The sequence below is a fragment of the Aythya marila genome, assembly GCF_965140915.1.
Source record: "Aythya marila genome assembly, chromosome: 2".
In the NCBI taxonomy this organism is placed as follows: Eukaryota; Metazoa; Chordata; class Aves; order Anseriformes; family Anatidae; genus Aythya; species Aythya marila.
Window position 1 is genome coordinate 108445191 of NC_139043.1, and position 126245 is coordinate 108571435.

Below are 126245 nucleotides of genomic sequence, written 5' to 3' on the forward strand. Positions count from 1 at the left end.
CTCCTGCCTCAACCCTCCTTCTGTGTTATCCAAAGCCTGTGCCAAACACCTTCAAAAAGACAGCAGGTTCATTGTCTGCCCCGGCCGAGCAGCACAACCCTGGCACATGGAGCTTGGCCGTGTGCCATCCTGGTGACCTGTAGGTAGAAGCATGGAATCGTAGAATATACCAAGTTGGAAGGACCCACAAGGACAGTGAGTCCAGCTCCTGGCTCCACACAGCACCACCCAAAAAATCAGACCATGTGTCTGAGAGTGTTATCCAAATACTTACGTCTGACAGGCTCAGTGCCATGACCACTGCCCTGGGAGCCTGTCCCAGTGCCCGACCACCTCTGGGTGCAGGCCCTTTCCCTAACCCCCAGCCTGACCCTCCCCTGTCCCAGCTCCACGCCGTTCCCTCGGGTCCTGTCGCTGTCCCCAGCAGCACACCTTTTGCGAAAACCTTGATTTTATTTATATCACACGGCAGGGCTTACGGGGCTGGGATGCCCGCAGATTTCCCCGCAGTCCCTTAACCAAACCACCCCCAGATGCACTGAGGGGGCCACCCCTCAACATGGCGGCGGGGCTCGCACCTGGCCCCGACCCCACCGGCCCTGAGAGCCCTCGCCCTCGCCCCGTGCCCGGGATCTCCGCTGTCTCCCGGGGCTTTTGGGGCTTTTGGCCTCAGCGGGGGTGTGTTCGCGGCTCTCCCCGCCCCGCACACCGCTGCAGCCCCGGCCCGCCGCAGCTATAGGGCCGCCTTCGGGGCGGCGAGGGCAGAGCCGGGCTCACGATGGCCGCGGCGCGGCGGCGGCTCCTCTGGGCGCTCCTCCCGCCCCTCTTCGCCCTCTGCCCGGCGCAGACGGAGCCCCCCGGCTCCCTGGGGCTCAGCCTCCACCCGCCTTATTTCAACCTGGCCGAGACGGCCGGCATCTGGGCCACGGCCACCTGCGGGGAGAAGGAGGAGGAAGAAGAAGAGGAGGAGGAGAAGAAGGCGGGTGGTGGTGGTGGTGGCGGTGGTGGCGGTGCTGGCGGGCGGCCGGAGCTGTACTGCAAGCTGGTGGGGGGCCCCGCCGCCGCCCCGCTGGGCCGTGCCATCCAGGTAGCGTGTGGGGACCGAGAGGGGCGACGGTGGGGACAGGAGAGGGGTAATGGGACCGAGAGGGGCGATGGTGGGGGACCGGGGGGGGCGGTGGCGCCGCCGACCCTGCCCGCAGCCCCGGCGGCTCGCGGGAGGGGGACAGGGGCTGTGAGGATGGGGACGGTGGCTGGCGTCTCCAGTCATGCCGCGAGGAAAAGCAAAAATCCTCGCGAAAGGCTGATGGAAGTGTGTTTTGAGCTTTTTTTCTGTGCACACCACGAGCTCCGTGGTGTGCTGGGGCTGGTGGTCAGAGTCGGCTCCGACAGAGCACGGAGGGGCAGGGGGGCTTTCCTACAGCCTCCGACCTCCCCGAGCTCTGCTGTTTGTGCTCTGCTTGGTGGGAGGGGGAGACAGGCGGGATGAAACCGCACTTTGAGAGGGATTTTGAAAGATTTAAGGTCCGCTTCGTGACTCCAGGCGATACAGAAAGAATCCGCATCTAACTCGGTGTCCTGGGAGAAGGGTTAGCGTTTCCAAGACTTCAGAGGCATTTGTGTGTTTTAACAGTGAAATAACCCTCGAGATCTGGTCTCAGAAGAGCTTCCAGCTTTTCCTTCTTGTTTGGTAGCAGGGACAGGTGCTCAAGAGAGGGGAGAGTGCTTGGAAGGCTCGGCACTGGCACACAGCAAGGTGCTCAGTGCCCAAATCCTCTGTAATTCTTCCCCTGCCTCACACGATATCTCCATTTACCTTGCATCTGTGTAGTGCCCTCCGTCACAGCAAGCTGAGTGTGCTTTGGAGATGCTTACAGGTGGAGTAAGGCAGATTTCCTGTTAGTAAAACAGGGCTGCAGGTGTTAAATGCTTCAGCTAAGGTTACAAAGCGACGTTGCTGTGAGCAGGGAAACTGCTTGCTCCTCTGCTTCTACCATGTCTCTGAAGTTTAGGCATCTGTCCCTACACATTGAGCACTTCTGTGTTTGAAATTCACCTGCTGGTATGGCTGTTTTAGGTACTAGCAAGCCTAATAACCTCTGCTGCTTTCTCAGCAGCACACGCTATAGCCCACTGCTGCAGTAAGATCTCATACGAACATGCTTTAGAATAACAGAAAGCACAGCATAACAAAAATCAGCAATAAATATGAGGTTAACAGGTCAAACAAGTGGAACAAGGCATGCAGTGTGATGCGTTGCCATTGATTATTTTTCTAATTGTTCCCTTTATACTAACATCTAGTTGGAAATGAGAGTTTTTGTATGTGGGAAGAGGCTGGCAAGGGGAGAGTTCCTCTTGTTAAATATTTGCCTTACAGGTCCCGGGTTAGAAGCAGTTATGGTTCATTCCTGATTCATGTTCCTAGGACTGCTGACAGCTCAGCTCTGGCACAAGGGAGCCTGGTGCGCCTCCTGAAGCGGTTGTGTAAATGTGGATGCAGCAGTATCTCCCTCCAGTTTTAACAAAGCCCCATTGAAATACATAACATGAATACTTCTGTAGTTTACCAGTAGTTGTTGTGGCTTGAGAAGGCTTGGAAAATTCTTTCTGAAGGCCAGGGAAATCCAGCCATGGAAAATGTGATAGCAGCACAATGTGCATATTATCAAGCCACTCCACCTCTCAAGTTCAAAGACACTGTAAATAAGAGAATCTTTTTTTTTTTTTTTTTTTTTTTTTTTTCTTCTTTGGTGAAAAACTGGCCAGACATGCATTAAATTCTTGCAGAAGCTGAGCTTATCTTGAAGGATTTAGATCAACGTAATCATTCATGTGTTGTTTCTTAGAAGTTTGATAGGGGGTCAGATGGCTTTTACGCAAGGTGGCAGTGATGGATCTAATAGCCACTGTCAGGCCAGTTCCAAGTTAAAGCTGCACTATGTGCTTGAGTCACTCACTTTTGGAGAGTATCCACAGCTGGATGGTGGCTGTTGTGCTGCCAGGAGGGAAACCAGAAGGTGCAGAGGGTGCTTGCCCTTTTTGTGAAGGGAGCACGTGGCTCTGTTGCGGTGCTGTCACAAGCACTTAAAATACGGCAAGGAGAAGAAGAGCAGCCCCAGCTTCACTTCTGCTTTTTCATCAACCTCTTTTGTTCAGCTTGTTGTTTGATATGTCCACCAGTGAAGCCTGTTGTCCCCAGAAAATCCAGGGGGAGCATTCATTAAAGCCCTTCCAGGAGCTGACAGGTAGGGTGGGCAGTCCCTGCAGGTACAGCTCAGCCTCCAGGTGCAGCCTGAGGCTTGTGACGTACCTTGGACGTACACTGTGGAAGAGCAGCTTGTTTCCCTTGTTTAGCACATTGGCGAGCGGGGCCATGGCTTAATAAGAGCAGTGTTGAGTGAACAGATGCACTGCCGTGCAAAATATGTTGGCAACCCTGACAGATAAATGACATGCCTGGTTTTGCCTGCAGATCTGTCCACAGTGGTGTGCGGGTGTGAATTAAAGTTTAACTGCATACCTGCCTTGCCTTGCCAGTGGGTGCAGATCTTCTAGCTATTAACGTGTGAACAAGTCCCTCATCGTTCTAGCTTTCTGTAATTTACAGGTGAGGAGGCATTTTCATTGATGTCATCGATCCCCACTGCTTTATGCAGTCTCAGTTTTTTTTCCCCTGCTCAGGAGAACCGAGGGAAAGGAGGGTAGCAAGGTCACCAGCGGATGCACACCTGCCTGGGTGATGAACTGCAGCCAAAATCAAAGGATGGCAGGATGCCTGGTCTGCAGGAATTGCAGCGTGTCCCGTGGCAGACAGGCTGGGGGTGGCGTGCCTGCAGGTACTGCCAGTGGGAAGCAGGGAAGGCCGCTCAATCCAATAACTTATTTTCTTTCCTTTTTTTTGTTTTTTTTTTTCTGCCTTTTTGGCAGGTTTGCTGGAATGTACTTTAAATAACTGAAACTCCAGTTGCAATGAAATTCTTTGAATTATGGGTCCGAAAAGAAAAAGGAGGTGTCTTGAGTTCAGATCAGGTGCTCTGGAATACTGAAATAACATAGGTGTATGGAAATGTAACACTTGTGTTCAATATGCCTCATTGTTTTCTGTTCATTCTGCCTTTCTGTGACGCTGTTGCCAGATTGGAGCTGAAATTGCTGTGGCAGCAACTGTTTCCTATATATTTCCAGCCAGATCGTTGTGAATGTGAATTGAGATCTAAAGACCGTGTTTCATGGATGCTGCAAAACTATTTAGGTATTACAACACCACAAGCTTCCCTGTGTTGGAACTCCACTTCAAGCATGCATCTGTCAGGAAATATTATATAAAGATGCTCTGATGTGGTGGCAGCTGTAACTGCACGGATTAATTGCTCAGTGTATTGATTCTGCAGATTGTGACCCAGTGTGCTGGGTCCTCATTGCAGCAACTGGCAACGTTGCCAGTAGCTAGCACAGCCTGAGGTGGTGTCAGCTGTGTCAGAACCCAAGTATCCTGGCCTATTGTAGCTGTTTGTACAAAAATCAGCCAAGTCACCTTCTCCGACAGAGCTGGAGGAGAGCCGTGTTATAGCTTGATCCCCTGACGTAGTTAACCAACCTGTGTAGGTATGGATTTACTAAGTCTGTAAATAACTTGTTGAATTCTCACTTGTTGAATTCTTAACCCTCAGCCAGGTTGACAACTGCAGTGCTAATTCAGAACAACTAACGGTGGTCACGTCTTCTGGCAACAACAGCATCTTCTGGGCTTGCCAGAAGAGCAGGATGAGGACAGAACCACTGCTACGTGCAGATACTGAAATAGTTACAACTTACTCAGAAATATTCAGTGAACATCCATGTTTTCAATTTGAAAGACACAAGAGGATGCGATTGTATCACATGAGAATGATGTAGTTTGCAAACCATTAGTAACTATGGAAGAGGTTAAACAGATTCTGCTAGAGAGAAACATCTTAGATTCACCAAGTGTGGATCTACAAGAGTGTATCCAGCAAGAATGAGAGAGCCCTAATGTCATTCCTGTATTAAAAGGGGACAAGTGTGACTGCTGAAGTTAGTTTGCACTGGTTAGTGTGACAGCAGTGGCAAACAAATTTATACCTATACAGGATTGTTAATACTTCAGAGATAGGAATATACTTGATGCCAAGAGACATGGGTTGTGGAAACAACAAAAGATGACTTTTTTTTCTTCTTTGATTTTTCTTTTTTTCTCTTTAGTTTATAAAAGAAATGGTTTAAATATGACATATCACCTTACTTAAAACACAGATCCAATACAGGGTCAGCACCTTGCAGGCTGAATGGATTAAGCACCTTAATGAAGAACCTATTAAGAGGGTAGTTCCATGTAATGAAAATGTCATTTTTCTATTGGGGTTCTACAAAGATCTGTACCTGGCATGGTTTATCACATCAATCACTTACACCCAGTGACTGGAATAAGATGTGAATGGGACAGTAAAAAGATTGCTTAATAACTAATTTCAATACTTCAACGCTAATCTTAGTAGACAGTTAAAATGCATTTTCTTGAAGATAAAAATACCGCTGTGGGGCAAGCCAAGATGCCAAATAAAAAGACAATTTGGTTTCATGAAGCTTATTCATTGTTATTATTTGCAACAGTACAAAGATCTTTAGAAACTGTCAAAGAGAGATTTTCAGAGCATTTCCAGAATGTGGCTTTAATTGTGGACTGAAAATTGGGTAGTGACTTCTGCAAATGAAGATTTAATGGGATTCTTTCGTTGTCCTTAAAGGGAATACTCTGTGTAACCCATTGCATTTTCCATGGGTATGTATTTTTCAGAAGTTTCTTTTTCAGAATGTACTTCAATAGCATGGAAAAAGAAACAAATCCTTGTTATAAAATTATAACACCAATCTTACACATCCAAAAGTAGTTGAGTGTTTTTTATGGTTTTGTTACTGCCGGTCTCCTGTGTGCATGTGCTGATGTTTCACAGTCTTTTAAGAGAATAGAGGGTAATTTTTGTATTGGTCTTAATCCAGCTATAAGAATCTTTGTTGCATCAATTTCCCATGGACGTGCCTGCAGAAGTCATAAGGGTAATTGCAGCAAGGTATCAGTAAACGTATTGAGAAGGAAAACTACAATAAATCTTGTCTTAAAGAGATTTCTGAATTTTGTAACATAGAATTGTGTGTGTTTCAGGGTATAAGTGTGTATATTAATTACAAGGGGAATCATTATACAGAAAAAAAATGCACTATAGAGAAGTAAAATTTAACTCCATTTTTAGTCAAAGCTCTGATCTGAATCTCATTGTGCATCTGCAGTGCGTAAGATTTCAACTGATGCCATCTTCTAAATTAACTGTGTTTCAGGGACAATTTTGTGATTATTGCAATGCTGCTGATCCCAGAAAAGCTCACCCCATAACTAATGCGATTGATGGAACGGAGCGTTGGTGGCAAAGTCCTCCTCTGTCTATGGGTTTAAAATACAACGAAGTCAATGTCACTTTAGATCTGGGACAGGTGAGTGCGTGAGCTGTTTTGATCATTTTGATTTGGTTTGATCATTTCTTGCCTCTGTATAAAAGCTTTGCAATTGGGAGGGATGTTTGAACTAATTATTTTAACTTTCAACCCCATACTTTTTTTTGTCTGTTTTATATTACATTTTTTTTTTTCCTTGTTAACTGATTTAACGTTATTATAGTGATTATCTTCCTTGGAAATTGTAATGATGTGTGTTTTTGCCACAGGTATCATCCTGATTCAGTGACTGTGCTTTCTTTCACAAGCATTGTAACTTGTTAACCAGAGGTTATAGAGGGAATTGCCCAGTTGAAACCAGGGCTGTGCCTTACATTTCATATTCTCCTTTTCCATGGGTCTGTACAGAGAGATTTCACAATCACTTTCCCTGTACACATCTTGAGAATAATGTTTGAAGTCTGCTTTTGCCTCGAGGATCCTTCTGGTTCCTCTGTCATCCAGCAAGATCTTCAAGGTAGACAGGATAATATTGATAACATGACCTAAAAAAGAAGGGTCAGCAAAAACAGTGTAATAGGAATTAGTGAGATGACAGTAACATGATCACCCATATTTCTTCTGCAGGTGATAGGCAAATAGATAACAGTAAAGCCTCTGCATCTGTAACTGTAGCTTTTAAGTCACAGGGCTGGATTCTCAGCTGCCCTAATTGGGCACTGATCCAGCAAAATTAGTTATGCTCTGCAATTTTACACCAGCTGAAAATGTATGCCTATAAATACATGTGTATTGCAGCCTCCAATAATATATATATATATATATAAATGTTTTTTTTGGACAGTGGTAACTGTTTACTGACACTAGTGATACATAGGCCAAGATTATTTTTTTAAATTGGCTTTCAATTTAGTTAATAGCAAGAGGATAATAAAGGAAAAAAAACAATAACAAAGGAAAAAAGTATCTTTGAGACTTAGCTGCTGTTTTGTTGGGGATTCAGGTGCAAATAATTCTGCCTCTTCCACTACATAGGGTTTTAATGCTCCTATGCCTCACATGGCTGGAATGCATCTCATTTTGAGGATATTTTCATTCTGTATTGTTTTTTAATCTAGTGTTCCAGCAGTGCAGAAATACTAGATAACTCTAGATGGAAATGGAGAATTTCAGTAGTTAAACTGAACTGTTGTGATAATTGAATCTACGTTTTATTGTTTAAATGAATGCCATGCGTGTTTGCTTTTTTTCCACTGTACCATGAAAAAAGGAGTTATGTCTAAGCCGTTTAATTTTTAGGCCATAGTATTCACACTAGCCTAGCACACAATGGTGTGATCTCTCTCTGGTAAAAACGCACTCTTTCTGATAAAATGCACTGTGGAGGGGCATTGCATCCCCTGAGACTTCTTGCTCCCATAAATTGAGTCGCTTAGCCATTCACTTCCAGTGAATTGTAGAGAAGTGTGGCTTTTAGGCTGGGCATGCAGAGCAGGGGGACACTGAATGCAGAGCATGGTGCTGCTATGAATAGGCATGGACAGACAATCACCTTCCAGTAAAGCAGATCTTTCATTTTGAGCTGCTTGCTTCCTTGATGGTCTCAGTAAGACAGAATTAGGTTGCAGACTAAAGTCTGTAATTTGCCTTGCAGTATAATCCAGTGTATTTGTGACCAACACCGGAATATCATCATCAAAACCTTGTGTAACACCCGTGAAGCTGCTCCATCCATCACTAGTGTTACCACCGTGTGTTTGTTAGCTTCTTTGGAGGAGCTACTGACAGGCACTTAATCTGTTATGGGTTGAGTAAACTTCTGAGAAATCTCCTTCCTTCAGAGGAAGGATGTGGATTGAGTGCCCTCTTCTCATGGGACTCCTTGGAGACCAGCTATGTGCTGGTTATTAGTTATTAAAAGATTTCTCAGCAGGAGGCTGTGTCTTTCTCTTTACTCTGGTACCACTTGGAAAGGTTACTCTGAACTCCCTTACTGTGAAATGAAGGAAATCCAAGACACAGGTCAAAATGACTTCAGGACTTGTGATCAAGAAGGGATCATTTTATTTGGTGGATGAATGAGGGTGGATGGTTTGTTAGGTTTTCTCTGTGTGTGGTGCTTTTTTTTTTTTTCATTTGTTTGTGTTTGTGAAGGGAAAAGCAAACAGACATAATCTTGTATCTGTGTTCAGTCAGTTAAACCTTGGTTTCAGGATGTGTTTGAACCTGAGATTCACTTTTGACATTTTGCCTGGTATTCTCCCATCCCAAATTCATTCTGTAATGCACAATACTAATCATAAAATAAAAGTAAATACTGTGACAGAGTAAGTCTATTGAAGTGAACAAGTAAACACTGAGACCTCAACTCACCTTACCTTATTTCAGGGACCTAAAAATTAAGAGCTTACTCAGTTAGTCATGCAGACTTTCTCAGTAGTCAAGAAAGACAGACAAACACTTTCAGAGTGCAGTTGGCTGTTAAATGAACTGAAATAAGGCTTTTTTTCCATAAAGAAAAATGAATGTGCTTAAAATCAGGTTTGTGCCTAAATACCCTGCGGAACAACATGCAATAATACTGGGAAGATATCAGAAATGTAGTTTTCCTCACTGCTTGTTTGTCATATTCTTTATTTTAACATAAGACACCTTCTTCAAACAAAATATGGAAATACTTTCACATTTTGATGTATATGCAAAATAGGACAGAGTAAGGTACGTATGTGTGCAGAAAAGCAATGATTGAGTTGTAAATTGGTCATCAAATAATCACAATTAGAGGAAGCAGAATGCCAGAAGGCTTTTATTTGCTGTGTTCCTGCCATTATATCTTTAAGACTCAGAGTGTAAGTCCCAGTGGAGCCTTTTGTCAGTATTCTGAAGACAATATTTAATTGAGTAGTTGCACCATGATGAAAGTTTGAGAGCTCATTAAACTGGCGTTAGAACACCCACCCGCTGCTGATCCTGTTTCACAAGAACTGGGGATGATTTTGACAGTCAAAATTTCTTCAGGATCTTAAATCTTTATGTTAAAAAAATGTTCACTCTGTTGTACTTTGTAATATGAGAAAAAGCAAAAACTTTAAAGCAAAAGCTCTGCTTTATGTCCCTTTCTGCCTTATAACTCTACTACAGTTATAATTCTAATCAATCACAGCCCTTCTGAATAATAATTATAATGTTGATCCCTGGGGCATTCTCTCCATTCTGTTAACATACCTACTTATGCTGTGGCTATTCCTGACTTGTTTCAAATATTTGGATCAAATGGAGACCTTTAATTGGCCCAGATTTTCCCAACATAGTTTTCAATATATTTTAATCTTTTGAATGCAGACTGTTTGACTGAACCTCGTTGCTGATCCCCTGACTCTTTGGATTGCCTGTCTTTAGCAGGTGTGCCCTCATCTTTGGCTTCCTTAATGCTCAGCAAATATTGCACCAATACTCCCCCAGCTATTTTTCTGAACTCTGTGTTTAGATGTAGAAGATGAAGGTTCAGGATAGCATGATGAAAAATAAATTACTTTCTGTAGGGAGAGAGGGAAACTGAAACATAATTTTAAGATTAGTAGTATGGCCTGTGGAAGACTTGATGCTTTTATATCATCTGCCAATTAAAGTATGTAAACATGTACAGGAACATGCTCCATTTATTCCTCATTCCCACTACAAGTATATTCTTAGCCCAGTTGCCAGATTTAATCAGGGAAACACCCTAAATAAACCATTTCTTGCTCATATGTTGTGCTTTAAGAAGTAGTCAATGTGTTGTGTTTTCTTACAGATTTAATTAAGACATTTTGAATGGCCGGATTTTTTGTTTTTATGCTTGTATTATTGTGTGTATTTGGTATTGAGAGATTTTATTCCTAGAGCCTACAGAAAGATATTTGAAGGCCTGCTCTCCTTAGATTTCCTGACACCATCTTCCTCTGGTTCTTCTTCAGCATCCTCTTAGGAAGATCTTTGCTCCCACTCATTGATCTCACTCCCTCAGTGTCTGAAGTCTCCTTTTCCCACCTTCCTCTGTATGTCCATTCCTACACGTTACCTTCATCTGTGATGTGTTGCCCTAACTACCTCACTTTTCATCTCAACATAGTAAAATAGCCTTCACGATAGCCTTCAGCCCTCCACACTTCCCCATGTTTTCTTCTAGTGCTGACAGTCCTACTGTGTTCTTTGTACTTTGCACTGCAGCCTTCATAAGGGGATGTTTATCTCCTGGACAACTGAGGTCTGGACCATACAAATCCTCTCCCGTATGAATAACTTCAGTGTTCTTTGAAGAAATAGGCCCAATGTAAGAAATAATTATGAGCATTGAGTTGGTCTTTGTCCAATTCCCAATGGAAAAGTGGCTGCATGAGAAATTTCAGGATTGTAGCTGACAATCACTGATGTATGCCTGCAGTCTTGGCAGAAAGACCAAGAACCTGGACAATAGACCACCCTTTCATTTCCGAAAGTGTTCTTTCCAGAATACTGCCTGTGAAACGTGGAGAGCTTTTCCCTTCTGGTCCTGCACATTGACTGCCATAGAGAAAGGGCTTAACATCTCACCTGTGTCAGCCAGGCATGTTCACAGACACATGGATAACCAAATACAAGCGTAGCTTCTCGGTGTCAGTGGCTGGTTAAACAAAGAAGTCGTATGAGCTTCTCCAGTCGCTTGTATATGTAACGTTAGCACTGCTGCATTTACGTGTTCGGGATTAAATGGTACAGATCTAATGCCTCTCACACACTGTGCACACGGGCTTTTCTCTGCACCTTTACCATAGCTACTTTTCCAGGTGGTAACCACCAAAAAGTCTGGTTCAGTTCTCTCTAGTTAACTTTTTTTGTATTACAGTTTTGTCTGCAAAAATCTATGGCTGGGGGTTGATAAATCGTGATGGAAGTGACTAGTAGGTCTCTGGGTCTCTAAGGATGCCTCAAGCCCTACTGAGAGGTTACTGAAGAAAGGAGGTGCTGACCCCTTTGCAACAAGAATAAATAAAAGCCTTTTGTTTTAACCATAATCATGGGATTTTTACTTCATTTAATTATATTTTTATTGCTTGGTCTGCAATTATTTCTTTTTTGTGTGTGGATAAATTCTATTAGATATTTGCAACAAAAAACAAAAGAATGGTTATTTTTACTGCTTTGTTGCATTTTTAACACTCCTTGAGACGTATTCCCTTCCACTTTCTGAATGCAATCGTACAAACCCGAGCAGCATTTAAAACTATGAGATGGAAGGAGAATGCACATCAATTGAAGGCTTTCGTGTGCATCAGTAGTTTGAAGTTGACGTACATTTTTTTTTTTCTTTTGTGGTTTCCATGGAAGTATGCCAAGTGTGGTGCTGTGAGGCAGTGCCTTAATTAGTGGCAGGCCTGGTAGAAGAGTGCTTTCCTGATTTAATGCACATGTTTGACTCCTTCAGCTTCACACACATTGAGTAGTCACGGGCTTAAATCAGTTCCACAGCTGCGCAGCAGATCTGGCATACAGGTGTTCGAAGGGCACCGCGTGCTGATTCAGCTGTGCTACACAGAATACTATTGCGTGTCTTCATTTTGGGCACAGTTTTCTTTAAATGTGTTTGAAAGGTTGTAGTCCAGGGTGACACGGATGGGTAAGTGAGCATGTTTCAGGTTTCAGTTCTTCAGCAGTGAGGAAGCACAGTGGGAATGGAATTCACCGCTTCTATTTTGCTCACGCTTACGAGAAGGCATCACCTGCTACGAGACAAGACGAGACGAAACTCCCTGTGTCAGCAGTCTGAGGAGCATCTCAGGAAAAGAATAGAACTGCATGACAGGCTGAGGCAGGTGCTGTCAGCTTTTTTGGAGAGTAGGTAGAAGGTCATTGTCGTCGTGGTTCAACAGCATGACTGCAAGCAATGGTGTCCTGGAGGAGTGGTCTGCATTTTATGTGTGCTTCTTTTGTGTCCCCCTGAGCTTTCTAAGACATTTGTCTTGATGAAATCTGGCTTGATGAGCATGTGGACTGTTGTCAGCCCTTGTTAATATGCTTGTAAGAATGGAATTCTTAAAGACTTTAAAGCATAGGGGTGAGAATATTAATGGATAGGCAGTTGCCTGCATGGTGCAGACCTGGTTTTAAGAGATCCTAACACTAAAAAGCAAGAATGTAAAACAATTTCTTTTAGGAATTACACAACTGTTACCTTTCCCTGGGAGGATACCAGACTTTGCACTGAATGGCCATGCTGGATGACATGTAGGGTCTGTATGGCCAATATCCCTGCACTGAAACTTGCCAGTCAAGTAGCAGAAGTTGCATAGGTGGAGTATCAAAAACTCAATAAGAGCAAAGCTTGCAACAGTGCCCGAAGTATTCAGCTGTTTCTGACCACTGGTTTGGAGATTTTCAATCAGTAATTCAAGGACATTGTGCCAGTGGTGCAGTCATTGTGAATAGTTCTGGGGAAAAGAGCTGTTCTGCCAACAGAATGACTGCCACTCACTTTCCTTCATACTGTTACCTACTAAGTAATTTCCTGAATGTAGGTACTGTCTGGCTAATTAACTGCCTAATTTAGTATCACAGGAAGTGAAGTTGGTGGTTGGCAGGGTAAATCCCACCACTATCATGATGTTTTTTTTTCCCTTGGTTATCCTTCCTGCTGACCGAGGTCAGTAACGTTCATCAAATCAACAGTTTCTAAAACAGGTTTCAAGGTGCAACACCTGCTGCAGTGATGCCTTAGTGTGTGTAGACCAGGCAGTTGCCCTGGATGTAGTTGCACATACTGTATGAACTGAATGCACAACGAAAAAGCTTCAGTTTCTTTTGCTGGGATGTGAGGTAGCATCATGAGAGCGTGCTCCATGAAGTCCCTGAATTCTCATGTTCCTCTGTGAGAAGGTTTTTCTTTCTTTTTTGAATGCTTTTGATATTCAGAAGCTGATGTCTGGAATGGCTGTGTGAAGATCTAGTCTGAAAGGAGCCCTAACCAAGTAAGACTCTGGCAAGCAGAAGTTACTGAATTTATGCTGTTGAGTGAGAAATTCCAGTGCAGCTGCACTCAAGTACTGTCTGTCCCTCAGTGTCTGATCTCTTTTATCGACAACTCATATCCACATCATGGTTGTTTAAATTTTAGATGGCCCTTAGGGTTCAATCTGTATTCGGCCATTTGTGTGGGTTAATTTCACAGATGTGCAGATTTTTATGACTGTGGACTATCTCAAGAGGCTTGTAGTAAAATTTCTGTTCTTGTCAAATTTGTATTTACTGTAGTGTTGAGGAGCTTTCTATCTCTGTGATACCCATTGAGCACCTAAAGGAGCCAGGTGGGACTCTTGGCCTTGGCAGCCTTGGAACTGATGAAGCATTTTGAGCAGTTTCAGACAATGAATGATCTACCAGCATAAGAAGCTCTCCTGTGGTACCTCATACATAAAGCTCTGGGGAGAGTTGCTTTGTTACTTGGGAAGTGGCAAAGTTATTGAGAAAGTTTCTTGTAGTGAGGGAACAGGTGCCTCTGGTTACAATCAAATGCAGCCAAAGGAGCCCCAAGGTAAATATGTGCATTTTCACTAATATCCATGATTTTCTTTCACTACATGCACGGTTACATGACTAGAATGCCTCAAGCATTCTGGAGAATGTACCAGGATGCTGCAAATGTATCTTAGCTCAGTAGAGTTGAGATGCTAACTCCTCAGGGTTAAGTAATAGACCATGAACACACCCAAGCAATCAGTTGGATGTGAAACAGCTGCTCTGCAAGGTACCAGATGGCTTACAGCAGAGTTCTGCTGCAGCTTTTTTAATGTATTGGAGCACATTGTCAGGTGAAGTACGTTGTTAACAGCTGCTTGGAGGCTACCCGCTGAGAAGCTGGACTGTTAATAGAATGGAAGTAAAACTGCAGATCACCTTCTCACTGTACACAAAAGAAAAGGGGTTTTACTGGCATTAATTTTAGTATTGCATGACTTTGATGGAGTTCAAAAAGCTGCTGATAATATTTCTACGTGTTCTGTTACCAGCTTTTCCATGTCGCCTATATCCTTATCAAGTTTGCAAATTCTCCTCGTCCAGATCTCTGGATCTTAGAAAGATCAGTGGACTTTGGAAAAACTTACACTCCCTGGCAATATTTTGCTCGTAAGTATCTTTAATCTTTCACCCAGTAGCAAGAAAATCAGGCCATTGGTATTGCTGAAGATTTCAGCTGTAGTGTAGTGAAGACAGTGACTGTCAAATACGTTTCTCTTATCATAGTTGTCCACGATGAATTAGTGAAAAAAGTGAAACTGAAAGTGAGTATGATATTTGGAAATTTTAACTCAGCACATCAATGTTTTTCAGTCTGTTGGGATTTTTTGTTTTGCTTTTTTTGTCTTGATTTTTAGTATATCAGAACTACAGCGTCCTTTATCCTATTGGACTCTAGAGTTCCTTGCAAACGTCAAAGTCAAATACAAGCACAAAATCTTGGAGTAGATAAATTATTATTATTTTTTTTGTGTTGACATTAGAAAGATTGTGTAGTGTCTTATCAGGAACCACTGAATTGCTTGGGACACAAAACAATTTGGTTTTAGAAATTTCCATTTTTATGCACTAAGGGAAGCAATCGCTGCTTTTTATTTTTCAGGTAAGGGGGAGAATTTACCTAAAGCACAGGGGATATTTCTTTGTTAATTCAAATTAGGATATACGGTAGTATATATTTTCATATATAAAACTGATTTAATTCTGACTTGACTAGACTCCAAAGCGGATTGTTTGGAACGCTTTGGGAAGGAAGCTAATGTTCCTGTGAGGAGGGACAACGATGTCATTTGCACTACAGAGTATTCTCGCATTGTGCCTCTTGAAAATGGGGAGGTAAGTGCTTTTCGAAAAATGAAGTGTAATCTTGGAAGTGAACAGTTTTGGAAGTTTACCATTTCAATAAAAACGTAGAACAGAAAGTATTTTTTCAGTTATGATTGCTTGAAATGACAATAAATCCACAATCAAGCATTTAAGTAGCTGGTGAGATATTTGGAGAGTGGGCTGACATCTCCCAATTGTCACCAGGGGATAGGGGCTGCTCAAAGCAACCTGCATAGATTCTTTATTATGGTTTAGGTACCTCACTTTATGCATATGCATTTGAAGATATTTACTGCATTTTCTGAATAGTTTCAATGTACATAAAAGAACTTAACTACACAAGAATTCCTCATGGGAGAAAAGGCCATAGAAACAGATACTTACCATTCAAGAATAAGTTTCTATTTAAGAAAAAATATACAAAATACTACATGCTTGTAATGAAGTACACGTGCTTGCAAAAGCATTACTCTGATTTTGATCCTTGCTGTTGCAGAAATGTGGCTTGTGTTACTTGACTTGATGTTAAACTCCTGGCTGTGCTGTTCACTCTTGCTGACGTTCTTGTTTTATGTCTGATGCAGTTAGAATCTACATCTAAACTCCTGCAGAGTTTTATGCGTATGGATCTGGGGCTGTAGTTTAGAATTAAAGTAGAATTTGCCTATTAACACATCTTTAAAATTTTCCAGATAAAATATTTTTAAGAATAATTTCTGTAGAAGACTATTGCTGCTACCATGCCCTATTACATGCTGCATGACTTCTCCTAAAATAATTGTACTGCAATTAGAACTGCCACCAGTCTACTCTTACATGTTTCAGATTATAGGAGCTATTTGAAAATAGAAATCTGTTATCTGGCTGGTTATAAATAAATGGAAGTCTCTTACTCGGTTGCACACCAGATTGTTAATTTAATAGAGATTCATGATTGCTAATTTTCTTTAAGAAATTAAAATTGTACTGGAGCTCATGTTTTGGAAGTTAGATAAACCTGCTTTCACGTGAAAGGATTTTCTAAAGCAACACTGTGTACTTTCTTCAAGAAGACCATTAATATGCTCCCAGGCATTGGACCTGGTAACAATAATATTTTCCAGGAATGTTTGTGCCTTAACCCAAAAATAAATGTGCTTTGGGAAAGAGCCAAAACCTGGTGTTATTACTCTGACAAAACTCCCCTTGACACTATCAACTGTTCATGTAACTATTTGTAACTATACCTATTGTTTTTTGTTTGTTTTTTCCCCCCGACTAAAATGTGTTCTTTTTGTGTGTTGTACACACTGTTTTCAAAAGAGATAGGGGCACTCTTTTATTTATTTATTTATTTATTTATTTATTTATTTATTTATTACTTACTTAGGTGTAATATGTGTAATAAGAATTCAGGAGGGTCCAAGTCATGTTTTTTCCTGACGTTCTGGTTTCAGTATGAAATGTGTAGTTGCTATTGCAAATATGCTCAGAAACAATAGTATTTTTTTTTTATTCTGTTACTACTCAAACGTTTGACTCTGTGCCCACTACTGATACTTGCAGTTGATATGGTGTAACAAAAATATACTTCCTATTTTTTTTAGATTGTAGTATCTTTGGTAAATGGCCGCCCAGGAGCAAAAAACTTCACTTATTCCCCTAGTCTTCGGGAATTCACAAAAGCAACAAACATCCGCCTTCATTTTCTCAGAACTAATACACTTCTTGGACACTTGATATCAAAAGCTCAACGAGACCCTACTGTAACCCGTAGAGTAAGTACTGTTTTCACAGAGGTGTATTCAACAGCTGTATCCAGCATCTTAGAGACCAAAAATGATCTGAATCATTTAGGTTTGCAACAATCAATATTTACAAGGACCCACCTGTAAATCCCTGTATTTTCTCCAGGTCTGCTTGACATGAGAAGGTAACTGGGATAGCAGGTAGTTATGGAGGGGAAGTAATGATTTTGTAACAGGCTATCTTCTTTTGCTGACTTTGAATAGTAAAGGAAGCTGAGTGCATCACGAGAGCTATAAGGAGTCAATGTGAAAATCTAAGCTGTCTCACCAGCCTTATTTTACACTGCTTTCCCTTATTTATTCAAAGAGAGATTTCAGAAAATATTACTTGAGTTTCTGAAGGAGCAGGAATCAGAGGGCCTACTCAAAATTTACTAGCTGTAGACGTATTGTTTGAGATACATAGGTGTTTTTAGTGGACTTTGGGCTATCCTGGGGCTTGATAGCCAAAGTTCCACTCTCATTTAGTGGGGAAATATAAGGAAATCCAGATCCCTCAAGGGACCAGTGCATCAAGAGAGATTGCAAGCGTCATATTGTATTGTTATTTTAAACCTTTTTATTTCAAATGAAGAGTCAGTAACAATTGGAGGAAACCCTGGGGTGAGGCACTGCACAAGTGTGTGTGGGTTTCTGTATTGAAAATCATAAACCAGTTCCAGTTACTTGATAGCACTCCCATTAAGCACCTCTATTGTCTTAAGTAAATTTTACGATGTTGCTCACAGGCACATGTAAAAGAAGTATTTACTTTCCTTGGCAAGCAGCGTAGCTTTAATGTAAGAAACTTCTGATGTTATGGCCGTGGGATGTAGGACAGATGAATAAAACAACAAGTGTTTTATTGAATTGTTAAAAGAGATCACACATTTTCGTTGTAGAGGTCTGCAAAGTCTAGGAAAGAGTTAATATACATAAGGAAAGTCTGTGTGTTAAACTTATTAGAGAAGCAGATGAAAACCAGACGAGTTCTGTTCTCCTGTCCAAGTGACTGCCTGACTTCTGTTAATGGCTGGAGTTCATGACACATTGAATTATATAGGGAATGTTTTATGTCTAAACTGTGGCAATTTGGCCTATTAATTGTTTTGGCCTATTATTAATTTTACTTTTTACTAGCCAATAACAGGACTATTCCTGTTAGTAGTACAGCATAGTTCTGCAAAGCTGCACGTAACTATCGACAGTCTTACTATATTAAAAAAAAAAAAAACAACAGTCAGCTATGATGGCAGGAGTCAAAAGTGTCACTTCTAGCTGTGCTGAAAATACTGAAAGCACAGGTTTTATTTACAGCATGAAAATGGTAGGGCACAGTTAAAAAATTAGTGAGTATATGTGAGTAGAGATTGTTCAGAAAGTGAAAAATAATACAGATCTTATTTCCTAGTCTATATATCCCACCTACTGCTCTTCTCCTGCTTAGAGCAAAGTAGCTTTGCAGAAGCCAGAGAGAGAGGTTTTCAAAAGCTCTCTGCCCTGGAAAAGCATCTCATCTGTGGCAGCCAACTTCACCTACATAAAAGAAGAGGGTGTTTATACCACTTAGAGAAGCTATATTGTGAATGAGTAAGCACAGGAGACAAAACTGCAAAACGTTCTGACCCTTTTTCTCTTTGTCCTCCAGTGGCATTTTCTCTGGCCCTTTAACTGTCTTTGGGGGTGCATAGAGATCCAGAATTACAACCAGCTTTCTGTTCTGCCTGGTGCACTAAAGAGGCAAGGAAGCAACTTCTGAGCTACAGAAATGTATGCAGAAGTTACTATTGATGTGTATATGCTGCTGAGATTTACAATGAGTTGAACTGATGAAATTTTTATCTACTGTTGCCTTGGATGCCTGCAAGGCGTCAGAGTGAGATACAAAGTGGTTCGGCTTCATGTCACAGGTTCAAATCCAGCTTGAGTCACAGGGATTTTATCTGAGCCACCGATCTCTGTTGGTTTCTAGTGTTTAGTGACCATGTGTGACTGAATGGGGAAGCTGCTGCTCCTACCAGTGTGTCCTACTTGTTGACCAGACCACGGTCTCCCAAACTAATGCTGTACCTGTACATCTCCATAGTCAAGCTGGCTTTGAACAAGTTTTAGGCTTGGGCACTGGTGGCTTTGTAGAAGCTGGGGAATGGAGAGCTACAGCAGTATGCATTTGGTTTGAGCCACGCAAGCCCAAAATTGTGTTCTGTTGCTACCAGGCAGCCCATGAGTATTGGCTTGATTTGCTGGGACTCATACTGAGACATAATGTCAGTACAGGTTTGACTATTGGTTGCCTGACTGTGGCCTTTTGTAAAGTCATGCCTTTAAAATTATCATTAACAGGATTTAACCACATAGAAATTACTGATGTTGATATGTCTGCCATAATACAAGTAAGAAAAGACATATATATTTCTTGTGATTCTTTCGTAGTATTACTACAGTATAAAGGACATCAGTGTTGGTGGTCGATGTGTTTGCCATGGCCATGCTGAAGTATGTAATGCAAAAAGTGCTGAAAACCAATACCAGTAAGTAAATTGAGCATCACATTAATTTAATATCAGGAAAAAAAAAATCCACCAACATTTTCAAATGAACTTTTTTATTATCGAATGTAGCCTTGGAAGAAATTTTTATTATACTTAAAAAATGAGTCTGCTAATGATTGACATGAAAACATGTCAAGAGCTATTGTATGTGAAATACAAGAATAAAAAGGTCTGTTTAGATTTTAACTGAAATTAAGAGCTTGGAAAATTTAATAGCTCATTAGAAACCCTTAATTCTTTTTGGAAAACATGGTTTGATATCATCTCGCAACAACAGGAATTAAAAAGCCAACTCAGTAACAAAGTTAGTGAACTTTCTGGAGGTAAAGAGCATTTTAACTGAACTCAGACAGGATCCAATACTTCTGATCACTACTAGAAAAAAATAAAAACAGAAATTGAATGAGCTATATCCTGTTGTCAGTGGGATGATACTTCATTTTAGCTGAATTGACTATTAAGATACAAGAGAAAAACATGACTTTTGGTATCATATTCTTAGTATATTAATGAAGAAGACAGCCATAAAGTTAGTAGAACTCAGACTGCATTTTTTACTTGAATATTTTGTAGGAGCAGAACTTGGGACTGCTGACTATTTGTCTAGGTCCTTTGGACACTTGGCTCTAACTAATATGTGTTTAGAAAAATAGTTGCATTCATTTTGCAGTAGATCTAAGATATTTTACAATTGTCTTTACATTCTATAATTGTTTGACTGTGTTCTTATTATTGATATTTACAGGAGCTATTAGCAAACATCAATGTCATTTCAGTAACTTTGCAGCAGGATTATATTAATTTTAATGAATGAATATGTTATCTTACCCTTCGTTTACAAATGTTACTTTTTACGAGTGAGCTTGAATTAAAAAGGGATAGTAAGAGGTCACACACTTACCTGAAATCTATAGGAAAGTTCCATTTCCCTGTGAAATTTATGATATCCATGTTGATTTCACAAGGAATTAGATCAAGCTCTATGGCTCATCTGTTCTACGAAAATGACTGTGAGCATTCAGGCCATTCAAAACACATTTTAAGACCCAGGTTTAAAACAGCTCTTGCTCTTAACCTGGTTTTTAATGAAGAGTTAGTGGGCAAATGGGTGCCTCCATTTCAGATGTCTATGCTAGAGAAAACTAAGTGCAGAAGGGGTGAAATCTACCAGAATAGAATGGTTGTACTTGAAAATTAGATTGCCCCTTGGTTATTAGGCTACACAGATAACAGAGGAATGCTGGAAAAAGCCTCTCCCATCTCAAGGTCTGCTTGTTACTCCTGGGACTCAGTTACTAGGCGTGATAGTAAGACCTAGCCCATAACGAGAGCCTGCCCTTATGGAGGCTATTCAAATCAAAATAAATATGAACTATGCTTTCTTGATGATTAACGTGAATTGTTTTAAATGTAACAAGATGAAGTTATGATTATGGTTTAATAAAGACAGTAATAAAATTATTGTAAGCAAAGCATAAATTAAAAATGATGAAGACATGCATAGAAAGTTGATAAATATTTTGATTTACTGTAGGTCAACAAGCTTGAGCCTTGGAATGAAGCTAAAATAGGGTACATTGTAAGCTGCTATATATCAGTTTGATTTAATATTCTAGCATAAAGTTTCATAATCCAGTCTAATGAATTCAGTTGTAAATGTTTTCTATAACTAATTTGTGTTAATAAGCTCATAATCATGATTAAAGTAACCAATCTTGAATAATTTTAGGGAAGTTCTAAAATGTTCTAGTATCACTGTTTGATCTCTCTACACATGAACTTACGTCCTGTCTTTTTCACATTATGTGTCAGTTTTGGGATGCAATAAAATTAAGAAAAAAAAAAGTTTAAATCCAGATTCAGTGGACTAAGAATCTTTTATTTCTGTAGGTTTCAGTGTGAATGTCAGCATAACACTTGTGGGGAAACCTGTGACCACTGCTGTCCTGGATATAATCAAAAACAGTGGCAACCTGCAACAGCTGGGAACACAAATATATGTGAACGTGAGTAGTTAAAAACACGTGAGTTTAAATGGGACTTTGACAAGTGGGTGAAAATTAGCCATAGTGCAGTGTTCATGGACCGTAACTGACAGATTAGGCTTTGACACCTCTTGTTTTTACTGAGAAGATTCTTTCCATACGGTAACACAGACTAAATGATGCAGTGAATGTTATTTATGTTTTTCTCTCATCTCATTAGACAATGACAATAGTCACAGATGTCAGAATATTGCCTGAGAAAAGTGGAAACCTTCCTGTAGCATGGTGGGTGAACATCTCTCCCCAGGCTTAGCTGCCTGCTGACAAATTGTGGGTGCTCCCTAGCAGAGCAGAGATTACAGGCATCTTGAAATGTGCTTCCTCATTACCTATTTGTATTCAGAGTGTAGAGACTGCATATATTAAACTTTCAAACAAGTCACTCTAAGTGGAATCAAGGGAGAACTCTTGCTCCGACTTCTGGATTTTACGTCCTGTTGGCAGAAGGGGAGGGACTGTGTATTTAGCTATGTGGCTTTTTTGTTTGTTACCGGAGGGAATGAGGAGTACTTAGTGCAGTACTGCAAGATACAGTCAGCTCCCCTTATGAAACAGCAAAGTATTTAGTAATAATTTGCAACTGGGAGTTGTGAGAAGTAACAACTCAGTCTTTGCTATCTTTTATTGGGAAGAGGAGCTGAGTTATTCATTGTTCATGTCATTGTAGTTACTGCATCCTTGGTATTTTAAAGGAACCCAGTTCAAAAGTCTGTGTTATAAAGCAGATTTTTAGAAGCAAATCTGTTTTTTGGGGAATTAAGCATGCTCCAGTGTTTCAGGAACCAGGGTGAAAAGTCATCTCTCCAGACATTCTTGAATTTACAGTCTAATAACTGTGAATCGTGTTTGGTCTGAAAAAGCCTTTCAGCAGTGTAGTCCTGCCTTAGCCTTGTCACATGTTACTCATTAATCAATGCAGCTCTTCTGCCCTTCCTGTCTTGGGCCCATAAGCAGGGTCCTCTGAGCTTCATGTCATCTGAATGCTGCTGTGGGAAGTTGTTCAAGGCTGCTACTGCTGACAGGTGTCTGAGCTGCACTCCATTTTCATGCTGGAATTCACCTCTTGCTGACCTGGCGTAAATGGATGCAAACATTTTCCTGGTGGGGAGTTTGCTCCACACGTGTGCTTTAGACCCACAGACTGAATAGTCAAGCTGAAGAAGCCCCTTGAGCTTTCTTCTACCTTCCCTGTATTTCATTCTCTTAAAGAAAAGGTAATGCTGTAAGATCGACCACATGGACCCCCTTTTTCCTAAGGGGTACATGAAGTCCCACGTGGGTGTTTGCATCCTTCTGTCAGAAAACAGCGGCTGTGTTAGCCATCTCCATGCACAGCCTTTTCTGAGCAAACGTGTTGGCAGCCTCTAGATTCCCTTGAGTCTGGCCTAATTTAACTTACCTGCCTTTCCTGAGAGTAGTGTAGCCAGTGGGTACAAACGGTTAACAAGGGAACCTTACCTGAAAGCCAAATAGATGCACCTTTATAATTAGTTTGAGGAATAAATAGACTGCTTGTTTAATCAAAACTGCAGCGCTAAGACAGAGTGTTTGGGGGGGAAAAAAAAAAAGACGATTAAAACATTTGATCAGAGATAGGCATGTTGGGACTCAATTTTTGGACAATATTTGAAACCTCATTTGAATTCCCCTCTTTGAAAGAAAAATACTTTCTGCCAGGAAGAGAGAGACAAAGAGCATAAATAACGTCGTGTTCTTGAAAGAATGAATTTATAAAAGATCATCGACAAGATTTGGAGCCAAGACAACTTAGCTTCTAACTACCTCTGAAAAAAATACCCTTTTCAGTTTGGATTGCTTCTAGCTGTTTAAGGTGATTTGTTGAAAGTGTTGGCCAGGTGCAGGCCTCTTCTCCTGGAAGCCGGTAGTGGAGGAATTAAAGCAGCCTCATTAAGCTTTCCAGCAGCCTGAGGTCCCTTTGGGGAAACTGATTGAAAGAGGTCGGTGGGAGCTGATAGAAATAGGGCCAATCTTTTGCTCTGAGTTTCCTAGAGTAGTGGGGGTCAGCAAATGGCTCAAAGTTGTAAGAAAATACTTTGTGAGGTAGAAGGGCTTTCTGTTCACCTGTAAGAGAAAATGCTGTTACTGTGACCAGGCAAAATAATTTCCCATCACTGTTACTAGGCATACTTGTGAGCTGTTTGCAGTTCACAGAAGTTTTGGCCCTAGAGCCAAGGAGCATTTGGTAGATGACCTTGGAAGGACATGCTTCCTTCCAAAGAAGGAAAGTAGGGTCGGGGCTCTTACTTTTATTTTGACATGCTTTCAGGAATCCATTGTCTTCCAGAGTATCTTATCCCCTGGTCTAGATGAAGGAAGGATTTCCCAAGTGTGAAGTCATAGCTTTATAAAGTTGTAACTTTAGGAATTTTGTAGGAGGGTTTCTCTGGAGTCCTGGAACGCTTATAATTAAAACTCACCTAGCACCATATGTTTACAGAAGCCTTTTGTGCTTTCAGCTTTTTTTTTTTTTTCTTTCATAAAGTTTCCTATGCACAAATATGTATATCTTATCTATAACTGTTTATTTGAAACAAAGTTTTAGTGCACACAGCTTCAGCCCGGATATATTTTTGGATGTGGAAAAATAGAAAAAGCATTGGAACATATTTTTCATTATTTTTATAAAACTGCTGAAACCATTCTTCTGGAGCTTCCTGGTTCTGCTTTTATGTATAAATATATGGTTTTGAAATGGTACAGCTGTTGGCTCTTCTGACAAACCTAGCAGTCCATGTTTTCCTCATGTCTAGATGATCTTCCCAGGTCTCTGGTGTGAAAATCTAGTTGCTGATAAGTAAATACGTGCACTTGAGAACACTCCAAATACATGAGTGTATGGATAAATAAATACTCCAGGTTTCTTTCTCACCACTGCTACATTTCTAAATTCCAGCATCACAATGAAAGCTGACTTGGAATATTAACTTTTTCAGCCTGCAATTGCTATGGGCATGCCACTGACTGCTACTACGATGCTGATGTTGATCGGCGTCGAGAAAGCTTAAACATTCACGGGCATTACGAAGGTGGAGGAGTCTGCATTAACTGCCAGGTAAAAAGGTTTTGGTCTGTTTAAGTAATTGTCATTTGAAGAAGTGTGTCCACACTGATAGTTTGGAGGCTGACCAGTCTAGATAGCTCCATTCCTCTGGTATTGTTACTTGTACTCAAAGCAGGGAAAAAGATTTCTGAAAGTAATTTGCATCATACAAAGTAAAAGATGTCTGAAAGTAATTTGCATCATACAACATTGCTTGTTAATAAACAAATGATGCATTAATTATATTTATATAATATAATTATATTATATTTGCGTGATTCAAATAAAGCCACACAATACAACAATTAAATGAACTCTAAAAATCCCCTTTCCTGTTATGAACTCTGATGTTTCTCTGCTTAATAAAGGGAAGTAAAATTTCCTAAATAAAATACCAACTCAGTCCAGCTGGTTCTTTACTGAAGCAAAACACAGAGAGCTCTGCCTCACCAGAAGGACTAAAGGAGGGCATAGGCCATACCAAGAAGGAAATTTTTGGTATTGAAAACATACGGAATTGTAGAAGGGACCTCTGGAAGTCATCTAGACCAGTGCTCCACTCAGACCAGGAGTAGATGCAAAGTTATATCAGTTTGCACAAAGAAACACCCAACTGAGTTCTGAGGATTTCTAAGGGTGGAGGTTATGCAGTTTCTGAGTAATTTATTACAGCACTTAATTACTTCCATGGTAAAGAGATTTTTGCTACTGTTCAGTGGGAATTTCCCCAGTTGCATCTTGTGACAGTTGGCTTTTGTCCTGCTGTGTATGTCAGAGAAGGCTTGGCTCTGCCTTCTCTGTTACCCACTCCTGGGTAGTAGAAAACTGCTACTAGGTACCCACCTTCCTTAAACATCTCTTCTCCATCTCTTCTCCAACCAAAGCCATTTCCTGAGTTTCTCCTTACATGTCGTGTGCTTCAGCCTCTTAACAACCCTAGAGACTCAGTTGGTTTGAATCAACAAATGTAAATTTGGAGTCAGAGACTTTACACCGTATGTCACTAATGAGTAATATGTTATTGTAAAGAGAAGGAATGTCTCTCATCGTAAGGAACGTTTATACTAGTATGACTAATTACTTTCAGGAGAGATCATACAAGACTCTAAACACCTTGATCTAATCTTGGAGATATCTCTGCTTTGAGTGAGATTGGACCACTTGACCTCCTGAGGTGTCTTCCAATCTAAATTAGTCATTGTTTCAATAATCTCAGGGTTAAATACAGTTAAATACTGATTTTAAAGATTGTCTTCCTTTTGTTGTCAGGTCTGTCTGATAACAAACAGCTGACCAGAATGTAATTTGGAGGGAAAATTATCATAAAACCTATACTCCTATGACACCTGCATATAATGATTTGTCTATTACCATGCTGTGCATTTAAAATACAGCTGTATTTAAGCAACAAAAAAGGGGATGTCCAGTAAAATGTTTAGGGTGTTTTCCATCTTATTGCCACAGTATAAGATATTGTCCAAGAAGCAGTCAGAAGAGAGAATTATTTTTACTAGCATGAGTGAAATAAATGCTCTTTGTCTTCCAATTGATATTTCTTTGCAGAAATTGTTCATGCAGTCTGGTCATATTTATCATCTTGGTCCTTTCTGTCAGTTCTTTGTTCATGAAAGAGCATTTTTCTTAAATTGCTTCCAGGATATAAAAGACCCAAATTAATTTAAATCTGTAAGTCTATGGGTCTGTGGTTGTATGATTGATATTAGTTGTTTGTAACCTAATTTTGTGGGAGTTGTGCTAGATTAAATGAGTTTACCATAAATCTAATTATAGCATATTTTTTTATCAGCAAAGTACATGGATTTTAATTTACTTTTTCTGCTTACGTCAGGGAAAAAAAAAGCAAAAGAAACGGATGGTTGAATGAATATTGAATGTGTCAGACAGTAATAGTATTGAATATTGTACTTTTCACAGTCTCTTTTATTTTAACTATTTCACAGCTTCAGGAGAGACAATAAACATAGAATCAGAGCATAATTTAGGTTGGAAAGGAGCTCTGGAAATCGCATAGTCCAACCCCGTGCTCAAAGCAGGTCTGATTAGATCAGGCTGCTCAGGGACTTGTCCAGTCAAGCCTTGAGTGTTGCCAAGCTCACTGATGGCAACCTGCTTCAGTGTTTGACAACCCTCATAATAATGTTTTCCCTGTAATATCTAATTGGAATTTTCCATGCTCTGATCTGGGTCTGTTGCTTCTTGTCCTATTCCTGTACACCTCTGAGAAACCTCTCATTGCTCTTCACCTCCCTTGCTAATTTTAACTCCGTGTGACCTTCGGCTTGTTTAACTCCATTATTATGGGCAGTGTCTTTGTGTTTCTCCCAGGTAGATTGTCCCTACCTCCAGCTTCTCTGTACTTCCTTTCTTAGTTTGAGATCAATCAGGATCTCAATGTTTATTCATGCTGGCCTTCTGCCTTCCTTGCTCGACTTTCTGCATATTGGAAAAGACAATTCTTGGGCTAAGGAGACTGTCCTTGAAAGTCAGCTAGCTCTTCTGGACTCCTTTCCCCTTCAGTGCAGTTTCACATAGGATCTTGCCAAGCAGATACCTGTACAAGCCCAAATCTGCTTTTCTGAAACCCAAGATTGTAATTCTGCTATTTGTCTTGCTTACTTGTTTAAGGGCCTTAAAATTCAGTCTCATGGTCGCTGCAGCCAAGGCTGCCCTCAGCCTCACATCTTCTATCGGTTCTTCCTTGTTTGTCAGTGTCACTTTGAACAGAGTATCTCTAAGTGGTTCAAGAGCCCTGGCATCCCAAAAATTGCCTTTGATATGTTCAAATTAACTCCTGGGTTGCCTGCACCCAGCTGCATTGCCCTTTCAGCCGATACTGGGATGGTTAAAGTCATCCATGAGTACCAAAAGCCTGTGATTGCAGGGCTTTCTGTAGCTGCTTAAAGAAGGCTTCATTTGCCTTTTCGTTCAGGCTCTCTGTAACAGACACCTACTGCAATATCAGGCAGGGAGGTTAGACCCGATGATGTCTTGAGGTCCCTTCCAACCCCTACAATTCCGTGATTCTGTGATCAACTGGGCTGGTACATCCTCTGATCCTTACCCACAAGCTCTGCACAGGTTCATCACCTGCCCCAGCACCAGGGAGAGAGCCAGACCCTCTTGTGTAACCCCAGACCCAGACAGCAGCATCCTGCGACTCTGGGAGGAGTCCTACAGTCTTGAGCAGAGATGTTGGGCCGCTCTGTGGTCTAGGTGCTGCAACAAATACTGTATCTCCACCTGCTGTGTGATGTGAGCATCACCTCCCCTACTCCAGCATTAGCCTTTCTCGGCAGTAGTTCAGATCTGAAGATGTTAGAGGAAGCTCCTGGCAGAGCTGGAAGCAGAACCCAGAGCTATTGCCCAAACGGAGAGCACCAACCACAAACAGCAACGTCCTGGGTGCCCTGCTAATGAACTGCCCTGCCAGCTGCCCCGTGAAGTCCTGTTTGCAGCCCTGTGTTGCAGCACTCCCTAAGAAGGAAGTGAACAGCAAGCGGGAGCTGGGAGCAGGTGCTTGCTGCTTTTGTTGTTCCAGGGCAGGGTTTATCCTTATTTCTTGTCCCCTGCTCATGAGACAAATTGGCCCACGAGAATGCCCTGTGACAGCTCTTTGCTCAACTTCTGAATGCCATCACTGCTGCGTGCTCCTGGCACCCTCACCACAAGAGAGAGCTTTAGAGCAAGAGTTGAAATACGCTCAGGACTTTGTTCACAGGAGATATATTTATTTTTTCTGTGCTTAAATTACTTACGGTGTTTCTTTCTGTGTGTCTAAAAAAAGTTTGCAGAGATGTTTGTTTTCCTAATGGTAGATCTGTTTTGTTTATTTTACTTTTGTTTCCTGTAGGCTGATCAGGTTTGGATGTATTTTGACATTGCTGATTTTGGATAAAGGATATTCAAGAAGTAATATACAGGATGAGGAAAAATAAACAATGCAGTTGTCTGAATGATGTAGGCACTGTGATAAGAAAGCCCTATAAAAATCAATGGATATCTGATAATAGTGTAAAAGGGATTTTTTTTTTCTTAGAATGAAATTAATTTTTTGTTAAATATGTCATTTTCATAATGTTTTAAAGTTAAAATTCGGTTACTTTATGTGAGAATACCATGATTCAGGAAGCTGTATGTTGTTAAAGTACACCAAATGACAAATGTTGTCTTTGTTGCAGTAATATTCTTTTTTTATTTTTCTGTGCTGGTCCTTTCTTAGTTGTGTATAGTGACAGCGTTAAGGATGCTATTGTTTCTTAATTCTCCTTCCCGGTTCCCCTTTGTATCTCATATTCTCCTTTTGCTTTATTTTGCACAGCATAATACAGCTGGTATTAACTGTGAGAAGTGTGCAAGAGGTTATTACCGTCCATATGGTGTTCCAGCAAGTGCTCCTGATGGCTGTATACGTAAGTCCTTCTCTATTTGGCATCTTCTCATAGTGAAGAATAAAACGTCCAAAAGATGTCGGAAAACAACTGCAAACCACTTCCTGTGTTGGTTTTGACTCTTTTAATGATAATCTTCTCAACGTATGTGTCATATGAACCTAAAGCTTCAGACTAGCAGTAGGACAATGGGAGGAAGTAAGCCATAAAAGGCTGATGAGGAGGTAGGACCCTACACACCCCACAGTGAGCTGGCATGACCTCTGAGAAGCTGCTCTCATCTCATATCCTCATGACCCTGCTTCTCTTGGTTCTCTTACATACATATAAGGTATCTTTTGTCTTTTGGTCACTTGAAAATATTACCATATAGCTCCAAAGGTGATAATGATGGCTACTCCTAATCTATCTACTGCTCAACCTAGCATCTATAATAATAATGCAATAGGATGATTAGAAATAGAGCTTTTAAAAAAGATGAACTGAGTATAGGTAAGAACTAAGGATTAAATTACAAACAGGCTGACAGAACTTTGTGACAAGTAGGAGGAAGCTATGGTTTGTTGTGTTTGGATATTGAAATAAATGGGAGGTCAGCAGAGCTGTGGGAATGCTGCTATAATGTCATATGTAGTGTGTAAGGGAAGGTGTACAAGAGCATGGTGCTCTGCCTAGACTAGAGACTTCTCTCTGCCTAGAGAGAAGGAGCAGAAGCCACAGAAAGGATAGATGCTGCAGTGCTGTGGAGCAATAACACGCAGCATTCTGAATTCTGAAGCAAACAAACAGACAAACAGTCTAAGAAAATGGTGTAAATCTTACTTCTAAGGGATACCATAAAGATTAATTCTGTGATCTAGAGTACTCAGAAAATATGAAACAGAATGTGAATGTTAATTCTTTAAATAATGACACATTCACAACTGCAAATGACATTACAATGCCATTGTGCACTGCTATAGAAGGCAAATGAAACCTTTCCCAAAAGTGCTTATTTTCTCAAACTTGCTTAGCCTGCAGCTGTAACTCAGAGCATGCAGAGGGCTGTGAAGAAGGCTCTGGCCGCTGTTTCTGTAAGCAGAATTTCCAAGGAGAAAACTGTGAACGCTGTGCTGATGGTTTCTATAGTTTTCCATTTTGTATCCGTAAGTATGCAAATAAAAATGTCTGTTCTCCAGAATTTTAAACGTGCTTTAAAGAGTTAGATGTTTTAATTACAGTGGGTTTGGTTGAACTGTTTGATTTGAACATCTGGTGTTTCAGATTCTCAAGCATACACATTCGAATAAATCAGTTGTCATAACACAGAAGGTAGTCTGGTCTACTTTGCAAAACAGTGGTTACTTGAAAATCAGATAGATTGTGTTTCATTCTCAGAATTCTGAATTCATTTAAGACATTCAGAGAGTCTAGAGTCTATAACTCACTTGGACTAAAAAGTAGAACATGACTAGTGAGAGATGGGGGAGAGAGTGGTTGTGTGTTTTCCTTGAGGCCTCCAAGGATTTGGAACTTTTATGCCTAATAAACCATGTTTGTGGGATTTCAGAAGATTCTAAAATAATTAAAAATAATTCTAAAATGGTGCCAGTGTAATGTTGGAAAGACCCTCCTGGCAGAGTATAAAACTGTCAGCCATGAAGGAAGGGTTACAGTTTCTTTCATTTTTTTTAAAGAAGTGATTGAGGGAAAGGAGTTAGCAAATCCAAAGAAAATAAAATGAGAAAAATGATGTGATAGAATTGCTGAGTGCTTCCATTTACTAAAAATGGCAATAGAATGAAATCTAATGCTCCTGATTAATTTAAGATAAATTAATCATGCTCTTTGTATTGACAGGACAGACCTTCATTATCTGTCAAGAATTTTAGTGAAATAAATGTGTCTGTTTCAAATACACCTTATCATTTCTTTTGTTTTAAAGGTATTCCTGTATATCCTTTCACTTCTCCAAATCCAAGCGATGCTATAGCTGGTGACATAATAGGCAAGTTCTTTTTTTTTTTTTTTTTTTTTTTTTCCTACCACTTTTTTTCCGCTGTGTCACAACTTTTCACTATTTTAGTGGTGCGTGTTCTTTCATGGAGATTTATGTAGTAGTTTTGACAGTGTTGATATTTATCTTTCAGAGAGCCTTTGTTCTCACCAGAAGTTCATCTTATAGTCTTGTTCATATTAAACAGTTTAGTGGGATACTTCCAGAAAGAGTTATGGATCAAAATAAGTTTGAGCCTCTGGCAAACATCTGCAGAAGAAGCTGACCATCCTGTTTGATGCCTGTGAATAGATCCATCAAGGCTTTCTGACACGTACAACTTGTCAGCTGCTTTGCAGTGTAAATCTCTTTCTTAAGGCTAATTGCCCTCTGTTTATGGACTCGCCTCTTGCACCTGGCGAATTGTACGTTGTGAAGAACTTGGATTTCTAAGAGGGCTACATATTTCTTATTTATCCCACTGCAAAGCTGTCTGAAATGCATAAAGTGATTCCCTTGGTGGGCTTTTGTATTTTAGTGTATATCGTTATACTGCAGAACCGAGACATCTCACAGCCAGCGCTAAATCAAATGCATACTAGTAACGTACTTCAGGATTAAAAACTTTAAAAAATCTAGCAACCTTTGTCATATCCTAAAAACAATGTGTTTCCCCATTATTTTCTATTAGTTTAATAGAACTGGAGTTTACACTGGCAAATGAAAGTCTTTTCTTCTGCGAATGTAGCAGGCCCTTGGATATAAGTAGACGGTGTACATCCATTTATGTATCTACAAGTTCTAATTGTTTGCTTGAAAGGGTATGCAGTTGCTGTTACAGCCTACAAAACTTTAGTCTCCCGTAGCCAACTATCATCTTGTTCATATGGCATCAAAAATAATTGCCCTGGTAGGCCTCTGGGTGTGCTCTGTTGCATGTTTTCTTCTCTTGTAGTGTTTTAAAAAGAAGAAGAAAAAAAATGCATTGATAAAACAAGTAAATATAATCAGGAGTAAACAGAGCTTAAGCCATTTACATTTTCAACAAGTAGCACCTCAGTCTGAAGGCTTAGGAAAGGCAGGTATCTCTAAATGGAAGCTTCTGTGTCTAGAAGTTGTATGTTACTTCTGGCAAACTAAACAATTTATTATTTTTAAGCGAGATTTGCACGTAAAGGTCATATGAATAATTTTGGTGATTCAAGAGTAATAATTACTAAGTACTGATCTGTTTTTCCATGCAAAAATACAAGGAGTTGCATGGTTTTGTGCACTAACTTCTGTTCCTTTCTTTCTTTTATTTCCTGTAATAACTAGAAGGTGGCTGCAAACCAGGGTATTTTGGCCCCCAGTGTCTGCGTAAGTTCCATAATTTCTTTTACTCTTGGAGACTGAGCCCTGGTGTAAATGCCAACATTTAGCTTCCAAGTGAAATGCCAACTCTAAGATTGTAATGCTGCAAATGTTTTCTTTACAAATGTGCTCTTCAGCACGCCAGTTCCACGGCACAGGAGTTCTTGGTAGTGACTGTAATGGAAATACAGGACAGTGCAGATGTCGAACTGGATTTCAGGGTTTTTCCTGTGATACCTGTGCAATGGCTTTTTTTCATGACTGCCAGAGTAAGCCAAAACATTCCCTTTCAGCAAGCATATCCAAAAATCCAAGCTTTATTCAGAGTTATGAAATTCTTTTGCCATGGAGATGTGTTTATAAGGGAGTCTCCCAAAACTCACAGAAGTCAAAAAAGAAAAACTGGATGAGGAGTGATTCCTATCTAAAAATGCCTCTATTACATTGATTGCTGTCTATTTTGTGATGCAGCTGTTGGATTGTAGTTTGAGAGTGAATTTAATAATATTATTCCTGATGAAATTTAGAATACCAATGGAAGCATTTCTGTTGCTTATCCTTTTTGGGGGGAAATTTATGTTTAACTTTAGTTTGCAACCTCACTTTCATGTATCAAGCTGCCCTTTCTAATCAATACCAGAAAACTGACTGTTTTTAAAGCATTTCAATTAATCAGCTCTATACTGCTGATTTTATTAACTGCTTCCTCCAGAGACTATAAATCCAAACCATAAATAGTTTAATTTTAGTCTTAAAAAAGACTGGAGCTACTTTCAGTAGTCAGCATACCATATTGATGCATCTGTCCTGAGTGGGGACAGGCTAAGTGTGCTTCAACCCTGACATTGAATGCAATAGTTACTTTAAGCCAGATTCTTTCTCTCTAACAGATTTTCCTTTATATCTCCCTCAATACTGAATTCTTACTGATGCTGGCGATCAATAAAAGCTGTTACGAAACTAAATGAATGTGAGGAGAAGAGTTTGGTCCTCTTGATCATTGGGGAGTGGCTTTTATTTATTTATTTGTGTAATAATAAAAGAGCACTTCTGCAGAGACTGCCTCTGAAAATTCTTTGCTTGGTTGCAGTGTGTGAGTGTAACTCAGCGGGTACCCGTCCTGAAGTCTGTGATTTTCGTGGAAGGTGTCTTTGTCGCTCAGGGGTACGTGGACTTCAGTGTGACAGCTGTCAGCCTGGCCACCACTCTTTCCCTGTCTGTGAAGGTAAGGTTGCAGATTACATGTATGTCATCAGACAGACCCCTGAGTAGGCAAGCTTTAATGCTTCTAAGGTACTGCTTTTGCAGGGGTTGAAGCCATGTTCACTGCACTAGGTGAGAAAGAGACTCTTCTGTTCCTTACAATGAAATCCTCATGTATTTTCATTCTCCAAACACTAATTCCGTGCATGTTTCTACAGTAGGAAATAATTACATAGTCTGTTTTCCCATGGGCTTTTTTTTCTTGGGTCTGACTGTTTGATTTAGCTTCAGTTAGCACAGCTGTCTTACTAATAACCAAAGGATTTGAAAACTGTTTTATCATGGAGGTCTACAGCAGCAGAGGATGCTTGACTGCTGGCAAGGAACTGGCATAGTAAAAAAAACAGTAGAGAGGTGAAGAACTAATATACTTCTGCAGAGGATCTTTGTGTAGTACCTTGCACTCTGTGTGTTCTGTAAATCTGAAAGTGATTTTGCCCTTCACAGTGATTTTTCACACTTTGCCCTTCATAGTGACTTCTTACTAATTTTAACATCATATGGCAGGCCTTGCTCATGTAATCATGAAACATGATTGATCTACATGGGGTTTCACCAGTGTGTATGACACCAAGGACTAGCCTGCTTTTTATGTGAAACGAAGAGTGATCAGTACTGAAGAAGTATAACCTGGAAATGCATAATCCTTTTTTGTGTGTATGGAGAAGCCATCAAGTCCTATCTGGCCCCTAGGTTTTGTCTGCCTTTGCAGTGAATGAGAGAGGGGTCCTTAGTCCTTGATAATCCTTGAAAATCCCTGTGCCCCCAGTAGCAGAGGGGTTGGGACTAGGTGGTCTTTAAGGTCCTTTCCAACTGAAACCATTCTACGATTAGTGAATTGTACATTCAAAAAGAATATAGGCTATTGCTGAATTTTGAAATATACTTTCCTATAGAGGGTAACAGGATTTATTTAGAACATTATGACTAACTTTCTTCTTTCTCGTTATTTTTAGTTGCTGACTATAGCAGTCTTCTTCCTTTTGGGCTTTATATACTTGTTTATGTCCGATGAATAGCCAGCAGAATTCTTTATGCTGTACAAAGATGTATTATGTTGTGTTACTAAACACAATGGTTGGAATAAAGAAATACCATGTGACTGTGTTTTTATGGTCTGGAGTAGATTAACTTTTTAAAATTAAAAACATAAAATCAGGATTCTGCCTTGGTACACTCTGTTCAGTGGTTTTAAAATACTTTTTTTTTCTTTTTCTTAGAACTGAATTAGATAGCAATCTTAGAGCAAATCAAACCCATATTGAATATGTTTAAACTTTTAACACCAAAAGCTGAAAAGAGACATACAAGATTAAGAGAGCATGCAAGAACAAATTGTAAAACACAGACAAAATAGTTGAAAACACAGCCAGTGGGATTACTCAAAACTGCTGCAGTTCACAGCTTGTTCTATCAAAATAAGCTGCCATTGGTTAAATTTAAACCAATGCAGCATACTGCAGACTGTGGTGGAAGATGAACAGTGCTACTCCTGTTTGGAGCTGTCATCTTCAGAAGGGAGGTAGCTCTGTAAGGTTTTGGCTACTGCAGCTAAAACTGTCCTTTATGGTCTTACCTTGTTGTACCATATAGAAGCTTTCTTCAACAGGAGCAGGATCCAAACAAAGCCTTTAAACTAAAATGATTAAAATGAGGAGGGACTGTGATTTAATATTTAGTTGGGAGGGGACTGTAGCGTTGGTGATGTCTTTGGAAGCTTTAGCATTTGTATCGTTCTTACACAACTTGCTAGCAAGTCCTGTGTCTTTCCATGAAGCTTTGACGTAAACACAGCAAAGCCAGACATCCTTGGCTGCAGCATGAAGAGGAACCAAAATGGGGAACCAGGAAAATGAACATGCAACAGAAAGACAGCATTTGAACAGTGTTTGTTTTATATTTGTCAGTCAGCTATTTGTCAGTCAAATAATGTAAGAGATTAACTGCAAACCTTAGCCTTAACTGCAAAACCCATGGCAGCTGGGATTCCTGGACAGGCTCCTGTTCATGCACCTATAAAATGTGGGCCTGTGTAACTTCCAGCATCGTTTCAACAAAACAGCACATCATATCTGTGATAGAGTTGTTAGCCTAAGCCAGTGATAAATCCAGGAGAAGCACCATGCAGCTAGCTGTTACAGTCTGACAGCGTGCCTCACGTATCATGTGCAGATTCTTGCAGTGCACTGCTTGCCAGCTTGTAGAATTACAACAGGTCAGCAGTTTTTACCTTGTGCATCCTTTATTTGTCCATCATGAAGTTGTGCATCATTAACTGCTTTTCTAGTACATTTGTCAGCCGTTAGACCTAGCCTCGCTTTGTGGATGCTTTTTGTCAGAGGTTATTTTGTAAAGATGATGAGTACTTCTCTCATGGGACTTTTCCTTCCCTTTTAAGATAGACTTTTCTTCCTTGTATGTGTATTTTGCAAGGAATCAAATTAAATGTCTAAGCTGTACATCATGGCATTGCAGTAAGAACCTGATTATCAGTGGTTGAGGAGGCAATTACATTATAAGCATCTATTTCAGGATATTTATATTTGGCGGTGATATTATAGTTTGTCTGGATTCCTCCTGATTGTTTAACATTTAAAGGTGTCTTTGGGGCAAATTCTCTTTTAAATAACTACTTGTTTAGACATGTGTCTGTCAGAATACTTAGTGATTATTACTGTTTTTTTATCCCCCATACAGAATGCAATTGTGATTCAGTTGGCTCAGTGGACAGTATGTGTGGTCCCAGAGGACAGTGTCTGTGCCACAGGAACTTTGCTGGATTTAAATGCAACCAGTGTGCTCCAGGTTATTACAGCTATCCCAGCTGCTTGCGTGAGTACCAGCCTTTCCTCCTTTTACTGGGGCTTGCCATCTTACTGCTATAGTACAGAAGAAAATATATTCTCCCATATATATTGCCATCAAAAACTATGTAAGCATGATAGTTTTGTTCCTTCCAAAGCTGGCAACAGTGACACTGAAGATCAAGCCAGTGTCCAGGCTTCTTGGCAGGCACACACTCTGGTAGCCCCACCTGGCACATCATCTCTGTTCCTGTTATCTGTGCAAGTTGGATTAATGTAAGCATGATAAACAATGTTGAGACGAAACAGATCATCTCAAACTCATAGGTTCCAAGCAGGTGTGTGGACCCTGTGATTTGTTTCAAAGAAAAATGAAGGGCAGTCTAGACAGTGTTCAAAACCTCTGCAATACCGGAGTTTTGAAAGTTATTATTTCGTATGTTAAAGGTGAACTCTACTAATATTGTCAATGTGTTTTTGTTTTGTTTGTTTGTTTTTTGGTTATACAGTTTGTCAGTGCTCTCCTCTTGGTTCCCAGCACAATACATGTGAGCCAACAGCAGGGCAGTGTGAGTGTCAACCAGGTGTTACGGGGAGACAGTGTGACAGATGCCTTTCTGCAGCCTACAGTTTCCCCTACTGTGAAGGTAACATTTGTGATAGAAAATCCTGCATTCAGTTCGTATCACCCCCATTTTTATTGTAAGGTTCATCAGGACATTTTGCTATGTGTAGTTTCATAGAAACACGCTGAAGTGTGGGAAGGGAGGGACACACCAGGATTAGATATTCGAGGATTTCATTCCTCTTTCTGTATATTCTCTGAAGTAAATTGTAAGATTAAAACCTTTTTTCAACAATGCCACAGAAGCTTTAAGAAAACATCTCTCAGTCGTAGGTTAGTGCTACATTTTTCCAAGTGACTACTTTGTATACCAAAATAATTAGTCCAAACTAGGCTAAATACATATTTGAACAATCACTATTAAAGGCTTCTTCTGGTCTTAAAGATTGAAGTAATTAAGTCACTTCAAGGTGACTATTAAGACACTCTTTGAAAGTTGCAGAGCTTACACTGTAGTTTTTGGCATTACTGTATTTCATAGCTCTGTTTTCAAAAGATCTTTTAATGTGTTTATTTTTTAATTCCTAAAGGAATCAACAGTGAATGTGACCCTTCAGGTAGTGTTGGTTCTCATTCTGTAAGTATTCTGTCTTTGCAGCTAGCAATATTCATAATTCATGTATGGTCTGAGCCTTTGCTGAACGCATTCACTCCATCGCTTAAGTGCCTGAAGCCTGATCATAATCTGTGAAAGAATTGCACAAGCTTATTTGCAGAGTAAGAGAGGAAATGACCTTTGTGTTTTATTCTTTGATCAAAACAAATACAATTACCTGTTTAGGGTGGTGTTTGTTTTTTTTTGTTTGTTTGTCTTTGAATCTTTTTATATGTGCAATATGCATACTGTTTGTGTGTGCTTGGTATGCTAGAATGCTGATGCATGCATGCAGGTGTGCATCTATAGCTATGCATGCTTTGAAGACCTTCTGGTTCTGGGTTGGACCATTTCAGTACCAAATTATTTCCGAAAAAAAATATATTTTAGTATTTAGTATTTTAACATCAGTAATATGCTAGTATTTATTATATGAAAGTATATACTAGCATTTTAGTATTGATATGAGTAATATACTAGTATTAGTAGTTAGTATTTTTATTATTAATAATATGCTATGAAAAATCACAGATCAGAAACTGTTAAGTTACACTCCATATAAATGGGTTGCAAAGAGGACCCAGAAAATAAATCTGGCAAGTAGAAGAGGTAGGCTCAGGCATACATCTGTATTTGTCTTACAGCTTTTTTTAAAGTTGGCCACATGTAAACCAGTTACTCCCTGGAAACAATGTTGATGTGCCTGAGCAAATAACCCTGCTGAGAGACATCCATTCTCTTTTATGGAAAAGGATAGAAAAAGAATTAAGAAGAAAAGCAGAATTTACTATTATTTGCCTCTGCTTGTCCCTAAGAATAATGTGTAGGGGATTGAAAAGTCTCTGTTGCCTCAGAGAAATATGCTTTAGCTTTGTATAATTATTTTTTCAATAGTTAATAAATGGAGAAGTGTAAGAAAATATGAAGAAGAGACATAACAGATAAATTCTACCAAAAATTACCTAAATCAATTTTACAAAAAAAAAAAAAATTGACATCATATCTACTTCACAGTGCTGTATGGTACTATATGGGTGATTCAGAACATAAATTATCTAAGATTAAAAGTACAGAAAAGTTGTTGGTAAAAATAAAAAATAGAAAAAAAAAGTGTGTCATTGCCATAATTAAAAACAAAACAAAAAAAAAACACTAATATTAACATTTTGAATCTGAATTAGGTCACTTTACCACTGTTGTTTCTACTTTGCCCTCCTAAGAAAAACAGAATGATAAAAGTAGGAGAAAATATAAAAATTAATGACTACTTTTAGGAAAAATTGTATTTTAAACTTTACACAAAACTGTTAATGCTTTGGAGCAGTTATAATAAGGCTATGAAAGAATTGGAAAGTATGTTACGATATTTAGGATAAATTGGATATGGAAAAATGGAACAATCCTGTGCTGATAGTGTGAGACAGAAAAACCCAAGAAATCTGAATCAGCTGTGGATTCCATGTTTTTGTGAAAGTCAGTAAGCTGCCTGAGTTGTTTATAACATTAAATCTTTCATAATACTAAAGAGCTGTGTGTTTTTTTATGAAACAGATGAATCAACTTCTTTCTGTCATTAGGGCTATTGTCAATGTCTTCAGCACGTTGAAGGTCCTACATGTAGTAAATGCAAACCATTGTACTGGAACCTGGCCAAAGAAAACCCTGAAGGATGTACAGGTACAGCTTTAAGACACATTTCTTTGGGTTATGAAATACGCTAAATTATTTTGAATATTGTCTTTGTTAGCTGTGGTGCTCAGTGATTTTAACAACTCATTAAGAACATGTTTTCACGTTACTTAATTTGAAAACCAAATTACCTATAATAGCAAAAGTTATTTTTAGAAATTAGACCACAATTTCATGAGTGTTTGTTAGTTCTGTACTCTGACAGAAAGCAATTCTGTCAGAACACCCAGAAAAGACTGGTTTTGCTAGATGTAAATTAGAATACTTCAAAACACGTCAGTAAATTGCACATACACAAGTCATTCATTCTTCTTTGCTTTATCTTCTCGCCTTGCACCAGTATCTATTTGTTGTTCTGAACCTTCCAGAGTAGAATCCACTTTGTTGCACTGACTCCAAATTGAGGACTCAAGATTTATTTATTTATTTATTTATTTATTAATGCAAAGCATATTGGAAAGAGGAAATGCAGATTATCTTTTTTTTTTTTTTTTTTTCAATCCGTGCAGCGTGCCATTGTGATGTGAGTGGAACACTAAGTGGAGTTGGAGAATGTCGACAGGTGAAGTGGAATTATAAGGAAAACATTAATTCAATTTATTTTTGTAAATATATGTTATTGTAACATAGTAAGATGGAAATCTTGGAACTCATTACTGCTTTTTTACACATGAAATTTTTACACATGAAATGACAGGTGACATCCTAGGGATGTATAAAAGTTATGAAAAGTTTTCATCACCTTAAAAGTAGGGATTTCTTGTCTGTCCATTAAAGGTGATAAATAACTAAGTTATGTCCAGATAAAATGTTTTTGTTCAAATTAGAATGATTTTCCTCTTCACAACTGGAGGGAATTCAAAGTATTGAAAGAATGAAGTTCTGAAGAAGATGCTGATGAAATTTTTGATGAAATTATTTTCTTCACAGGAAAATGGACATTGTTACTGCAAATCCAATGTTTGTGGAGATTCCTGTGACACTTGTGAAGCTGGTTATTATGCTCTTGAAAACAATAATTATTTTGGCTGCCAAGGTAAAGAACATTTCTAGCAGCAAATTTTCACATAACACAGAAGTATTTAGAATTCCACAGGTCATATTTTTAAAACGTGGATGTGTTTGTTGAATCGTTTATGCACAGTGTTTTGCACTATTACTTGTAACATGTACGAGTCTCAGTTTGAGCTGGATGTGTTCTGTATTTGAAATCTCCTTCTTTGCCTTCCAAAAGGAGAAAGAATAGGGCAGACGTTACCACAGTAGCTCCCAGAAATGTTGTGGCTCATTCACTTGATAAAATTTGTTCCTTTATGAGTTCATCGGATTTTGCCTCACCATACTCAGCACCTTGTTTACCACCACCTGTCTGAGGTTTCTCCATCAAAGCCTGTTGTGAGATAGCAAGAGGAGCTGCTGAAGCTTGCCCAGCACAGAGCCAGTGCAAGCCTGGGCAATCCTGAGCTCTGTGCCTAGCCTTCATTCCTGCATTGTGCACCTCACTAATCCCTGTCAAAATCGAATACCTCACACTCTGAGAGGGTTTCAGTGGAGTCAGAAATTAAAATGCAATGAAAAGTTTAATGCAGTACGTAACACCGAGATGCAATTCGTCCAGCAAAATATGTATGTATCATAGCTAAAGAGATTTCCAAATAACTGAAAGTCATTCCTTGTTTCACACCTTCCACCAGGATACGGGGCCAGGGAGGTTTGATTTTTCCTGCAAACAAAGATTGGTAGCTCTTTGTTCTGTTTAGTGGGTTTCTAAGGTCCACTGGAATAAGAACTTAAAAGATTACAACAGCTTGTAACTTGATTTATTTTTAGTTTCAGTTCTGTTTGTGTATTGCTATAAACTGTGACTCAGGATGCTTTGAAGTACAGTCAGATGTAGCTGTGATATGGTGGAAGTGGTCATCACTCTGCCATGTGTTTTGAGGAGCACAGGACTACTTCAATGGTTCCCTTTCTTCCTTGCCCTCCCTGTAGATTTGGGTTTGCTAAAATTATTGAAAGCACTTTCACTGCCTTTAGTGGGATTTACACCTGTACAAGGATGATGCAAGAGATTTACTTTTTTACTGATGTATTTGTGTCAATCCTTTTGTGTGTGCAAAGTTTAAAAACAATGTCTAGTTTATCAAACAAACTTTTTGTGCCTAATTTTCAAACCAAAGATCTAATGAAACAGATCTGGCTTCACGAAGGTGCAAATTACTTTAATTCTCTTTGATTTCAGTGAGATTACTTGATGTGCTATAAGTATGTTTAGGAACAATCAACCTGTCAAGTCAGTTCTGAAATTTTTAACCTAGGCATACTTGTTCCTTAGTGTGATACATTATGCCTCGTTATTAGAGGTGTCCCTTACTTTATGTCACAAATCCTGTCTCACATAGGAAGTCACTCAATATGGTTGTCCGATATCAGTTAAAAATATGTGTATGCTCTTATGTAAACACATATGGTTTTCTTATGTTGTGGTACCAGAATGGCTGTTCTGCAAAACTGTGGTCCAGCATTTAGTAAATGTGGCTTTTTACTTGTGATTTAAAAATAAAAAATAATAATTCAAAAGGCTTTTGTCATGTTACAAGCAGGAGAAAAAAAAAAAAAAAAGAAAACAACAAACATGAAAAGCCAGAAGTAATTGCAGCTTATCCATGGGTGTTAATGTGTTTCAAAGAGTCTGAAGGGAGTCTAAAGGGCTCCGGAAGGAGGAAATGAGTTGATAATAGTGTTTAATTAGAGGAAGCGAGGTGTGTTTTCTGATAACCTTTATCACTTTTTCTGATGGGATATTTGGCTTCTGTTCTTTGCCTGGCAGGCTGTCAGTGTGATGTCGGAGGATCCATCAGTTCTGCGTGTGCTGAGCCCTCGGGTGCCTGCCAGTGCAGAGAGCACGTTGTGGGGATGACCTGTCAGGAGTGAGTCAGACTGTCACAAAGAGCTTGTGCTCTAAAGTAGATCATTTGAAACTGCCCATCTTGCTAGCTTTTCACAAGAAGTTCTTTATTTGTTGATAAATAAGCTGGTAAATTGTGGTATTAGTTATATTCACTTCACCTGACAGTTTTTTTCTTTACTTTAATGGGATTTTTTTGCAATCACATTGTGTATATATCCATGTACCTGTATATATCAAGAGTTACATAAGGTAAGGTACAGCTGTAAAAGTTCTGGAAAGAGAATTCTCATTCCACCCATCTTATTTGCTGCCTGGAATTTATTAGCTACTATCAGTAGCTAATTTCTCAGTGATCAGTAGATCGCTTCCCTTCCGTTGCTTTATTCCTTTAGATGTAGACTATACAATGAATGGTAATTCTTTCAGGTTACAATGGTGAGTGGGCGGAGGATTCTTGCCAAAAAGTGTTGGATGCTGGGGTTATACTCAGATGATGAACTACCTGGAAATATCATAAATTCGTCAGGCATTTTTGGCTTACATAGTTGTGAAACGAAAAACCATATCAGAATCAATTTGCTTTAGCTGTTGAGTGACATGATTTAGGCACATTGCCTGAAATGTCTTTGCTCACAAATAAATATCAAAGGTTTAATCAATGGTTATATTTGTATTTTAAACTGTCAAGGATATCCAAACTGACAATCAGAGCGAAAAATGTAAATTTGGAGGAAAATAATAGTCCTTTGAATGCTTGTTCTTTTTTTTTTTTTTTTTTTTTTGTCTCCTTGAAAGGCCTGAACAAAACTATTTTTTCCCTGATCTGCACCACATGAAGTTTGAGATTGAAGATGGCACTACCATCCAGGGAAGGGGAGTTCGGTTTGGCTATGATCCTCAGGAATTTCCTAACTTCAGTTGGAGAGGATATGCCCGGATGTCTTCTATACAAGTAAGCTGGTATTTTGCTCAAGGCTTTGGGGTGAAAACATAGATGTATGATATGTATGCCCCCGTTGTACTGTTATGTGTGTACAAGGTCATGGAGGAACGAGAAAGGACAGGATCTCACTAATCTGAACACTTTGGCACTGTATCACTGTTTGGATTAGTGACTATTGGCATTATTTAAAGTTAGTCATTGCTAATACAAATATGTGTTCTTTTTTTGTTTGTTTGTTTGTTTGTTTTTGTTTTGTTTTGTTTTTTAGGAATACATTTTGCTGTAGGTTTAAAGTTAAGATCTGGTAGCTTTAAAGTCTCTATGACTAAATCCAGAAATTGTTGTTATGACAAGGACAGGAGAAGATTAATGTTTGGCTAAATCACTTGATTATAGAGTTCCATAGCAGTCTGTGTTAAGATTTTCAGGTTTCATCATAGTGCCGGGGTGAAGCCTTCACACTTGCAACTTGTATTGGGCAAGGAGGAGAAAGTCTCCAATGTATTAGGAATGATACCTTTACATTACAGCAAACAAGAAAATGTGTGATTCAGTAAAACAAGATGCGAGCAAGAGTGTTTCAGCAACATTTATTTTAGTCTCATGATTGTTTACACATAAAGCAAAAACCAACAGAGGGAATAAATACATTGCAGGAATTGTATAGCATAATTTAATTGTATAAGAAAGGACCTGTTTGACTTTGGACTGAACTGCTGAGCAAGCGACTCAAAATTTGAAAAGAGTAGATTTGAGCAATAAATGGGATTTGCTCATTCTTCTTAAAAGTGGTACTCTACTCTGATGCTGATTAGATTTTTTAGTCCACAGATATAGTTGTGTCCATCCTCTGTAACCTCTCCAAGGACCAATGGGTCAAATACAGACAGACATAAGCACATAACTGTTTTGCAAGTATAGTGATTTTCTTTCTGTTCTTCGCTTTTCACTCTTTCCTCTTTGTTGTTGTGGTTTTTTGTTTGTGGTTTGTTTGTTTGTTTTTGTTTCTTTAATCTCAAAGACAATTTTTTTTCTTTTAATTTTTTTGGCTTTTCAGAATTACTCCACATTCACAAATGAAGGCAACTCTTTGGAAATTGTGCTTTTGTAAATTTCTGCTTTCTAACTCAGATGCTTTTTTGCATTTAATATCCACTAGGCATTTTGTAAAGAGGTAGTGAAAAGGTTTAGTTTCTAATCCTGCTGAAAGCGTGCCTTACTTTGCTCATCTGTATAAAGCTTTTCATTCATGTAAGTAATTGCCAGATCCAGGCCCTCCACAGTTAGATCCTTGCATAGATAGTCTTCATTCTTCATACTCACATTCTTCATTTCAAGAAACTTTCAGAATTTTCACATAGCATTTTTGTGTCTTGCAGGGCCCTGAAATACTCCTGACATTTCTTTCGTGGAAGACAAATTAGCATTACAATATCTACCACACAAAAAGCTAATGTAAAAACTTTTTGTGAAAATATTTCAACACAATTAAAAAAACAAACGAACAACAAACACAGGTGAAATAAATAACCCATGAGTAGTGCCCTATGCTGCTGTGCTTCACCCATGCTGCTAACATGGGGGTCTCTGATAGACTGAGAAGCTAACAGTTTGCCTGAGATTTTAAAGCACTGGCAAGAGCTGCCTAGGTTGGTGATAGAGCTCAAAGAATAAATTCTCCTCGCTTCCTGCTTTTTGCTTGAAATTGAGGACTGACATCTCTTCCTCCCTCATTACTCATTAATGTCTTCTTTCTTTCTCTTCACCTGTGTCTTCTAGACTTCCCATAAAAACTTAGAAACCATTTTGTGATACTTTCTGAGGCATGTTGCTTTATTTCTTTCACCTTTTCTTCTTTGTTCCTATCTATTTTTCAGGTATTCCCTCAATGCCTGTCTTTTCTTTTCAGCAGTCATCCTTCTCCATTTAAAACAACAGTTGCAAAACCTTCCCCCATGTGTCTGTGTTTTGTGTTCTGGTCCACTGCCCTTCTGCAGTCACCAAGATTTTAGCCAATTAATCTCTGCAGATCTCTCCTCCATATCATCTGTTATATATCTGTCTTTGCTTTCTGCATTGCATTTCTATTTAGAAAGAGAAGGTCTATGATGATGACAGAATTGAATAATATGCTAACCAGCATGTGTGAGCTGGCACTCTGGCATTTATTTTAACTTTTAGCAATAAGAGATTATATGGCTTTGTGCCCCATTCTGACAGGTTTGCAATTTAGAAAACTTGTGTGCTTTTGGGGATGCAGAATGGACCATAGTGGTAGGGAGGTTACTGTACCAGAAGCATCTTGGGATGGGACAGTGAGTGGGTTATGATGGGTGATCTGGTGGGATTTGGTTTGTAGTGGGAGCTTTATGATTTAGGATGGAAGGGAGGAAGCCAAACCCTTGAGACTGCACAAAGCCTATTTTTTTCCTAATCCACCAACCTTTGAACAAGTCTCTGCTGACACTTCTGCTCTGCAACTAAATGGGGGCTGTGTGAATTCATTCTCCTGTGGGCTTACTGCCAGTCAGGGTCAATGGGAACTGTGTGGTTCCAGAGATGTCAGTTCAGCCCCAGGGCAAAAGAAGCATGGTATCACATCTCTAAGGCAGTGAGGGATCTGGTGGAGGAGCAGAAGTTGCAGTGCCAGTCTGAGATGTCTGCGTGCTGTGGAGCATTGTGTTATCTCAGACTAAGACCAGTGATTCCGGCCCTTGATACCTTATCTTTCCCTGCACGTGCAGGGAGAATACCAGTAAAATACTGTCCATGTTTCAAGGTGCAATATCAACATGCATATTAGTTAAGATTCCATGTGTTTCAGGGTAAGTTATTATTCAACAAGTGTTTTATTTTACAGGAGATTTTGTTCCATGTTCTCTTGTAAGCTGCTGGAGCCTTTCTTTTCTGTTATGGAGTATGTCTTTTGCCAAATGGTTTTTCTTTCTCTGGGTGCTAGTAACAAATAATATACTTTCCTTTCCTCCTTTTTCCCTTTCTTTTTATTTTTCCCAGCCAGAGGTGGTTGTACCTGTCACTGTGGCTTCCCCTAAGCTCTTCCACCTAGTCCTCCGCTATGTCACCCTGGGTTCAAAAAGCTCTAAAGGGAAGATCTCAATTGCTGAGGGAAAACATTTTGGCACTAACTATACTTGTAAGTGAATTAATTTTCTCACTAGGCTTACCTGTCTTCATCTGTCATACACAGCATTGCCATTCCAGTGTACACTTGTCTGCATGTGCATTTTTCTTGTAGGCATTTAGTCTGGTGCTTGCATGGCTTCTAACTGTTCCTCTATTCAGCACTTTATGGCTGTTTTTGTTTATTAACTTCAATTTTTCAGAACGAAGTGAGGATAACTTTGAATGTGGAAAAATCAAACCACTACTTATTTCGCATTATCCTGAGATACATTAACCCTGGAGGGGAATCGTTACCTGGCCGCATATCTGCTTCTCAATCTCGGCCTGGAACAGGTAGGTACAACCCAACGGCACAACAGATCAGATGAATGTTAGATTACAGAAGCCTTTTCAAGAAGCAACTAATTCGGATTCGTAATGTCGCTTAAAATGCATTGCTTTTAACAATGTCAATGCTCTTGTGCTTTTCCTAATATATTTTCCTGTAAATGATGTGGCTATGTTTGCATGAAACTTCTGCTAACAGTAGTAATCAACATTTGTTTTTTAAACGTTTGCCAAATTCAGGGCTTTCAGTTCTGTACTCGAAAGATTTGAACTGTGTGTTTTACGAAGCTTTCAAAGAAGGAATAACAGCATTTATCGTGGTTTAGTTGCCTTTAATATTTCAGTTTAAAGGTGACTTCTGCCTTCTTTCCATGAATAATGTTTATTTAATGATGAACCCAATCCACCAAATTAGCTCTGATGACAGACCTCAACAACATATCATGACTTGGTGCCTGGTAAAAGATAAGTACTCCATATCCTTGGTATGCCTCTACCATTCAAGGATATGCTCAGCATTATCTCTTACGATGCCTAATAGTATCATACTGCTGGGAGTCGATGGCATTTAGTCATAGATACTTCAGTAATTCGGAGAAGACAGAACTGAAGACACAACAGGTACCTCTCAGCAGAGGGGCAGCAGTTTATAGTCAGGACTGGCTTACGTTGCTGGGGAGACAGGGAACCAGCTTGGAGAACAAGCTTTTGTCTTTGTCTAGGGGCTCTAAAGAGGAAACCTTTGCTTTTCATAACATTTTAGATGCTACAGAGAACTTCTGGTATTTGAAATATACAGCTGAAGGTTGCATGAGAACAGGCTTTGTGTCAACTGAAGATGTCTTGAGTCAGTGGAGAGAAATACTGAATGGAAAATAATGGAAGAGGGAAGGGAAGTGAACATTCAGAATAATACAAAACTGGCCATTACAAAGGAAAAAGTCTGCTCTTCTGAACCAATTTGCTCAAGACTAATAAAAAACAAGATGACAATAATTACACAGCTCTGTAGCTTACTTACAGTACATATTGTCAGAGGAGCATTGATCAGCTCCTATTACACCAAGTTTAGTGGATTAAATCTAAAGTCCAGAGTACCAACCAAGTAGAGACATTTTACTCAGTCCCTTATTTTTTACCTTTTTTTTTTTTTTAACCTTTTTTTCTGGCAGGGGCTGCTCAGAGCAAAGAATTTGTCTTCCCACCCAGCAAGGAGCCAGCTTTTGTCACAATCCCAGGAAAAAGCTCCACAGAATCTTTCTCATTGGTTCCAGGAATGTGGATTGTCAGTGTAATGGCAGAGGAAGTCCTCTTGGTAAGAAAACAATTGAAGAAAACAAGTGCTTGAAGGCTGTCATGATAATACTGCTCTGGAGTTGTTTGTCAGGAACAACCCTGGAAGCAATTGAAATTGCACAGTAGTAGTGAAAATAGTAGAGTGGCAGAATGTCATTATGAAAATATACAGTTCAGCCTCTAATTTCACTTTTTTTCCCTTCTCTGACTTGCATCTGCTGTAATTTTTCATGTGCTTACAGACTTTCAGTCTGTCCAGAATCTGTACCTTCAAATGTTGAAGTAATATTAATATACAGCACAATTGGTTGAGCATAAAAGCTCATAGAAATTAGTAATTCTTGCATATCACATAACATAAGTAAAGCTTTTTATCCTCCCATCTTTACTCTCCTTCCACTTACTGAAAAATTTTCTGTGACAACTGTTGTGACTTGCTATAAAAAGACAAAGTCTTTGAGGTGAGCATTTATAGAAAACCTTAAAGATGCATGAGCACAAAGATGCTATACTGAAATTCTTATGTATATGATATACGTTTAACAAGTAGCCGCTATCTTTAGTCATCAACCCTGGGGCTCTGTTAAATTTATGGAACGCCATGTAGAATGTTACTAAAGAGCTTGCAGCGTATTTCTTGCTGGAAGTGACAGTACTATTGTGCCTTTTTCTTTAACACCTTTGGAAAGGAATTTGTTAATGATCTTAGCCTAGTATGTATTCATAAAAGAGTTTTTATAAAAAAACTCCACTCTTTTAAGTTGAAAAGGCAGAGCAAAAATATACCAGCTTCTTGAAGCACAGCTTAATAGATTATGAGGAATATTTTTATGAAGTCACCTGGGATACATGAATCTCCCTTGCAGAGTCAAACACAGTTGAGCTGTATGCAGGTGAATAGCATACATGGGTGAAAACTGTGCAGAGCCATCTGTGTATTACCAAGCAGCACCTGTGCAACTCAAGCTTATACAAACTGATTCTTTTTTTCCACTCTACTGACTGGACCATTTGGCTTATAAAGCAAGAACAACTTTGGGTTAGAAGATCTGTGTTACTTAGCTTTAAAGCTTAAGTAGGAGGGGCCTGTGCTTTTAGATTCAGAGGCTCTGGACTTGACAAGTCCTGCAAGGCATAGATGTAGTGGGGAACCTCCTTTATGACCACCATCTTGTACAATACATGATGGGATAGTGGATGCAGAGTTTCCCTGCTTACAGGGCAGCTGCCTTCAAACTGTCTCTGTGAAGATATAAGCATTTACCATGACACATAGGGATGTCGCTGGCCCATACAGCAACAAAAAATCTATATGTGTATTGCAGATATCCTTCATAAAAATTATTTGTGTGATTGGTTTTGTGCATTGCTACATTGTGAACGTCTGGAGAGGTTCCTTTTGTAATTTTCTGCATGGTCTTGCATTTGTTACATTTGTTCCTAGGATTATATGGTGCTGTTACCTAGTGATTATTATGAAGCATCCATCCTGCAGATACAAGTTACGGAGCCTTGCACCTATCCTGGACGTGTTTCAACAGAGAAGTCAGTATATATGCCACAGAATAAACCATTGCCTTGGATTATGTTGTTATGATACTGCTGCAATTGAAAGCAATAATAATTCTGTGTTGTGTTTTTGTTTTGTGTAAGCTGCTTGCTCTATCAGCATTTGCCACTGGGCAGATTTTCCTGTGTCCTGGGTTCAGAGGTAGCATATTACAGACGTGGGGGAGAATACAGAAGAATACCTGTTCGGCAGCCAACTCCTGATCAACCAGTGATGTCCCATATCAGTGGAAGAGAGGTGAGATTCCTGCATGCTAATCACAGTTGCATCTGCACTATTCACTACAAAACTACTGGACTGAAAAAACTGTGGCAGATTCATGGCTCAGGATTTGCAGATCTGTAACTCATCCCTAAAACAGGCTCTGTACTAAGTTCTATATTTTATACAGATCCGTGTAAACAAATCAGTATTGGCAGATGTATAGCTATGACTAGAGAGGATGTTTTGCTCTGAGAAAAGTATTTAATAAAATAAAAATCCCTGTGTTTTAGGCATACTGTCTAGTTCAGCATATTGCTTAATTGTAGTAACAATGGCAAAATGGTTTGTCAGCAGTAATGGAGTATGTATGTAACTCCAAATTCATCTTTTGTTGTTGTTGTTGTTGCTTAAAGAGCTATAATTATGTAAAATATTTGCTTTAGTAAAGAACAAGCAGATGCAAATATGATACTGATGTGGGTCCAGTGAAAAAGAAACATGTTTCACAAAACCAAAAAGTATACTAGAAGCGTATTTTTTTTTTTTTTAAAAAAAGCTATTTTATCAAGTCCATGATAATTAAATGTAAAGTGATTGTGTCCTCTGTTACTGTGTTCTGACAGTTGCTTTACAAATACCAACTGTGCCAATGATACTTAAATGTCATAGGCCCTGGTGCTTCATCACTGATGTGTGTGCAAAACTTAACTGTTATGACTTACTGCAGTGAAGTCAGGATGGCTGTTGACAGAATTATTTGCTTGTTGAAAAGTTCACAGCCTAAGGACATCTTGAGAAAAAAAATCTTATGTTTGAAAATAATTATATAGCCCCTTGTAACAAAAACCTGTGTAACCACAGCACTTTTCATGCAACTACTTCAAAGTATTTTCTGTAAAATATTACTTTAACCAACTTGCACAGGTAAACTAAAAGAAAAACCTGATGATTCAGAAAGTGGCAATGGTTATTTCCTGGAGATAATGCTCTCAGTCTTTGTAGGGAATCAGTGTAAAGCGCTGCGGTACGAGGAGTTCTGTTCATGGAAATGTTTATTCAGTGGAGAATTAAGAGTCAATTTTGATTTGTTTTTTAAAGATAGCTTATAGATGAGGGTGACAGTTTTTTAGGAACATCAGATTTTCCTCACTGATAGTTTATATTGCCAAGAATAGAAATAATAAGCCTCATTTCCTAGCCTTATCTTGCAGATCTGCTGTTATCTTCCTAGAGCTGTTATAGTGGCAGCTGTTTCCTGAATCTGGTTGACTCTTACTAGTGGACAGAGTGATTATTTATAAGCACTGCTTCCATCCTGCTGGACTGCCTTTTGCTGAGACAGCTCAGGGTTGGCCCTAGGCTGATTAAGACGGGTTAGCTTGCAGGGCAGGCAAAGGGAGCTTCCTGCAAGAAGAAGAAGAGAGTGAAAAATCTAATTTTTTTTTTTTTTTTTAATGATGCTTGACCTAGGTCAATTTACAGATGACCATAAATGTTCCTCAAATTGGTCGCTATGTTCTTGTTTTTGAATATGCCAATGAAGATGACCAGTTATACACTGCTGGGGTAAAAATAAATAGCCCGGGACCTGTCACAGAAGGCCAAGTGAGAATATACAGTTGCAAATACAGGTAAGAATTTCCAAAGTGCTTAAATAACCATTTAGAATATAATTATACTTTTTATATATTGGAATCCATTTTACTGCTGTTATGTTGTTCAAATTTTAGGGTGATTTAAGAGCAAATACATAATTCTTTGGGTATTGTACAGATTTTTAAGTCTGTGCAGTCAGCACATTAAATATTGCTACTGCTTTAGTGAACTTTTTCTGTACAAAGGGGTTTTTATATGCACTTGTAAATCCTTATAAACTATTAATTATAGAGTCCAGTAGCAGAGCATCCAGCAGCTCTGTTGGCTGCAGATGTTTGCACTGTTTACGCTTGTTTAGTAAAAAGCATGTCTGAGAGTTTTGACTATAAAAAGAAAAAAAAGTAGCAGCCAGTTTTACAAGAGTGTTTCCACCCCTCTAACAAGATTTGCTGAAGCAAAGGTATGCGTTTGTCTGAAATCTTGAGCAGGCCTCAAGCCCTATGTTTCTTTATCCTTGTTGACTACTGAGGTTACTGCAGATGTTCCAGAGATTTTGTCTGTCATAAGTGGGATTGTCTTTAACGCTTGAGCAATTCAGAGTAGGACTCAAATTAGGATGGTGATCCCGCAGATGTTTGTGCCCCTAGGAGTGTCAGAGGGCTACTGACATGCATAATTTTTTTCCTGTGAGCCAAAGGTTTGACAGATTGTAGACTTAGGGATATTCAGGATTTTCATCAGCATGTTTGTGATGCAGAACAGATCTATGTGACTTTGCCAGGTCACTGCTCTTATTTTAGCCTGATAAACACTTTGAACCCCAAGCTCTCTCTCTTTTTTTTTATTTTTTTTAATTAAACACATTTTATGAACTAATTTTGAACTTGTTTGTATGCATATGTTAAAAGCTTGCTTGTGAAAAGACTCAGTAAATCCCTTCTGCTGCCATTCTGCATTGAAACTAATGGTGCCACTGCAATAAGCTGCTGTGTCATCTATCCTGAGCAGGAAGATACGTGTCTGTTAAAAAAGAAAACAATCAAAACTGCATAATGAAGTTTGTCGTAGAATCATGAATAAAGTATGCCAGGTCTACTTACAGCTCTATCAGACTGATTATTCCCAATAAAACATTGGAAGAGAATGGATCCCGGATTCACAGACATTCTCAGTTGCCCAGTTTCTAGTGAAAATCAAATGAGAGACCTCTATTCTTCTTAAGTGTCCTTAGCCCTGAGATGTCCTTATTTCTGAGCTGTGCAACAGCAGTGAAACTTTCACAATCTATGATTCCTACAGGAGAAACAGAAGAGCAGTTTTATGGTAGTTAATGGATTTAGTAAGATTAAGCAGCTGATCTAAGGTAATTGATTGGAGGCACAGACCTACATCTCAGTGTACTGCTAGCAGTAGCTCAACTGGAGAACTAAACAAAGGTCAGGAGGTTTGAACTCTGTGTAGGCAACCTACAAAGGGCAAGCCACATTTTGTATGTTGTGCTTCCTTTGTCTCTGCGGTGAGGATACTGCATTCACCAGTGGCCAAACATAGTTGTTACTTACGATCCAGCAGAATGACTGGGTACCTGTGGTGAGGCTAACTAGGCCTCCACTGAGCTACACAGTAGCACAAACAACATGGCAATGCCAGGAGGCTAATTTTTAATCCTGCTTTCTGTCTCAGTTTCCTTTGTCGCAGTGTTGTTGTGGATGACAGAAATCGTATTGCAGCCTACGATCTTCTAGCAGATACAAAGATACATCTTAAGGCATCATCAATTAATTTTCTTCTGGTAAGCTTCCATTTTCTTTCCCTTTTGTAATATTTGTTCCCCAAGTAGGTAAAGAGATGTACTTTTCTCCGTATATTCACAAGCTCTGTGGTGATATGTGAAAGGATGTATATTAGATTCTTCAAGATGTTGGTTTGTATATAGTCAGAAAATATTGAGTCAAACAAGAAAAGCAAATCCCTGTTTATCTTTTTTATCTCTGATCTTGGCAAGGGTGTTTCCAATTCTGTTATGCTTTATTTCAGTTGCCCTCTGTTTTCTGCATGTAAACTTTAATTGAAAAATACGCTGGTAGCTTTTTTCTTCATTACTGTATTTTTCCCTTTCTTTTCTTTTAATCTTCAAAACACAGGCATTTTCGATGTCTCTTGCAAAAAATTCAGGTAATAAGTGCACTCATTTTAGAAAAGATAGAACTTTTAAATGCTTTGAATAAAAAACCTTCACTGCCATCTTTTGGCCCACACCAGTAATACATTTTTCTAGATGCTGACTTCTTTTTCTAAGTTGTTTCAGTGTTTACCATTTTAGAAACATGAGGCCAGTTACACAGTTGGTTTAAATCTAAAATTAAAACCAAAGTATAAACACAGAGTTGTTCCATGGCACTGTTAGGATTGACAGCTGATGCATACTTTCTTCATTTCCTGAGGCAGCATTCAGTGTGAACAAATACTGTTTAAATTGTTTGGTAGCTCCTGGTAGCAATTCCTGTGCTTAACAAGATCCATACCCAAAGGATATTGCTATTATTAGGCTGTATCTCCGCATATGGAAGTTTCATGATAATATTTTGTCTTCCAAATTACAGTTTCCTTTTTCTAAATGACTTGCTTCAAGATTGAGATACAAAAAAATATTTCCCTGCATTAAACGTAAACGCTGCACTTACCAAAAGATGAGAATGAGGAAAAGAAGAATTTCTGTTGAATGGACATTATTTATGCAGTCAGTGTCCAGCTTTGGAGTTAAAGATGCCCTGTTGCATAGAACAGAGAGGCAAAGGGGAACTACCCTCGGTGCTGGAGATCAGAAATCTGGTCTAAATAGTAAAGGGGGAATGGGATTGTTGAGGTCAGCTTTCAAGAGGGGCTCTAACGACTTTATCTCAGACAGATGCAAATGAGCTGTCTGAATCCAAATGATGTTCCACAGTAACTTTTTAGCTGCTCTGAAAGTACAGTTCAGATCTTCAGAGTCTACCCTTGTTCTGCTGCAATAGGCTGGAGATCTACGGGTCATTACAGGCAGAATAATCACAATACTTGCTGCCCAGGAAAAGGGATTTTTGGCACTCTGCCTTCTAGCTTATAAAGGGTTTATATTCCGTGCTCACTTATGCTAAAACACAAGTTGAGCTCCTTTACGACTGCTTCTAAAGCAAATCACTTTGCACATTAATGCATTCTCCCTTTTTTTTTAATTGCTATTTATACTAATATGTAGTGCTAGTTATCTTTATCAAGTGCTTTTTTGTTTCCTTTTGAAGTAGTTCATGCACACATTTTGTAACCTGCACTTACATATTTCGGAAGTGCAAGTAATATCTTTTTATTGGCACTAACTATTGTATCTACCTACAAGCCATGCCTTATGTCAAAAAAAAAAAAGACCAACATTTTTTAAACTGAATTCTGAATCCAGTGGAAGAAATCTCATAGTCACCAAAGCTCATTTCTAAGGACTTTGTGTGAGCAAATATTACTGCCTGCATTTCAGAAGGACTAGGAATTCCCCCAGGGTCTGGAAGTCTTAATAACACTGATGAGGGCTTTTCCTTCTGACCCTTGTTCTGTATAATCTTGTTCACCCTTGGCTAGCTTCCGACCCTGCAAGCTGGTCTTCTGTAATTCCCATTACCATACATATACTTGCATTTTAATTTATTTAACTTCCCAATAGCTAACATTCCCTGGGAAGGACAGAAAAATACTTTTAAATACTGAGGCATTCAGGTGCAGGTAGGTAAGGGATCCAAAACTGCTCACAAAATCCATGACAGTAGATGGGTTGGGACTTAGATTTCCCTATGCTAACATTAGTCTACATTGTTCTCCTTTCAGGCTTGGCCCTATTATTTATTTACAGTATTAATTGCTAATTGTACCTTGTGCTTATTTTTCAGCACAAGGTTTGTATTATATCAGCTGAAGAATTTTCTCCAGAATATGTGAATCCTAAAGTACATTGCATAGCTGCTTACAGGAGTACCCATGATGGAAGGTAACTTGCTTGTTGTTATCCTTTATATTTTATATTATACTAAGAATTAGAAGCTGAAGTGTTAGTGTTAATCTAGACAGACTTTGTGTGGGATGTTGGTAATACTAACCTTTCCCATCTGAACTACCGAGTGCTAATGCATTAGAATACACAAGTATCTCACGTGGTTTCCAGCATAATAGGTGTCCAAGCTGGAAAAATATTGCTGTTTCTGTGGCAAGCCATGAATTAACATGCCTGAAATACTCACTGTTCTGCTTGGACTTTCATTCTGCATGTTACTGCTTCACCTGTTTCAGAATGACTTTAATTTCTCATTGGTAAGGGATATGAATTTCCTTTCAGGTATCCCAAATTCACAGCTCCACCAGCAAAATGGGGCAACCCCAAACTACACAACGTGTAAACCCCTTCTTCACAAACAAGCCACTCCCTTCTCCCCCTCATTGTGGGTCCTGTATGATAGGTGATGCTAAGCGTGCCCTCAGCATTCATTGCTCACAGCAGATCCTTCCCCTCCTCCTTTATACTTGAGTAGTACCAGTCGTTGGAGTACTCATGTGCAGTTGGGTCAACACAGGTCAATGTCCTCTTGTTACTGAGAACATTTGAACCTGAATGTTCACTTCCTAATTAGTCAGTTCCAGGTTCTGCAGAGCACTTGCTCCATCCTGTTGGCATTCTTCTTTCCACATGTTTCGTTCTTTGCACCAGAGAGGAAATGTCATTGCAGTTCCTGAATTAGGAAGCCCCACATTTCGATTCCTGTTGCACCTCCCTGGATGTCCTTGTGATTCTAGTCCTAAGTTGTTTTGTTTTGTTTTGTTTTTTAACCCCCAACTGATCTGACAATGAAGGGAGCCTCGAAGTAATAGTAAATTACATTTGTAACACTTCAGAGGCAGAATTGGTGACTAGGTCTAATGGTTTTCCAGATGGTGATTTCTAATGGTAGTTTCAGTGGTTGAACTGAAATAGGAAACAGAAAAATCTGGATATTAAATTGGATAAAAGCATGTGACTGCACTTGGCTTGCAAGTGGGCATAGCATTGAATTGCAACTTTAATTCTCCTGCTGTTCAGAATCTTACAACTGAGAGCAGCTTTCTAACACTGAAGATACTTGTCCTCTCATGAAAGGCATTTGACATTCTTGGGTATTTGTACTCTGAGTAAAATGGGGAAAGGAGGCTGGGTGAAAAGCATGGTATAAAGTCAAGCTAATGTAGATATACGTACCTTTTATTTTATTTGGTTTTATTTATTTATTTATTAAATCTCTTGCTGTACTTGCATAGTTTACTGTGTATTTACGGTCTGTTATTAAGACCGTTATCTGGCAGCATTTTTGCTTTCCTGAAAGTATTTAGTGTTCACCAAGTTGAAAGATTCAGGGTCTTGGCTCAGTTTAATAGTATTATAAGTGGATGCTGCACGTGGTTTCCCACACAAGCCTGGCAAATACATCTCAGTCCTGGCCCTGAAACGTATTTGCCATTCCAGTTCTGGGGCTGTCTTAAGCAGAGATTAATCATTGTCTGCTGAGTACTTACACGAAGTGAATAAATACTAGCGTGAAACCCCCAAATAACATTTTTTCCTGCAGTCTTGGAAACTACTTCTCTCAATCAAGTTCTTCAGACATAAATATACCAAGGAAGAAATAGTTAAAAACAACAGTGGATGAAAGGGGATGTTTTCAGGGAGCACTGTTATTTATTTTGGCTTCAATTCTACAAATATTTGAGTGTATACTTAACTTTTAAGTACTTAAGTAGTCCCACTGGCTTCAATGGGAAAACTCGCATGTTTAAGGGATACACCTACATAAATATTTGTAGAAGTGAAATTTCAACTGGTGAATGTAACTAACTGGATTCACTAACAATTGCATTTTTAACACCTTTGGTTTCCTTAGCAAACTCTTTTTGTTGAAACTGTTCAGGTTATGGAAATTTTGAGTCAATAAAAGCAGTCATGTACATTTTCCCCTCTGTGCGTTAGATCTATACCTCTTGTTTTCCATTTATTGATCATAAAATTCCAAAGAGTAACAGTGGTTACTACTGTGTTATTAATTGTATTACATTCTAATGTATTAACTTCTGGGAGTTGACTTTTTTTTTTTTTTCTTTCATGATGCTTAAGGAATGCTCCTGACCACAAGAGTAATTAATATAATTCTTGTTTTTAGCATAACATGCATTCCATCAGTGTATGATACTCCACCAGCGGCTTTGGTTTTGGATGCATTCAGGGATGGGAAAATTTCTGAAGTACAGAGAAATATACTCCATGGTCCGCTGAATGCCCCTTTACCTTCTGACTCAGTTAACAGAGTCATCCTGTCATCATCGCAGGTAGTTCACATTTTGAAAATACTGTTTCCTAAGTCACAAATTATGTTCTTGGTAAAGGTGAATAGATCAAGCATTCTAAGAAAATCACAACTAAATTATATGATCAAAATATTGCAGATTGAATAAGCCACAAATATAATATACAGAAAGAGAAACAAAAATGCCAGCTTCTTTCTAAAGCTGTAGTAGTCTCACAGACTGCAGAAGTGCATTACATATGCTTGGCATGCGAACAGATAGGAGCATGCAGATGCAATGCCATATCCTTGAAAGTATTGTTAACTTCCTGAGAAATGCTAAGCCCCCTCTCTTCTGTTGCAACTAAGCAATACAGAGCACAGTTGATGAAATGATGAATATTTCACAAAACATATATACCATTAGAGCTGTTCTTCTTTCTGCAGAACCAGATTACCATGAGTGGCAGAGTGCCTCACTTGGGCAGATACGTATTTGTGCTACATTTTTATCAGCCAGCACATCCAACGTTCCCTGTGCAGGTGCATGTGAATGCAGGACGTGTGTGGTCAGGTAGGCTTTCAAATTTGATCTAACTTCATTCTCCTCTCGGCTTTTTGGCACATAGGTCATTATTTGGCATTATGCTTTTTCTTATAGGTTCCATCAATGCTTCATTCTGCCCTCATACTTCTGGATGTCGGGATCAGGTGATTGCAGAAAACCAAATTGAGCTTGACATTTCTGAACCTGAAGTTTCTGTTACAGTCATTATACCTGACAGAAGAATGCTGGTTTTGGTAAGTTTATTGCATAAACATACTTGGAAGTATTCTTCTCAGTTTCACCAGCCATTTAGAGACAATTTTAAATTATCAATTTTCAAATTTTCAATATTTTAGGATCTTGCACGCTAGTTTTGTTTTTACTTTAAATTTTAAGATATCATACAGTATTTTTATTGTATGCTGCTTGTATTCTAAGCTCAGGGAGATAGATAATGAAGTATATTTTCCTACCCTTTTGCTTAAAGTGTTAGCATTTTGGGGAAAATCCAGAATTCATAATGAAGTAATGTTTAAATATATAAATGCCTTAGCTTGTTTCTTTTGTTTTTCTCTGAAATGTACAATCTAGCTTTTTTGTTGTTTTAAGGAAAATGTCTTAGTTGTTCCAGCAGACAACTACAGTTACAAAATTCTTGACAAAAAGACTGTGGACAAGTCATTTGATTTTATCAACCAATGTGGAGGAAACAGTTTTTATATTGAGTAAGCATCACTCTCTGAAAAACTGAGCAAGCTAGGATTTAATATTATTTTCACTCCATATTAAAGAAATGTATAAAATCCCCATCGCTCTGCTACATTCAAATGCTTTTCATGGCTTATGCTGGCCTTTTAATTTTCCATGAGTCATTTTTGCATGACTTTCTATTGTAGATGAAATGTAAGGGTATAGCTTTATTGCTCACAGTACAAAAGAGGAAAATCTGTGTCATCTCTCTGTCTTTGGTATTTCCATCTTTGGTATTTCATATTTTGCTTGGCATGTCTGAACTGATAAGACTAATGTGAGCACTTCTTTGAAAAAAAATCTTACCTACACGAGCCACTTACTACTAATGCAATTACTTTGTGCGTATCCTTGCATGTGTACTGACACCTTCCATATTTCAAAGAATTGTTTGAAAGACAGGACCCCAATTTACTGAATCACTGCAAAGCATTCTCCCAGCAGTTTTCAAGTGGCATTACTAACGTGATTTATATTTCAATGTAAATAGCCCAGAAAGATCATCAGCCTTCTGTAAGGATTCTGCAAGGTCACTAGTGGCTTTCTACAACAACGGAGCAGTGCCATGTAATTGCCATAGGGAAGGTGCCACGAGCCCCACTTGCAGCCCCCTGGGAGGGCAGTGTATGTGCAGACCTAATGTCATCGGTCGTCAGTGCAGCAGATGCCAAACTGGCTACTATGGATTTCCATTCTGCAAGCGTAAGTACATGCTCTGATGTATTCAGTGCCTGACCTGACCTTAGTTATTTTATTCTCAGATTATACTGCACAGGCAGTGGCCTCGCTTTTCTTTGTAGGGCTTGACCCCGTAACAGGCTGGTTGAGCCATCTTAGGTTTAGCATAGTGTGGTGGTTTTAGTCAGGTGGGCAGCTGAGATTCAACCGCTCTCTCAGTCCCCCTTCTCAAAAGGAAAGGGGGAGAAAATATGATGAAGAGGGCTCAGGGGTTGAGATAAGGATAGGGACATCTCTCGACGATTATTGACACAGGCAAAACAGACTCAGTGTAGGGAGATTAGAGAAATTTATTGCCCATTACTAACAATCTAGAGCAGTGAGAAATAAAGAAACTAAAAACACCTTTCTGCCAGCCACCCTCTTCCACCTCCTTCCCCCAAGCGGTGCAGGGGAATGGGGCTGCAGTCACTCCCTGATGCTTTGTCTCTGACACTCCTTCATGGTCACTCCCTGCCCCTGCTCCTTGTGGGGTCTCTCCCACGGGATGCTCCCACAGGATGCCATCCTTCCCAAACTGAGCCTGTGGGGGCGGCCCACAGGCAGCAGCTCTTCAAGAACTGCTCACATGTGGACCTATACCACAGGGTCCATTCATCCCCAAGGAGCAAACTGCTCCAGCACGGGTCCCCCATGGGCAGCAGCTCCCCCCAGACCCCCTGCTCCTGCGGGGGCTCCTCTCCAGGGGCTGCAGCTCCGGCCCGGGGCCTGCTCCTGTGGGGGCTCTCCATGGGCCGCAGCCTCCTCCAGGCCACATCCACCTGCTCCACCGGGGGCTCCTCCACAGGCTGCAGCGTGGAGATCTGCTCCATGTGGGACCCATGGGCTGCAGGGGGACAGCCTGCTCCACCAGGGGCCTCTCCCTGCACAGGCCGCAGGGGAACTGCTGCTGCCTGCCTGGAGCACCTCCTGCCCTCCTGCTGTACTGACCTGGGGAGCTATAGGGCACAGCAGTTTTTTTCCCTTTCTTAAATATGTTCCCATAGAGGCGCAAACGAGATTGCTTATTGTCTGGGCTCTGGCCAGCGGTGGTTCTCTTTAGAGCCAGCTGAAACTGGCCCTTATCTAATGTGGCAGCTTATGGATTCTCACAGAAGCCACCCCTGAAGTCCCCACCGCTACCAAAGCTTTGCCACCTAACCCCACTACAGTCTAACATTTAGCATAGCATAGTGTTCAGTGTAATGATGTAATACCCTATGTTTATTAATGTTTCTTTGTAAAAATGGTGCCCTTGAAACCAAAGCTATTCATTGTTTAATACTTGGCAGGTTTGGGAAGTGTTAATAATTGCTGTGGTGAATTTAAGCAACCATTCTGTGGAAAATAGTCAGGCTCTCAAGATACTCTTTGAAACTACAGTTACATAATTGGTTTCCGTGACCTTGATTGGTCTTAATCTCAAATCATTTTGATAGTTGGAGTTAAACAAGCCACCTGGGTTTAAAACTAATGAAAGAGGGAAAATAATACATGTTGTGTCTGTTTGTTTTATATACAAATCTTAATAAAAGTTGGTCATTGTAGGCTGGGACGTGGTTAATTTGTGGAACTTTTTTTTGACCTAGCGTGCAACTGTGGGCAGCGACTTTGTGATGACATAACTGGTAAATGCATTTGCCCTCCTCGAACTGTGAAACCAAAATGCGAAGTGTGTGAGAAACATTACTTCAGCTATCACCCTCTTGCTGGCTGTGAGAGCTGCAACTGTTCAGAAAGAGGCATTATTAATGTGGCAAGCCCAGACTGTGAAAAAAACAACGGGCAATGCAAGTAAGTTTGGACTACATGCATTAATAATGTTGCATGAGTGGTTTGCTTCATAGTTGTTTTTGTTTGTTTGTTTGTTTGTTTGTTTGTTTTTCAGGTATTTGGAGGATTTGGGGAACTTTTACGATAATGAGCAAAGATTTAAGCAGTGCTTGGTGGTAGCTAGAACTCAGTTGTTACAGGAATACATGCAATGTTTAGTGACAATTTGGTTTGTGCAGTAACGAATGGTGGGCTTTGGGATACCCAAGCATGCATTGTTTGCCAGTGACATGCTATGTCACTTGCAGTAAGTCACCAAATCTCTGTTCGTCTCATATAGCTTATCCAGTGCCCAGATATTAGTGACCTTGGACCAGAACTTCTGGCTTCTGGCACGTGCATCATTTGTAATTGTGTATGTTATCTCCCAAATTGTTAAAACCTTGCAGTTGACCTTCCACAATCTAATGTGTGGGTTTAAGTCCAGTAACGTTTTGAAGTACTGTAAAGCTTGAATATTTGCAATGAGTTTTGAGAAACTGATGATAGGTGCTGTGTGTATGGAAACTACTGTTCAATTGGAGTGACAGACAGGGCCCTGTTCAATGCCCTCTATACGACATATGATTGTTCTTCTGTATCTCAGCAAGCTGAGCTGAAAATTGATTCTTTTATGTATTCTATTTGTATTGTCTAAAATATGGAAAGCATACAGCTGTAACTGTTGGGAATTTTATTAAATTCAGATGCTGTCAATATTAGTGTAGTTGAACATTCCTATTATTTCCTTGGAGAGGTGAGTCCTTAAATAGCAAGTACAAATATGCAGGAGCCAATATGTTGCCTAAGGCCAAGGTTAATTCATTTTGACTGGACTGGCTATGTTTTTGTAGTGTCTAAACAAAGAGAAATATGGTCTTTGCTGCTCTGCCATTAGTCCTGTAGATATGACAGAATACTCATTTTCAGAGAATACTCTATTTCCTGAATTTAAAATAATTTCTAAAGTCTGTCCACTTTGTATGAACTGAATAATTATTTTATACCAATGACAAAACAGGAAACTTCTTTCATAGATAGAAGTCAGGATTCAGGGTTAAGGTGTACCATATTCTGCACGTCCTGGTGCACTCTACATCTAATTGGTCTCTACTTTCGTTTTCCCCATAGCTTGCTCTTACAGGAGGCAACCAAAGCTGCACAAAATATAAATAAAATAAATAATTCAGTGAAATAAAATCTATTAATTTAGATATGCTAAGCCCTATCTTTATGCTTATGGAAAATTGAGGGCAACATTTGCAAAAATAGTAAGATTTCCTGTTTCAGTGAAAAGCTGTATTGCCTGATTATAATGGTGATATTTTTTCACATACAGCCCAATTGGTAAGATAAATGAAATGTCAATTTATAAGTACAATAGTTCTGAAGCAAAACTTGACTTTTAGCCAGTATTTTTGGACTGATTCTACAGTATATAGCCAACCAGTAGATTCTGATTAATACTTCTCCTTGTTTGGATTACATGAAGTTCAAAGTTCCCATTTAGTTGCAGTTATCTCTGTGTATGGGTAATGCATTCAGAGAGACTCTGAGAAACCTCGCCCATTGTTTAATGAGCTGAGTAATTGTTTTCATATTTTACATGAAGGGCACCTTGTCTGCACACTTTAACTGTTTATATCCATTAAGTTTGTAGCATTAGTACACATAAACTTGATGCTGAGAGCAAAAGAAGATTCCGCTACATCTCTGAGCATTTTTACAGTTTAGTTGTAAATTACATAATTTAAAAATGTGGTGGTGGTGGTGGCTGGCATTCTTTATCAGTGGGTCCTTACTCTCTTGAGACTTTTGGACTAGTAAAGATAGATTGTGACAATAGGCTAGTATAGACAGGAGCAAGAAAGATTGTCAGACCTATGATTTCATGAAGAAGTTTGTTCCGAAGGCAGGAGGAAGGAGCTGCTGCAATGGAAGGATGTTTTCTGCTTTCTGTCTCAAGCTTTGTTCGTAGCTTGATAGTGGTTTTTGCATCATCTATATTTCTCCTAAATAAATCCAAAGGTTTCAGCCCTCACTGTCTCTTCTGAACAGTTGTAAACTAACACAAGACTTGTAGCAGGTTGAAGTCCCTGTAATTATTCATATTCCTGGGTTTCCCCACCTTTTTGTTAGCAGGTGAGTGCCTTGAGAAATGCCCAGTCACATCCTCCAGCTGTAAATCCTCTTCCAGTTGTGCTTACCCGTATTAAACATCCATGTTTCACTCTTTGGTGTATAGTGACAGTAGTTCTGTGCTGCAAGGACTGATTAGCTGCAAAAATCTAATTATACTGTGAGCATTTGTCTTACGAAATTAAATCCCTTCCTAATAATTTCTATGAGCACTATGAAACATTGCAGTATTTCTCACCATTCAAACCTGAGATCAGTACCAACCTGCTGCTGTTTCTTCTCGGAAGTCATAAAGCTGTTTCACAGCCATGCAGTTTATTCAGAAAGCTACCAGCCCTTTGTTTCAATCTTCCCTTCCTCCTTCCCTCTTTCTATTCCTGCCTAACTCATTGGTTTTCTCTTATGTGTGTGTTTGTTGATAAAGATGCAAACCAGGAATAAAAGGACGGCGGTGTGATCAGTGTGCTCCAGGTACTTACGGTTTCCCAAACTGCGTGCCATGTAATTGTAACAGAGATGGAACAGAACCAGATATTTGTGATCCCCATACAGGAATTTGCCTCTGCAAGGTCAGATAAATCAAATTATTTCTGCATTCATAAGCATTGTTTGCACATCAGTGATCATTTCATATTTAATGGCATGGTTAAAGTGATTTTATCATTTAGAATTAAATGTAGCTGTAGAAAAGCACCGCACCTTGCAATATGTGTACAGATTATCATAATAGCAGATACTTTTTTTTCTTTTAATGAGTTCAGTATCTGTTTTACAGGTAGTCTTAGTCTTTGCAGTATCTGACAGTGCTACAATGTAGGTGTCCATTGATTCCCTGAAGCGGTTTGTACCCTGCACAGATCTGCTTTATGCATCTGCATCTCAGTTTTTGGATGTTAACCAGGTTCCAGGCTTTTTTTAGCTATATTATGTCGGTTGACATTTCACCACATCATTATATCCAGGAAATCTTCTTTTGTTCTGATCTGCATAATTAAATGTGATAAATGTGAACTTTCACAAGTGACCTTTTATATTGTAGGTTTTGAAAAGCCAGCAGGAGGGCTTTGGCAGGGAAGTTACCAGCTGTCTCTGACTAATATGTATTACTCAGTGGTTCACTTAATAAACTGGAAAGACAGCTCATAACTAAGATAGTCTCAAAGAAGTCAATTTTATTTGCATTTAGAATATGGTGTGCACAGACAGTCACACGTTTTCATTCATGTTTCCAGATGTTTAAATATTTATTTATATGCAGAAGGCTTTGGGGGCCTCACAAAACCAAAAGGAAAACTCTGAGAATTCTTTCAACTGTGTTTTGACAGGAGAATGTAGAAGGTGCAGATTGCAGTGTTTGCCGACCAGGATCATTTTATCTGGACCCTTCTAATCCCAAGGGATGCACCACTTGCTTTTGTTTTGGGGCAACCAGCAACTGTTGCAGCACAAATCGTCGTAGAACCAAGGTGTTTTCATTAGTTTTCTTCTTTGAAAGAAGAAAAACCTACCTTTACTCCATTATGGAAATGCTATTTTTCTTCCAGAATTCTACATGCTATTTTATTAGTTGTGAAGGATGGGAAATAATTCGCAAGTAATGGTGCAGTTTTGGTGCAGCATCATTAGGACTTAGGTGTAGTTTGAATGTGCCCATCAGCAGAAATGGCCCTTTTCACCTGTTTGCTTACAGATTGCTAGCTGGACTGAAATTAAGCTAGCTATCTAGTGCTTTATCTTCAGACACTGGTTCATAATTAAAGTCAATGGTCTCATTCATCATGCTTTGATAAACCCACATGTCATTTCACATCTACATCACAGGTATGTCTTGAAACCTAAGAAGTGTGTGGCGGGTTCCACAGAGAAGTAAAAATTGTCCTTCTTCTGTCCCTGTAAAACAAACAAACAAAACCATACTATCAAGGGTGAGAAAAGGTAGAAGTCAAGATAGACTTTAAAATGTTAGCAACATGAATGAATGGTAGAAATGAGGTAAGATGATTGAAGATGTAAATAAGTAAATGAATAAATAAAAGTAATAACTGTCTGAAACAATGCAAGAGAAAGAGAAGGAAGAAGTAGCACCCTAGAATGATGGATGTTGACCTTAGTTTAAGTTTAGGATTAGACATAGACTAGATGTAATCCAGATCATGGCACTGTATTTTTTACAAGCAAAGATGAAAATCTGGCCTCAGTGAAGTCAGTAGCCAACTTCCATTGGTTTTAGGAAGATTTCATTTAGAGTTTACTTGTCTTTAGGAAAGAGTGTTCTTGAAAACATATTTGTCTTTTTGTGCTGTGGTTCTGAGAGCTGTTCAGGTACGTATGCATTATGCTTTCTTTTCCCCAGCATATTGACAAATAATAGGATGTATGGTCTTTAACAAAACAAGAGCCAAGAACATAAAATGTGCATTATTAAAGAGCCAGAATATCAGGCTACATTGCCTGCCTCCCCCAAAATATCCTGCAATGTCCCTTTCCTCCCATGTAACCTATCACTAACAGGTATCAGGTCTTTCAGGTTAGTGTCTTTGGTTTGATTTTTAGAATGGACGTAAAAAATGAAGCTCCGAATTGTGTCCTTGGGTTTATGTACATAATTCCCAGTCACCTCCAGAAGCAGCATGTCTTCATGCGACTAAAGACAGAGTTTAGTTCATAGCTGACAAGCCAAATGCTGGCATCCCGGGTAGCTTTTGCACATCTGTTTTTCTTAAGCTCTGTTTTGAGATCCTTCCAACATCCATTGACAAAGATTTTGGGCTGCCTTTAAAGGAGTTGAATCCATGTTTAGGGAATTACAGTCTAAACAATTTCCCCCATTACTTAGTGTTGGTGAAGTTTAATAAAGGATGAAACAAACTTTAATTTCCTTTATTTCTTTAGTTTGTGGACATGAGGAACTGGCGCTTGGAGGCAATGGATGGAAATATTGATATTCCAGTCACTTTCAATCCAGTCAGTAATAGTGTAGTGGCTGATGTTCAAGAATTGCCTACTTCAGTGCATAGTTTGTACTGGAAAGCACCACCATCTTACCTGGGAGAGAAGGTAAATGACACCTAACTCGACTGTTTCAATAAAATGAATTTGTTTTTGTCAGCATTGTTGATAAAGAGTCTCCTAGTCTTTGTTAGATACTTTTCCCTCTCCCCTGACTAGAGTCTTCTCTCTCTTTCCTGACATGCCAGGAGTCACAACATTTGACTTCTGAGTAGAAGGTTAAAACTATAACCAGGAAAACAGAATTAATACTTCTTTTTTTTTGTGGGTGCCAGGGAGATCTTCATGTGAGGAGCATGGTCAGGAGCTATAGTTCAGAGATCTATCTTTCAGTTGAATGACCCATTTAGTTAGGTTGTTTTTTTTTTTTTTTGCTTATGTTATAGAGTCTCCTGCTGCAATGCCAAAAAATAATTTTCCAGAGTTACTTTATGATAAGTCATACTTTATCTACTGTAATGTCAAACCAGAAGAACTTCTTATTGTTCCCATAACAAAATGTAAAGCAGTCAATAGCCTTCTAAAACACAACTGTTAAGAACAGCGCTGATTTTTATATTGCATGTCACACTGTCAAACCAGACATGTCAAGATTTGCTTTTATTTAAAATGACAACACTGTAAATTAAATAGTTTGTTTGATCCTACTTTTACCATGCCCTGTGTGCAAGTGTGTATTTTAGTAGATGCTAGCTATACTCCAGTAGGAAAACTAACTAAAGAAATGCTATCTCGATGCTAGTTTTACAAGCTCATAAATACACCAGTCATTCATTTTATTGTTCAATATGATGAGCGTAAATGCTATTTTCCATTATCTTCAGCATTTTAACTAGTTCAATTGCAACATAATACTTAGCATAATATATTTTATTTCCTCTCTCTGTTTACAAAGTTAAAAGGGAATCAAATATAAAATGTGTAGCAGTGCAGAAACTAACAGTGAATGACAAATTCAGTTTACATAACCCCCATTTTCTTTTCCTGTGTATTTTAACATTCTGTTTAGTAGAACACTTTTAATGTTAGAAAAAAAAATGCTGTACATATAGAATACAGAGGGCAGTTGATAATACCAATGTTTTTGCATTTCCCAAAACAAAGAAAAAAGCACGACCATAACAGCTCATCATATGGCACAGTCCTAAAATGTGTGTTAAACAGGAAATGAGCTCTAACTTGAATTTTTCTTATATTTTTTTAAAAATATACAGGATCATTTTGATTGTGTTGGCAAAATATAACCGATGTTCCAAATTATGATTTTGAAAATGCTGTTGGCAAAAGTGAGTAGCTCTAATTACAGCCCTGTGATCCAAGGAACAAATTTCTCTTCACAGAGATCTCTGTGTTTTGTTTGTAATACATTAGAATACATAGAAACAAACAGAGCAAATGGTGATGTTTACCTGCAGAACACTGGAACCTGACAAAGCAGTTCTTTCCGTGCCAAAACAAGCACAAGCTATAAGGGCAAACAGCAAAGGGTGCAAAACAAAGTAATGTGTCTGTGGCAAAACACTTGGTTCTAGCTTAGCTGTTTGCTGTGTGCTCTTTCAACTGAAGTTTTGGCCCTTTTTTTTTTTTTTCCTTTTTTTTTTTTTTTTTAAGCTAACTTCTCACCTCTGTAGACCCTCAGGTCAGTCAGATTTCCCTTACAGCTAGTGATGTAGCATTTATTAGACAAAATCATGATTTAGTGAAGTATTTTCAGTTCTGGTAAGTGCTTCTTCTGACGATCATTCCAATTCAAAGTGCCTGGAAGATTTTATCCTTAATTTTCTTTATGGAGAGTACACTTCCAAAGGGAAGACGGTAAATTGCCTATATACACTTCAGGCATAAAATTTTCTCTAATTTATATAGTGGACCTGACTACGATATTTTCTCCCATAATCCAAGAGAGAAAGGGAAATCTGAAGTGTTAAAGATTGCTCCATGAGAAGTTGGTAAAGGAAATAGGACTTTCTTGAATTCAATCTTCTCTGTCCCCAAAGACTGCAGAGGGTCCTGCATGGGCACTGAGAGAACAAGCCACAAGAGGCACTTAGTAGCTTCTTCAAGGTTTGTGTCTCACCTAGCACTTGCTGACAGACTCTTCTTGGAACAAGAACTGTTTAGGCTGTTCCTGGAGCATGATTTTCACAGAATCACAGAATCACAGAATTTTCTAGGTTGGAAGAGACCTCAAGATCATCGAGTCCAACCTCTGACCTAACGCTAACAGTCCCCACTAAACCATTTCCCTAAGCTCTACATCTAAACGTCTTTTGAAGACTTCCAGGGATGGTGACTCCACCACTTCCCTGGGCAGCCTGTTCCAGTGCCTCACAACCCTTTCAGCGAAGAAGTTTTTTGTCTATACATATTTTGAACTGAATCACTCATACACAACCCAGGGAAGCTATTTGACAAATGATTCAAACTTGCTTGCCTCAGTCTTAGTTTTATGCAGCAGTGTGTTTATTTTGCTGCGGCTAAGGCCTTCTGTGTTCACCTGTAGTTCAGCCAAAAGACGGTGGGTCTCAGCTCAACCTGCAACAATGGTCTGTTATCACCTTTCTGCAATAGAGCTGATACCAGTAAAACTCTAGTCCTCCAGAAAGTGAAACAAAGATTTCCTGATTAGATTCTTTTTTGCAGTAAGCTGAGAAAATTCTGGGCAGTGAGAGCCCCTTTCAAACATGCTTAGTCTTACTTTATTTTTATTCATGTCTGTTCATGGGGTATACACTACCAATATCATTCTCAGTCTGATGTCTGCTCTTGATGAGCCAAAGCTGTTCTGTAGGGCCTGGGGAAGAACAGCATTCATGTGAATGTGTGATTTCTCCACAACACAGATGGTGTCATTTAAAGTATGGAAAAAAAAGTAGTGCCGGTAACCACCCAGAGAACAGTAGTAAGTACTACTCAAAAAGTAATTGTAGAATCATTAAGGTTGGAAAAGGCTTCCAAGATCATCTGATCCAACCATCCCCCTACCACCAGTGTCACCCACTAACCCATGTCCCCAAGCACCACATCCAACCTTTCCTTGAACACCCCCAGGGACGGTGACTCCACCACCTCCCTGGGCAACCCGTCCCAATGCCTGACTAGTCATGTATATGACTGATGTTGGATACACAAAGTAAATAGATTAAAAAGGAACTTCTTCCAAGCAACACATATTTGGTCTAAAACCTAAAGAATTAATGTATTAAGGTGGAGTAAACTTGAATACAAATTTATATTAATATCAAGCAACAGTGCAGTAGAGTATCACTGATCTGATTGCGTGCGTTTTATTACAGCTTTCTTCATATGGTGGCTTCCTAAGTTACCAAGTGAAATCTTTTGGCTTACCTAGTGAAGGCATGGTTCTACTGGATAAGAAACCTGATATACTACTAACAGTAAGTTTTGAAATACTGTATTTTCTTTCAGGCAATACCATGATTTTTTTGTTTCCTGACAACTGTGGCAAATTTTGCTCCTAAAGTGTGCTTAACTTTTATAGCAACTTGCTACATTTCTACAAAAGTGATTTTACTGCATTTTGCTCAAAGCTATCAACACACCTCACTCTGATGCCAAAGTAACATATTATTAAGCATAACTGACTTCAGAGCAAATGAAAAGATAAAACAGAATTTTCCCTGTAAAATGCACCTGTGGAAAAATATTAATTAATGTCTTGAACACTTGGCAACAAGTATGGCCTCGGCTATGCAAAATATGTCCTTGATTCCATATTTAATTTATCTCATTTTCTTTGAGAATTTTCTTCGGCATAAATTTAAAGATAATCATAAGGCTTGAATAGACTGAGGTAAAAATGCATTTTATGTATGGTGAAACTTAGAAACTTCTACCGATTGTTTACATTCCCAAGAGGGTGGTTTTGTTTCTTGAGCACATCAAAAATATTAATTCAGTGTTCTAGGATTCTGGGAAAGATGCCTCATGAGATACTTCACTGGTATCCAAAGTCATTTGTGCACTAGGATGTAAGGTCAAAGAGTGTTCCTCAGCCCAGAATTGTTTTTATTCCCCTCCTTGTGTCAGTCAAAAATTTCCAAGGTAAGTAAGCTCTTAAAGATGATATCAAGAGGCATCTCCTTTTCTAAAAAGAAGGTGAGGACAGCAAAGGAGACTCTTTGAAAATATAAAAAATGTTTTTACTCAGAAGCAATAACTAATTCTTGTGAAAACTGGCAAGCATTAATTCTCTTTGTGTTTTATTTGCAAGCAAGGTTGTTAAAAGGCAAAGGCAGGGAAAACCCTGCTGACAGTAAAACACAGTGCTTACAAAATGACATACAGGTACTTTTACTTGGGTTTAATTCCCCAAATAACAGGATTAACGTGCTTCTTCAAATGAACTGCATGCGAACACTACCATAAAATGTGATGAAATGGTTTAATACTATGTATTCATTCTTACATAGGGCCAGCAAATGAAAGTTGTTTATGTGGATCCTAACAACCCACTGCCTGACTGTCAATATTATGGCCGTGTGCAGTTAGTTGAGGTAAGAAATGAAAATGGAATGGCCTTCACTTTTTTTCCCTGTGGTACATTTAAAAAAAAAAAAAAGATGCTCAGACAGTACATGAATAAATACCAGATACTGGATAATGTTAATGAACGTAAATTTCAGTACTATAGACCATAAATATAGACCACATTTTCTTCTCTCTTTACTGTCACACTGAACCTAGGTTCTGGTTCATGCCACCTAATTTTAGCACCTCTAATTTAGGCATCTTGTCCAACCTAGTCCTTAGCATTCTCTCCAGAGACAGTGGAGTAATACTGAATCAGTCACCAAAGGAATATGACTCATCACAGCCCCAAATGTGTACTTAATAGGGATGGAATGAATTGTTATCTGTTTTCTTCCTCTGACTCTCAAAGGAGTCCAGGTGCCTCGTTTAGAACGGGTTTCCAACATTTAGGGGAGTTAAATTAGCATGGATTATTCCTGCCTTAAATGTGTGCTCAGAAAGTCAAACTAAGTTATTTCTGCCTCATCTATAGGCCAAAAAAAAAAAATATATATATATATATATATATATATATATATATATATATATATATAAAAATTAATGGTTCTTCCAGCTAAATTAGATTTTCAGTTACACTATGTGTATTAGTAGCTTGTAAGCATGTGAAGGCAGATTTCAAGACTGGATTTCTAGTATTTTAGTTACTCTTAAAAATAAAAGCAATTTTAGTTGGTAATCCCTCAAAGAAATTTGGATGACTGAAGAAGAACCTAAATGCTTCTTCACTTTTTGATACCTCAAAGCCATACATACCTTGCAAAGTACAGAATACAACCCTTTTTTTGCTCGTTGTTCCTTTTCCTGCCTTTGTTTACATTAATTACATTTATTTTGCTGACATCTGTTTCCCCCCCACATCACTTGGGACTATAGAGGTCCTAAAGTGTTTTTTTCCCCCCTCTTTCTCTGGCATCCTGTGTGCTCTGCACATTCTCTTTTTAAGAAACTGCAGAGCTGTGCTCATTTTGTATCCTTAATGTGCAGGGAAACTTCAGACACGCCAGCAGCAATAACCAGGTATCCAGGGAAGAACTGATGATAATCCTGTCTAGACTAGATGGTTTACACATCAGAGGCCTCTACTTCACGGAGACTCAACGATTAACCCTTGGTGAGGTTGGGCTGGAAGTAACCACCAGCACAGGAAGTGGCAGCATTGCATACAGTGTAGAGACATGCTCCTGCCCTCCAGAGTATTCCGGTGACTCATGTCAGGTAGGAAATGTTTGCCTCTGTACTTCACCATTACCTTCTGTCTTGCCTACAGCTATACATACTGGTATAGTTAGAGGAACAGGCTAGTTATTAAGGTACTTACACGGTTCTTTTAAGTGTGTGCACTTTTGATGGCTCAAACACTTTCACTGTCTAAAAGGCACAGTAAGGTTATTCAGCTCTTGATTGCCTTTGTGGAACTATAAATGTCATTTTGCATGTTTAAGGCACTATAATGAGGTCCAGGGGAAGTAACCCAAACCAAGGTAGTACTGAATACTTTCCTATTCTGATAGACTTGACTAACACTTTTCCTATTTTTATAGGAAAATGTTTCAAAGCTGAAATTAATATATTTTTCAAAGTATTTGGAGATATTTTTATGAAAGATAATGTAAACATTGCAAAATAATACCATTACTATGGTGAAATCCTAGCCTTAGTTGTGTATCCCATCCCTGATGCTGTTCCTCTAGCTCTAATTCTTTTGGCTGATGCTTTGCTTAGCTTAGAGCTCAACTGTTCCAATGGTAAGTACCCAAAACAGCACAATAAAGTAATGGAGAGGTAAGCAGTGTACAAAGTGCACAAAATATGAAGAATTACTCTCTCAGAAAATGGTTGAAGGATAAAGCAGCAATTGCTGTGCAAGCCTTGCAAGCATTTTTGAAAAGAGAATGAAAGAATAATACCTAGACCACAGTAGCTGCAGAGATAGTGAGCGAAACGTTCACAGTTGGCTTATGTCTCCCATGTGCATCCACTGCTCAGGGTGGTCAGTTGTCATGTGTCAAAAGTCATTTTGGAAATATTTCTAGAAACTTACTTTTCACACATAAGGTGTTCTTTGCCATGTTCAAACTGATGAGAACTGACTGAAGGTCATACTGCCATCCCATTGCTTTCAACATATTGCCTTTATTAAACTAAGGTGGGTTATTTTTTACATAAACTGATGAAAATACATAGCCAAAGGAAGTGATCAAGACAGTAACCTGGGTAGCATGGTTATGCAGTATGTTTATGCAGTATTACTCAGGCAGTGATTTACTGTGCTAATCATCTAGCTCTGTCTGACTGCATTAGGTGGGGAGAAGGTGATGCCTGCCACACCCTAAGTTAGGTATATATTGAGCTACAGGAACTGCGGAGTTACTTGTTAACTCCAGGAACTGTAATGTGTGCTGTACAACTTGACTCACGTATAAAGTTTAAAGGTGGGGCCCATCTCAGCACATAGCCTCATTAATCTGAGTCAGAAGCTGGAGAGTAAGGGAGAGTATAAGGGAACGTGTAAATAGTGAAAGAATAGTGTATGTTAACAGTTGAGCTGAAGTAAAATGATGGCCCAAACGCAGGGGCCAAAGAATGTAGGATGGCTAGTTGTCACTTTAGTAGCTATGGGGTGTAGTTTAGCACAGGGTATGCAGCAGAGGCTATTGTTTCCGCATCTTCAGGAGAGAAGTCAACAGCAACAAGTTCAAAGGGATTTTTACCTAAGACAGGTAATTTATTCATTTTCCCTTCCGTGCTTGCTTCCTTCCTTCTCTTTCTTTAAATGAACCATTTTTATAGTAATTTATACATCACTTAATATAAAGGCAATAGCACAAGTCTTTTATCTCAGAGTCTTTTGCTAACAAAAGTATGTGCAAGAAGATTCTTTTAAATTGTTGTTTACTTGCAAACGATCAGCTGAACTCCTAAGCACTTGAAAGTTTCTAGAGCTTTATCTTTATATGGAATAAATTTCTCAGTATCAAGAATGCTTCTTTGAAAACAACGTGCCCACACATTCCAAATGTGTTGTTTTCAAGTTTAAAAAGAACACAAGTTTAAAAAAAAAAAAAAAAAAAAAAAAAGCATAGATTTTTTTTCAAATACATTTTGATATCTGTCTGAAATGAGTGATTCATTTTGCTTTCATAAAAAGAGGCTTTTGGTAAATACAATTTATATGCATATTAGAACCTGTATTTTACTTAGTCATGCTGTTTATGTATTTCAGGCCCTGGTTTCTTTAGAAGCAGGGTATACCGACTCCCTGTTGTTCAAGGAACATACTCTCCCTTTTAAAAATATATCTGAAAAATTTCAAGTGAGGATGCCTATTCTAAATAAAGTCCGTGCTCACATTAAAGTCAATATAAAAAGATCTGTTGATGTTATTAGTATTCTGCCCACGTTTCTTTTTCTATTTATCCCATATGTGAAGAAAGCAAAGATGCTGCTAGCAACTGTTGTTTAAACAGCAATAACTCAAAATTCCTTTTGGGATCTGCTTTGGAGGAGGCGTTTGGTGTTTTTTTTTTTTTTTTTCTTTTTTTTTTTCCCCCCTTCCTCTGGTAGTTATGTCGTTGATAAATTTACCGATTATTTCTGTCCCTGCATGAATACTTATGCTTCAACCACCTGCCATAAGATTTGAGGCACTGTCCTGGAAACCCTTTATGCTTCAGATTAATCCCATTGGTCTTGGTGGTGCAATTGCTATGAGAAAAGGTTTACAGTCTTCAAGTTCAACTCTCACTTGTTTACAGAATGTCATTCAGGCCAGCCTCTAAGTGTGAGTTACAGGCAAGGCATAGGTACAGTGCAGAACTGCGTTGCCTGAGGCAAGTATTTAGGAGGTGTTTGCTTCATGGGGAGCCCAGCCACTTTCAGGCAGGTTGTCTCACTTTCAAACAACCTCTCATCTTCCTTGCACCATGCCAGCTCAGTAACTAGTGAAAAAGAGCTTAGGAAATAGAGGGATTTTTTGGTGGATGTCCTAAGAGGGTCTTTAGCAGAGAGTGTGAGCATGAATGTTTGAATTGGTCTTTACATGGAAAGGCTCCATGCCCAGGAGAAATTCCTTGTACTTGCCCTACCCTTGTACTTTCTGTCCCCATGCCAAGCAAAAATCTGGCTTTAACATATTAGTTAATACCTAGGTGGTTCAGGCTAACTGAATGTCTCTTGCTTCATTCATAATGTTCCATCCTCTGGTTCAACCCCCTGTTTAAACCCAACTTTGATCTGACACGCTGTGTTTCTGCTTGTGTGCTTTCAATAGCTGAACATTCTTTTCGTGCTTCCTGGGGTTTTGGGACAAGCCTGTACTTAAAAATTAGACCACTGTATGTTTTGTAAGATCATCTCGCTCTCTGTCTAAGCATGGCTTCTTATAGCTCCAGGTGGACTTATTTTGGAAGTCATGATGAATTCATGTAAAAGATATCTCACTAGAAGTATTTCCAAGCAATACACGGTGGTTAAATTAACATCAAGATTTCATATAACCACTAGCTAATATGTGAGATTTCCATATGTTCTTTGAGAATGCTGTGGTGTGGAACAAATCTCTTTGTGTGGTTTAAAAGTCATTTTCTACATCTTTGTACATAGCCACAGGAAAAGTGTTCTGCTCAGAGGTTAAAGTAAAAATGATGAAATCCCCATACCACAAAATGTAGAGCACAAGGATAGATGCTTAGGCTCAAGCTTCTTCACCTCCATTCTTCACTGACATTTTCTGAGTTAAAATACTTACTACTTAAACAATAATATGGGTGTAGAAGAGCTTGTCAGGAAATGTACATCTCTACTACTCCTTGGAAATGGCAAACAATTTCAAAATACCCAACTTATAACCTGTAAAATTTACCTTCCACCAACGCTCACTTTTTTTTTTTTTTTTTTTTCCTCTCTGTTTACTGTCTAGGAATGTGGCCTTGGATTTTATCGTGAGAATAAAGGAGTATTTACTGGACGCTGTGTCCCCTGCAACTGCAATGGAAATTCAAATAGGTGCCAGGATGGTACTGGAAAATGTTTTGTAAGTAAATATTAACATTCAGGAAATGTATTTGAAAAAAATGAGGGATTAAAAAAAAAACAAAACCACATACCTTATTGCAGTATGGACTGTACAGCATTGCTAAATTCCTAGCAACTAAAATATTCCTTCCATGCTTCATTCTCTGTATCTTATGCTGTTAAGGAGCATGAATTGTATAAACTTTCATGTTTTGTATGGTTAACATAACTGTGGGTGGTTAGAACAATTTGTGCCCTTGTTTTTGTTTCCTTCTTTCCCTTTTAATTTTTGTTAACTCACAGTACAAAAAGTCACCAAAGTTGCACATATGTAAGTGTTTGCAGTTACTTATAATAAACGTGGGCGCTTATCGTCGCATATGCAGTCTTTAGTTTTGCACATATATGCTAGGGTTTGCCAGTGCTGACGAACGGTGCATTCATGCATAGCTTAGTCTTTGCAGAACTTCTTGTTTAATTAGCATCAGTAAATGTCCGCTAATCTAAATTTACAGCTAGGTGGATTAAAAAATAGCAGAGTAAATAAAATGAGATAAAGAGGATAAAAGGTAGATTAATTTGAAAATGTCAGCTGTTACAGCTGTTACAGGAGATACAGTGGGGCAGAGTCTGCTCCCTGACATACCATACTAAACCTAAAGCAGCCTCATGGGAGCTGCTTAGCCCTAGTAGCAAGGGAGTGTGACATTTGGCCGACTGTGCTTCTCTAGCTTATGTCCATGACACTTCTTTAAACAGTTTGCTCGGAAGAAATTCCCACTTCAATTTTTTTCACTAATTTTTCACTTGCTGTGTAAACAAGAACCCTGCCAAAATCTTTTCATGAGTTGTTTTCTCTTCTATTTCTTCCTTGTTCGTTCTGAATCCATTCTGCCTGCGGTGCATTCCTGGGCCTTACGTAATTCCCCTCGACTTTGTCTCAACCAACCCTAGCGCTGCGATGCAAGCAATAAAGTAATTCAGCACATTCTCAGGAATGACTTACAGTCTGCTGCTTTGCTGAGGCAGGGCAGGCCATGACAGGAAAGTGCTGAAAGAGAGCTACAAAGATGAAGACGTTTTACTTCAGATGAAAATTATAAAGCTAGAAAAGTGCAAATTTCACATTTGCCTCATGAAATAGATGGTTTAGGTTTCTCTTTATCCCCTCCTCACAGCTGCGTTAACTCTCAGATAGATAGAGCTAAATCAACTCGTGGCCCTGGGACAAAATTTAAGGCAAGCAAAGTCATTCAGGATAATGCAGTGAAAAATGAAAGCCTGGAGGGCCTGTATTTCCATAATGAGCCTCCATCTAATAAAGAGCAAATTTCTCTCTCTATAGGAGCCATCAAGCAAAGGCCTGTAGTAGTGCAGAGAAGGCAGCAAGGCTTTCCAGCACAGAGCCATCAAATTTCTGTCAGGTTTCGTATCCAAAGTGTAAAGCCTGGCCTTTTGATTCCTGCTCCTCACCTGGAGCAGTACCTTCTTCTCATATCAGCTTCTCCCCAGTGATGGCCTCCATGAAAGGCTTTGTGAGGCTAAGCCCCGGCAGACTTAGTGTGAGGGAGTTGCTGCTCTGGCTTCATTCCGCAGTGCTGTGGGAGTACTGGGTTATGTTCTCTGTTCTTTTTATGATATGTATCTGGAGGAACACCATGGCACATTCAGTGTGGCTTACCTGTGAAATACCTTAAACTTTTTTCAGTTATATGTGGAATTTCTTCAATGGCTGTAGGCATTTTTAAATGGATGGTGTCTTCATAGAATCACAGAATGGTTTAGATTGGAAGGAACCTTAATGATCATCTAATTCCAACCCCCTGCCATGGGCAGGGACACCTCCCACCAGACCAGGTTGCCCAAAGCCCCATCCAGCCTGGCCTTGAGCACCTCCTAGGGCATCCACCACTTCTCTGGGCAATCAGTTCCAGTGCCTCACCACCCTCTGAGTAAATAATTTAATCCCAATGTCTAATCTAAATCTACGCTTTTTTAGTTCAAAGCCATCCCCCCTTGTCCTGTCACTACGTTCCCTGACAAAAAGTCCCTCCCCAGCTTTCCTGTAGGCCCCCTTTAGGTACTGGAAGGCTGCTATAAGGTCTCCCCAGAGCCTTCTCATCTCCAGGCTGAACAACCCCAAGTCCCTCTGCCTGTTTCGTTAGGATAGGGGATGCAGCCCCTTGTATTTCTTTTGCTTTCCTTAGTTACCTGGCTCATATGTGAACTGTAGCTTTTCCTGTTCTTTCACAATTGAGCCACATAATTAATTCTTGAACCAAAACCAAAACAAATTACGAGTTACTATGTGAAGAGGCTGGTGGAAGGGCAGTTGATGTGGTTGAGAGAATCTGGATGTAAAGAAATGTGGAGGAAGATGTAGTACAAGAGGAGATGGGAAAGGCAGAACTGTTGCTCATTGTAGGAAAAATGCCCTCGTGCTGCAAATCACAGGAGTGGGGCCTTCAGCCAGAGCTTTAAGTCAGAGTTCCTGCAATGGCATTGCAGTCTGCTCAGTGACAGCTTCCAGCCAATTTTACACTTTTTTTTTCAGACTTTTACTTCATTAGTAACCCTCAGCTCTGTGGGACGCTGAGTTAGTCTGCTGCACATTGTTTTCTTCAGCTGTAGATTTAGGGAACATGAATACCTCGTGGATGTTATCTACACTGTATTTTCATGGCTGCTCAAAATGTATTTCAACAGCTTCTATTTTAAATTAGCACTTCCCTAGGTAAAGCAAAAGCAACTTGCTTCTCCTCTCCCCATAATGTATAAATGTGTGTGACAGTCAGGCAACACAGGAATAAGAATGTTGGGAATCATATTTTAGGAACAGTTTTGTCATAGAAAAGTAGCTCAGTTTTATTAGCTTCAATTCTTCTGTGCTTTTCATTATTTATTGAGTTATTCCAGGAAAATACAAAATACTTGTACGTTAGGAAATGTGCATGAAATTCATTTCCAATCTGAATTTACAAAGATAATTAGTTTTGATAGTGATTTTGTGGGATTTTAAAGAATGCATTTGGGTTCAATTCATTGCCTGCTTTTAAATGAGATCTGACTTCTAATTAGTGTTAATATGAAAAATTTAAAGTCACATTTAAACAGTGACGTTTTTCTTGGACGCCACTGAAATATCATTACAGTGTATCAAGGCAATTTTCATTAACAAACCATGCATGTGATTGAATGTCTTTTAAAATGTGTTTAGTACTGCTTATTTATCTGTTGCTTTTCCACAGTGGTGAGCAAAATGTACTTCCTACAATTAGAGAAAAATTATAATCAATCTATCGTGATAGAGAAAGCAAAAGCAGTTTGGTTTGTAAAGAAAAAAAAACAAACCAATGAAAACACACAAAAATTAATTATGTGGAAGGGAAAGAACGTATCCTCTGTGTAAATTTCCTATAATTATTATTAAATAATAATAAAGCCTTGTTGAGTGGGAAAGCACTGTTAACTCTCTTATTTGTTTCCTTTTTTAGAACTGCCAGTACAATACTGCTGGGGAAAAATGTGAACGCTGTAAAGATGGTTATTTTGGAGATGCCACTCAGGGTTCCTGTCGGATATGTCCTTGCCCTTATACAAACAGGTAACGTAAAATGTCATGAGAAGCCAAATGGAGGGGAAGGGAGAGAAAACAAACCAAAACATTGCCTTTTTTAATAAACTGAATATTCCAATTCTGACTCAGTTGCTGAAACACAAAGGTGTGCTGCTGATCACCTGGGGAATCCCCAGGCACTTGTAATGTGACTATTTACCAAACCTCCAGTAACATCTTCATAGTGAATACTATAGAACGAAAGTCTTTTCCCTTACTGAGCATATCCAAAAGCATTCTTTTATTTTTAGTGAAATGCGAAATGTAAGTTATCTTTAATCTCACATTTAATACCATATAGCTAGGAGGTAAGTGACAATGATGAAAGAAGCCTTTTCTATGAATTCAGAAAATTTAGTAAGATTAAAAAAAAAATAAAAAAATTAAAGCTCATAGGCACTTGTCTAAAGTTCTGAAAGACTAAAGTGGCTGTTCAGGTGGAAGCTCTGAAGTGCAAACATACTAAGCTAGAAAAAATAAATCTCCTTGGATCCAATAGAATCATAGAACAGCTTGGGTTGGAAGGGACCTTAAAGATCACCTTGTTCCAACTCCCTGCCATGGGCAGGGACACCTCCCACCAGACCAGGTTGCCAAGGGACACATCCAACCTGGCCTTGAACACCTCCAGGGACGGGGCATCCACTGCTTCTCTGGGCAACCTGTTCCAGAGCCTCAGCACCCTCAGAGTGAAGACTTTCTTCCTAAAGCCAAATCTAAATCTACCCTTTTTTAGTTTAAAACCATTCCACTTTGTCCTGTCATCATCTGCCCAAGCAAAAGTCATTCCATCTTTTTTATAAGCCCTCAATAAGGTTGCCAGACTCTTAAAATTGGGCAGCAAATTGTGTTTAAAATACATAATATGTTGAGCCACGTTGTTTGTCATCACTAGTAGGTTCTGTAATGTGAAATGTGTTAAACAAAAGCAAGCATTTTTAAAAAATCATAAGCAATAAATTGCTATAAGCACCACATAGAATTTGCCAGGTGCATTAGCAAATGCCAGGTAGCCTTAAGTGAGAGATTTACACCAGCAGACAATAGACAGGTTTTTCATTTATCAGAGAACTCTTCAATACATCTGTTTTTGACAGCATTGACTTCTTCTGCAGGTGCTTGCCTGAGGCTGACTGAACATATTTTTACTCATTTTGTGCTTTAAGAGTGTTGATATATCTAAAGAGACCATGATAACTGCAGTAGTTTCATAGGTGCATATTAGGGTGGTAAATACTATTCATTATGTAGGAAGTGCACCCCACCTGGCACCATTGGAATTAGCAATTTCAACCTAGTCAAAATGTATGTAATCTTAGTGCAGACATCTGTATTTTATGTGCAGGTTTGCTTTATCCAACTCTTCATAAGTTAAAAAAAACAATGGAAATAGCTAACATGGCCTATCTGCTCTTCACCTGCCTTCTCCTTACCAAACACTGGCCAAGTAATGGATTTCCTCCCCAGAGAAATTTGAATCTACTCAAGTTTTCTAGAAATATCAGACGAAATATGTTCTGTTAATCAGATATACTCTAGTGCTTCCCAAATTGGTGCACAACTCTATTCTGCTTAGGTTAAAAAAAAAAAGAAAAATTATATTAGCTACATAAAAATAATTTCTACTGTTTCAATAGATTTAAAAATATATATATATACAAAAATTCTATCCGAACAGGAAGAAGCTTTGTTTAGCACAGGCTATTGGTTTTTGCCTGGTAAGATAAAATAGCTGCATGGTGTTGTTTTATTTTACAACATCACTGTTAAGGTTTTCCGTAGGCATTCCTTTGGGTAGTGAACTATAATAGTCTAGGGAGTAACTCTATAGTTTAAGGGTAGAATTTATAGGAAAAATTATGAAATAATTTAAAGAATTAATCACATCACTTGTTTATTGGCAATTAAATTAGCTGAGAATTTAATTGGTGGTATAAATCTTTTAAGTCAGAAAGTCATTTAAGTGAGTTTAGCTTCTGGAGTGTAAAATGCATTTGATTATGTATTCACAAAAACATTTTGGTTTCTTCTCAAAGATTTGCAACTGGCTGCGTGGCAAATGGTGAGGAAATTCAGTGTCTCTGCAAAGAAGGCTATACTGGAGTTCACTGTGAACGGTAAGTGACTTGATACTGAAGACCAAGGTCTTTGAGAGGCACCACATAAGGAGGTATGTCTGCACTATGTGGTATGTCAGTGTATGGATATTAGTAATATGCAAATGCTTAAGGAGGATCTATTTCTATGAACAGCTGCTGTAGTGTGGTGCTACAGTATAATGCGAGGTGTAAACCCAACACTCCCTGAAAAAATGTAAACCATTCTCCACAGCCTATTCAGTGAATACACAGTTTTTACCAAAAGGAGAAGTGACAGCCTCTTTGCAGAAGTGCCCTGTGCGTTGTCTTATATTTAACTTTCTGATAATAACAGCTTCCACTTACTTTGTCCGTGTCCCTGTTCCATTTTACCATTTCTTCCAGTGTACTCGATGGTGCTTTGGTGCTCTTAGTTAGTTTCTCGTAGCAACCATGTGACATTTAACACCATACCCTTCATCCCAAATCGTTCTGATGTGCTCCACAGGTGGAGTTTACAAACACAATACTGAAGCCATCTCTTGCTGGAACAACACTACAACAGTTTGGCAAAATAAAAGAGGTACAGCAAAGTAATTTCAGGCAGGAAGAGGAAACAATTTCATTGAGGTTCAAATCCAGGAGGAATTTAAAGCATAATGGAGAGCAGCTGGCTGTCTGATTTGGAAACTTGAGGCAAATGAGTTATGATGTCTCTCCTGAAGACTGTACCTCCAGTAGTAGCACATTGTCTTGTACTTCACAACTGTTACCTTTGACATCTAAGCTGTAGGTTAAAGATAGATTTTCTCTTTCAGATCTAGCCATACCTCAGTTCCTCTTTATGGTCTCTAGATTACACATTATTACCCTGATACATCTTACAGCAGGATGACTTTTATGATTGTTAGTCAGCCAATCCAGATAATGTATTTTACCTGTAAAATAGTCAGGGAGAACTCGTACCGAACTGTTTTGCTGACAGATGGAAAGAGGAAATATCACCCAGAGAAGGGTGGTAACGTTCAGTGCCACTGCTGTTTGAAAACTCAGTGTGTGCTTGCAGTATGATCCTAGTTAATATGTGAGTTCTGGTGGGATCACAGACCAAAATTATGTGGTTGTCTTGATTAAGTCTTGTAAAATTCTCTGTTTATACGTGTATTTGTGTGCATTGTATTTTTACACATTAACTGAATTACTCTTATATGAGCATTGTGGGAGTTCTTCTATTTTTAGAAAAATTTCTGCAGTACTGGGAAAGATATTTTTAACATAGTGCAGAGGATACTGTAAACCAAAAATACACCCATTTTGTCTAAGTCAAAACATGAAATCAAAAGTTCCTGACAGTTTCTTCAGGAGTAGAACTGAGTGGGGTTTTTTTTGTTTGTTTGTTTCTTTTTCTGTCAAGTGAAAGTATATTTGACAAAAATGGGTTCAAATATTTAATGAAAACAATATTTGTGTCTTTTTATCTAGTTGTGCTCCAGGATATTTTGGAAATCCACAAAAGTACGGAGGCTACTGTCAGAAATGTAGTTGTAATAATAATGGACAGCTGGCTAGCTGTGACCGCCTGACTGGAGGTATGTAAGAGCCTGTGGACGTGGAGTGTTGTTTTCTCTCTGGGAAGTAGAGAGGGAAGGCACTTACATAAGTTGAACCAAAGGAGAGATCTAGAGCAAAAGAAGGGCTGTCCTGAGCCATCGAGTTGACCCTTTTAAGCCATTTTTTCATATATTTCCCTTCATAAGTAATATTTATTGTATTTTGCTTTTCAATTTCACCGGTATGTATTTAGATGCATTACGATGCTTCTCCTGACATGTTAAGTCGTATCTTGCAACTCCGTGTTACAGACTTATGAAACGGATCTTACAGAGCACTCTCAATGTGTCTTTTTTAAATGTATCTGGGACAGATTAGCGACATATTCAGAGTCTGCATCAGGCACTGCCATCTTAGGTATCGCAGCTAACTATGTTTGCAGTGGTACTGACTCAGAAGGCTGTTCTATAAGTCCTGCTATACACCTATATGCAATTAGAGACATCCTTGATTTCCCCAGTATCAATCACACATGTACTCCACCATTACTAAGCTCTTACAGTAATGTTATGCCATAGCTGTGCATTCACTTTATCAATTACCATTCTGAAGTAAAGGGTCTGGTCCTACATTGCTTAGACTGGCTTTACCTTGATTCACCTGAGTCTCTTGAGATGAAATATTCATTTCTGTTCAGAAACATGTAGGCCACAGTGCTTGAAAAGGACCTGGATTCTTCTATGTTTTCATTCCCCAGTAAAATTATACTTTTCTTTCCCTGTAGCCATCCTTTCCTTCTGACATGTTAGTGAAGTGTCAAACTAGTAACTCCTAATATTTCCATGCTATTAATTTCTCTGCACTGCTGTTCTTACTGCATTCAAATGACTGCGAGGATCACCTTCTCTTTCTTTGGTCGCAGAAACTAGAAAAACAGCAAGTAATGTGAACTGCTGTTGGCACCTGGTGCATTTTTTCAATAAGCAATTCTCATTTTGTATTTCATCATTGAAGTAATACATCTTTATTATTTTTATACTTAAAGTGGAACAGATCCAAGCAGTGTTTGATGTTTTATCTCTCTTTTCTTTTTGAAGCAAGAGGACAAACTAATCCGTAGGGCAAAATTCAACAAGCCAGTTTGTTTTCAGTTTGTCTTCAGCTAGATATTCTGATCAGCCCGCTCTTTGTCCACATTAGCAATAAAACCCTCTGTGATCATCAGCACAGCATGTTCTAGCAGGTTTCTGTGTGCATGATGTTCGGCATTTGGCCAGATTTTCTCATTTCATCATTTCTTGGCTGATGTTGTTTGTGCACAAGCTGTAATAATAGTTTTATTTAATTGGTACTTCGTGGCAACAGCTGAAATGTGTCTGGTGTTAGCTTGAATTATACAACAGCAGAACCACACATGTATTTGCATTCAGAATAATTTCCTTCGTTCTCTTACAAATATATTCTTTGTGACTTGTCTTCTTTTTGGCATCAGTGCTCATTACCAATCTTGTTTAACTTTCTGATGACTTAATGTGTAAGTGCCAAAGGAAATGGCACAGCTGGGCATTTTGTTCCAGGCTGTTTCATGCTGCTGTTAAATTTCAGGTCCAATTTTATCACTGCAGCCTCTCATAGATGAAAGCTGTTGTTTACTCTGGGCAGCAGCAGCCTATGCTGAGTGCGTCCTTTTAATTCAGTGTAGATGATGTCCACAACCCTTCTCATTTTCAACAGGAGCTGGCAGCACTGGGAGTTTTGCAGTAGCCAATAGGACCAGATCTGTAAAAGGGATATGGACACCAAGACAGGGAGATTCCTGTCCTATATAAAGGCGTTTTTAGGAGTCAGTTCCAGTCCTGCCTCCTAGAAATTAGGATCCTGGGTTGAAATCCTACACACACCTGGAAAGTGCCAAGCTTCTTGTAATGGGGTTTGTAAAACAAACAAACAAACAAATTAAACAGTGCACTGCACTGGCAGTTGCTTGTGCTAGCTTGTTGGAAAGTCTGAGGGCAATGTTTGTTGTACACTACCTGTAACTATGGCCCAGGCACCATGCCTTAGGTGATGCACAGTGCCTCCTTCCATGCATACAACCTGGTTTTCACTCAAGCCTGATTAATCCCTTAATCAAACAAGCTGGAACAGGTGTAAAGGAAGGTCATGAATGTCTCCCAGTACCTAGTGGGTAAGACATCCTTGTGTGAGTTGGAATCTGTGGTTTCAACGTGGATGCTAAAGTAGATAGCTGTTTTAAACCTATGTCCTGGGTTAAATGGTTTAACTAGAAGGCAACATAGGCTTGGCTCCAGTCACAGTGTTGTTATTCTAGGCAAATTCTAGGAATACACTCATCACCCTTTGACGTATGAGGCCTCCTGCTGCTACACAAGTGGCATGTATTTGGGGTTACAGTTAATTTCTTTTGATGGATGAAAAAAGTGTTCATCTCGTCAAGGTGTAGGTGAGAGCTGAATTTTTTAGCATACTCAAGCCTCCTGGATGTTCTAGCACATTCACAGCGGACATGGATTTATGGAAGGACAGTACAGTGTTTTAATGGCTGCCAGCCAAGATCAGTGAAGGTAAAAAGGCAGCAGTAGCATTTCCATAAGAAATCCTTGGTTACTGATGATTGCCTTCTGATTTCAGAATGTTTTAACAATGAACCAAAAGATGTGGATCCCAATGAAGATTGTGACTGTAAGTAACTGTGATGTTTTTACCCTGTTGGGCAGCTGAACTCCACCACAGTCACTCTCTCGCTCTCCCTCCCCAAAGGAAAGGGGGATGAAATATGATGGAAAGGTCTCAAGGGTTGAGATAAGAACAGGGAGATCACTCACCAATTAGTGTCATGGGGAAAACAGACTCAGCACAGGGAGATTAATTTAATTAATTGCTTACGACTAGCAGACTAGAACAGTGAGAAACTAAAAGCAAACTAAAAACACCTTCCCCCTCATCCCCATCCATCCTCTTTTACCACCTCCCTGCAAGAGGTGCAGGGGAAGAGGAAAAGGGGTCTTCAGTCAGTCCCTAAAGCTTCATCTCCACCGCTCCAGTCACTCTGCCCCTGCTCCAGTGTGGGGGTCCCTCCCATGGGATGCCGTCCTTCCTGAACTGCTCCTGCGTGGGCTCCTCTCCACGGGCTGCAGCTCTGGCCCAGGGCCTGCTCCTGCGGGGGCTCTCCATGGGCCGCAGCCTCCTCCAGGCCACATCCACCTGCTCCACCGGGGGCTCCTCCACCCATGGGGGGGCTGCAGCATGGAGATCTGCTCCATGTGGGACCCGTGGGCTGCAGGGGGACAGCCTGCTCCACCAGGGGCCTCTACACAGGCCGCAGGGGAACTGCTGCTGCCTGCCTGGAGCACCTCCTGCCCTCCTGCTGTACTGACCTGGGGGTCTGCAGGGCTGCTTCTCACTCCTCTCTCCCAGCTGCTGTTGCACAGCAGTTTTTTCCCTTTCTTAAATCCCAGAGGCCCACCCAGCATCTCTCACTGGCTCGGTTCTGGCCAGCAGCAGGTCCCTTTTGGAGCTGTCTGGAGCTGGCGCTGATCTGACATGGGGCAGCTGCTGGGCTCTGCTCACAGAGGCCACCCCTGCAGCCCTACTCTGCTACCAAGGCCTTGCCTCATAAACTGAATACAGTAACAAAACAGAACTAAACTTAGATTGCTGCCTGCAGCCTTTGGCTATATACAGGTAGCTCATTTAAGAGTGACAGTTTAAAAAGGATTAGTGGTGTCCTGTAATGAATCTCTTAAAAGCAAAGAATCAACCAAATACTTGGCAAAAACAATAAGAAGTCATCTAGCCAGATGCAGATGGCACATTCTACTCCTTACTGGGTTTGGTCACTTTTCTTAATACTGTGGGTTTTGTTATTGTCTTTGTTCTTTATGGAATTACCAGGTGACAAGGATCAAAGAGTTTTCATTGCATCTCATTTATTAACGTACTCAGTGAAATGTTCTCTTCACTAATATCAATAATACGTATTGTTTCCCTTTGCTCATTGTCCCTTTAGCTTGTGATAGCTGTGTAATTACATTGCTGAAGGATTTGAGCACAATAGGTGATGAACTTCAGCTGATTAAGTCTCAGCTGCAGAATGTCCGTGCGGATACCAACACACTGGAGCAAATGAGACGTTTGGAAATACGCATCAAAGACTTAAAGGTACCGTAAAGTAAACAGAAAAGTTGATCTGAGATTAAGCAGATAACAGCTGAACCTAGGAATTTATGCAATCTTTTTATGAGCTTGCAAGGAAACATGCATGAACTTTTAATTTCAAATACTGAAGCCTGACAGCACTGAAATACTGAATCCACAGCACCTTTTGGAAGAAAGTTATTGGTTTCATGTAGTTCTCTGAAAGAGAATCAATGTCTCTGTTGTTTCTGTTCTTTTCTTTTTTTTTTCTTTTTTCCCGAGGCTTGCTCACCATGAACAGCTCATCTTTGAGGTTAAAAATTTCAAATTAACAATGCTAAAATTATTCTAAAGGAATTTTATTCAGTTGGAATAGCAGTTGCTGTGCTCACAGAAACAAAAGCCCAGCTTTTGGGCAGCAATTGGGCAGCTTTCATATCAGTAAGGCTGCCTTTATTTACCTTCTCAAAGATCTGGCACATTGAATCTTTGCTCATTATCTTCTGTGTCTGGGTGATTTATTGGATATATTTTTTTTGTTTGCTTTTTTCAGGTCTTATTGAACAATTACCGTTCTGTTGTTCGTAATCAGGGTTCAAAGGCAGATGAATTGGAGAAAGAATTCAGTAAACTAAATCATGACATCAGTGCTCTCCAGGAAAAGGTGACCTACCAAATTAATTTAAAAGTGCACATCTCTTGACTAAATACTATTTGTTTGCTGTATCTAGGTATTTTTAATCTGATTACTTTTTTCTTTTGCTAGGCTGAAGTGAACTATAAAGCAGCTGAGATGCTGTTTAATAATTTTGGCCAAACTCATCAGAAAGGGAAGGATTTGGTTTCAAGAATACAAATAGTTGTCAATAATATACAAGGTAAAACTAGTTTCTAGCTCCATAATATGTTTTGTTTTATGAATCTATTCAGTTTATTTGCAATATTCTTAATTAAGCATGAGAGATTTTTTTTTTAGAAAGCAGCTTCATAAAATCAGAAGTTAAGACATAGCTGTAGAATTAATTCTTCCTATCAGGAATCTAGTACATAATACTAACTTAGGAGTGTACCTTGTCTTTAGAGTGAATAGGTACAGAAAAGCTTTACCAGAGGGAAATTTAGACCACTTGATTAAGTATTCTGACTTCAGCCTGACTTCAAACTCAGTTGCTGTCATAGGGACTTTTAAATTAGAAGCTTAAAATAATTGTTGTAAGTTTGGTCATTTGGGACAAATTTCTTTCCTAATGTCATCTTGCTAACTTTGGGCATGTGACATGGGATATCTTTTAGCTTAATACAATCAGTGCTAAATGGATCTACTTCATTAAAGAATTCAGGAATAGGCATGCTTTTTCAGAAAAGAGACTAGACCTGTCATTTGAATCTTTTGCATACATTTAAGTGCATCCTCTGCTTGAATTTGACAATTCCTTTTTTTTTTTTTTTTTTTTTTTTCAGTGCTTTTGGAACAAATAGCTGGTACAAATGCAGAGGGCAACAATTTGCCCTTGGGTGATGCTGCCAAAGAACTGGCTGAAGCTCAACAAATGATGACAGAGATGCGAAACCGCAACTTTAGCCAACTGCAAGCAGATGCAGTGAAGGAGAGAAAGGAAGCTCAGCTGTGTAAGAGCTTGTTCTCTCAGCTCTTTACTTTCTAGAAAGATTTATCTTAAATCTGTAGCATTATTGATTGTTTGGGATGAAGGGTAGGATTTTGCAGTGTATCACTGGGATTTGTAGGAGCTGTTAGTCAAAATCCAAGTGGTAGTTCCGGAGGGGATTTAAAGGCATTTTTGCTTTGTTACAAAGAAATTCAGTTGCGCTGAGTCAAAGCTTTATTTAATAGCCAGGTGAATCTCAGTAAAATAAAGATGTAGCCAATCATGCATACTTAGCACTTCTATTTATTCTAATACATAGGCTACAATATATACGTCTGTTTTAGAGAAATTACATTCATAATTTAATAACAGATTTTAAGAATCTGTTGGAGTAGCACATGGCTCAGACCATACGAGAATAGTGCTAGTTTTCTGTTTTCTGTTCTCTTATGTACTAGTTGCACTCCATTTTATGTTTTCTTTGTGTTTGGCTGACACACCATAAACGTTATATTAATGACCACAAGGATAGCAAGGTCACAAGTTCATCTCCTTAACAAGGAATATAATTGAGAAGTGCGAAAGACCATATGAGTGATGCTAATTTCCCCTAACCTTGGACTTTGATACCGTCCTTTCAGTAACTCTTCAGTATCCTATCATGTAGGCAGTGAAATGGACATTCATAAAAGTGTGATACAGTGCACCTTTTTTATGTTACTACCTCCTGTGAGATGAAATGTGCCTGTAGCTCTCTGCTGATTACAGAGGAAGATTTGATGACTAGCTCAGATGTAGATGTCTGCATTGTAGATGAAATTGGTGATGAAATCATGTTAGCTTCATATTGAAAAATAAAACAATTCAGAATTTGCAGAAGACCATCTTCACCCTTATTTAATTTAGAAATAGTCAAGTACATCTTTATCTGTGCTCTGTGTCTGCAGCAGTAAATCTGTGAGCAGATTTGATCCAGTGAGATGCTAAATAGCATCTTTGCTATAGTAACAATGGATCCAGTGCTGCAAAGGATGCTCAGTAATTCATACAACCACAACTTTCTAATCCTGAATGTCAGGACCTTTTGAAAGAGGTTTGTTCCAGTTGCTGCCTTCTTTGAACAAAACTTTTCTTTCCGGTCCCGATAATGCAGTACTGGAGCGTGTCAAGAATGAACTACAAAAGTACCACCAAGAAAATCATGGGCTTGTTAAAATTGTGAGGGATTCATTGAATGAATTTGAATCCAAACTCACTGACCTTCGTGAAGCTCTGAATGAGGCAACAGCACAAACCAAACAAGCTGAAAACTTGAACAGTGAAAATGGAGTTCTACTGGAAGATATTAAGGTAATGTTGGGGTTTGGGAGAAGAAAGTTAAATCTTAGGAGAGAAGTGCTTTTGCTTGCTTCTTTTGACCTTGCAAAGCCAAATAGCACTCATAACTTAGTCTTTCTTAGACTTTCTCCAAGTTTTCTTTAGTTTTCTTTCCATCTTTTGATGTATGTATGTGGGGCCATGTATAAATGTAGTCTACTTCCACTTGCGACCTTTTTATGTGACAAGAACAGAGTGAAAAGGACATATCTCTGCTGAGAAGGCAGGAAGAATCTCCACCTGGCTGTTTTCCTTAGCTACCACTAGTCTTTTTGTTACCTATTCTAGATCAAATTCATGATTCTGATACTTCCAACAGTAACTCTCTTAAAGTAATGCACTCTAACAACCATGAAAGATCTGAGAAATAACGTGTGCAATACTGTTAAATTGTTTGGGATTATGTCTGCAGAACTGCTTTTGAGGTCTAATGAAAAGGCTGACAAGAAACAGCTGTTGTCCCTGAACTCTGCTTTATTTTTCAAGCCCCCTTTCTAGTGAGATCTACAGAGGAAGGGATATTGTAAAGGTTTTATTTCTGCCTTTGTGAGAACAGAAAAGATCAGAGGAGTCATCTGGGAGCAGTTTTTAAAGTTTCCAAGTTTGTGAGAAGAAACCCTTAGATGGTCTGCCCTGACAGGTCATCTAATGGACCCCTACTACTTTCATTTTGTCTGAGCACTAAGAACTGAACTACTGTAGCCTCCTACTCAGCTGTCTTGAGCTATGCTATACTACTGCAAACTGCTGTTTTCTCAATGTTCTAATCAGTCAGATAGCATCTAGATCCTAAACACTACAGGCACCTAATTAACACAGCAATGGTACCTTTGGTAATTCCTCCTGCGCTTTAGATTAGGTAAATATGATTTTTCCTGCTTCTTATTTTTAACCCAATCACACGTTACTCATCTTTTATTTTTCCTCAGAAACGGATCGAGGAGGCAAATGAACAACAGAACAGTGTCTTGGATATTTTGAGCTCTGCCCGATCTTCCTTGACTCAAGCTAACAGTATGCTGGGATTATTGCAGAAAAGCAAAGAGGTATAGTTAACCTGTTTAGGTTAAGATTAAAAACAAATACTTTGCTGTCACTGTAGTGGTAGCATAGCTCAGTGGCTAGGATGTGAGGCTTAGCTGAGCTTCATGAAAAAGGAAGGATCTCAGCCCATTTTGGGTCCAAGAGGAGCTTGCCTGGACAAGTTTCTGGAAGAGCACCTTGTTTTGAGGGTTGTTACATATCTGAAGAACTCTCAGCTGCAGGTATCTGAAGCTTGGGACAGTATCTGTGAGAAATACTGTAAGCGACTGTGCTGCTCTTGTACTTCTTTCTGGGCAATTGCCTTTCACCACTGTCAGAAAGAATAGTTGGCTAGAGACACCTTTGTTTGGACTTAGTATGGCAGTTTTTGTGTTTCTGTATCCATTATGTAAAAACAGAGTCTAATGGCTAACAATTGTTTCCAACAAACTCCGAAGTTGGAAAGGATTATTTTTCCCCTTGGTTTCCTCAGGTGTGAGGTATATGTAACACTGACGATGACAAGGACAAAATCAAACGTATGAATACAGATAAAATTTTTCTTTATGAACCCATAGGAATATGAAACCCTGGCTGCTCAGCTTGATGGAGCAAGGAAGGATATGAATGGAAAGCTGACAAATAGCTCCTTATCAGCAAGCAAAGAACCTTTGGTGGTGAGAGCTGAGGAACATGCCAAATCTTTGCAAGACTTGGCAAAACAACTGGAAGAGTACGTTATTGTTTCTGTAAATGAGCACTTACTGTACATAATGTCCACGGGTGCAAAGATCTGTCTGTTCTCTTGCTTCTATGACCATTTGCAAAGTTAGAAAAAAAAAACACTTTGCCTTTTTCTGCTTTTTCATGATGTAAAGATGTTGTCTTTTTTTTTTCTTCCCCCAAACCAGGCCTTCCTATATATTATATATATATATATATATATATATATATATATATATATATATATATATATTTTTTTTTTTCTTCCAGCACTGGGATCACCCAGAATATAGCTCTATATTACTATACTAACATTTTGTTAACTTTTTATTCTCAAGAGAGAAAGTCCTCATGTAGAGAGCAGGTAGATGTTTAGAATATATTTTTGTAGTGTTGTTTCCAGTATTCATACTCAGTAATACCTTTTGATGTCAAAGCTAAATTCCAAAATATTTAATGCAGCTGGGAACTTCTTGGTAAAAAACATTTTAATTAATTTTCTATTTATTTTCGGTATGTCTTTTTCAGTTAAGAAGACAGTGTTGTCACAAATAGAAGGCAGCTAATATTGGGCAGTTGCATAGCTCACGGGGAATGGGTATAAGAGATTTTTTTCTATTTCTGATTCCAGAGCTACTGCAGCTCCCAGTTCTTGGATAAAAGCAGAAGTGGTCTTGTATTTGCTCCATCATGTGTGCCGTCTACCACTTCTGCAGAACACCGGAGCAGGCAGAGGTTATCTGGAAGCTGCAGTTCTCTGAATTCCTCTGAACTGAACTATATTTGGGGGGCTGTGGTGGAGGTGAATTATTGGCCTTGTGCCTTGAGGAATTCTTGCTATATGAATCAGTTAACGACTGCTTGGAGCTCCACAGCTGTATTTTTCCTGTTACCTGAACTCATCCCTACTTCTGGAGAATATTTCATATTGATCATCCTCTATTTTGAAATCAAAGTAAAAAAATAAAATAAAAATCTATGTAGGCATTAATTAGAAAATACCAGGTTCAGGTCTATTCAGAATACTTCTCGTAGTCCACAGTCTTTGCAGAATGACTGTCACCCTGTTTCCTACACCCTGCAGAATGACTGTCACCTTGTTTCCTACAGAATAAAGAACAATGCCAGGAAGGATGAGTTGGTAGGCTGTGCTGTGGAAGCTTCTACTGCCTATGACAATATTATTAATGCCATCAAAGCAGCAGAAGAAGCAGCCAATAAAGCTGGGACTGCAGCTGACTCAGCTTTATCAGTAAGTACCCATAAGCAGCCAAATAATGGTACAGCTGGGTATATACATTTTTACTATCAGAGAGGCACCAAAATCAAAGAGCTCTGTGTCTTGGCATGCGGTATTTGTCTGTGGCCCTTGTATGAGGAGGCTGCTATTCTGCTTGTTCACGTGTTAGTCTTACTGCAGCACTGAACAGGCTGATTGCTGCCTTTCTGGTGAGGCTGTCCATCTGAATGCTTCTTGTTCATTTCAGATAAATAAAGAGATATGCATGAGGCAAACCCAGTAATCACTGAGGGTGATTTCAGCCATTCTCTTTTACTTTCCACTAGTAATGCCCATGAGCTGTTCAGCAGAGTAGCATCTAGCAGCTATGTGCTTGGAATTTCTGCCTAATTTCTCAAAAAGTATCAAAAGTTTGCTAAAGGCCAAAACTGCATCACACTTAAATCTTAATAATTGTTGTTTGAGTGTTGCTTTTTGCATGAAATCTTGCCCTAGCTGATTTTTAAACTGGGTTGGGCTATCCCTTTTACTCTTTAAATGTTACTATTAAAACAATCTTAAAGCAATCTTACGATACTGTGCTTCTATTACCAGACTGTGAAGAGAGAAGACCTGTCAGGAAAAGCTGCAAAGTTAAAAGCTGAGAGCAGTACACTGTTGAATCAAGCACGGGAGACCGAAGGGAAATTAAAAGGTACAGAGAAAGAAAGTGATTGTAGAAGCTTTCATTGAACCACAAATCTTTGCAGTTCAGCAAAGCTCTTTACACACATTTAATAGGGAGTGATTAGTTCCATTACCATGAGACATCTTGTGATGGTTATTTTCATAGGAAAAAGGTGAGAGAGTGCATTTCTTGCCTCTGCTGTTTAATACACCTTTGCAGCACACGTGTCCAACAAATCTTTATCCTTGCACTTGTTTTACAGTGCATTCAAACCTCATTGGTAGCGTGAGCTGTGTAACAGTGCAGAGCAGTGCTGCCACACCACCCATCCAACAGATCGGTGGTATTTCTGGATAAAATTCATGGAGGATATTCACTGTTTTGCAGCTATTGGCCCAACCCTTGAAGACATGACACAAAGACTTGGTGTTGCTGATGGAAAGAAGAATACTCTACAAATTGATCTCATTGCACTTCAGAATGACCTCAATGGGATAAACAGAGGTCAGTTACTTGCTTATCATTTCTGTTTTGCTTCTTTCACCTGTTACCATAAGAATCTGCGCATGTATTTGTGTGTGTTTCAGATGACATCGGCGACATCATCACTAGTGCAAAGGACATGGTAAAAAATGCCAAGGATGTCACAACTAATGTTCTGAGTGAACTGCTCCCAATTAAAACAGATGTGGAAAAAATCAAGGCTACTTATGGAAGCACACAGAGTGCTGGTTTCAATAAAGCACTGACAGAGGCAAACAATTCAGGTAACTGTTCTGTATAAACTGTTGGCTTCCATTGCCTCATACAGTGGACTAATGAAAACAGTTCTGTCATCACCCTAATGCTTTTTCAATAATGGTGTAGTCATATCTCATATTTCTGCCGGTTTTTCTTTTCCATTCTACCTTCAGTAATGTTTTTTCTTTCGTTACAGTTAAAAAATTGACAAACCAGCTTCCAGATCTGTTCAGCAAGATTGAGAGCATCAACCAACAACTAATGCCAATAAGCAACATCTCTGAGAATGTCAACCGCATAAGAGAACTGATTCAGCAGGCAAGAGATGCTGCAAATAAGGTCTGTCCTGAACAATCGTACTTGACTGTAGTCATTTGGACACACAGCAGTGTTTCTGTTCCTCTTTCTCTTTATAAATAATTGTGTTAAAATATGAAAGACCAGATATAAATTTAATTCAACAGCACCACCCAGCACTTAAAGTAACTGTGATTATGGGAAGCATAATTCATGCATAAGAATGGGAGGATACAGTAACATCCAGCTCCATCCTTCTCCTGTAGTGAGAAGGGTGTTTTTCCAGGTCACCTTTCAAATCTTATTTGTTCAATAGCCTTTACGCTTCCAAGTAACATTGCAGTGACTTTGACAGCAGAGGCAGAGGCAGTTTTGCAGCTTAGGGGCAGGGATCTCCACTCAGTGGAACACTAGCACTTCCAAAAAAAGATAAAAAATAAAATAAATAAATAAATCAGAATGCTCTTTCTCCATTTAAGGAACTGCTGTAGTTGCAGCAGTATTATCAAAGGGATAATATGCTCTCAGGTGGTAGCAGAAGCATCCCTGAGGTAATCCCAACTAGCATACAGTCCTTACAATGAATAAAAAGAATTTGTGACCATGGTGTAAATAGCAGGAATAGGATATGCCTTTATTAGATCCAGCTAACTGAAGCATCAAGATATTTGTAGACATCTGAGTAATTCACAGGCCTGCTCTTTACAGCTGCAGAGCACATCCTTCCATTACATGTAGTGAAGGTAACAATTACTTGAAGGAGGCGAAATAAAGGTTAATTAATGTCTGGAATAAAAAAGTGCTGTGTTAATTCATAAGCATTGACAATACAGAATACAGTATTATGCATTCTGTTTCCTAGTTATATTGTTTGGTAGGATCAGAGTCCACATCTGTAGTAACTGATGGCTGCAACATGACCAGGTTGTGTGTTTAATTTCTAAGAAATCTACTACACAATGAAGCAAGTAGTAGCGATAGACACTTTTAAAGTGGTGAACTTTGTTTTTCTTGCCAGGTTGCAATTCCTATGAGGTTCAATGGCAGCTCCGGTGTAGAGGTTCGACCTCCAAGTAACCCTGAAGACTTGAAAGCCTATACTTCACTTTCTTTCTTTCTCCAAAGACCTCAGAAGAGATCAGACATGCCTCGGAGGGCATCAGATAGGTTTGTCCTGTACCTGGGTAATAAAGATGTACGTATATTTTGAGATTTAATCTGATTTTTAGAACTGGCGATATGCTTTGAGAAACAGATGGGAGAGGATTTATTTTGTCTGAAGTTTATAGCTACTGATAGCCTCCTTCTTTTTTTTTTTTTAATTGACATTATGTGATGGAATAAGTGTTTTGTGAAGTATAGACTGACTGCTTTGCTGTCTGATATTTTGCTGTTTTGCTCCTTTAGAATTTATTTCTGAGTCATGGATATCATCACACAGTCCTGTCAGAACTGTCAGTTTCTGCAGTAGTCAGCACAAACTCGGCTGTTCTCCTGCTTCAGACCTTTAACTCTTATCACAGTATTAGTAACTGTGAGTTTCTCTATTAGTTTAAAAAGTGATTGATTAAGCCCCTTAGCCATTAATTTCTTCTTTTTTTTTTTTTTTTTTTTTCTCTTCTGAATATGCAGGGTAATACAGGATTTTGAGTCTTGTTATCTGACAACAGCTCTATCTGTAGCGGGTGCCATGCGTACATAGAAAGCTGTTTAAAAGTAGTTACACTAAACTGGCTTTTACCTTTTTATCCCCTAAATGCCTGGCCAGCATACCTGTTGACAGCTTTCAGTCACCTCAGTACGAATAGAGTATTGGCTGAGTGTTCCTAACATCTTTTCTACTTCACAAATGTTGTGCCTAAATTTTTATGGAATGCGTCACATTTTCATGGCTTTATCTAGAAGATGTTACAGCAGTGGAAACTATTTTAACTATTGATGTTATAAACATAAAAAGTCATGCATGACTGTAGTCAATTTGTAACTATACTCACTGAATCAATGCAACACATATTACAATAGAATAGAATAGAATAGAATAGAATAGAATAGAATAGAATAGAATAGAAAGGACCTACAAAGGTCACCCAGTCCAACTGCTTGACCACTTGAGAGCTAGACAAAAGTTAAAGCATATTATTAAGGGCATTATCCAATTGCCTCTTGAACACCGACAGTCGTGGAGCATCAATCACCTTTCTAGGAAGCCTGTTCCAGTGTTTGAGCATCCTCACAGTAAAGAAAATTTTCCTAAAGTCTGGTCTGAACCTCCCCTAGCACAGCTTTGTGGATTCCCACATGACCTATCATTGGTTACCAGTGAGAAGACATTAGCACATCTTTGTCCATTTCCCCTCCTTGGGAAGCTGTAGAGAGTGATAAGGTCACCTGCTAGCCTCTTTTTCTCCAAACTACTTATTATTCCCAGAAACAGAACTGATAAACTTAATAACAATTCTCATAACTAGGTAGATGAGTGGCTCATGACTCATTCATGGTATGATGATGTCCCTGAGCAAGTGCTGCTGTATTGTACCTTCATTAACATTAATCATTTATTAATGTTTTGCTGTTCTTAGGCTTCCAAGGACTACATTGGTATGGCTGTAAAAAATGGTCACCTTACTTGTGTCTATAACCTGGGAGACTACGAAGCAGAAATAGCTGTGCAGCCACTGGTGATTGAAAGCAACACTGAGGAAGCCATCATGGATCAAGTTAAGCTTGAAAGGTATAAGACCCACAGCACACAACAATCTTTTCCCAAATCTGCTAAGATTATCTTTTATTGGTGATATGATATTTTGTCTGTCTGGTTTGGTTTTAGGATCTACCAATACGTAAAGCTGAATTACATCAAAGCAGCAACATCAACTTCTCCAGAGAAAGAAGGACCTGTGACTATGAGCAGTGAAGGCGTAGACACTCTCCTAGATCTTGATCCCAGCAGTGTTGTCTTTTATGTTGGAGGATACCCACCAGATTTTAGGGTACAAAGAGCCACTTATTCTTTTGAAGAGATTTCCATGTTAATCATTCTGTTGTCCTTACAAATAAAAGTTGGAAGTAGTAGCCAGCAGGAATAAACTGAATGCAAGGAAATGCTTCTTCCTACCGAAGCTGCCTGGCTTGCAGTATGCTAGAACTCAAAGCAGAGAATATGATGTTTTTTTTTCATCTGCCAAGAATGTCATGAAATCTGTCCAGCCCTGCTAAGTACTATTCCCAATCCACGTATATGATTCTGCTTTAAATTGTGCATTACTCCTGGGGAGTTATTAGGTGGCTTAGACATTATATCCAAAGATGTAATAATTCTTTGATATTAGAATATCGTATTCTGTGTTTTACTAATATTTGGAATAGATCCTAGCAGTTACATGTCCATGTAAAATTTTGTCAGCTGGTGTTGACAGGATATTTTTTAATGACACTGTTTTGCAGCCTCCACGTAGTCTGGACTATCCTCATTATGAAGGCTGCATTGAATTAGATAACCTAAATGAAAATATTATCAGCCTTTACAACTTCAAGAGGACATTTAATCTCAATACCACTGAAGTGCAACCCTGCAGAAGGTATGATATAGACTCAGTCATTTGCAGTTCTGTGATTTTATCGTTATATTTTTTTTGTCTCTTCACAACAAGAATAAGCACTGTCGCTAAACCAGTGATTTACTTTGTTTTTCTAAATCTTGGTCATTAATACACATTCTAGAGAAAATTGTCAGTGTTGGCATAACTGACATCTGTATCAATCTCAGTCCACTGGCCAACAATTTAAATGTTACAAGGTCTTGCAGGGTCTTGCACCTGGGTTGGGTCAATTCCAAGCACAAATACAGGCTGGGTGGAGAATGGATTGAGAGCAGCTCTAGGGAGAAAGACCTGGGGGTACTGGTTGACAAGAAGCTTACCACGAGCCAGCAATGTGCGCTTTAGCCCAGAAAGCCAACTGTATCCTGGGCTGCACCAAAAGAAAAGTGGCCAGCAGGTTGAGGAAGCTGATTCTCCCCCTCTGCTCTGCTCTTGTGAGACCACACCTGGAGCACTGCATTCAGCTCTGGGGCCCCCAGTTCAAGAAAGACATCAACCTATTAGAACGAGTCCAGAGAAGGGCCAGGAGGATGTTCAAAAATCAACCACTAATTACTTAAAATCAGACTTTTCCTCTCTGGAGACCATATACAAAACCAACAGAAGCCAGTGAAAGGTTTATTTTTCCCTTGAGTTAGATCAGAATTTGACACTGCCAGTGGCCCTATACTAAACACCTTAAGTTAAGCTTTCTTAAAACGTGAATGATAGTAAGTCCATGTGGTAGTAGTTTTTATTCTCATAATTCACACCTGTGACATTTAATTATTACAGATACAAAGAAGAGTCTGACCAAAGCTACTTCGAAGGCACTGGTTATGCCAGTGTCACATATAAAGAAACAAATGCATATGCGCCAATACGTTATGAGCAGACGATTCAGACTACTGCAGATGAAGGCATAATATTTTTTGCAGCAAATGAGGTAATTCTTGGAATGCTTCCGCCTGTTTAAGGGTCCCAGATTTTTTTAAGAACTTCAGTCACTCGGAAACATATTAGATTTAGTAATAACTGCAGTGAAATTTCTTAAAACTGTTGTTTTTGTCCATACAGCAGATTATTAGATTCACCTGTGTGTTTAATGGCTGCTGAATACTCACTCTGTCAAGGCTGACTGAAATTCTTTCTAAGTAGTTCCTCCATTAGTCACTGCAGAGGGTTTGGGGTGGCGGGGTGCAGGGGGAGTGTAATTTGAATCAAACCAGTTTTGAAGTACTGAAATCCTCCAAAAGTGGAAGTGCATTTTTCTCAAATCTAGAGTAAGGCAGAATTTAGAAGGTGATGTGGTGACTTACTCCATGGTGACTTAGACCTGTAAAAGCTGCTCAAAACAGCAGTGATACTGCTTATCTATTAATATTATAAGAATATTTGCGATCATTGTGACATTGTCTTGTAATTTCTCAGTGCTGTAAAAAATCAGTAAACATCTTGAAATGAGAATAAATCCTTCAGAGAGTTGAGGAATATATCTTGAGCTGATACTAGATCTGTTTATAAGAGCTTTTAATTACAGTTACTCTTACAAGTTTTAGTCTGCTTTGTTTCATCTTTTTCCTCGGCATAATACTGGAACAACTAGATAGGTTCATTAAAAATAATCCACATGACACTGAAATATATACAAAATGTTGGGCAATTTGTGTGTTTTTATTCTTACCACAGAATCAGTTCATCAGTGTGCTCATTAAAGATGGCCATCCAGTTTTTAGATACAAAATTGGCTCTGAGCCTCCAAAACAAATAGAAAGCAATGCAACTTTAAATGATGGAACATATAAAAAAGTAAGTAATTTTAAACAATTAAGTGATCAGTATTTGTAGAAATATACATTAGCTGAAACTAAGTGTCCTGCTGTCTTCTAACTAAACTTAGCACTTGACTTAAACTTAAACTTGACTTCTACTTAGCAGTCATTCAGATGTCATTAAAGCCTTTGATTCTGATTCATTCTCCTTTTTCCCCTGCCTGCATTTCCATTTAAATAGTGTAGGTAGCAGTGCTGCTGGAAAAAGTCCTTATGCTGTACTGGGTCAAGTTACCTCCAGTCAGCTGACTGACCTAGTCTTTGTAGGAGGCAGCAGTTCCTCAATCTTAAACAGCAAATGCAAAGCAATGTTTGAATGTTAGGTGAAGTGTACTTTTAGGACAGTCTTCATAAGAAAAGTAAAACCTCACCTTGTGTTTGAATAGAAAAGCATTTTCCTTAGGCATTGGCTTTGGTTAAGCACCTACATTTTTCAAGTACCTTTGAACTACTGCTGTTACTATGAATTTAAAGCACTAGTACACAGGAGGAAGAAAAACAATTCAGTGTCCTGATCTCTCAGTGTCATCTGCTAAATCTTGCTCTGAGTGTAATGTGCTTAATAATTTTTGTTTCTATTAAGCAAAGTAATTCTCATTATTCACGTATTTCAGATTCACGTGGTTCTTGCCCAAAGCAGGAGTATTGTGCGTGTCAGCTATGATATTATAGCTGACATAAAAGTCTTCAATTTCACTACGTACTATCTAGGCGGAATTCCGTCTTCTCTGCGGAAACAGTGAGTAGCTATAAAAAGACTGTAATATAATAGGCTTTGTATGGTAACTCCATCTAAATTCTTTCCTTAGGCAATTTCTTTCGCACTCTGTATTGTGTGTCTTATGCGATATGCAAATAGTGTATAAGATATGATTGTAATCTGTGATTTTTGGCTAGCTGTGGGTTCTTCATTTGAGTGTGCCTGTAAGAACAGGTTTGATCAGCATGAAGTATGTTTGTGCAGTAAAGGTTGCTCTTTTGTTTTGTTTTGTTTTGTTTTTGTTTTCTATTTATTATATTGTCAACATTTACAGGCTATTATACTGGTGTATCCTTTGAAATATCAGACTACCAAACTCTTTTTACTTCCATTCCCTGAAACCAGATTTAACATAACCACACCTCCATTCCGGGGCTGCATGAAGAATGTGAAAAACTCTAAGACTGCATCTGTTGTTTTTGATGAGACCGTTGGTGTCAGCAAGAAATGTTCAGATGACTGGAAGGTAACTAGGAGTGGTATTTTAAAACATTTTCTAGAGTTCATAGATTCTGTTTTGTTGTTGGATGTGATATTTTTCTTAGGTCAAAAATTAGGTTTGGTTACATGTGATGGTAATGCAAGAAGCTGAATTTAGTATGAAGATGAAAGAAAGGAGACTCCACCCCTACTGTGATTAATTTGCTCCAGCGAATGGTCCACCCTCTTAATTAATACAGGGTATAATTAAGAATTCATATTTACCATGTAGATTTGTTGACTTCCAGTTGCTGTTGTTAATTAGACCAGAATATTTAATACTGCTCAGGATCTTTCTTCTTGTCAAGGTGCTTATGCTTCATAATTAAATCACCTCTCAACTGTTTCGCAAAGTGAAAACTTTCAAAACCATCCTGCAAATAGTAGAGATGACCAATGCGTTATGCTCAGCAGGCCTCATCTCCCTGTAGAGCTTCTCACATCAGAGTTAATGCTAGTGAAACCAATTCAGTCTGTCTGTTCTGTACTGAAATTTTGTACGTGCAGTTTTCCCTGTGTTTAGTTTGGCCTGCAGTTGGTCACAATTACGTTGAGTAGGGCAGTTATTGGTCCATACTGTCATTTCTTCAAATTAGAAGGAAAATCACTGAAAATATTATTATCTCTTTCAGCTCATCAGATCTGCATCTTTCTCCAAGAAGGGCACACTGAGCCTGAGTGCAGAGGGTTTCCCATTTCCCCAAGATTTCCAAGTTGGCTTTGGCTTTCGCACGATGGCATCGACTGGAACACTCTTATATTACAATCTAAGGGTATGAAACACGTTCAACTTACAATACATAATTGTTTTTATTTCTTGGTTAGAATGTTTGTCTGGAACTTTGTCAGTTTGGCATCACAAGCAAGTCTCACATAGATGCCTGTATTTTAAGGCAAGAAATAGCTACTATAATCATCTTTAGAGCATGCCATCTTGCATGTCATAGGCCAGAGAAACTCATCCTGGCATTTCTTCACTCAACCAACAATTAGTTTCATGAGAAACTGATCTTTAACCTTGAGCATTCTGCAGAGTAGCTTATGCACCACACAGCCACCATCCCAGTAAGATAACTGTTGCCTAATATAGTGGTCTGGGGAAAATTTCTGAGGAAAAATGGGCCCTCTAGATGACAGATAAATGCAATTATAGTCTAAGAAAATTTCTCTTCCACAAGAGACCACAGGGAATAACTGTATTAATGGCAATAACACAGGGAGAACTAAAAGCACCTGCATTAAACCTCTTACTGTGCAATTCTTTTTTAGCCTGATATTCTTACCATCTTTCTGAGTCCTGGCTTTGTATTTGCAAAGATGGGAGAGAAGGAACTCTCTCTAAACAAAACATATGAAGATGGGTTAATGCATTATGTGACAGTAAGAAGAAGAGCCAACAGGTGAGTTGAGTCTTTCATCCAATTCTTTTATGTTGTGCTTGGTAAAAGCTTAAAAATTTGTGTGACTTGTTCTTTGGGTACACAGATAAAAATGCCCTGTGCTAGCAGAGAATACTGAAATAATAAAGCAAAAGTAGATTTTTGGTTTATGGAAGATGTGTGTCAGTACCTGTAATGTTTCAGCTGTACATCAGTATGCATGTCTCACACACTGTTTGAGTTTTGTCTATTTGTCAAACTGGAGGTATGGAGTTCTTCCCCTTCCCAAAGCATTTATGTATGTCACTGTAAGTTATAAATCTATCTAACATAAGTGATTAAGGATTCAGAGAAGAAGAAAAGCAGAGTTAATTTCACAGAAGTGGAATTCAGTATAAGCACATACCTAAAAAAAAAAAAAGTGCTAAGAGTAAGCTAACAAAGCTGTAGTGTAATTACAAGCTAATGAAAAAACACAGCTGTCAAATGTTTCTTTTTTAATAATATATTTCATTCAAATTCATAACTGTATTTCTTTAGATTTTATGCTCAATTTTCTTCACCTTGTTTCAGAGTAAGTCTACTGGTTGATGATAAGCCCACATCGATATTGGTTGACTCTTCAAGATCACAGATATCAATGCAGCCTATAATATTTGGTGGAGGTGATTTTGAAGGCTGCATCTCAAACGTCTTTATAGAAAGGTATTTGGCCTAGAAGGATTTTAGTGTCATGCATTTCAGCCTGTCATCCTTCTTTAATCACATTAAAACTGATTTTTCCTAAATTGCTTTTTTTTTTCCTACATGTCTAAAACCTTCATGAATGCATAACTTCCCTGCTCCAAAATATTCTTCTATCCAGACAGATTACATATGGTATCAAGTCGCAATTAAATCTGTTGTTCAGATGTAATGGAATTTTAGTCTGAATCATACCCATTTAGTAGTGTTTTAATCAAAGAATAAACGCAACATAGTGAATTGGAAGTGTCCCAACAAGGCATCCAAAAGTATCTGCTAGATTTTATCCTTATAGCTTAAACAGGGAGCCTGGTAATGAAGTGAGCAAAGCTTGCTGGCAGAACCAAAACAGTTACACAAACAAATATGAGAGCATGTGTATAAAAATCAGGTGCCTGATTTGTGTTTCTCTTTTTCACTTGTGTTTTTCAGTATTAGAGGTACATTACAGGCAAAATTTAGGAGAGAAATGTGATTTAAAAATGTTCTTTAAGAAAAGCACACCTTCAGGCACAAGTGATTTACCACTGTGGCTTTGTTTTAGCTAAGTTTTGATTAGTATTTATACGAGTATAGAGCTTTAAAAAGGCGTATTGTGATTATATATTCTTTTAAAAGTAGTGTAAGACAATGAAATATTAACCTCCCCATCAGAAGCCAGATCTGGAGAATTGCTTTTAATACAACATAGATGGAGAGTTGATATTGTAGTTAGTTAAGTGAATGGAGAACTAGACTAAAATTGAGGAAGTTCAATTTCTGCTCCCAACCCTAGCACTCTTCTCATAGAAAACCATAAGCAAGGAGCTCCATCGCTTTTTCTTAGTTGTAAAGTGTTTTGTAATTTACTCATTAAAGGTGCTCTGTATGTCCTACAGAATGATACTATTACTTAATAATAATCTTTATATGCAAAGGAAATTGGTATTGACGGTCTTTCTGATAATTTGACTATAATCCCAGAACTGCATATTAAGTTGCGATGGGGTTTACTGCTTGATAGATCTGATTAGAATGTCTTACAGGGGAGGTGAATGATTGAACTAACAGGACCTGATGTTTCCATTTTCTCTTGATCTGTCACTGGCTATGCATACGTTAACCAGAAAAGTTTTGTAGCCTGATCCAGAATTGTTACTCAATCAAAGCTACTGCCACTTTTACCACTTTTTTCAATGGTAATTTAAAAAAAAAAAAAAAAAAAAGTAGAGCACAAAATACTTTGTTTAGAAGAGATGAGAATAAAACTTTTTTTTTTTTCTTTTTTTCTTTTTTTTCCCCAAAGCTAAAAGAAAAAGGTCAGAATCAGGACAAATGTAAATTTGCAGTGTTGAATGTACATTTTCCATCAAAAACTGAAAATTGGTATTTTAACATCAGGTCACTGGGAAATCCATTTTGTACAGAACAGTTTTACAGTGCGTTGGTGATTGTGCTAGAGAAAAGGCATGCTGTGCCACAGCACTTACTGTTTTCTTCACTCTAGGACAGGTCAGTACCCCGAGGTTCAAAATCTCACTCACCATACTGAAAAGAGTGGTGTATCCCTTGGAGCTTGCCACCAACATGAGAACCTTGAACCAATGCTGCTGAAAGAATTCAAAAATCCACTCAGGTTTAAGATGCTCAAGGTATGCCTATTTTTACTGTCATCTTCACTCCATATTGATGCATATTTGCCCGCATGGCCATGGTTTGTGGAACCAGGTGTAACTGTTTTACTTTCATCTCACATCTGAAGCATGTTCTTTCTGTGTTGAAGTTCCATGCGAAATGCATACCTGCTCCAGAATGACACCAACTTCTGTCATTTAGAGAAGGGTGTTGACTGCCTCAGGTGGGAAGTCTTAAACACGTAGATTGAATTATTCTTTTACCTTCTATAAAAGTTCCAATTCTGTCTTACAGAATGAAAAATACGTTGATCATTTGACGGATTATAACGTGCAGCATGACCAGCAAAACCACACTTTATCAACTTGGTTAAATGCCAACAGTGAAGCGTATCTGCTTGGGAACACCCCCAACAGTTTTATATCCTACACGTTTTCTCCACCTTCGCCTACAGACAGGTAATACAAATGTAATCCTAATAGTTGAATCTTCAAAGCTGATTGAATCTTTGGGTGCTAAAAGCTAGGATTTTTTTTTTTTTTCCTGCTTATGCTTTTGGATACAACAGAAGAATGGTTCTAAAGGTTCAAGATTTTTTTCCCTTTGTTAATATCTTCCCAAACTGTGTAGGTTGACAGATGTGGTAGACAACTACAGAGTATATTGATGCCAACTGCTAAGCCTGAATACGTAAACCTTCATTCATGTTCAGAAATGCAGAAAATGCAGAACACTGTGGTTCCACCCAAACCCTATTTTGCATTTCACAAATTGAGTTTCACTGCCAGTTTTCTGGAGAACAGAAAGAATACAACGTCTCACAAAAGAGATCTATGCATGAATATGCTTACTTTCCCCTACAGGTTCCATTTTTCTGTAGATATACGGACTCGATCATCAAGAGGATTAATAATTTTCATGGAGGAAACGTCTGAGAATTCTTATATATCTCTCCACATTTCAAAAGGACATTTTGTCTTTTCACTTAGTTCTGGAGGAAAACGATTCAAACTTAAAACCAGTACTAAATACAATGATGGGCAATGGCACACTGTAAGTATTGTGGCACAGGAACCATGGTGAAACCACAGCAGACATTCAGCATGCACCGTCTATTGAACTTCTAAGTAATTAGGCAGAGGCAGGGAAGAAGAAAATGAAATTGTTCCTTTTGGCCATCTGAAGTTAATTCATATGCTTGAAAGCTCATGTCGTTGACAGGTGTCTGTTATGAGAGCTTACAGAAACCAATAGTCCCAGTTATTTTCAGTTTAAATATTTCCACACGATGCTTAAGTTAAAGAATAAAATACCACTAAGGGATCACTAAGATACAGAATAAAGGCAGTAATTCTGACTTTTGTCACATGCACACAGAAAGCATGGAATTACTCCAATCACAGGCTGTAGCAAGGGTGGCCAGAATCTGGGTCTCCAACAGTCAGAGTGGTTGGTGTGCAAGATGCTACTCATTTTAAAAACCATCTTGATATTTGATGCAAGTATTTTATTTATCCTCTTCCCTTTCTACTTCAGCTAGTTTCAGACCAGCCTGAAGAATACACTCTCACTTTAAGACTATGCTGTATATGATTCATTTTTTTAAAACACCTATTTTTTTTTGCTGTTTGGTGCTCTAGCTGCAGTGGCTTTCATTGGCCTTGAGTTTTCACATTCTGTTGTGTTTGCACCCTGCAAAGGTGGTCTTCAGCAGAGATGGGAAGAACGTACTCCTTGTTGTGGATGGTCTAGCGGCCCAGCACGGAAGACTAGCAAGAAATTCCCCTGTCAGCATTAAGCCACCCATCTATCTGGGAGGCCTGCCATCACTGAAAAGACAGGTAAATAACTGTGATGCAGCCACTTCCACATACTCCCCAGGCTGCACTAATTACACGGGGAAGTGTTAATATGAAGGGTTTCCGTGTTGAAAAGGTCTGGCAGATATTTCCAAGCACTGACTGTGAGCACTGTCCGTAATCGATGCTTGCAGTTGATCGTTACAGATCTTTTTCCTCAGCTGTTCACACAGCTCTCAACTGGACCCATATTTCCCACATGTGCTACTGAGGCACAGCTGATAGTCATGTGCCATTTTCATTTCTGTTCTTTAAGAAATAGAAAATCCTGAAGTCACATTTGTAATTCCAGGGATAGCGTTTTCTCACAGACTGTTTATCTCAGTGGGCTAAGTGATAATCTGTAGAGAGCAAAGGCTCCTCTTAGTTAAGGAATTATGGATGCAGAACTTGATTTTAATCTGAAATAGAAGTTGTTCCTATTACTTCAAGAATGAGAAAATTAACAATGCAGAGCATTTTGTAAAGTCAAGTTAAAATAAACAGCCTCTTAGGAAAGAAAGGGTGTATTTGAGATCTTACAACTCCCATTGTGTTGTCCTTCTGACACATCATTGGGAGCATCTGTTTTGCAAGCAGGAGTTCTGTTAACTCGAAATCAGCAATTTCATGTTTTCAGCTCTTTTAATTTCAGAATATCTTTTCACTGCATGAGAGACGGAGTTTAGGTGCCCTTAAATAACTATTGTCTGTCTACAGTCCAACAATACAAAGAACTAGCAGGTAGTCTTACTAAAAAGATGGTCATCGTGCTTTGGTATTCATGTTTTGAAATATGCTTTCAGAGTATACCAGTGAAGAGTTTCAAGGGTTGCCTGAGGAATTTCAAGATGAATGGAAAAATCATGAATGCACCTCAGCAAAAAAATGGTGTGCTTCCATGTCTGGATATTCCCATGGAGATGGGGATCTATTTCTTTAAGGAAGGAGGCTATATTGCCATTGGTAAGCTGGGTAGAGGTTATGGTTTAAATGTATATACATGTACACAGAAGGATTTTTTGTACATACTTTTGTGATGTTTTCCAACTGTCTCTTCCAACGATCATTCATCTACACACTCTTTAATTCTCTACAGACAATTTGCGAATGGGCTTGGATTTTAGGATTGTGTTTACCATTCGGCCAAGGAGTTCAACAGGTGTATTGCTCCATTCTGGAAACAAGCCGGACAACTACTTGACTGTTTACATGGAAGAAGGAAAAGTAAGTACCTGAAATGGAATCACAGCCTGTATGTTACCATCATTCAGCAGGGAGGAGTTCTGAGCTTGAACCCTGGACTTAGGTGTTACAACATTTGTCTGAAAGTTTAAGACTGAACAACTTCTTCAGAATGGTTTAAAACCATTGCATGGAAAATGGAGCATTTAACGCGTCTCTGTGCCTACAGTAGGAGCTTCCCTTGTGTGAACACTAGCATGCACGTGTTCTTTGCACAGCCGTCAGCAGAAGGGCACAGTCTCCAGTTTCTCAGGCTTCATAGCCCTTACAGAAACTGGCTGGGCTTTTGGCCAGAGGCTGTAGGACTCCATGGCTTATTTCCACTTCTATTTTAGTCATCATTTGGCTGCACCGATGCGGCTCTGTAACAATGTTCATTATAGAACTTGAGCAGTCTGTTTTTTGTGTTAGCACCTTTTACTCTAGTTGACAGGTGTGTCACGGTGGTGATTTTTATCACTTGTATTTTCATAATGTAACAGCTTTAGAACGTATGTTGGACCCCAAAACCATTGTGCTTGCTTCCAGATAGACACCAAATAAAAATACATCCCAGCTCAACAGAACCTGTTGTCTGTCTGGCATGGTTTAAAGGAGCATAAGTCTACCTAGCTTCAGAAAGGGTCAGCTTTGCTCTTTTCTCCCTAGGCATGGCTATCCATTCACGGCCATCCCTAGTGCAGGTCAACAGCTGACCAGATTAAGGAATTTGTTTTTATTAATTATCTTCTTGTCATTGGTTAGCTTCACCCAGCTCACTGATCTGGTTCAAGACACAGCTAGCACGTGGAAGCAGGGCCATCAATAGCTGGGGAGTCTTTAGGGACAAGATCGACCGCTGTTTTCAGCAGTAACTTCGATTCATGCTGGCTGTCAGTGTGGGCAGGATGATAAAAGGTCAAAGGGACACCATCAATCCTGACACTATCAGAGCCTGATAGGAAGGGAGCTCGCTACATCAGACCATTACCAAGTTTGTTGTAACCACCACAGAAAAATAGTCTGTTTACAAGGACCGAGGAGCAAGACGTAAGAAAACACAAGCAGTTTCTTGTTTGAAATATCACGGTAAATAGTCAAGCTACAAGCTTCTCAAGTGAAATACAAGGAGACCAAAGCTACGTGAAGGGTTGGAGAAACATACTGCCGTGATTCTCCCTGGAGATGCCTAGCGTGTAGGTGACTGCTTTGCAAAAAGGAAAGGGAGGCCTAGTAGGAAAGACTTTGTCTCAGAGAGACTATGTCAAAAGAATTATCATAATTTTGTAAGATTGAGAGGGAATAAGAGACAAAGGTCTTGCTTGTATTCTTGTAAAGTCTGTAATACGTCTCCTGGGATTTGATTAGGGAAATTTACTTTCTTCCCGGAGATGATCATTTCTGGAATAGGTATACAATGACTGTGACCCTTAAAAATAGGTGAAACCCAGCCCTCCACAAGTTCAGTAAATTACTAGAAGTACTGTATTTTTCTGTTTCTCATGTCTTTGCCATGGTAACTTAACAGATAACTGTTTTACAGATCATTGCTGCTGGAAATAGTGGTGCTGGAGAATTCCAGACAACAGTCACATCCAGGCAATCTCTGTATAATGGACAGTGGCATACAATTGCAGGTATGTCGTATCACAGCAGTTCTTGAGAAACTTGGAAAGAAGGGTGAGCACGAAGCATTGCAGACCCAGATTTTTACTAATCATTTCACTTCTTTTTATTCTGAGAATACTCCTAAGAACAATGTGTTTTGTGTTAATTCAAGGCATTACATGGCTTTTTTTGGGCTGCATTTAGCACCAGAGTACCTGCATGTGTCAACCTGACTTTGAATTAAGATAAAATCAATATAAAAATATTTAAAAAAAAAAAAAAAAAGATAAAGTTAAATTTCAAAACAGATGCTGTCTAAAAAATAGTGTTGTATCTGGCTGGTTCTTCAGTAGAGTTAAGAAAGAGTACTCATATACCTGCTTCTTTGCAGTCTCTCAGAAGGGGAATGCTGTGCAGCTAGATGTAGGCACACAGAGTAACTATACCACTGGACACCCACGCTTTTCTCCTAGACACCTGCATCAGCCACTCTACTTTGGCAAAATTCCAGGTAATATTATTGCTGCTTTATTTTTTTTTGTGTGTAGCTACTGTTTTTTTTTCCTTTCTAAAGCAAATGTTTTGTTCATGCTTGCAGTCCTATATCATTCTTCCCTCTTTCAAAAGCCTTGATGTAGTTCATCTTTTAAATAATTTTCATTTTATTAAACTTGATCTTTCTACCTTGTTGCAGCAAATTTGGACACACCGTGGCTTCCAGTTAAAGACTCATTTTTTGGCTGTCTTCGGAATATTAACATCAACGACAAACCTGTCTCCACCAGGAGAATTTCAGAGGTTCATGGTGCAGTGAGTTTGCATGGCTGCCCAGCTACGTAACCGTGCTGTTGCAGTATTTGTACACTCATCAGGTTGGGCCTGCTGAAGAACTCCGTGAATTCATGCAGCGTGAGTCCCACTTCTGCTGATCGCTGGCTCACTGTCATCAGGCTGGTTATTCACAAGAGCTGGTGAGCAAATGCATCCTCTGGATGCGGACTGCGCCAAAGCAAATTTAAAGTATGGACTTCGATAAACTCCCTATTAAATGTTATTGATTTCCAAGGTAATCCATTGTGTCTTCTGAAATATATGCAGAAAATATAATTGTATATACCCTACTGGGCCAAATTCTGCTCTCACCCACAACAGCATGGAACTAAGTAACTCTGGTGACTTAAGTTCAGAAATTTGCCTTAATGCTGGTCATCTTGAGAGCAAATTTGATCCACTAATATAAAGAATTCTATAAAAACTATAAATATCTTTGGACTGATGAACAGAATGTTTATACAGAAATGTACATTAATGTTAAAAGTAATAATAATATAAATGGAGTTTGAAGCACTTTAAGGAGTGAAACTCTGGGAGTTTGTTACAATGCGAGGAATTCTGGGGCCAAATAAATACAGTATGTTTTCAAAACCATCCATTTTCCTGTTTGGTTATTTCAATCTGGTATTTCTTTGATGTCCTTTTTACAGACAACTAAATCCTGCTTGCTTAACACAAATATTTCTGTAGCTTTACGGAGCTGGTTTGCCTGAATAAGCAGGAGTCCATTATCTCTGCTTATTAGAATTTGGTTGTGTAAAAACCTCAGGGTATTTTTTGTTGTAAGCTTCAGAGCCAGAGAGTTTCCCCCGTAGTTTCCTCCATAGACCTTTTTTTTTTTTTTTTCCCTGATTAAATGAAGACAAGTTAGTTTAGGAACAGCAGCTGCATGTGGCACAGTTAGGTGGTGTGAACTGCAGGACTAAACCAGCAAAACTGTTTTCTTTGGCATTCAAATCTTTGTACCTGATCATGACCCATGGTGCAGTGAGGGGACCGACTTTGCTTTATTTTAATAAATACTTGACTTGGCTTCACCCTCTACTGTCCTTCAAAAAGCAGCATTTTGATGCTCTTTTATTTTTTTCCCAGTTCACTGATGCCATCCCTTTTTTGTTAAATTAAAACTTCTTCTAAGGCTGGCCACTAGGCGAGAGGAGACAGCGATACAAACAATCCTCCTTCCCACCTCATGTAATGTTTGCTCCCACCTTCCACTGTCGTCTTGCCCCAGGTGTAGCTGATGTCCTCACAGTGTGTGTGGCCTCACAGTACTGCCTGGATTAACAGAAGATCCCAGATCAATAGCCCTTACAGCTGTGCTTGTTAATCCCTTACTAAATTCTTGCAGCTTCAGGTCTTTGGGATGACAAAAGTGTCAGACAGCTGCTCATGCACAATCTTGCATTGCTTTTTTTTTTTTTTTTTTTTTTTTTTTCACAGCTTTGTATCTTTGTCCATACAGGGGGTTCTCAGTGATGGAGTTACTTCTGTGGAGTGGGATGGGGTGAAAGCATGCCAGGGTTGATGTCTCTGAGGGAGCAGAGGATTGGCACCCACGGGTAAATGCCCTTTCTCTAGAGGTGCTCTGCAAAAACTGCTTCTCCTGTATGGCTGCCTGCAGTTGGGAAGGAACTACCCACATGCCTAGGGGTGGTAGGATTTGGAAATTTTCAGATAGCAATACTTGAATCCTTTCTATACATAACGCCTTTGAAGTAACCCTTGCCTTTGAAGTAGATTGTCAGGTGTACAGGTGACCAAAACTGTGGAAATGCACAATTGGTTTACTGGCATGAGCTGGCACTGATAATTTCTGTGTGGAGAAAGGAAGAACTGTTAAACTTTATCAGGATATTTTCTCGTAACATTTCAATGTCTCATGCCCATCAGGCTGCTCACTGAAGCAGATTTTCCCTAGCCCCAAGATAGCCTTTTCCTTCTTCCCTTCCCCCATCAAATAAGCAAATATGGCAAAGATCTTTGCCGCACAGTCTGGAGCCAGTCCTGGACTTCAATTCCTTCCACCTCATTTTATTTTGTCAGAAATATTTGTAATGCTGACAGGAAAGAAATGAAAAATGTATAAAGACTTATGTAAATGTATGTTGTAATAGCTGGTAAGTATTAATTCCAGTGCAATCCTAATATATTAAAAATAAAGTTGAAAAGTGCCTCTGATTTTAAGGGTGGTTTGGTGGTTTTTTTTTTTTTTTTATTGTTATAAGTAATATTTGCAAGGCTTTCATCATTCCAGTGCTGGCATTTGATTTTTGAAAGAGTATCAAATACACTCAGTACGCTGCGAGTGCATAGCTAAAGAGGCACTTTAACAGACTGATGTTATGGGCTCGTCTGGATCCCAGATCAATTACATAAGGAGAGCAGATTTCCTCTCCAGATTAAACCACATTGATTTTGCTAGTGCCAGGCCCCTCCCTTAGCTGTGTCAAGGGCAAGGGGTTCTTCTCCAGTTAATTTGGATCGGATTGAATAGAAGCGTGTTATCTGGGGGTGGATGACACTAAGTCCAATGAGCTCCCATTTATTATGACTACAAAACACGGCCAGATTATAGTGAGAGCTGAAAGCCAGTTAACAGACATAACACTGAGATGTGCAGCCAAATAAAATGAAATAGATCACACGGCAGTCAGGGAAAAAATAGTACAGTTACCGTAGAAAAAGGTGTGTATATATAAGGAAAACATTCTTCACTTCACTGCTTATAAATGACACTGTTATTTAAGTCTCTAATTAACAAAAGCTTCCAATTAAGACGTCTTAACAGACTTCCTCTATCTCTCCTTGAAGGCCTGTGCTTTTGCTACTGCAGAGCTCTCGTGTAAATACAGAGCCCTAAGCCCTGCAGTCAGCAGCAATATGAATCGGGGGGATTAATTCTCTTTGGTTTTGCAACCACTTCTTTGGAGTCACCTGTGAGCCATTTCATCTTAGCCCATGCTCCTACTAGTAGCTTTGCCTCTTCTGGAGTCCTTGGTGAATTATTTGTTGTGTGTGGTTTTTGTTTTTTCCTTTTTTATTTTTATTTTTAATTTTATTTTTTAAACTCCCCTCTGCTTCCTTTTTGTCCCTCATAAAATTAGTGGAGTAGCCTGGAAAACTTGGTCTCACTGAAATCTCTATAAATGCATTATGGCTTTGTAATGAACTCTTACCGTGCTTTTTGCCTCCTACCATTTTCTTTGTGGTTTCTTCGTTTGAAAAGTTCAGCATCTTTCTCCACTGAGGTAAGGAAATTTAGGGCACAGTGGTCCAGTCTCCTGTAAATCTGTCTGCACTTTCTAAAAATACATTAAATGGATGTCCCTGGCAAAAGGAATTGCTTTATGTTAAAAAGGGATAGGGCCATGATGCAATCTTACAGCTTCACTCGAGGCATTAGGACTGCAAGGTATAAGCACAAAGGAGCTTTGTGTAGCTGGCCCAGACATCCCAAAACTGCAAGAGGCTGGTCACTGCCAGAGCTGCAGTGAAGATGTCTCTTGCTCCTTGATAAAGATTGAGCGTGATTACACAGGATAAAAAGGCAGTTGGTGGGCATCGTGATCGTTTTGTCTCTGTTCAGTTGTATTTAAGCTTGGAACAGCGACAGATTTCTGTGTTGTGCATGAGCCTATGTCTAAGATCCCTCTCACAGAAGGACTGTGTGCTGGTAAGAATGGATAATTATGTGCATAGGAAGCTCAGTGCTTCATAAATTCGTATGAAAGACAGCTGTCACTATCAGAATTTCAGTCCTGAAAGAACTGCCCAGATCTGGCTGTTGAAGCTTGAAGCGCTAACAAAGAAAACACTTTCCAAGTATACTGAAATAAATGGCTCTGCGTCCAGCTCCTGCAGACAGTTTTAATTAACAACGTGTTCGTAATGGAACGAGGATGTCATCCTGAGCAAGAGGCTCTAGGTCCTCCTGCCTGAGCCGGGGGTTGGACCAGGCGGCCTCCAGAGCTCCCTCCCAGCCCCAACAGCTCTGTGATGCTGAGCCAAGATCTATCCCTTTGAGACACTACTTTGGGTAGAAGATTTACACTGTTAGGTGACAGCACCGGCCATAAATCTTAATTCTAGACCCTTCTGATTATTTTCTGATGAGAAAATCCATCCGGATCCTGCAGACCTCGGGGGTTAGTAATAAACCATCACCAATTCCTCCAGCTAAGGCAAAGGTATCAACCCATAAAATTTACCTCAGAGCAAAGGTGTCAAGTGAGTAATAAGGGTCTAACTGCTCGCTTAAATCAAAGGTAATGTCGTACCCCTGGGGACAGAGTAACCTAGTACAAAGGAAGCTAAAGGCACTCTGGGCAGCTCTCCAAGAAAATACATAGGCATGATCCAAAGTTCAGTAGCTTAATGGAAGGATCGAACCACTTCACAGGACTTTGGCTCATACGCTTTATTAAAACACGCCGAAAACCCTAAATACAGTTTATAAAAATGTGCTCTTAAGTTATTGCCAAGTTTTACAGAGAATTTTTATTGCAGATTAAAAGTTACATAATAAAGGGCTGGACACAGTCTCCAGAAAACCTGAGATGACCTTTTTTTACATAAATATACGTAAATGTAAACTTCAGATAAATACAAATAGCATTTGCAGCAGCAGGGGTGGAAAGGAGAAGGCCAAGGAAAGAGCCCGTGGTGACTGATGAATACCAGGGGTGAGGGTGGCAGTGATGTGTGGTCTAAGGACATCAGCAGTGAGCCAAATCCTCTGAGCACCCACAGAGCCCGCCTGGCCTCCGTCCTCTCCTGTCCTCCCCTCCATCAGAAGCAACCACTTGGGTCCTGCTATGCCTTTACCAGACCCAAAGAAAAGGAAAAATACACATTTTGCACATAGGAGCGGTAAGTGGTGGGGATCCTGTGACTTTATATTGCCACGTTAAAGGAAGGAAACGCGCCTGTTGCCAAACTACTTGAGAAGATGCGATCACTGAGTCCACGTATATTGCATTTATCATGAAAGATAAAATGAGTTCAACGTGACGTATACACTCAGAGCAAATCTAATTCAGAACAGACTCCGCAGAAACACTGATGATCATCGTTATTTCATTAAATGGGAGTGAATCAGTTAAATCTTCCAAAGACTGAATGCCATTAAACAGAACAAAGGCCAGGTGCGTGGTTGGTATAAATCAGCATGGCTTTATTGTTCCCTGATTACAGCTGATAGGAGAAAAGCTGTAGTCTTGTTTGTCTGACCTGTTGTTTTCAAATGTTGGGAACACCATGTGTAGATCCTACAGAAAGCAGATTGTTACAAAGAGTCCAATGAAGAATGCTTCCATTCAGTTTCTACGAAAAAAAATATTTTCTATCAGTAGGGAAAAAAAAATCAGGAAGGACTCAGGCCATCCTAGAGGCTGGGTGCAAAGAAAAAGACTTCACAGCTGAAGGAGGAAAGGTAAGTGAGGAAAAGCAAGCCTTAATCCTGCTAGGAGAGGACTTACCCCTGCCAAGGGGGATGTCTGTAGGGAAGAAGCTAGCTAGGAACTGTGGTACCTAATAGCTTCACTGGACCATTTTGGGCTGTGTGGTGGCAGCGAGGAGCCCAGCTGCTGCTCCCTTCCAGCCCGAGGCTCAGTGCTGCCCTGCCAGGCAGCTGATGTCCTCCCCGTGAACCTACAAATCTCTGCACAGGGAACTCAGAAAAAGGGTAGGACAGGCCCAGCCTATGGCAGGAAGGAAAACAGCACGAAGCTACCACTCCTAGCCCCTTTTATTTCGCACTCTGGCCCTTCTCCTTTTGTTTGTTGTACGTTGTATTTTGGAAGGGAACATCTGGACTCTCGCAACAGCAGCTGCAATTTGCATGCATATAGCAGATAATTAAACACGTGTCTATCTGCAGCTGCAAACAGCAATTAGTCATAAGAGAGCTTTTCACGCCCCTTTCTCCTTTTCTTCTGTTTCCCTCCGAGTGCCCTCTTGAGCACGCATCTCTGAGAGGCACTGAGAGCTTTACGCTTGTGAAGGCAGTTGTATGGCTGAGCTTCAACCCCGTAACACAGCAGTGACCAGGATGAACCTCCTCCGAGACACCACCTTCTAGTAGAAACTACTCTCTGTGTAAGATTTGCTACAAGCAACCAGGCACCTGTGTCTGCCTCCCTACTAGGTTTTGTTCCTAGTTGCACCTTTCAGCTCTGAGGAAGCCAAATGTTATTTCTGATTGCTAATGGCTTCTCTGCCTGACCTTTGCCTCTGCAGACAGCCAAGGCAAAAGCTGAAATCTCCAATCCCTGCAGCTGTGAAGAAGCCCTAAAACTTCTACTCCAGACCCACGAAGGGCATACTTTAAAACTATCACATCGAGTAAATACATGTATCCTATGCCTGTCTTATGAGCTGTAAGAGTCCCCTGGCAACAGAGTCAAGGACAGCATTTTGTCACCTAGCAGAGGTGGCATAGGTGTCCTCATTTCTCTTGTAACAGAGTCAGAATCTCCAGACAGGTAAAACAGATGTTGCTCGGGGGATACCAAGAGACACAGCTTAGAGTCAAACTTCTTGTTCAAGGAAAACCCAAGACTGCATTGCATATTCCTGGATTTTACCCTCCGGCATCATATCTTTTAATTTATCCGTGTGCTAAAATGGAATACAGTAATAGGGCAGGCACAAGTAGGAGAAGAAAGGGCTGGAGTGTGATCAAAGGGATGGACCACTGTGCCTTGAGCAATGATTAGATATGGAATGGCTTCATAATCCCTGGACAACAGGGATTACTCCATGTGGCCCTTCGCATTTGCTACCTGATCAAGGCTTTTGTTGAAGTGAGCGTCTCACACCTACATGATGACCCTGCTGGAGGATTCCTGCACGTGTTGGAAACGACGTTCTCGGGTAACATTTCCATGGATTGACTTCTGTGTGTTAACAGTAAGCAGGCAACTTTGATAAATTCACACTATATAAAGTATAAATTCACACTATAAAAATATAACTGCAGCTTCAGGAACTTATTCAGGCCCAAGAGACCTGGTTGAAAACTAGTTTGCTTTTCATATAGATTAAATGAAGTCTCCTGTGTTTCAGTGGGGAATGCTAACATAGTTTTTTTTGTGAATGGCCTATAACAGCAATGCAGAAAACAAGCCTGGCTGGCACCACCAAGCACTGTCACATGCACCTGCAATTCAGGCACAGCTATGCTTATGGGAGCACATTCCACCACCAAATCCAGAGAAAAATGTTAAGGCTTTTACTGTTAGCATAGGTGAACTCATTATTTTTGATTTGGGGTCCACGGAAAGTTCAACGATACTTGATTTTAAGCAAGTAGAATGGCCAGACATGGACCTGTGTGTATCTGAGACTGTCCAGTAGCATTGGGACTGGCTATGTAACATCTGCCTAAACAATAAGGCCCACAACGTTTGTTACCATAATAGTAATGTTTATGGTTACTCATCTCACAATTTCAGCTACATAAAAGTTGGATATCTAACTCCAGGCTCTGTAATCAGCCTACTCTATGCTTTCTATAACCGGCGGAGGGGGGTTAGTTATTCCCTAACAGAAGCACACCCATACATCATCTTGACCATAAGCTGTAAGAGGACATGGCAGCAGCCAACTCAGCTCCAAGTTCCCAAGGCGCCATCTGGAATAGCAGCAAGAAACCCACGGAACAAATTCCCTGAAGATGGATGCAGCACTTGATTACAGTCCTACGGACTAATTAGACTGCCTTACGACCTAGCTTTACAAAAGCCATCGTACAGAGTTGTCAACAGGCCTCCCTGAAAAAAGGAACAAGCCAGAGGGAATTATCTCCTGCTTCCAATTACAGGGAAGATATGTCATTATAACTGCTTCTGTCACTCATCCTTTTCAGAACTGAGTTACCCAGATACAGCATGGTTAGCTCCTGGCATCTCCGTATTACGATACTCTGACTCATCGTGATGATAGTACGGCGCTTGGATCCATGGCAGTAGATCTGCCAGCATCTCTCCACCTGCTTAGCTTTCAGTGTCTTGGTGATAACTGGAAGAAATCTCTATTGAACTCACTGTTTTCATGATGAGCCAGGCACACTGGTGGGTTCATATGCATCTTATCCATTTCTACCTTACACCAAAGAAATTCATATATATGAACTGTTTTTTCTGTGCTTTATATGGTTCGAAGCTTGAACCTAGGGCAATGTAGGACAAACCCCAAGTGAAAGGCATATAAAATAAAGAGATGTGAGATAGAAGCATATTTGTTTGTGCTTACAACCCTCAAAAAATAGGTAAGTGAAACTTAATAAAATAGAAGGAATAGAAGGAAAAAGAGAGGAACTCCTGGTAAATAAACTGCAGCAGAAAGAAAAAGAGCATTGGAGAAAAATGCTAATGGAATGAAAAATGGGAGAGTGCACTGAGAAAATAAAAGACGATTTCTCCTTGTGCTATGTCTGGAAGAGGAACTCTGAAGAAATGGCCTGCAGTAAAAGCACAGCTTTTCTCACTGTATTATCCTGTTATTGCTGTGCATAACTCATAATGGCTGAAATTACACAACTCAATTGAAGATGCTTACGTGGTACGTAGCTCTCAGCTTCATGAAACCCTGTTGGTAGAACAATAAATAGTGAGTCAATACAGAAAAATTCACCTGATGTGTGGTTTTAAAAGGCACGGTGCTGTTTAAGGGCAGGAATGCTTTCAGAATCCAAACACGCTTATTTTAAAAAAAAAGAGGGCTATTAGATTTGTCATCCTGCAGTTATTTCCATAGGAACTTTGATGCATGGTAAGATTTGTAAGTCGCTCCTGCGATTATCATTAGATGCACACAGAATCTCGGCTTGCCATTTCCCGTCATCTGCAATGCAGCCTTTCACTTGTTGGGCAAATGCTGTCTGCCACGTCTGATAGCGGGAACAAGTTCTGATAGGCACTGTTCAGGAGAATGTTTAATTCTCAAGAGCATTTCCTAATTCACATACCTGGACTGCCGAGTGCCCCAATAAAAACATGTTACAAAACAGTTGGACAGAGCGTGCATTCCAAAAAAACGGCATAGGTTTCCAAAAGTGGAAAAGTGGGAAAACCTATTGGTGAGCATTAACATTATTTATTTTGGAGAACTGAACCTTATAACTGTATGCTGCTGCTTATTTCATTAAGTACCAGGAGGTACCGTACATTCTTGGTTCTGCTTAATTTCCTTTTTGGAGCTGTCAATTCACATTCTAGCCAGTCAAACATCAGCTACCAGTTTCTTAAACTGCATTTTAAATTAAATGTCAGCTATGGAAAATAATGCCATCAAATTACAAATACATATTTTTAATGTCTGCTTTATAATTTTACACGTCAAAATGTGAAGAATGTTGTATGGACTCAACCAAACACTTATGACTATGGAACAACTACTAGAATAAAGATGACATAAGCATAAGGATCTGTCTAGCTGTTGCCTCTAGATAATCCTGTAGCCTGAGCAAATATAAATATACATAATGCTTGAATACACATGTAATAGAAGATGATCCTTTCAAGTTTATACAGATAGACAAGATGACTTTCCTTACATCCTCTAAATTAAATGGCACAATTAGTTATATTGCTTAGAGTGCAGCAAAAGTGTTCAGACCAAAGCACAAGTTTCACAGATGAAAAGCTAGCATCCAGAAATAAAAACTTCGATGTCTGGGGTAGCATCTGTCTCTCAATATGTTTTTTAGGCTTCTTTTCTGTCTTATGATATATGCTGCAGATCATACTGCTTCTTTTAAAAGCCACTTGCCATGTCTGTGTGTGCAAGCCTCAGAGAAGAGTTTTGTAAAGAACAGAGCACTATGTTCCAGGAGACAGGATTAAACTCCGAAAACATAAGGAACTGAAATAATCAGGGACAGAGATATCAGTAGCTACCACAGCATATATGCAGGGGAAGAAGCTCACCATCTTTGTAGGCATATACACTGCTGACAGGGCTGCTCAAACAAAAATAATTTGTGTGGTCTATTCCAGTTATAGAAAGTCAAGATGCTTTAGTCTGAGGTGGTTGTAGACTGCTGAATGCTGTGGTGTAGCATAGCCACCCATGTCAATGCACAGACAGGTGCAGATTTATTGTACACCTACAAACCTACATCAACAAGAAACTGTGAAAATGGGACAAGGACATATGTGTGGAAATTACTGCTTGCAACTTTTACTAATGTAAGGAGATTCATGGTTTTACCACAGCTGATTCGAGCCTTCCTCTCCTTCTCAAGTTGAGCTCTTGGTGCCTTTCACACCCAAACAGCAGCCCATCTCTCTTTCACGCCTTCCTTTCTCTTTACTTCAAGTACTGGTCATTGCAGTTGTGACTACCTTTCAAGAAAAAGACCCAGACAATTAACCTGAACATAGGAAATAGCAAAGCGTCTACATAAACCCATGTTTTGTGTCACAAAAATCCTGTCAATGGGGTCTACTGATTTTTTTTTGTCACTAGAATTTTTAACAAAATATTTCCCACTCTCAGAAAGATGAGGTACAAGGAGTGCAGGTTTCAAAACTGAAGAACAAACCTTAAGACCAACATGGCCAAAATAAAACCTCTGTAATCCAGTACTGGACAATCTATTTTTCTAGATTGTCCAGTGATTGTGAAACTTAAGTTTCACTAGTTAAGTGAACTTAACTAAGTGTTAAGATGCTGCATATAAAATACATATAATGCCAAAAGTTCCAAATGAAAGTAGAAAAGTAAGAATGTTTTTGACGAGTAATCTTTACATAATCTCATTTCAAACGGCATTATACATCAAGCTGTGTGACACCCGTGAGAAAATATTTACTGTTAAACTAGTAAAAGGAAAATATACCTTAGCAAGATATTATATTTGTTCCATTCTGAACATTTGAAAATATCTATTTCAAATATATTGAAAATATCTATTATAACCATTCTACAAGGGTTTCTGATTATTTTAAATTATGAGGACCAGGAGGGAGCACTAACATGAAGGGTGTCTACTAAAGCTGTTATGTTTGCCACAGGTTATCTGTGGCCTTGCTGACTACTCACTGTTCATCATAAGCTTGGAAGTGCAAAGGCACATCCTTAGTAACTGGGCAAATGGTTTGTTCATGAATACTATAATAATATACATATAGTTAGAAATGTTTATGCATATACAGATTAATATATAGAGATAAATCCTTCTCAAATGCATCAGGTCTTTAAAATGGCTTCATGCACGCACCAAGAAAAAAAAATGTAGGAAAAAAAAAAAAAAAGAGGAAAACTAGAGGGAATCTCCAAAGCAGATCAGCAAGAGTATTTGAGGTTTAAAATATATGGCCTGCTTCTGAAAGGTCAAAGTAAATGGGGTTGATGGGTTGTTATTTGTTCTACAATGTGAACTATTAACAGGGACCCAAACAAGATCCCATAGGATAAAAACAAGTGGATTATGTGGGACAAATAGTGTTTATATATTCCTGTTTGGGCAAGACGGCCTACCTCACTCCCTCACACACGAAGCCATTGAGCTCACTGGTTTCAATTTGCTGTTATCCCTCTCTTTCTGTAACTAAGATGCAACCAATTGTTTTCACTGCTCACTGAAACAAGAAGTGGGAAATTTGCAGACTCTCCATAGTGAAAATATTTTAAGGACATTTAGGCAAAGATTTGTCTATTATGATCTAGAGGAATTCATCCTGACTCCCCAGAAAGGACAGGACTAGAACTAGCTCAGTTCTGGCAATCACTTCTTGCTTTGCATTTCACACTCACTGCCCATACAATTAGGTTAAGCACGTATTTTTGCAATCAAATGACCTCTGTAAGAAATTATTCTTCTAAAAGTAAAACATTCTAAATTGGCTCTTAAAAATTCAAGTAGGATGATGATTGTTTTGTGTGGAAGCTTTTCCAATTAATTTTCATTGAGCAGGCCAGCATGTGGCTGCCGCCTGAGCAGAGCAGCTGCTAGTCTTTAATAGTTTTGCATTGCTTTGTTTTCTCTGAAACTCTGCGTGCATATGTTTGGCCATTAGCAAGTTCTGAAGAAAAAAAAAAACACAACAAACCACCACCACCGAAGTGCTGTGTCATTTAGCATGCTTTATATAGCAAAAATTGCACACCTTCATATGCCTGAGTAAAAATAACTGTGTCTCTGCCCGTGAATTTATCCCATTATGTGACTGAGTGTATACTGGGTCCAGAGCAATTATATGTGTAGATAAAACCAAACATTATTAAATATAACCAAAATATTTTAAAAAGCTATTGGAAGAGATCAGCACCAGGTAAGAATGCTTAGAAATTGTTTTACTTGCTCTGTCTCACCTTTCACTTTCCTTTTAGACTGTACAGGAACTTCACCTGCTCGGCCCCAGCCATCCCCATGGTTTGTCTGTGTAGAAAAGCCACAGTTACAGACTGGAAATACCGAGGAAACAGAAAAGAGCAGCTGCAAATGAATGCTCAAGAGACCAGGACAGAGGAATCAATCACTTTCCAACCAATAGCTCTCCATACAGGAAAGGCTACCTGTGAAAAATAAGCAAAGAAAACAGAAAGCTTGTGAGAGGAAGGAGAGGTAGACTGAACTAAAGCCCACTGCCACAAGTGTAGGTTATTCTTCCAGCTGTTATTACTGTAAAGCTCTTTAATCAGAGGAAAGAGTCAAAAGACTCAGTTTCAGTACCCTTGGAAGACTTTGGATGAAGAGGCTCAGGAAGTGTGTTTTGTTTTACCACTATGTGTATGCATAGTCCCTGTCTATTGGCAGGAGAGGATAGTTATTTCAACACACGTGCCTGTCCTTAGGCAGGGTGTAGCCCTTAAAATGACCATGCATATTAACAGGAAAATGTGAAGAGCCAGCTCTGAAGATTAGCTTAGTTTTGTAATATCGCTTAGTTGCTGTGCTGTATGGAAAACACATGATGATAACAGATGTAGAGCTCACCATTCATTAATATTTAAGTGATAAGACACAATAGGCAGGCAGCTTCATTGTTGCAAGAGTCACTGGTACATTACGAGGCACAAAGTGCAAGAATAAGTGGCTTTAGCTGTAGAAATCATGTCCTTAGAAATGTACTTGTGAATTTAGGCTTTTTTTTTTTTTTTTTCCCTTGAAAATACAATATATTCAGGAAGGGAGGATGCTTACATTATGCATTCACTCGCTGTTACTGGCAGTCACTGACACAGGGCAAGTCCCTCTGACAGCTGGTGAGGAACAGAGAGCTCCGTCCTGGATTCTTACACCCCTACGTAACACACAATGGGGCTGCACCTGGTATTTAACCAGAATGGCAAGTCCCTGAAAGGAATTCAAAATTACAACACCTGACTCTGCAGGCTTACATCTGAACTCAGAAAAATGTGGGAGACATTGTCATGATCTTTACTGGTGTTTCCAAATACAGTCAGGCTTTCTGCAACACAGGAAAGAAAGTTAATTCAATTCTGAAGGATTTTACTTCTTTTTACTTAAATGAGCAGTGACTCTAACTTAATTGCTGGTGATCAAATACTCTAAATCCGCTGCTGAAATTTCATCTCCATCTTAAGAAGTGCAAACTGCACCCGGCTTATTGAGGTATTCCAAGACAGAGGTAGAATTTTGGAACAAAATAGGTAAAAAGAAACCCATCAAAATCGTATTTAGGGCACTCTGAGGCAGAAGCAAGGGGTTAGATTGCCTCATCCAGACACAGCAGAAAGGGACCTTGGGACAACTGGAACCTAATTTACAGAGTAAAGAAATTATAATAAAAAAATAAGAATATAGGTCTTTTATTGTTTTTAATTCTTTCTCTCCAAGCCTTTAGCTAAATCAGTATGTTTTTATTGTTGTTGTTGTTGTCTGTTTGTTTTTTAAATCTCTCCTGCTATCATTTTTACCATTCTCTGTAGCTCATGGAGGTTATAGTAGAGCTAAATTCCTATTAGACTTACAGAGGAAAATTACCAATGAAAAAGAAATACTGACTCAGGGACTTTGTGAGGATGACAACTGCAGGACTTTTCCCTCTCAGAAGCACAAAGGCAGGGCAGAAGCTTGGAAAGCTTGTCAAAGGGAAGAGCAATTCAGCATTCAAAGGTACTATGTTGACTATATTGAAGTATGACAGCAGTGTCCTGCAAAGCAGCTGTAAAAACACCACCATTCGGTCTCTCTTGCAGGATGCAAATATTGTAGCCACTTTGTCTTTTATCATTTTAACAACTGCTGGGAAACCAGAGTAAAGTCTTGGAAATTTTAGGCCCTTTTGATTTATGTAAATTACAATTCTTGCTCCCCATCAGTAACTTACTTTATTGGCCTTTAGTTAGTTAATTACAAACCAGTTTCCTCAATTTATTTTCACAAGAAAGATAATAGTAGCATGATAGTGTGCTCTCAGGAATTAAATATATATATGTATATATAACAAAAAAGATGTCCAGAGTGCTGGTGAAATGAGAAGTACATACTAGCTCAGATTAGCCATTACAAGTCATTCACATAGCTCTGTTCACTTTGTTTCCTCACTCCTCAACCATATTTAGTAGGCTGAATCAGCAATACCACATCCTCCGTTTAAATCAAACGAAGAGTGACCCATCACAAGACCTCATCTGCCCTTACGTGCAGGCAGGGAAACTTACAGCCCTACTGATTTCTGGTCGAGTTCTTCAGAAAGAACGCAGCTCGGATGCAGTGCATAACTATGGGCACTGTAAAACTGCTGCTGCTAAGCTGTTGGAGGCAAACTGCAGGTGTCATGCTGCTTCATTATTGGTGTTCAAATGTGTTATTTTCCTACTTGAGCAGCTGAAGTGCAGATTTGCTCTGCCAAGTTTTTTCCACAGATTTATAGCCATGTATCTGGAGACTTGATTTAGTTATTCACGCCTTGTGTTTCAAAATTAATAACTAGCTACCGGAGAGCTGTAAAAGCATTTGTTACAGAAAACAG

At 39.2% G+C, this 126245-nt stretch overlaps 1 protein-coding gene across 1 annotated transcript; it reads left to right on the forward strand.

Annotated features, from left to right (window-relative positions):
- Window positions 1–778: 778 nt before the first annotated feature.
- On the forward strand, window positions 779–111865 carry LAMA3 (laminin subunit alpha 3; the record flags this gene model as incomplete). Its single annotated transcript, XM_082752971.1, has 78 exons — window positions 779–1087; window positions 6358–6510; window positions 14493–14610; window positions 15218–15336; window positions 16914–17084; window positions 19527–19624; window positions 21536–21651; window positions 24645–24763; window positions 29091–29181; window positions 30174–30305; window positions 31085–31147; window positions 32453–32494; window positions 32626–32757; window positions 33579–33713; window positions 36449–36583; window positions 37065–37202; window positions 37711–37757; window positions 39353–39452; window positions 39974–40026; window positions 40395–40500; window positions 42295–42394; window positions 43171–43327; window positions 46334–46472; window positions 47962–48104; window positions 49530–49630; window positions 49739–49892; window positions 51330–51490; window positions 53139–53247; window positions 55373–55470; window positions 57665–57830; window positions 58235–58361; window positions 58449–58588; window positions 58944–59059; window positions 59575–59786; window positions 61391–61595; window positions 64177–64321; window positions 65078–65218; window positions 66645–66809; window positions 70058–70159; window positions 71195–71278; window positions 72300–72530; window positions 76234–76347; window positions 79823–79932; window positions 81981–82061; window positions 83505–83611; window positions 86226–86276; window positions 87604–87755; window positions 88285–88395; window positions 88498–88609; window positions 89193–89360; window positions 90492–90688; window positions 91645–91761; window positions 92317–92471; window positions 93572–93713; window positions 94296–94395; window positions 94756–94872; window positions 94956–95135; window positions 95306–95448; window positions 96425–96601; window positions 97986–98137; window positions 98234–98396; window positions 98851–98984; window positions 99780–99930; window positions 100674–100793; window positions 101431–101555; window positions 101922–102042; window positions 102689–102829; window positions 103326–103456; window positions 104009–104140; window positions 105666–105810; window positions 106088–106251; window positions 106657–106846; window positions 107494–107634; window positions 108438–108597; window positions 108731–108858; window positions 110399–110492; window positions 110855–110974; window positions 111158–111865. The coding sequence occupies 78 exons, from the start codon at window positions 779–781 to the stop codon at window positions 111301–111303; spliced, it is 10365 nt and encodes a 3454-aa protein (XP_082609097.1). The 3' UTR covers window positions 111304–111865.
- Window positions 111866–126245: the final 14380 nt, after the last annotated feature.